At 41.6% G+C, this 121,400-nt stretch overlaps 2 protein-coding genes across 4 annotated transcripts; both read left to right on the top strand.

Moving 5' to 3' along the window:
- Nucleotides 1–16,378: 16,378 nt before the first annotated feature.
- Nucleotides 16,379–118,558, top strand: usp6nl (USP6 N-terminal like). 3 transcript variants are annotated; one of them, XM_085437466.1, is made up of 15 exons: nt 16,379–16,627; nt 28,835–28,941; nt 81,416–81,489; nt 91,014–91,093; nt 93,187–93,226; nt 95,449–95,529; nt 103,822–103,929; nt 106,036–106,145; nt 106,802–106,850; nt 108,365–108,485; nt 110,695–110,789; nt 110,938–111,003; nt 112,080–112,179; nt 112,267–112,419; nt 115,872–118,558. In XM_085437466.1, the coding sequence occupies exons 2-15, from the start codon at nt 28,938–28,940 to the stop codon at nt 117,413–117,415; spliced, it is 2,625 nt and encodes an 874-aa protein (XP_085293592.1). In that variant the 5' UTR covers nt 16,379–16,627; nt 28,835–28,937; the 3' UTR covers nt 117,416–118,558. The 3 variants fall into 3 exon arrangements, with proteins under 3 accessions (XP_085293592.1, XP_085293590.1, XP_085293591.1); XM_085437464.1 differs by lacking the exons at nt 16,379–16,627; nt 28,835–28,941 and adding an exon at nt 55,332–56,105; XM_085437465.1 differs by lacking the exons at nt 16,379–16,627; nt 28,835–28,941 and adding an exon at nt 67,989–68,241.
- On the top strand, nt 75,214–79,932 carry LOC146689401 (uncharacterized). The gene is made up of 6 exons (XM_085437240.1): nt 75,214–78,592; nt 78,689–78,782; nt 78,873–78,984; nt 79,071–79,224; nt 79,342–79,469; nt 79,583–79,932. The coding sequence occupies exons 4-6, from the start codon at nt 79,206–79,208 to the stop codon at nt 79,751–79,753; spliced, it is 318 nt and encodes a 105-aa protein (XP_085293366.1). The 5' UTR covers nt 75,214–78,592; nt 78,689–78,782; nt 78,873–78,984; nt 79,071–79,205; the 3' UTR covers nt 79,754–79,932.
- Nucleotides 118,559–121,400: the final 2,842 nt, after the last annotated feature.

The raw sequence follows: 121,400 nt of genomic DNA, 5'->3' as shown, positions 1-121,400 counted from the left end.
AAAAAGCCACAAGAGCGCGGGCCAGAAGCAGTCGGCGTCAGTTTCTCTGAGAAATAAGACTACTTCCAAACAGTTTTGAATAAAAACTGTCTGATCAATATTAGACTCTCTCAGAGCTCTCTAATGGTTTTTACATTTTTCAGGCAGTGTAAAGTTTTTTGATAAGGCCATTTTAAGTGGCTCTGTTTCTCATTCAAAGTCTATATATAGAACCACTTTTTTCTAGAGTAGTTTAAAGGTAAAAATAAAAAAACGACATTTGCCCTGTTTGGGGGGGAGAAATGCTACCTACTTGTGTCACCTTTTGCTGAACTGACTCACAGATAGACAATCCGTGGTTTAAATGCACATGATGAAATGACCTATATTTTCTACTGTTTAAATGTATAGAGGAAAAAAAATACTACGATACCTGTAACCCGCGTTAACGTCGGTGCTTCTCGTGAGTTTAGTTGTGGTTTCATCACAAGTCTAACGGTCTTAAATGTCTCATGTTTTTCAAGAGAAGACTAAAAAAAATCAGTTTACTTGAACAATAGACAAAGCCTTTCATATTACTATAACAGTTACTTTGTTTTTTATTATAATTTTCTTCTTCTTTTTTTTAAGGAGTCCCTATTTGCTAAATTTCCTGTTGGTTAATTACCTATATGAAATTCCTAAAAATATATATAAATATAAATATATCTATATATATATATATATATATAAAATGTCAGCTTGTGAAGCATCAATGTCATTATTATTTTATTTCTCTCGTGGGAAACAATATTTAGATGTGTTTTTGTTGTTCAGCAAAATGTCTTATAAAGGAAAAAAAGACAAAATCAGTGGAGTTCAGTGCCAAATTCTGAAAGGTACTTCCTGCCTAGCGCGTCAGTGTATTTCTTGTGAAATTATTTGATAACATGGGTATTTTATTATAAGTGTTTTGTATGGATCCCTCATATTTAAAAATATAGATTTAAAAAAAAAGTTTGTTAACTTGCTATTCTGTGGTCTTGTTGCCTGAAAATGTCATGTTTGCTTTTTTCTTTGTAAAGATGTAACAAAAAAAAAACAAAAAAAGAAAAAAAGTGCCCATGTGTCATATATATATCTATACACACACAAACATTCATACACACACGGACATGCGCACACACACTCTCGTGCAGACCTCACAGTTTACTTTGTTATTGTGCATGAGAGCCCCTGAGTGTGAAAGCCTCTACAGCAACCGCTACCGCCCGCCAGCGTGCACAAACACACACACACACACTTTAAAAACACACACACGAGTCACGCACTGATATTTTTAGCCATTGTACAGCAGTTTTACTCATCAAAGCCTTACCACAAATCTTTGCACTCCTGTTCTATCTCTCTCTATCAGTATCTCGCACACAAACACAGACGTCAGGCTTCAGCGTGGATTGTTTTGATTGTTTTCCCGCGCTCCGTCCCGCTCCTCAGCTCCCCCCAAAAATGATAAATAAATAAAAATGGAGGTGAGAGTCATACACAAAGCCTTATTTCTCAAGAACCCTCTTATCCCTTTTGTTGAGTTCAGAACGTCTCAGAGTTTGCGCCGTTTGTCTCAGACGGCGAGGATCATTACTTTTTGTGTATCACCTCAGACGAGCGTGCTCGCTTTCATGATGTAAGCACAGGGCAAGACTCGCTCGTTCACAAACGAGCTTCGATCTTTTGAGGAAAAAGCACACGCCGGTGTCGGCTGGTCAGAGGAGTGAGGCGGGACGGGTCCGGAGCAAGTTTTGAGCCCATTTGATTTCCCCGTCGCCGAACTTGATCCTTCTGACGTTTCCTCCTCTTCTTTTTTATATAAGCGGTCATGAGACTTCTCCATGTGCGAGTCTTGTGGTGTAAACGGGCCAAAATCATTATTAGATGCCAAAGTGTGTTATTGACATTCATCATAGTCGAGCCGTTTACATGGCACAGTGTTGTCAGTCGATTCAACTGCCCCCCGTCCCCCCTCCCTGAAAGCCTAGTTTACGGTCTGCAAAAAAAAAACTACAAAAAATTTAAAAAACACAAAAAAAAACTAAAGATGGCAGCATTATTTTCTACAGAAGCTCACCAGTCGCCTTAACCAGGGAGCGTTGTACCAGTATTACAGGAGATGTTGTCAGTCAGTGATGTGTGCCAAGTCTAGGTTCACTTTCGTGTGCCGTTAACCTCTCACTCGTCTGGGTTTTCACTCTTCTGCCATTTCGTCCGATCGGCCACAGCGGGAAGGCTGAAATGGCTCCTCGCAGCAGTTGAAGGCGATTCAGAGAGAACGAGAGAGATGGAGGCATCTGTTTGAAGGATGCCCCTCTCCGTCTGGTTGTTGTCTCCCAGGCTAACCGGGGTTATTAGAAACAGGGCTAGTGGAGAGACGTCTTATTGGAATAGCGACGGGGGAAATAAAGCGCTTGTTGGTTGGAAAGGGAAGGGTCACGTCCAGGGGTCCCGCGCGCAGGCGGAAACAACAGCCAGAGCCGAGATGAAGGCAATACAGCTTTCATTATCCGCTCTCCGAGACCAAACGCGATGCCAAACTTTATGCGATTTTACGAAGGGAGGCGAGCAGACTTCTTTTTTTCCTAAATGCAGTACACACACACACGAGGCGTGCCACAAACAGCCATAGCTACCTGTACGAAAGCCGGACAGTCCCCAGATCAGCGTCGATGGACCAGGTTTCGTGTAGTCGCGCCTTTTTTCAGCTCGTTCCAGCGCTGTCCTTTCCACATTCTGAGCGTCCCAAAAAAGCAAAGACAAATTGCCAAATCTCACCGACTTGCACAGAAGCCCCACGTCGCACAGTCTCAGTGTGAAGCATCTCGTCTTTTTGTCCATGTCGAAGCACAACAGGGCCGTAGAAACGGAGTTTCTGTCGAGCGGCTCGCCTCAGGGGCTGTCATCGCCGATGCTCGTTGTAATCTTTCTATCTTGTCACTGTTCACTTCTCTGTTCTCCTTCTTTCTTAATTATCTTAAGTGCTATTTATCAAACAATGAAATCTGAAAGGAAAAAAAAATTGAACTTGTCGTTATTTTGCATTATGGCTTATGTCAAGTTTTTTGAGGAAAAATGTTTTGTGTGTTCTCTCTTCCTGTGGCGTAAAAAAAGAGCTTGTTGTCTGTAGAGATAATCTGATTTTCTTTTCTTTTTTGGGGGGGTTGTTGTTGCTGTTTGCTGTTGTTGATTTGTTTCTTTTTAATTCTCAAAAAGGTTTTCAAGTAGTTTTCAAAGTTATTGTCACGAGAGAAGCCAAAGTCAATGCATTTCAGTGGATTCTGTAAGCGTGATGTATGTTTGTTTGACAACTCTTCGAAAATCTGTCACTGGATGGGATTTAAAAAGTACAAAAAATGCAGGCTTTCCTATTTCTACAACTGATTGTACTTATGCATTTTGTACCAGTGGAATTTTTTATACTGGAGATTAAAGGATACAACAAAAAAAATCTTAGAAAAAAAAACAAAAAAACGCTGTCTGGCCTGGTGGTGTGGCCTGACCCTGACTGGTCCCCGAGTATGATTTCTAGCTGGCATCGAGAAAGTTGGCTTTTGATATAAGATTTTCTAGGAGATCTTTGGCTTTATTTCTTTCACTTCTTTTTCCTCACTCGAGTGTTGTTCTTTCTTTCTACCTTTCTTTCTTACTTTTTTTCCCTTTTTGTCCGAAAAACAGAGCGTAGGTGAGTGTCAGATCTTTCATTTTTTGCTTTATAAATAGTTCTTAGCAAGTTTGTCTATACAACAGCGGTAAGTTTCATTTGACTTCTGTATTGTGCCGTCTACACGATAAGACAATTATAGAAAAAGAAGGAATAGAAATATTTAGTCACCTTCAGTGGATTAATGTATTAGTTTAATAAAGAGATCAACTAATTAGAAGATTTTTGCTTTTAGCTGTTTAGATTTTTCCGGTTTCTCTGTCCTTCTCTGTGAACTAACTGTGTAGCTGAAGCAGTCAGAATTATTTTTGTAAACGTATGTTCTTGTGTGATGCAGTTTTTTGCTTCTGTCTCCTATATTAAACCATTTTTCCTAATACTTGTCTCTCTCTGTGTTGTTATGTTCCAGTGGCTGTCTGATGTTGTACTGTTTCACAACCTCTCCCCCTGCCATTCGCTCGTTTTCTCTCTCTTTCTCTTCTTCGTCATAGTCTCTCTTTCTCCCTCTCATTCTACCTTTCCCCTCTCATGTTCGTGTTTATTTATTTATTTTAATTCATTTATTTATTTTGGTTATTGTTTTGTTTTTATCACATAGTAAAGTTGACTTCATCCGCAATGACAACTCACTATGCTGTTCTCACGAAACATAGTAAATATACATCGAGGTGTTTGTATGTATATTACTGTGTAGCCCAAGTCGTCGCGCGACAGTCAACAAGTGTTCCCCAACCCAAAAAATGGCAACGCGGGATCCTGCAAATCCAAATTTGACCAGGAACAACTAAAAGCTTGTTAGTTGGGTCTAGAAATCCCTTAGCTTGAAAGAATGGTTTGACATTTTGGGGGAAAATACACTCGTGCGCTTTCTTGGTGAAAGGTTAGGCCTGCTCTCCTTTAGGTCTTTGAGAAATATATATCTCTAGATCCTTGGAGTTGCAGGGACTTGGTGACCTTTAGGTTGTTTTCTTTTCCCAGTGTCAGGTGGAAACCATAAAAAGTTTTTCTTAAACTGAGTACATACTATTACTCTGTTTTATGTGCACAAGTAAGACTACAAGTTCCTAGTGGTTAGCACCACCTTTTTCAACTGGCAACAAGTCCTTCCACATCTTGACAGGCAGTGCTTGTTTGCTTCAGGTCATTGAATGTTGTGTGCCAGGTGAGCTTTGGCCATCACCCTGTTATACACTTCTCAGTGGTAGATGACAGACTGGTTACCCAACTGAAGGAATAATGGCAACATTAATGTGAGCTAGTTAGCTGCAATGGCAGATTTGGATTGGTGTGGTGTTACATGGATTTAAATTATTGCCATCACTGTAGAAGACTTAGGATTATGTGTGGTCAGGGTTTCCGTCTATTTGGAGTCATAGATAGTATAAAAGATGAAAGTGACGCCAACGCAAAAGTTGCTTTACACTTGAGTTCCACCTAATGGCCAGATGTTGGGCGATACCTGCAGTTGCAAATGGCCAAAGTAGGGTAAAACAGTTGGCACCACAACAAAACACCTTTAGCTAGGTTCAAATTTTACATGATTACTTTAGTCTTTGTTTAGTTAGCCGTTAGAAAGCTAGCTGAGGCGCTTGGTGAAATTGTGTTAAAATGCTTTAAATATAGGTTGGATTATAGGTTAGAAACTGCAACTGGAGTTTTTTGTGAGCAGAATTGTCAATGAGGATTTTGTTATCTCCTCCAGTGTAGACAGGATTTAACTGTCTTTATTCAAATAAACATTAAACAGCAACTGAAATCAAGTTCCTACACTTGGCTAGCTTATAGCTCCCTATTTATAGCCATTTGTTCTTTTACACATTGCTTTTTGCACAGATTAAAGATTAAGGGTGTTAGTGAGTTTTATAAACATTGATGATGAGTGGCTTTTATTTCACATATAGGCGCAGCTGTTACCATTCCTTAAGCTAACTTAGCTGCTAGTTATAGCCTCTTTTGTACTAATGTCACCTCATTTAGTTCATGCCAAGAAAGCAGATGAGTGCATTTCCCTAAATGTTGAATTATACTGTATATTGCTAAATTATTTGCATTCAGAAGCCATCTTTTACTAACTTTAGTCCCACTGAGGACTGTGACATTTGATATTTTTACCAACTTTTGAGATAAACCCTGAATTGGCCTTGAGTAAGAAGGTTGGCTCTGATCGGGGAAAGGCTAACTGTGAACGTTCCCTCATCAGGGATCGGCCTACGCAGTCCTCCTTCCTGTGCTGTCCGCTGTCCTGGGCGAGCCCTGTCCACTGTATGTCCACTCTTTGTCCAATCCACTCCCGTACTGTCTCACCGTCACAACTGCATCCCCAGTAGAGAGGAAAGAGAAGTCAAAGGTCAAAGTTTTCACCTTTCACTCACGGATATCAATCAGGGGTTTTTGACATGTGCTTGAATTGCAACAACAACAACAAAAGTGGTACTTCTGCTGCGATCATCAAAGGTTACCTCAGAGGAATGACAATAACTGAAGTCTTCAGAAATGGGAAGATCTGGAAAACACTCGCTCCTTTTAAACGCGTAAATGCGTATTTTTAAAATGGGTCTAATAACTCAGACAAACTGCAGATCCCCTCACATCAGTGGCTCTTTAAACCAAAGCTGCGACAAACAAAGCTCAGATTTCTTCTTTTTTAGAACTACATATCACAAATATTCACATAGCTGTATATTATGTGCTCTCTGGCACATTATGGCGTCTTATCCTTTTCATCACTGCACCAGTCCACCTAGTCTGTTATTAAATATTGATTGTGAGGTTCAGGCAAGGCATACAATAAACTACCCTCAGCCTGTGGATCCTACCCATGGATAGATAATATTACACCGCCATTATTCTCAATGTGTGGCCTGGAATTCAACAAAATATCTGCAGCTCTGAGGGTTTTTTTGTTTTGTTTTTTCAATTAGTTGTTGGGTTTTATCCTATTTGTATAGAATCCTTTTTAAAACATGAGCCGAGATGGGAATGTTTAAGCCTTCGAACCATCAAAATTTGAACAATGCTCAGAAAGACATGCAGAACATTTTAAAGGATTTGCGTGCGTCCTGTGTGAAAGGTGACCATCACATCAGCTGTCACCCAACATGCTCCCAGATTCAAGGTAAGAGTTCAGTCAAACACAATAATCAAGTCAAACAGAGATTTGATCAGAGTGGATGTTCGAATTTCAACTTTTCTACTTTGTTTCCTTTTGAGTATTTTTAACACTGGAAGATTTCAAGAATTCAGCACTTTCCTTTCTTCTCAAATTTAAAAGGTACTTTGAACATCATTTTAGCAGTGCAACAACACAGTTTTATTTATAAAAGATTTGCAAACACTCCAATGAACAATATATTACAAAGCCAAATGTGCAGTGGAGAAAGGAAACGAATAGTTCCAGTGATAACAGACACTGTTATTTAACTAAAAAACATCATTTTTCTACAGTTGTATCCAGGTGACCTTAAGAGACACCACAAAGGTGTCCTCTAAAACACACCCATCACAAAGCCTCTCAGCCACATTGAATGAATAACACATGAATAAATCCCACAATCAATACCAGACTATTAATAGCGAGTAGACAGCAGTGATACTGGATCAATACACCAAACACAAAGACACTGCGAATGAAAATAGAGGAGTCACGCTAAATGCAATGTTGGAACACCGGTGATGGTTTTGGAGTGTGACCAAGCCACTGCGAGTAAATTCATGTCGTATTTTGAATGATACGAGTGGAATGTACTACATTAAAGCATTGTGCAGCTGATAATCAGCCCATTTGTTACTACTGAATCACACAGCTTGTGTATTATTCAGTCTCTGACAAGAAGCGAGACATGCCAAGGGGGCTGACACACAAGCGCACACACTCTCAATCCGTCACATTCCCAGTGGAAACGTAGAGAATTCCTTCCTGCGAGGAGCGAGATGGGATGCTCTGTGCTCGCCGTCGCCACTGAGAAGCAGAGGAGAGAAAGCAGGAAATTGGTCGGGTCATAGAGAGAGGATGAGCGGAAGAGAAGTGTTTGATTTGAGCTAATTGAAATTAACAGCCAGCAGTGGCTGATGCTCCGCCAGAGACAGCAGACAGGAAGCCAGATTATTCCCAATGGGGTTGCTTTATAGAGGGGTCAAAGGTCAAGGAAGATTTGCTGCACATGTTTAGAGTTCCAACACTTGTCACAGGTAATGTAGTTCAAGGAAAGGAGCGTTTTTCTCCTGGTTACAACATTTTCCCACTATAGATACCAGGTATAAAGTTGCTATATATGGTGTATAAACCATTCACAGAAACAGGTACGACCCCACAAAGTTGGAGAGACTCTTGAAGTAACAGAGGATCACCTATGAGGAGGACGAACACTCTTTTAACAGCAAAAGACCTCCAGCAGACCCGGGCTCAGGAGGTGGCTGCATCCTGCGTCATATTTTTCATTCTGTACCTCCTTGATTCCTTTCCTCCTCTCCTGTCTTCCTAGGGTGGAGACATAAGGAGAGAGGACTCGTGAAGGTCTAAATACTCTCAAACTCCCACTGGCTGGATTGACAATTTAAGTTTAGTAGTTGGTACTGGTAGTAACCCACCCAGTGACATCATATTTCAGTTCATGTAATGGATACTGTGCTTACAAGGCCTCAAATATATATATATATATATTAATCTAGAAGAGTTAAAAAAAACATTATTTTACATGTTTAGCTCCGTTTATTTCTATTCACTGACCACTATGGAAACACAGAAGAGAAAGATGTGAAAATCCTGCTTTGTGTCATTTAAAAATGAAATATTCATCAGCTTTCACAAAGAAGATCAATTGAATTGGACTGTGTGCTTATTATCAACCGTTTTTAAACTGTAATGTAATACAAAATGGCAAGAATAAATATACAAACAGTACAGGAACTTTATCAGTGCCAAACACTAACACCAAAATGAGGCAACTTTAAGAATACAAAGCACGATTTAAAAAGGTAATTACTGTGTTATTCTTGAGAGGGACCGCATTTTAAGAAGGAAAAATATGCACATTTTACTAAATACTTGCAAATTCTGTAAATTAGCAGCAAATAATAATAATATGATCAAATGACTTTAGTTATTGTGCAGAACTTTAGGTTAAAAAAACAGCATGAAGAAAGAGCTCCTCTATCAGAGTATATTTACTGTAAGTACATCAGTTTTGTACTGAGCTGATTACATTATGATTTACATCTATTCAGCTTTTAAAGAACAAAACCGTTCGTTTCCCCACTTTTCAAGCTTCACTTTGAATCCGGCGTGCCACGGTGAAGAAAACAAAAAAGACACAACTGAGACTGAAACTCCAAATAAAGGCTCTCTTTGGTATGCAGGTAATTAAATTATAGTCTTGATCAAAGGAAGGCCTGGGAGAGCTTTTTATTTTTATTTTTTTCATATTCACCTCCTATTTCTTATGCATTCCTTTGAAGAACTGAAGTGAGTCATTCCCCTTTGTTAGACAAAATATTCACCGAATTGTTATGCTTATGCAACGCTTAAGCTTGTTGGCAGAACACGGAAGAACCAGAGCAATATGCGTGTAAAAAGCAGCTACTAAAAGGAGTTTGTGCATGTGGCTCCCGTCAGCAGAGTCAGCTGATGCAATGCTGCCATCTTGTGTTTTGAAAAAGGAAGGAAAGCCGTGATAAAAGGAAGTCCACAAAACCAGCAGTCACAGAGGCGATGCTCTGCTGATACCACACAAAAGAGCGCATCGCCTCAGTATCAGAGGATAATGCCTGTGTGTGTTTGGTTTAAATGGGAAGCTCTTTGATGAGATTAGCACAATATACCATGCCCTTCATTAGGCCACTTATTCCTCACTGATATTTGAGTGTCCCGGATCTCAAATCAGTGTTTGATCTCTGCCAAAGGCTGTGTTTGTGTATTGGTACTTATCTCCCACAGCACCCTTTAGGCCTTTGAAGTAACAGTAACACTCCTGTGCACTTCAGTCACTACCTGTCAATACACACCATAGCTGAAAAGGTGGAGAACAATGATTAAAAATTCAGATTTATTGTTATTTTAAGCTGACAGCAGCATATGCACAGAATAAGCCCTGTTTGATGAAACGAGTGTCTGTCCCATAGCTGGAAACATGGAGCCAGCTTTTGAATGATTCTGCTTGTAATACTATTCATTAAGGGTGGTGTTACCCAGCTGGCATGAAAAATAATGGTCTCTCTTATCAGTTCAAACCTTTAGTTATGTTATTTATATAGCAGTAGTTCACAGCAACAGTCATTTCAAGATGCTTTATATTTTCTGATTGACTGATCCTCTGTGAAGATCACTTAGTGAAAGTGGGAAGAAAGAACTCACTTTTAACAGGAAACTGAACAGAAAGTGTCACTTTGTGTTTACATTATTGTCTAGAGTGACAAAGCTAACATAAAAGCAACCCTAATGTGAGTACTTATAGGAACATCATGTGCAGCCATGGGTGACCACGTCGCCCACTCAAAGACTGTATGTAAAAGATGGACATCAACTACCTTACCTGTTCTGGAATATGCATTTTAAGTAGGAATCCCTAAAATGATGGCTCGCGGGGGTTTAAGTGTTAATCTACAACAGCTTCCTTACTCACTGTCAATAATCAGTGATTGAGAGATTATTGGTGGAAAACTCTTAATTAATAGCCTAATAGTTGTAAAATGGTGTGTTATAAATGCTGACAATGACTAATGTGACACCAACAGAGTGCTAATATGCGTGTGATAAAGCATGCAATTAATGGTGATGGATCACTGTAGTTCTTAAAACTACTTAAACTAAAGGAACCTCACGTGCTCTCTCCCTCATCCACCACACAGCGAAGCAATGCAGAGCAACAATGAAGAGGCTGAAAGAGAATTATATGAAAACAAAAGACAACAACAAGAGGTGCTGTTTTCTTACCAGCTGCTGGCCTGCTACTTTATTACTTTAGAGTTCCTATCAGTGAGCAAACATAAAAAAAACTATTTGTAGAACACATTTCATTCCAGGTGGAAGCACAATATCCTGCACAATGCAGTCGCAAGATACGTAATCTTTCGACTCAGACAACTGAGCAAGTGAATTCAAAAAACTCATTTAAAAGATAGATAGGGGAGGTTGGGCATGTCCTTCCCCGGCAGGTACGTACACCCAGGTGATCTCCAGCACGCCTGTATGGGCTGCTATTCCACCCGCTTCACCCATTTTTCCCCATGTTTTGTGTAGGATGGACTTCCACGGCTGCCAAGAAATACAGACTTACTGTACAAATCCTCTTATGTTACACAACGTTAATACACACATGGCATGAAGTGACACACAATGGAAGAAAGGGATGAATGGGAATGAAACTCACATGTGGGCCACCATCCTTCACCCCAGGCCCATAAAGGATAACATTTTGTGCATGTAAACGTTCCTGAGGCGCTGGAACACTTGGAGAGGAGGCTCGATTAAACGAAATATCCTCAGCAACTCTTTGGGCATGTTTTTATAGCTTTTATGCTTTGAGCACATGTAACATGCCAACCTGTTTCCAGCACGTTTGATCCCTCAGCTTACTTTAAGTGGACTCCTGATGAAGAAGTGTTTTGTTGTGTTTGCGTTGGGCACTCGAAGGTGGAACTGATGTAGAATTCGCTGCAGACAGCCGTGACACAATCAGCGGCTTAATAGGCCGTGAAATCAACACTCGCGGCAGGGCCAAGCCCGAATCAAGTCCCCCGCGTTGCCCCTTTAACATGGTCATGTGACACGTTAGGATAGCAAATAGGCAGGCGGCACAGGTCTGCAGGACCATCAAACCTGGCTGTGACGCTGTTTCCTGTCACTGAGCCCGGAACAGACCGAGGCGTATCGATTGATCGGACCACACATCCATTTAAAATCGGCTGCTTGTTTGTGTGTTTTTCTGGTTTGCTCTCCACAGATTTCGGCTCTGATTCACCGGAAAGTGCATCCTTGACAAATGAAGGACATTTCCAATAAATGAGCACAACATGCAACAAATGAATAAATCAATGGGTAACTGGGATTGAATCTGACATTGTTGAGAAAAGTCAATACACATCCTAAGAACACCTAAGCATTAAATTAGAGGTGTTTGTTCTCTTTATTTGTGCACCTCTTAAGGACTTCTGGGTTGCTGTGAAGGCCTAACAGCTAATCTCTGAAAGATCCTTCACATCACTTTACTGAACTTTGCTGTCTGATAGCACTCATTTATAAAAGTATTCAGACCCTTGGCCTCAATGGAGCTACAAAATGTGGTCAGAAGAGTCTTGTTTCCTTTGATAATCATTGAGACACGTCTGGAATGCGATTGTGGTTCACCAAAGGCTAATAGAAGGGACTGCAAAGAGTTTTTGTTTTGACTAAAGAAGTGATTAATATTCAGTTTAATCCTCTCAGAACTGGAGAAAGTATAAAGCAGAATTTACATACAATCGATTTAAAAGGAACATACAGAAGGAGCTTGAGGAAATCTTAGTGTCTCACGTTGCTGTTCAGAAGTTTTGGCCTCCTCTTCTTTACAATGTTGATTCAGTTAATTGACGTTTGTAGGAATTTATTTATGCATAGTTCTCTCGAGGTGCCACCTGGTCTGGTTGAGTTCTTTTCCTGACTCAGTCAGCTGTCTGATTAACTAACGATTTCCTTATATTCAGACAATATGCCACATCTGTTTATGTTAGTGAAAACTGCCTAACTATGCTAACCTTTAATAGTCCATTTAACAACAACCTGACCTGGAACAGGTTAAAGAAGAGAGGCTGGCTATGAATGTTGACTTCTTGGTTCCTCTGTGGGAATTTTGATGACACAGTTGACCCTGTCCTGTTCTGTTTACCAAATGATGGCGGCGCGTTACATTTGAAGGCATCAGGTGTAGTCCCGGTCACCAGTCAGCGCTCTGCAGTCAATAATATGGTCTGCTAGTGGGGGTTAAGCAGCTCCTCTCTATAAACAGTATGCTCTCGAAAGTAAATAGTGCAGCCCCTGTACCCAGGCCTCATTATACACTCTGGGTGTGTGTTTAAGGCTCCTCCAGGGCCTCGGCGCCTGCTGTAACGCCAGTGAAACACAAAACAGCAGACAGATCCTGGCTGAACTAAGCTGGACGCTGCTGAGCGGGCTCAGAACGCCGCTCCGTAGCTTTGTCTCAGAGAGGAAATCTGCAGGATGTGCACGGATTTAAAACTCTTAAAGATGTTTTAAAGACAATTCTGGTACTGAAAGCACCAGTTCCCCTTTCCTTTCATTTCCTTTCCTTTCCTTTCCTGTCCCCTCCCGGTGTAAAGCCACTTGTACTGAACTTTGTGAACAGAAATCTCCAATGAGCAACCCTCCGATGGCCCTTTCCTTTCTAGTGCATCAAAGTGACATATCCACCTGCTGTAGGAGGCACATGCTGAGTTTTTTAATCTCACAATCACTCCAGATCTTTTCGTTCAGTCATTTTCTGTCCTATCTCAGTTACATTAACTGTGCACATTCAGAAAAAAAGGCAAATTTAATACTTTCAAAAGCATTTTGATGAGAACCTGACACTAAAAGGACCGTTATGATCATCCCTCATCTCTTTTTGTTTTCACCACAGTAGGTTGCACATTATCAGCAGCAAGTTTCTTTTTCATACAAATAGGCCAGGAGCAGCTCTTTTAAACATCATGACAGCCCCCCCCCCCCCCCCCCCCCAACTCCTTTTCCTTTCTTCGTCTCTCCTCTTTTCTTTCATGTCCAACATCGATGAAATATAATTTTTCAGACAAAAACAAGGAGATATAAAAAATATCCTTTGCATCCAAGTCCATCTGCAGGCTACGCTTTTAATAGCATCAAAAACACAATTTTACTCCTTTTTCCTTCCTGTGCCCCCAATTATTGGAGGCTGGAGGTACATTAAGGGACTTTTATTATCCTATATTCTCTTTTCCATAAAGTCCAGTTTGGTTAGCTTAGAAAATATATAAAAAAAATGTTATGATCTTTTACATGATTTGGATCAGAAATCTTACAAATAACTGATGTGATTATTAATTCACCTGCAAAGCAAAACTGGAGCCAAACTAGTCTAGAACGTGCGAGGTTTATGCCACTGGAGAGCAAATGTATCTAAAGAGGGCAACTGCTAATGCCTTATCATTATGTAATCTGTTATTTTATCAGCAAATGCCTGCGTTGTTGTTGTTGTGTAAACAGCGGCGGTAATGGATTCCTCAGTGAAGCGAGGGAAATGTTTCCACACCGCGTGAAGCGTGTGGACACTCAACACCCTCTTCATCAGAACAAGTCCTGTTTGTCGATGAAGCCGAGACGGGAATACAAATGAATCCGGTGGAAGCGGCAGCAGCAGATTAAAGTGTGTGATGGAAGAAGTTCATCCAAAATCCTCTAGGACAGGGGTTTCAAGATAAGGCCCGGGGGCTAGAATAGGCCCCGCAAAGACTCCAAACCGGCCCACTGGAAGGCTTTGGAATTTTCTATGGATTTCTTTCATAGACTACAGTAAATCTGTATCATCTCAAGAAAACTGAGACTGTACAGTTGAAATTCCTCTTCTTTTTCTTATATTGCGATATCTCAGGGAGTAAGTGTGCAGTTAAACTTCTTCACACAGACAGAAAGGGGAGTTTCACTGGTCCGGCCCACTTCAAAGACAGACTAGACCAGATGTTTTTGTTTCCTCCACATGCAGTTATAAATGGAACCACGTGAATATTAAACATCTTTTACTTGGACTAACTTGAATGTAAAAGCACCACATTTAAATTTAATCTCAGCGTGACAATGCACGCCTGTGATTAACATACTATCACTGATTAATATCAACGTACTGTATGAAACCTCTGCCAAGGCTTATGGGGTGACACCATCCCCTTCAAAATATAATCCACCCTCCCTGGAGCCCTAAAACAAATACCACTAAACTAAACTAAAATGCAAAAATGGATTAGAATTTGATCGGACCAGTGGTGGATGTAACAGAGAGGAGTCTTAATCTACTTTTTCTTACACATGTACATTATTGTCTATATTTTACATGCAAATACTGCATTTTGTACTCCTTACCATTTGTTTTAGAGCTTCAGTTACTTCCTTTTTGGTGGATTTTAAAACTGAAATCCAAGAATATGTGATGCTGTATCAGATAACGATACCCAGCGCAGCATCAGTGATTAAACTAATCTCCAGCTCCATCATTAGAAGGTTATACAGATGGCTGTCCCTCCCTGACCGTGGTTCTACTTGAGGATCTTCCTGTTAAAAGGGATTTTTTTTACTTCCCACTGTCACCAAATGCTTGCTCACAAGGGGTTTGTCCACTATTGTGGGGTCTTTACCTTACAGCATAAAGCACCTTGAGGCCACTGTAGTTGTGTTGTTCTGCACAATGAGTACTTTCTTCAATACTTGGGACAGATACGACTATACAGACAAAAGTATTTTGACACACCTTGTTATTGATCTTGTCCTGAGCTTTGACCTCAGCTTAAATGTTTAGAGAGATGTTCACGCTTCAGCTTCTTCAGCTTACATTTCCATGTTCCAGCATGACTGCGGATCAGCACACATAGTGAAGCCCATAAAAGAATGGCTTGATGAATTTGACTGGCCCACACAGAGCCCTGACCTCAACCCCATCAAACACCTTTGGGATGAACAAGTACGGCGACTGTAAGCGTCCAACACCAGTGTCTGACTTTACAAATGCTCTTCTGGATAAAAGGGCAAGCTCCAAAATCTTGTAGAAAGCCTTCAGGATGATATAAATGTGGTTCAGTACTTTTGTCACAGCTAAGGTGAGGGAGATGAGGTTTGTTTTTGAATGCAGAAAGCCATATTTATTCACGTTAGAACACTTTCTGGAATATCTATGGCAGATACAGAAAACAGTCTAGGAATAAACATAAACAGGGTCATTAAAGAACAGAAAGTAGTCACAAATGACTGGAAGTGGCCAATTTAGTTGCTAAAATAGCCAAGGATTAAGTGGGATTGTGCCTTTTATTTAAATAAACCTTTGCTTCGCCACCTTGCAAAATAGTTCATTCAATACAAAACTGTTGTTCTCACGTCACGCTTCACAATACCAACATACAATAGATACCTGCTAACTACACATGTATACATCACTCCCACGGCACTCCTGGTACACAGAACAAATCTCTGAGTGTGTTTTACTGCGTATAGCAACCATTTGTAAGCAGTACAAATGAATTTTGCTTTTCCTTTTTTCTGTATACATTTTTTAATTAATTAATTTTTTAAACATATCTCAGATTAACTTTTCTTTTTTTTCATTCTTTCTTTTTTATCAATAAAATTAAATAAAAAATAAAAACACTGTCAAAAAGCCTGCAGTATTTCTTTATTATTCATATTGTTATTGCTTTTAATTGGATCTTTTTCTATCTCTTGATGCAAATTTTGAACTGTCTTTGGTGGGATGTGGACTACCATATAGGAAACGCGTGGTTGATTTTTTTTTTTTTTTTACCTAGTCAGTAACAAACATTAAAATAAACAAAGTAAAAAAACTGATATGGAAGTTGCAAGCGGCCCTGTGATTGATTATTTGATCGATTATTGTGATTAAAACATGTATGACATTCTGATTGGGACTCTGATCAGAGCCCACAGTTTTCCTGGGATTTTCCTGGACACCGTAGGAAGCAGGAACGACCCTGAGCCCTGTGGCTCATGTTGTGTGAGGGCAGTCCTGCAGACTGGGCTCGGCCCCAGCTGCAGCTGCAGCATCCAGCCGGTGAGATCAGATCAGCCCGGCGGGCGGCGCATTGCTGCTACCTGGCTGGGATCCTGCACGGCTTCCCACACACGGAGTTTGAGAAGTGCCCTGGACTTCCTGGTACGGGACCATGGACGCTTTCTGCTCCACTTTGCCCTGAGGTTTGTGACCGAGGAGGAGCTGTCGCGCTGAGAGCAAGGTGAGCCTTTGAGGAGTTAGTTTTGCGCCGGTGCAGCGGGAATTAATTTTGCAGCGGTTGGGAAGTTGTCGAACAGCTCCTGAAAGGCATCTGTCAGTGGACACAGTAGCGATACCGCGGGGCTGAATGACGGCAGCCCGCAAACGGTGGCGTTTGGGAGTGAAGTGGAGCATAGCGCCGGGGCTTTTCTGGACTTCTCCCGGCGCCTGTGTGGGATAATTCGAGTCGTTCTGCGTTTAGAGGGAATGGTTCATTGTGTTTTATTGTGGTAAACTTTGTACTTATTTGTATTCACTGAGGCCTACCTAGCCAAACCCCTCCGGTGTTGAGCTAGCAGAGTAGCAGAAGGCAACTTCCGGTCTCATCCTACAAAATAAAGCTACCGCTGAAAGGGGTGGTTATGCGAGTAAAAGTAGCTGTCGTTGATTATGATTTATTTACATTTACTATATATAGTCATAGAACAACTGTTATCGTTTTGAATATCTTTCCTGCTTCACACGAGCTCACACGTAAAAAAAAAGCGTGGAAAAAAAGCTTAAAAATCACCATTAGTTTTGGATATGAATCCCGCAAATTCCTTTTAACCGCCATGCTTTGAGCTGTACAGTAATTATTTATAATTTCAGTATTTTCGTGGGGTTTTCAGCACATTGTTTTTTATTCGTATGTTAAAATCGCTTTAGTTCCGGTTGGAGTTCAGCTGATTGTTGCTACATTACCTCCCGCAACGGAATCAATATAGACTAAGCACCATTCACTGCTTCTAATTGGCTGTCCACGCGTGCTCTCAGGCTTCTAATTGGCCGTGACGGTGTGTCATTCATTTTGATGACCCCACCCTCCCCTGCGCTCACCGTCAAAGCTGTAAAATCGTTCACTGAATGTGCTTTCCACTGTGTGTGATATCATGGTTTTCACGGGAGAGGAAAGGATAGAAGGGGCCAGTTATGTTGAAGTGAGGTTCGTCAGTTCAGCTAGAAATACGCAAAAAATCGGAAGTAAAGCGAATGTGTTTTCAAATTAAAAGCGAGAGACTTGCCAGTACAACGGTTAAAAGAGCGTATATTCACACCTAGGGATGCACTGATCACTCTTTGTTATTGAAAGCATTATTTATACTGAAAACCAACTAAATAAGCACTGTGGAAATCATGTGTAACGTTGCAATACAGTTGTACTTCTGTATCTTCTGATTCTGGTGTCTTATCTTAAAAAAAGTTTATTAGGAAATTTCTCAAGGTATTTTTCATTCACTGACAGGTACGTAAACTACATGCAGCGTTACTTTCGCATTACCGAAAGAAAAGAAAACTGTTTTACTTTGAAAACAATAGGAGGAAATGATACCTCTGAATGTTGCACACTTGACAGTGGTGTGCTTTTCTATCCCTCCTGTCCCGCTTCAGGATAATGCGGCTTAACTCGGTTGGGAGCTTTACAATTTCAAAACACAAGGCATTTGTAGTGGTGTGCACAAGTGAGGCTGTGCCGTGCACGGTGTTTACATCGAAAACCTTGGAGGTGTTGTCCAGCTGCATCGCTTGACACAAAGCCCCAAGACTGAAAAAAGAAACCGAGGCATAAATCAACTAAAGATTTCTTCCTCGTTATCACAGTTGTCATCTTCACCTTAAACCTGTGATTAAGCTTGTTTGTCCCCTGCAGAGCTGCATTTCCAGTGCTCAGCGTCTGGCTGCCTTTGAGATGAGCAGCATGTCAGGATGTGTCAGGGTCAGACTATGCGCTTTATCAGCTTTTATTTTGAGCCATTGTCGCCACTGCCCTGCTGCTGCTTCTGAGTTGCTTTTCTGGGATCGGTTCTTTCCCAGCTCTGTCAATCAGAGATAGATGTCAGAAAACTAGAAGCAACATTCCTGGGCATGGCAACTCACACTTTCTACTTCTTCTAGGCTCCTACCATAATGCTTATAAAGTAACAGTAAGCACACTGTAGAGTTTCACAAACTTTTAATTTGTCTTGATGTGGTCTGTTTGCTGCACCTCACCTAACAACACTTTTTCATTCTGTTAGCACTTACATGTTTAGGAGATGTTTAATGACCCTCTAAATTGGCTTTTAGTACGAGAAGTCCAGCTATGTGTTTCAGTCTGCATGGGCACAAAAATCAAGCTTGGTTTACTTACTTTTTGTGGATGGGCACACCTTTCCCATTGCCATGGTTTCTTCAGCAGCTGTTCTAATAGATCATCATATAGATATACAGCATATAGATCACCATTTCCATCTAAGAGTTAGACCAAAGAAAAGGAAACTCTGGTCTTGCTTTTTTTGCCATTGGATGACTGCACAGTGTTTTTGTCTGTTGCTATCATGGTGCTTGATTATAGAGAGTCAATCTCAGTGAGACCTAAGATTTCAGTGAGGACATGAGGCCTCTGATGAGGACTATTTCATAGTGAGTAATCCAAGTCACGCTGCAACATATTAAGGACTAACCCTGTGCTGTGGATGGATTATATCAGACCTCCTTTTGGCTGAAGTTGGGTCTGTTTTCAGTGTTTTCTTCCTGCCGTATGATGAATTTATCTTTGTCCATCTGGGACCCTTAACATAAACTTTACTGAGAATAATTTATATCTTTCTTGTACTAGTCTATTAGCCAGGCAGCAAATCGCAACAAGCCAACTAGCCCAGCATCACTTTTTCTTCTTCTTTGCATGTTCCCATTAGTGCTCACCACAGCTGATCATCTGCATCCATCTCACCTAATCCCTACTATCCCTAGCATCCTTCACTACATCCACCCCTCTCTGAAGTCTTCTTCTTTAGCATCCGTTGTCAGATATATCCACTACCCATCCTCTGCACATGTCCAAACCATCTCAGCCTTGCCTCTCTAAATTTGTCTCCAAACCGCTCGACCTGAGCTGTTCATCCTTATTACTTCCTGTGAAAACCTTAGCATCTTCATCTCGGCCTCCTGTCTTTTTGTCAGCGCCACAGTCTTATCTCCACCCACTCCACCCTGCCTTCACTCTCCTCTTCACCTCTCTTGTGCGCCCAACTTAACTAAAGCCTTCCACATGTTTTCCATCAGAGGAGATTTGAATTTATTCAAGAATACTTCAGACAGGGGTTCATCCCACAGAACCTTGTGAATCCTCTGTTTCGTGGATGATATGCTGGGAGAACAGTCACACTGATCATTTTATTGGAGCTGATTGATGGTGTCTCAGCGTTTGTTTGCTTTTTGGAACCGAGGGAGCGTTCGGACTAGGAAAAAGCAAATTACATCATGCTTAACAACCGGATTGACTCGTTGCAGCGTTCCCCAAACCTGGACACCTGTTACAGAGTACTCTTTAAACAGTAGTCTGTACACAGCTGAGCAGTAGGATCAAATAAACTCCCACAGCTCTCAGAGCGCACTGCGCTTATATTGGTGAACCACACAGAAGCGAGAGGAGTCTCAGAAAGAGTCTAACTTGCTCGTCATTCTGCCACGAGGGTGTGAGGTCAGAAGCTGCCAGAAAAAAACTAGAACATAAAATAATTTGACCCAAACTGATGCCATACATCATCCGCTTTGGGCCGTAATCTGGTTGGTATTTTGATGCTTTTATTTCCTATTAGTTTTCACCTTTTTAAGGTATCAGTTTGGTAATATTGAGTTTTATTGAGTTTCATACCATTCTGCTTATTTAAACATTTTGTTATATGTCTATTGTGTTAAGGAATTTCCCAACTCTGGGAGAATAAAAGTATGTCTTATCTTGTAGCCCGAGCTGGGCAGTGTTATGTGAAGACTTCCCCTCAGAAAACAGATTTTGTGACGCAAAGTAGAGGAATTTTAAGCAAGGAGGTGTTTTTTTAGCTTGAGATACTGGTAACAAGGACTACAAAAGCCTGCAGCTAATTTATCATCACACACGACATGTCGCAGCCTCTGCAGTGAACACATATGGATAAGAAATGGATAAGAATAAACAGTCAAATTCCACAGAATGTGAGTATAGTTTGTCAAGCTAGACGGGGTTGATCTTTAAAGTCTTTAGCTGTAAATCCTAACCCGCCAGCTCACCGACCCTCATAAAACTTTCAGAGCAACCTGAACTCTGAGGGAAGCATCACCTGCCCAGCTGATAAGGTTTCAGTTTCTAGCTCGCAGACTCTTCAGCAGGGTAGAAGTTCATTGCTGCACCAGACGGAAGGTCTGATTAATCTTAACGCTGCCCTGTTGCCTGTAAGCCATTGTCAACACTTGACCTTTTACACAAAACCTCACGCTGGTTTTCTACAGAGCTGCTGCACTGTGTGGCATTTTAGAGACCTTCTGCATACGAGGTACCCTTCTAATCTTAGTTGTCTGTATTTTCCCCTCATTTCTTTCACAATCAGACAACAAAAAGAGCACCAAAACATGTTTTTACTCTCGTTACAGAGTTCTAACTGCTACTGTGTCTACAGCTGCTTTGAAGGGAACCTCTTATGCCCTTTTCCAGCTCCACTTTGTTCTTGTACTCTACTAGAGGAATTTTGCATGATTGCAAAACTACTGGGTGACTGTGGCTCAGGAGGTGCAGCAAGTCGTTTAATAATGGGAGGGTTGGTGGTCTACGCATGTTGAAGTGTCTTGGGTCTACCTCCGGGCCTTCTTCTGGTAGGACATGCCTGAAATGCCTTGCCAAGAAGGTGTCCAGGAAGTATGCTAACCAGATCCCCGAACCACCTTAGCTGTGGAGGAGCAGTGGCTCTACTCCGAGTCCCTCTTGAATGTCCCAACTCCTAACCCTGTATCTAAGGGACAGCCCAGCCACCCTTTAAAGCACAGGTGTCGAACTCTAGGCCTCGAGTGCCGGTGTCCTGCAGGTTTTAGATGCGTCCTTGATCCAAACAGCTGATTTAAATGGCTAAATTACCTCCTCAACATGTCTTGAAGTTCTCCAGAGTCCTGGTAATGAACTAATCATGTGATTCAGGTGCTGACCCAGGGTGATATCGAAAACCTGCAGGACACCGGCCCTCGAGGCCTGGAGTTCGACAGCCCTGCTTTAAAGGAACTCCTTTTCTTTGCTTGTATTCGTGACCTCATTCTTTCAATCACTACCCGAGCTCATGACCATAGGTGAGGGTAGATTGACTGGTAAATAAGCCATCTCTTCACCACAAACATGGTCGATTCTTGCCTCACTCGTGAACAAAATCAGAGATTTGGTGATTATGCTTCATCTTGCAGATATTGTGTTAAGCTAAATGATGACTAAAACAACATCAGCGGCGGTCAACACAGAAGCACCTTGTTCTCTGATCTACAGCTTGTTAATACAAGACTTTCCAGAAGAATATCTTTATTCATAGACTCTGCTAGAGAAGAGCATTTGGTTCAGAACTGGTCAAAATATGCTGCTGCAATTAGTTTAGGTTAAGAATTATCTGCTGTTATCTTGCTGACAAATATCCAGGGCAGTTTAGCACCCATATTCTGGAGCAAAGTTTATTATATTTTCCTCAGTCTAACCATAATCTCCATATTGGTCCAAATAAATAAATATGCTGCCAGGGACTGAGTTGGAGGCTGCTGTTGGATGTGTGGCTCAGAGACAGGAAATGGAAAAGCGTGGGGTCAACAAGCACAAATTAGTTCATCTCCTTCTTTTCTACCTCTGTAAGAGCATCTGCAGTGCCTCTTCAGAAACAATTGAAAACATTGTGTGTTTGTGCGTGCGTGCGCGTGTGTGTGTGTGTGTTTTCCTGTTGAAAGGGCAGTGTATTTACCAGCCTGCGTGGCGTCAGGTGGCTCCACAAACTTGAGAAGGTTTTGTCCAACTGAAACTCTGTAACATAGCAGCAGAGCCTTTAGCAGGCCTGTGCCTCTCGGCCACATGCAGCACGTCTCTGTGTGTTTGCAGTTTTAAAGCCGACCCTTACCATGTTTCTCCCGCTGTGTGGGTGTGGTTGTGCAAACAGGTAGCCGAGAGAAAAGAGTTGGGCTACATTTGAAGGCTGTATTTAAGTTTCCTCCTTTTATGCTGCTTGAGTATTGCCCTAAGTTTTATGACTTTTTATTGAAGTATTGCATCTCAAATAGTCAGAGTATTGTACAGTAAATCTGACGGCCAAGGGAAACATGATTATAGTGATGGTTTCATGACAATTATCATTTATGTTTATTGTTAAATGATCCCACAATTAATTCATCTTATTAAACCAATTAATCTCAGGATATTAAATTTACCACCATTTTTTAAAAACAAATAGTTTTCATATTTTTTTCTCTGTTCATCAATTTGTTGATTGTTTTCATTTACTGAGAAATGGATTCAATCTCAGTTTTTACTGACAGTTCAGTAAGCAGATCAATTTCTCTCTCTCTGTAAAGGTAACACTATGCCAGCGGTCACTTAGATTAGGTTAGCAAAGAGACTGGCAGCAGCTAGCCTGACTCCATCCAAAGGGGACAAGGTCTGCTAAACGGTGCCACTAAACTTCATTAATTATCATATTTATCTCCCTTTTTAATCCCTGCAAAAGCACAGTGTGATGTGTGAAGAGATGTTGTGGTTTGATAGGTGCTGGTAAGTGCCTTTTATTTTCTTTGGAAAGAGCCAGGCTCAGCTTTTAAGCTAACTGGGTGATTTATCCTTTCATTTAACAGGGAGGAAGACAAGTACTGCAAATCTGCCACACTATTAAAACCACCGGAGTAATATTGTGTACCCACCTGGGAATGGACCAGGACCTTAGAGTTTATAGTGTGATGATTTGAGATGGAGGGTCTTTGGAAGTTGAGCATGCTCAGTTGGACTAGGATCTGGGCTCAATACCTTGAGCTTTGTGTCACGTTCCAGCTGAGAAGTTTTGTGTTGTGGCAAGAGGGGAGGCTGTAGCCATTGGGGAGTGACATTTTTATGAGGGGTGTGCTCAAGATAAATTAAATAACAAAGATCATCACAGATGTAGATCATAGATATGTGTATGTATGATGTAGCTAGCTCAGGAGTGGGCAACTCCAGGCCTCGAGGGCCGGTGTCTTGCAGGTTTTAGATGTGTCCTTGATCCGACACAGCTGATTCAAATGGCTAAATGACCTCAACATGTCCTGAAGTTCTCCAGAGGCTTGGTAACGAACTAATCATGTGATTCAGGTGTGTTGACCCAGGGTGATATCTAAACCCTGCAGGACACCGGCCCTCGAGGCCTGGAGTTGCCCACCCCTGAGCTAGATCATAAACTGTACAGACGCATTGGTGAGATTCAGATATCTGCTAAAACAATATAGCCCTCCAAAATGGAACCACAGACTTCTTCAGCTGATTGTCCCTTACGAATCAGCCGTTACAGTGCTGTAAGAGGCACAAACGGCACAAACCCACAAGCACCAGTCAGCTACAACTCACAGGAAATGTCACATAAAAGCCACAACAGTTTGTGTTGTAATTTAGTGGATATTTTAACATGGGGGTCTATGGGGATTGACTTGATTCTGGAGACAGCCTCAAGTGGCCTTTAACTGCAGTTTCACAGCCCCAGAGGATTGCTGCTTGGTGTTTCTTTGCACTTAAAGTTTAAGACGGGCAGTCTTCTTCACTTCACCTGTCACCTGTTTTGATGTCGGCTGATTCACATATCAGCTGAATTTTGATAAGGCTTTCTGAACACAGCAGAGCTGAATTCGACTTACTTGGCACACCAGGCGGCTCACCCACACACAGGTTTCCAACATTCCCTCACTGCTATTCAGGCCTTGGCAACCGAGCTGCTGCTGCTCGTCTTTATTGGCCACCGATCCCTGCTGGCTCAGCCCACTGCACTCTCCTCCTTTTGGAGCCCAGCTTCAGAGCAGCAAAACACAACATACCAGCAGATGCTGAGCTGCCCTCTGGCCTGTGTGCATGTGTGTGCGCGTATGTGTGTGTGTGGGGAGAAGAAAACGACATTGGCTAACCTGATGTCCAGCAAACACACCAGTGTTGGCAGTGTGGGATTATGAAGGCCGAGACGGCTCGTTTTGGACTCCGTTTGCCGCCAGCCGCTTGTTCTCTGCAGTGTTGGTTTGGATTGTTTTCATGTCAGTAGGTTTTTAATTCACTTCAGAGATGCCTAACCACTGTGAGACTGCACAGTTACTCTTTAACACATCATAACAGCAGTTACACATCCTTCACAGCTGCTGGCCTGCTGAGTTTATAACAGAGAACAGAAGAGGTCTTGTTTCTTGGCTGGCATGGTGGTTTGAGTGCTTTTGTGTGCAGTTTTTATTAAATTTGGAAAGTCGGAGCAGTTTAGAATAAAAGTATCTCATTTTCAGCTGTGAGAGTCGAAAAGTCCCGCACTGAACAACTGCACGACTTGTTATTTCAGCTCTGATAAACCCAGCACTGCATGTACTCAGCTCCAGACGGCACACAGACACAGTTAGCAAGTAGCTGTTGGAACCAGTTAAGCATATAAAAAAACATATAAAAGCAAAGTGGAGGGAGGAGGAGGGTGAATATTGGACTTCCTTCTCTCATTTGCTTGCTATCAAGGTGTCTATGCAAACTTTTAAAAGTTTTAAATGGAAGGAGATGTGCTCACATATGCTTTTCTAAAGTAGCACAAAAATAAATGTAGGTTTTATTTGATTGAGTGAGCCTCATACAAAAGACATCTGCATCGGTGATAATTGGGCCTTAAGGCAATGGTTAATTTTATTGTAGGGTAGTGGAATCATATTAGGTTTAAAAATGTCTTTCTTAGTCTGTATTTGAGGGTTTTAATATCCTTGTGTTCACGTCAAGTGCCACACATGTAGTTTATTAACACACATACACGTTTTGGTCGTCGCCAGAAACTTACCTGCTCATGCAAATGCTGGCCAGCTAGCTTGAATAGTAAGTTTCCTTCATAATTTATTGTAATATAATATCAGATGCTAATGTTGGCTTCAAACTACATTTTAAAATCTGAGGAGCCGACTTCTTTACCCACCTCCACGTATAAAGCCGTATTCTTAGTGTTTTAACTTGGTGTTCACTTATTTAATAGTCCTGACACTTTCATTAACATTAATTAGTGTGATTAATTAACTACACTGCTGCTACTCTCTTTCTCTATGTGACCCCTTTAGAGTGTCTTTGGTGCATCCCCACATCGAATGAGACAAAGACATCCACGTGTCACTGACAGCAGCCGTGCACTTAAGTATACAGAATTTTAAGGTTTAGCGTAATGTAAAAGGGAAGAGTTATAAAACAATTCAGCATCCGGCAGAGATGTTATGAAGCTGGCCTGAAAGACCGAAAGCGTTTCTTCTATCAGGCTGTAAACATGTTTTTGTCGGCTGTAAATTTGGTCTTTTAAACATGGCAGTCTTTGGGGATTGACTCACTTTAGGAGCCGGCCTCATGTGGACTTAAGAGGAACTGCAGTTTCTGGCAGTGATTGAATAATCAGTAAGTTGCTTCTGCATTAGGTTTAATAATCTGGCAACTAAAGTGGTGGAAACAGCAGCACCACATTTGCTACATCCTGCTGCTTTGTAATCAGTTTTTAAATGTGTAATCAAATCACTTCAGTTGAGCTCATCGGGGCACAAACATTGCCTAAACAAACCCGACCTTGTGACCTCTGGATGGTGCTTGGTATCACTGAATCAGCCCACAGTCCTCTGTGACTGTGTTTGATTAGCTCCATGCAGTGCAGCTCTGTTTGCTCAGTGCTGATAACTAGCAGAGGTGAACATATGGTGGCTCTAATCCCATGTCAAAGCCTCAGAGCTAAGACTGTCTGTCTGAAACCCTGTGAGATCTCACTTCCTCTCTGGCACTCTTGCAGATTCACCACCCCCCTAAAATGGCTGGAGGGTGACATGTTTGTAGTTTAAACTCTTGCTGAAACCTTTAAATGTTGCTGCATTGACGTGCATCAGGTCCTCACATGTATTTTTTCTGAAACATCTGACGTACCAGCAGCATCTGTCACCTGTTTTCCAATGTGTTGGCTGCTTCTGTATTTACTGTGCATCCAGTGTAAGTGGTAGATATTGGAAAATGACATGGTGCACAGTCTGCAGAGTGGTATTTTAATATGGATGGCTGTTTATAATACCTCTGCACTGGTGGAAGGCGTGCCTGGAGGGGTTTTATTGCCAGGCTGAGATGGCGCTAAGGTCACGGGCGCCCCATCTTTGGCGCGAACATCTTCAAATTTGGCCAGGTTTTCACTTGCACTTAAGGGGTTACATAAATAGATTAAATAGTGACAGGACCAGTTGTTATTAATCTCTGGCTTCTTCCACAGCGTGTCTTCGTCCTGTGTCCTTCCCCTCACTCCCAGCCAGTTACGGCAGTTGGCTGCCTCTCCTGTTAAAAGGGAGTTATTCCTTCCCACTGTTGCTAAGTGCTTGCTCATTGAGATTTGTCTGATTGTTGGGGTGTTCTATCTATTATTCTGGGATCTTTACCTTATAGTATTAAGCAGCTTGAGGTGACGGTTGTTGTGGTTTTGAGTTATATAAATAACATTGTTTCAATTTATTTTCAATTAGTTAGGGATAAAAAACTGGATATGAGAATCCTTCAAAGTGTCTGGCGAACTCAAGTCATTCAAGAAGGGACCAGAGTCAGAACCAGCTGAGGAACTGGAGGATTGGGAGAGGGATTCCTGGAAAGTGCAACCCCAGTGACCTGGTGACCCAGACTGGATACATGGTTATGGATGGGTGGGCGGTCAAATATGAAATCTAGACAGACATGGATGTACACTGTAACTGGTGGATAGTAAACTCGGTGTCTGTGATAACGATGCTTAAGAGCCCGTCTTTACTATGAATGCATCTGCAGGGTTTGCTGCTGTGCTGCTTAATTGCAGATCCCTCTGCTGCTGAACTGTTCTGCTGACCTGTGCTGCTTTTCTCGAGGATATTGGATCCTCCACGTCTGCAGCACTTCTGCTCACACCAACATTTTAAACCGGGGGAGGGGACTTCATTTCTCCATCATCTGCACCCCCCCCCCCCCCCCCTCCTTTCCTGCCTGATACTCCCTCCACTGCCTGCAGGCATCTGCAGAGTGATCAAATTACCCGTTATTACCGCGTGGTGCCATCACATTACTGTTATTTAGCCCAATGACCGGCCTGGACTGATCGACACTCTCACACACATGTACACAAAACCAAAGCCGTTAACTGACCCACACCGGTGAAAATGTTAACGACCAGCTCCCACACCTAAAATCAATCACATATGTGTATATTGGATTGATTGGAGGCAGAATATGTCAGTTTGTTTATATTATATTTATATTCGTTTTATTTCTTTAGCAGTTGGAGCCCCTTTAAAGTTACTGTTTTGATTATGAAATCCTAAGACAAAGATAATCAGTGTTTCAAATCCTAAACACAAACATTTGTTGCTGGGAAGACTGTAAACCCCACTCTGATGAAGGTGCTGTGTTTTTTGGCTACATTAGGGTAGCAAATGGGGAGACATTTGGAGGAAACTCCAAAGGAGGTCTAGGGTCTCAGTAAAGATGGGGAAAGGGACCTGCAAATTGAATGAAGAGAGTTCAGGTGGTTCAGGTGTTTAACAACAATGTCTCCTGGGCGCCTCCAGGGTGTCTTGTTTCAGGCACCTCTAACTGGGAGGAGATCCCAGGCAGACCCAGGATATGATGAAGATTTTATGTCAAGCCACTTGGCTTGGGAATGCCTCACTGTGTCACCCTAGTAGAGCCGAAATAGGTGGCCACGGAGAGCGAGGTGTGGGCATCTCTGCTTAGACTGCTGTCCCTCCAGCTTGGACCTGGATATTAACTGGTTAAGTCTTATATTTTAAAAACAAATGGTTGTGTCCTGGCCAAATATTTGTGTCGTGGTACAATCCGATAGTTATTTTTATTACTTTTATCACCAGGAAAAACACCTGTTAGCCCATAGTAACTGTTATCCTCACTTTACCTGCTTTGCTGTGTGTAAAGAAGCTGCCTGAGCTCTTCCTGTCCAACACAGAGAGCGGAAGGCAGGACAGGAGGGAGCATGACCAGGAAAATAACAACAGATCAGTTCAAAGAAAAATCCCAACACTTCCAAACCACAGATATGGATATAAATCGAGGGTGTAGCTCCTGTACAGGCCACTGTTGGGTTTAGACTCTTTATTTCGAAGCCTTTTTGTGGTCATATTTGCAGTTTTCTTCTTGGTAAATTCTCAAATGTAATATTACTCCTGACTGATGTTTTTGTCTTTTCCTCCCCTTCAGGTCATGAGTGCCTTTAAGAAAGACCCAGCTGAGAATAGCCTCACCTGTTCAAAGCCACGCCCTACTTGGGCCTCGCCCTGCCCCCCACCGCTGGACTCCCACCATGAGTAAGTTCCAGCCAGTTGTTTATTATCGATCGGCTGCTTGTTTGCTCACCCTTTCACTTTCGTTGCTGTGTTATTATTTTATTTATTTATTTTACTTTTCTAATGCTGGATTGGTGGCTTTAGAGTTTGACATCATGAACACCAGTTAGAGACAATCAAGTGGGAGAATTTACAGGCCTTCATGGTCAGGATAGTTTTCATATGAAGATGCGATGTGTAGGACTTTTTCTATCCGTGATGCTAGAAGCACAGAGGAGCAAGTGCTGCAACCCTAGCCACCTCATTCCTCATCAGTCACTCTGCAAAGCATGATGGGAGGGCGACTGGAGCGGGAGGGGGAGTCAACTCAATGCACAGTGTGTGCGCGTGTGTGCGTGCGTGTGCGCTGTTCTGCTGTGTGGTCATGTGACTGCAATGGCTCGGCCCCACATGTCAGCTCAGTGTGAGTCATCCAGCGAGTACAGGATTTTCTGTTAATATGTTCCTACCTGTACGCACGCACACACGTGCTCATACGGTGCACCGTATATACACAGCTGATCACTGTCACACAGAATGTAGTTTGTCTTCTGCTGGACATACGTGATGCATGATACAGATGAAAGACAAATAGACTCCAGAGTAGAGACTTTGAGTGACAAAAGTTGGCAATTGACCCGCTTTATCTCCCATTTTGGTAGTCGAATTGAAGCGCTTTTGTGTATCGATACAGGGACGTCAAATATTGATATTTTAATAAATACTCTTATAATACAACGATAAAGACGACTTCTCTTCTGCACCACTATCCTGAGATAATGTCCAAGCGAACTTGGATCAGATCAACTCAGCTGAAAAACCACAATGACTAATGACACAGTTAATTGCAGTGTTGTCTGAAACAGTATGTAATTGCCAATTTGACTACATTTAGTCAGACAGCAACATTTATGGCAGGTTTTAGTGACAGTATTGGTGACAATATAATTTTGCAGCATAAAAATAACTAATGAGATGATTTTATCTTATTGGCTAAAAACAGATATTGAAAATCTATCTAGATACCCACCTGTTGTTCAAATGTTGTGTTTGTCAGGGGCAACCGATAAGAAGAAACCTTAAAGGAAGGGAAGGGGAGCTAAAACAGCTTGTTTCATACAGAGTATCTGTACTGAAGTCCAGTATGAGATAAATGAGGATTACTTTGAACTGTGGATCATGCAAAGCTACTCTGGTAGAGGTGCTGTTGATTTGGGAAGAATGGACATTTATTAAAAGGATTTTGGTGCTTTGGAAACTCTTATCATAACAGTTTGCAGCATGAATATGATAGCAGATGTCTACAGTGGTTTACTCAAGTTCATTTAACGGAGCTACAGCTGCTTCAAAGGCTCACTGCTGAATCTTATCTTGATTTACTGCCTGCAGCTAAACGTGTGAGATGTTAAGAAAGGAACGGTTTATTTATTCACTCCAGCAACAATAGATTTATTTGCTCTTTGATATCAGGTCACTGCATTTACAGCGCTGCCCTCTCCGACCTTTTCTTCTTTGCCGTTTAGCTCACATTACAGATAGGGGATTGAACGGGAGCCAGCAGCATCTGCTGCTGCCAGCAGTCGCTCTGCACTCTCCAGCGTTTCTCCACGCAGAGCCACAAGGCCGAATATTTGTGTACCAGCAAGCTGGGAGTGGGTTACCAGGGCAACCCAGCACATGTGAGGCATGTACTGGAAGCCGATTGGATTAGACAGACACTTCTGAAGGGGGGGGGTGCTAAGAGATTTAACCTGATTACTGATTTTTTTTCTCCTCTGCACACACACTCAAAGAGGTGGCGTGTGTGTCAGGAGTGTTTGGATGGCTGATGTGATTTATTGTGAGTGATGTGAATAAAGGGAGTCTTGACTGATGAGCTAAGTCTTGTGCGGTGGAAAAGGTAACCGGCACCTTGGAGGTTTACGCGACTTTGTGTGTGTGTTGTTTTTTGTTTTTTTTTTTAATTGATGTGTGTTAGTGTGTAATGCAAAGGTCATGGGAACAATACATTTTAATGTTGTAATATGTTGTCATCTAAGAGAATTGATGCAGATCTGAAAAGAACTCGTGCCACTTGGGCCAAGGTTAAATTGTATATAACTCAGATACAGGTTTGCATGGATCATAGCAGACTAAACCTTATTGATACAGACAGCTGATGTCAAAAATTCAGCATTCACCTCACTAATGATTACAAAAATAACTAGAAACTAGTGAAAAAAATGCCAATTACCCACATAAATCACCATAATTGTGGACGCTTTTTTGGGAGTTTGTTATACCATTTCCTGGGGGGCAGATAAAATGTGCACGTCTACCCTGACTGCACAAGGAGTTTATTTCTGATTGGATCACTTCCCTCCTTTCTACACAAATGAAGTTCTAATTGGATGTCGTCTCTCTTGTCTTTTATGTCATTTTTATTCATTGATCAAAGTGTCGATAGATTTCATCATAGTTTTTGTCCCCGTGCATTCGTTTTTATTTAGTTATCGATCTGTACACAGAATTTAACCTAATTTCAACCATTCACCAATTGAAATTCGAGCATTTTCTATTGAATAGAGGTCTCTAACATGTCTAGTACACAACTGTTAAGGCTAAAAACTACCACATCTTCAAAAACACAGCATTTGATCAACATTTTATTTAGCTGTGAAATGGCTGGTATCAGAGACATCAACTCCAGATACAGAGATGACATGGATATCTAGTTTTAAAAAATCTTAAACATGTTTATGTCGTTAATATTTGTATATCTAGATGTAATCTGTGCTACTGTCGCGTTGCGTGTTGCATGGTGAGCTTATCTGCACGAGTCTCTAATAACTTCATCATCCAGTCCTCTGCATTATTGTCTTTCTGTCTTGCAGATTTTTCTAGACCCTTCTTTGACTCCACTTTTTTTAAAAAACATATTTTCAACAGCCTTTCAGGAACTTTTTTCTTTTTTTTTTTGGTTATTGTAAATGTGGACTTTTTGTTTGGATTTGGCATAAAACCTCCCAAAAACTCAAGTTTAACCAAGAGCCAACCTGAATATACGAAACCACCCACCGGCCTGTTGCAGCCTTAAAACAGTATCAGTGTTAAATAAACAATTTAAAAAAGTTGTTAAAAAAAAAGTTAATATCTAACCTTTGTGATGGGATCTCGCTCAAAGGCAGAAAACACAGCAGATGAACAAAGTTGGTGTTTTTTGTTGTCTTAATGGGGCCCGAATGAGCAGCCGGCACGCTGGGAGAAAGTCTTTTATGTGTTTTCATTATTCATCTCAACCTTTGATAGAGTCACTCTCTCGCCTGGAGGTGGTTGGTGATGTTGATATCCTGGGCTAATTACCTTAATTACCCCCCTATAACACACAGAGCCACCGGCCTTGGCAGGGCGGGGTTAGCCTCCTCTAACAAGTCTCTTCCTCAACCAGGAAGGCTGACTCACTCCAGATGGAAGAAACGGGGACACAATAGCAAGGCTCATCTTTCAACTGCTATAAATGGATTAGACGCTGGATGAGGCTAGGGCTGCCACGATTAGTCGACTACTCACGATTACGTTGACTATCAAAATCGTCTAATTTAATAGTCGACGCGTCGTTTGAAGCTTTGTAAGATCCCAAAAGACGCAGGAATAAGTAGTAGGATTTAAGAGTGTAATAACGGGCCGAAACTCGATAGCTAGCCGGGGGCAAGGCTCACTAGAGCCTGCGAGAACACCGGACTTTATTTATTTTTAGTTAGCATATACCTTAAACACTTAAAGCTGTAAGCTAGTGATAGTTATAAAAGAGCAGACGCATGCTGGTGCAGTAAGCTGTATGTTTTATGTCCAATGGATGCATGATCTGATTAGTCGACTAATCGCAAAAATAATCGGTGACTAGTCGACTATCAAAATAATCGTTTGTGGCAGCCCTAGATGCAGCATCACTGCGGGTGCTGCCTTCTCAGGGTTCTCACAGGAGGCCGGTGGGAGGTTAACTAAGGACCACTGGGTACCCTGGACAGGGTTCAAGCTGTTCACCAAAGGGTCAAAGGAAGTTTTTGTGGTTGTTCATTTTAGATTTTTAGACTATTATGTACGGAAATATAATTGAGTTTGTGTTTCGCAGGTGTGAGAGGGATCTGAATCACCAAGTGGAACTAAAAGCGATATTTTTAGGAAAGGGAAAAAAAAGACCAGGGTCTTGAAATGTCACCACAGGTTGAGCTTTATTTACTCGTAGTCTCTGTGTGTTCATTGTTACACAACACATTTCATTCTGCGCCTTTATTAGATTTCTGTGGTCATCTGCTCTGTATAGCACATGCCTTCAGAGCCGGTGTGATACAACAAATAATACGATCTGTGAACAGAAGAAGCTGTTTGGTGATATAGCACAGAGTCATTATATCTGGAAATAATACACTGCAGCTCTGTCTGTAGCACAATAACTTCCAGCCCTTCCCTGCAGACCAGTAGGAAATGGATTCCCAGCAGAGTGATAACAGTGGAAGGAGAGGAGATTGATGACAAATGAGGAACAGACGTACAAGCTGTGCGATGTTTTATTGCTGTTGTATAAACAGCACAGTTAGTTAAAGGAGGATAATGGCTGTACAGGAGTTTCTATCAGCAGCAACAGTTTGGTGTGTCTACATAAAAACACTTAATAAGCTCCTATTTGTTCTGTTTTGTTAAAGCTTTACTTGTGATTTAATGTATAGCAGGTTGGCTGTTTTATCATAATCTGAATATCCATTAGAGTTATTGAAATGCTTTGCTGTGAAATATTTACAGAGCTCTCATTAAGAAATCTGTAACTAACTGCATGGATGTCAGTAATATTAATGTATGATATGTCTTGTTTTTGTGGTTCTTTTTTAGAAAGATAGATCTTAATTTCTGAATTAGGAACTGTAGCTGGGAGATAATGCAGTGAAAGTAAATGTGATTCTTAAGGAAACATCTCATTTATCTGTCATGCATCTCTGCTCCTGTTCATTTTAAACACTTGTGGAAACAGCAGTTGTTTTTTGGAGAGGTGGAATTTTCCTTTCAGCACCACATGTTTTGCTAATTCCTGATATATCACATGACCTTATGCTTTCAAGTGCGGTGGTTTCACAAACAGACCAGCAGCCACCCAAGATGATCATCGCAGTGGCTACTGGTCTGTTTGTGAATATGCTAACTCTCCCGAACTCCGAAAGAAGCATTTAGATGTAATGCAAGTCTGACTTTCTAACATATGACCGCACATGCGGGATGAGAGTTTGAGGGCAGACATGGACCGTTAACGCCAATCTGTTCACCTGTCCTTCGCCCACACACAGATGTGTACCTTCATCTCTCCCTGTCAGGAGAAGCCTGATGTCATCGCGTGGCGTGCTGGGCCCACAGTGTGTCTGGGCGTGGCGCAGGATAATTATCTTCTTCGTCAAAGCCTCATCTGGTCTCCATCTGCTGGACTCGGAAAGCTTAACCACAGAGCACACAGGGAAACGGTGTTTACACTCACTGCCCTGCTAGACCTGCAGCTTCTATTAAAACTCAAGTCGGTTTGCAGGTTTTTTCCAGCTTTACCCCAACAGTATCACATGTTAACACCTGGCTGCAGCTCCACAAATATACAGCCTTTCTATAGATAGCATCAGTGAAGTTCTGTTGGAAATATTTGTCTGAGCACCCACATGTTGGGTATAGCTCTTGAGGGAAGGGAGAGTGTTATTAACTCCACCATAATTTCCAAGCCTGGGAACTTCGTGAACATAAGCGTGCAGTCCCCACTATGATGCTAATCATGTCGGGTACGTGTCAGCTAATAGCGCTCGTGTCTCCCCGCTGTGCTTGTCATTCTTAGCTTGACACATTCAGATCCAAATAGCTCTTAGCGGGCGTTCAGAGGCAGAATAGAACTGTGTCAAAGCACTGCTTTAAACGAGGCGTGTTAGTTACTATACTTTGAGATTAGGACCATCATGTTGAGATGCCGTGAATGGCAGTGAAGTTCAGAACCTGTGCTGAACACTGCAAAGATTATGATCATAACCAAAGCCAAACAATGAGGAACTGAGTTTACAAAAAAAAAGCAGACAAATGAAGCCGAGGCTAAAAACCAGAGTTCCTGGAGAGGCTGATGAGACACCTAGACTCCCATTTTAAATTCTGAACTATACAATAAAATACAGATGCTTATAGCCTGGAGCAAAAAGCTTGTGTCTCTGGTGAGCCACTTCTGATGCAAGTTAAATCCCTGTTTTATGTTTATGGTATGTCTGTTAGTAATTAGTATCCTTGTCGTAACTGATCAGTTAGGGCTTTATCTTTTCCTCCATTTATGGTGATGACAGCCATCGATGCTAAAATCAAGGCTTTAGAACAGGGCGTCATAAATAAATGGCTATGTGAAGCTGTGATATACAGTTTATAATGGTACAACAAGCAGTGAGCCAGGCTGACCACAGTGGTCTCATTAAAAGCTAAAGCTAAATCAGATGGTTTGTACTTTGGGTATTTGGCTTATATGCAGAGTTATTATAGTTTTGATTGCAAAATCTTTATTTCACATCTAGTTTTAGTTAGTTTAGCTTAGTTCGCTATAATAAACCATCTTATTTGCTAGTTTATTATAGTAGTTGTAGTTGTAGTACAGTTAAGTTGCAGCCAGCAGCTTGTTAGCTTAGCGTAAAGTTTCAAAGACTAGAACCTGAGAATTTATTCCAGTCGCTCTGACAAAATTACAAACAAAAAACGGGGTTTCTCACTGACTGTGGTTTAGTTAAGTACTTAAAAGATCTGAAGGATTTCTAAAGCAGCAGAGCTGTTATTGCTGCAGGCTGTTTCTTAACGTCTGAGCTATTGCACAAATCTAAGTTTTGTCCGGTCCTATGTTCCCTTTTTTTCCTTTTCTTTTGCTTGGTTTGTGTTGGTTTAGCTGATGACACCACATCCCTGAAAACACTCGGAGGCAGCATTTGTTCTTGTGTTCATTGTGTTTTTCCCGTTAAGCTCTTAAGCCCTGAAGTGATGATGACACGTCTCCTGGTGTGAAATGTGTCCTCTTACTTTACAGCAGCTCCAGATAGTTGAAGCGTCTGTGCCCAAAGAATGACTCGAAGCTAATTATTGGCGAGATTGGAATTTGTTTGCGTTGGAAAAGCACCTTAGAAAGCAGGGCCGTTTCGGTTTATTGTTGTTACGCAGGTCGGGTAGGTTTATTAGCCCGCTGTACTTCCTCTACTTCAAGGACCTGTTGCCTCAAGCATGCTGTGCATTTGAACTTGTACAGAGTCTAGGGATTAGGATTAGTCCAGATTTTATAACGGATGACATACTGTTTTCATTAATGCTGCTGTGGCACATCTAAGGGCTCCCACAGAAAGGAAGTGAGGCATGCGCCCCTAGCGTGGCATTAACGCTGCAGATGTGATTAATTTTCTCTGCAGCAGCAAAATGATCATCAAATCTGTGATGTTTACTCCCCAAATGCTACTTGTTGTTGTTTTTGCACAGACTCTTCTGTTTCTGTTCTTTTCTCTCTTTTTTTTTTTTTAAACTTGCAGTTAAATTTGTTTTGCTGTCTGCTTTATTGGCTTAACACAGAGATTCAACCAAAGCAGAAGCTGGGAAAATGAAAGCCATTCGCTTCAGAGCAGAAACCATAAAATAGGAATTGATTATTTGTCTTCACAGCGTTGCTTCCCATTCTTATGTGTTGTGATAGCAGCAACCAAAACAGTTGCAATTTGAACAAATTTGTACTTTGAAGGACTTTGTTCATTATTTATAGCTCATTATTTCTGTTCAGTTCAGTTCAGTACACCTTGCTAGTATCAGATTTGACCTTATTTTGCCTTCACAGCTACAGTGGGGCAAAAAAGTATTTAGTCAGCCACCGATTGTGCAAGTTCCCCCACTTAAAATGATGACAGAGGTCAGTAATTTGCACCAGAGGTACACTTCAACTGTGAGAGACAGAATGTGAAAAAAAAATCCATGAATCCACATGGTAGGATTTGTAAAGAATTTATTCGTAAATTAGGGTGGAAAATAAGTATTTGGTCACCTCAAACAAGGAAAATCTCTGGCTCTCACAGACCTGTAACGTCTTCTGTAAGAAGCTTTTCTGTCCCCCACTCGTTACCTGTATGAATGGCACCTGTTTGACCTCAACCCCATAGAAAATCTGTGGTGGGAGTTGAAAGTCCGTGTTGCTCGGCGACAGCCCCAAAACATCACTGCTCTCGAGAAGATCTGCATGGAGGAATGGGCCAAAATACCAGCTACTGTGTGTGCAAACCTGGTAAAGACCAATAGTAAACGTTTGACTTCTGTTATTGCCAACAAAGGTTATGTTACAAAGTATTGAGTTGTATTTTTGTTACTGACCTCTGTCATCATTTTAGGTGGGGGAACTTGCACAATCGGTGGCTGGCTAAATACTTTTTTGCCCCACTGTAATTTAAGTCTTCATAGCATAAATTTAACAAACATTCCTCATAGATTTTGGTCAATATTAACATGACAGCATCACACGGTTGCTGCAGATATGTCGGCTGCACATCCAATCTCCCATTTCTCTGCATCCCAAATGTGCTCTACTGGACTGAGGTTTGTGACTGTGGATGCTATTTGAGTCCAGTGAACTCATTGCCATGTTTAATAAACCAGCTGGAGATGATTTGAGCTTTGCAACATTCTGCATTATTTTGCTAGAAGCAGCAATCCAAAGATGAACACTGTAGTTATAAACAAATTGACGACGTGGTCAGTAACAATACTGAGCGATGCTCAGGTGGTGCCGCCAACATTGGTACAACAATTCTAAATGCGCATTCTATGTCATCCTTGTCACTATCAAGTTATTTACCATATAACCACTTTCTTAAAATTTTTTTATTGATGGTACTTGGGACGACTCAGAGTCATCACAATCACTTCCCTAGATAATCAAAGATCAGTCAGTTTTAGGAAGTTGTGTAGTTTTCCTATTAGGACATCAGGAGAGATTCATGTTGTTCTGGTGTTTGAATCCATTTTGCCCTTGTGTTTGATGTAGTCTCTAAGTTTCAAGTCATACTACAATATTTTGGAAAGTATTTCAAGTCTGCGTTTGAAGACCTGGGAAACTTTTGATGTGTGAGTCACCAGTCTAGATTCATTACAGGACTAAGATTCCTGAAATATTTTGGATTCACTTGTAAATTTAGCCGGGGTGTAATTTCAGCAAATACAGGGGTGAAGGTGGAAAAGTAATCTTCCCCCAATCCTCCTCCTCTTTTCTCTCTCCTTTCCACCACTGCACATGGTCTGCTGCCATGTTTTATTTTATGTCTTGCCCGTGTGTCCTCTATGACGCTCAGTGGCCAGCCGCTCTCTCTGTCTTTTCCTGCAGTTGTGAAAGATGCTTGGCTGCCGTGTTTGTGGTCACAGAGTTTGTGTGTGTGTGTGTTGGGGTTGGTTGGTGGTGGTGGTGGGGGGGTGTTACAGGAAGGAAGCTTTGCTGGAATATGATTACATCTTCCAGTAAACAAGGCAGCAGGAGGAAATGGATCCAAAGACCCTATCCTCAGGGCATCACGGTGCAGATACTAAAGCTGGAGAGAGAGATTTAATGGGTAATATAAAGTTACCAAGCGAGCACATGTGCCCTGGTACATGGCTTTGAGAATCAGACCTGACCAGTTATTGGTTTCTTTCTAGCCAAATCTTTTCTTACCAAGATGCTGACTCCATTGGTAGGTGCAAGCTCTCACAGCTCCACAGAATTTGGCTTCTTTTTCCTTTCATTCTTTTTTTTTTTTTTTTTTTTTTTTACTTTTACATCTTATTGTTTCTGTATATACATGGGGATTGAAGGTTCATCCAGTTACCTGTTAAGTAGTCTTTGAAAGTGCCTGTGCTTTTTAAACCTGGTATGTTAGGTAAACACTGTCTACAGTGCTTCTTCATATTATTGATTATTATTACATCAGTCTCCTCGCCGCACCTTGCTGTGATGTCTGGCTTTTTTCAGATTAATGATAATGAATGAATGATAAAAAATCTGTGTGCATTAAAGTAAACCTGTTGATTGTAGCAGCTTCTGTGATTCAGTGTTAAAATAATCCTTCTTTCACAGCTCATCCTCTGACTGAAACAAGCCATTTTTAGCTCAAGAGGACTTTGTTCTGATTGGCTGCCCCTCAGAAACATAAGGTTTTGACAGCAATTGGGCGGGGCTTGTGCGCTCACAGAGATTACTTGTACATGTCCTGACCTCACAGCATTACTAGCCCTGTTCCAGCATTGTAGCAGTATGTTTACCATAGGAAATAAGGAAAAGCGTAATAGGTGCCCTGCTTTCACGTATAAAATGCAAGTTTCCTTCATGGACAATGACATGAACTCCATAACTTCCTGAAACCCACTCGGCTTCCTGAAAATCAGTCTGTCAGAAATAATTAAATGATCCTGTTGTAGTTGGTATGAACTTACAGAATCATTCCAGCTTTCTTACATTTATGTATGTGTACAGTTCAGGGCTGCAGAGGGAAACATGTTTTCTGTAACAACTGCCTTTATTTCCCATGATGCCTTTTGTGGAATGAGTAGTCACTCTGTCATCCACTGGAGCAGCCCTTAGCCTTTTTATTAGTTTTTATTTAATTAATCTATGTATTGAGCCTCCACAGAGGTGCAACTGCTTCTATGATATGTGTGTATATATATATATATATATATATATATATATATATATATATATATATATATATATTATTTTATATCCTGGAAACTTTGATAAAAAAGATGCACTAAAATAGTTTCAATTTTTCTTGGACACTTAGATTTATTGGTTTAATTCTATTCCTTTATATCTGGAGAAAGATGGAGCAAATGCCTGACTTTTATGCAGCAGTTGGATGGCGACTTGTTGTTGCTGAAATTGTTGATGGGTTTAATTTCCTGCTTATGTAAACATGAGATCCCTGATGAGGGACAGCCTCTCGGTGCTGCTGTGGTTGTCATTGTATTTTTCCACAATCTTGTTTCAGCTCTTAACACGCTTCTTCAGTCTGTGTATTTTTATCCCGGTTGATACAGTGATGGTTACTTCAGTTTATTATTTATTATTATTTGTTTTATTGTTTATTTTGTCAGGAAACCTGCATAAAATTATAAATATAAAAAAAGGAAAAATAACTAGCTGATAGCTAATTTCCATCTGGAGCCTCTGGGCAGGTAATCATACTATTGAACAAGCTATAAAATACAAATACATGTCTGAAATAATAGATACAAGTTGTGAAATACAATCAAATGTGCAGAGAAAACCTAAAAACCCTCCAGGCACACGAAGCACACTGTGAAACCTGTGTAAATGGCCAGGTGTTCCCATCAAAATATGAAGCTAATCAAAAGAAAAGGGTCAGATAAATGCTGGATTTGATTAATGTGGACATAAATAACACCAACAGTCACCTCAGGGTGCTTTACATTAAAAGACCCTACACTATTTGAGCAAGCACTTGGTGACAGTGGGAAGGAAAAACTATTTTAACAGGAAGAACGAGGCTTAGGGAGGGGCAGCCATCTGCCACAACCTGTTGGGGGGGTCATAGGTGGAAGAGGTGCTGATAAGCACAGGAAACCTGGAACCAAAGTAACTGAAAGCTATCCAAGCCAATGGGAGCTCCTTCGAAGTTAAAGAGAGCGGGAAGGAAAGACACACAATTTCAAGCAGAGATTTCCCTTGAGATGGACCTGTTTCATACCTTTGTCATCGCTCCTTTAATCCTTCATTCTACAAAATGAAATGCTTACAACGCTTTTGAATGCTGAAGCTTTTATTTGTCTCACACTGGGTTGGCCTATAAAACATCAGATGTAGTCAGGAGACAAATGGATAAAATGGACTTGTTATAGACAAGTCGTCCTGCAGCAGAGGTTATAAGACCGAGTCAGGTTGTCTTGGTTGAAGCATATTTTGTGTGCTGGGCAGTCAGTTTGGGGGTGGGTGTTTAAAAAGCCCCGAGGCAGTCATAACTAGCCTCTCAGAGCTGCCAAATTAGCACTTCCAGTTGGTTATTTCATTGCTGCTTGGCAATTTTTTCCCCCTGTACTGTTGCACTTTTATCAAGTTTTCCAGCAGCATTATTTAGCTGCTTTGGGGGTTTTTTCCTGATGGGGGACAAAAAAACAGTTGACTACATTTTTGATCATACCCTCGAGACTAGGGATGGGTACCGGTGTCTGGTGCCATGATGGCACCGGTTCTGACATAAACGGTAGTAACCAGACCGAAAAGCAGCGCACATTTCGGTGCTTTATTTCGGTGCTTTTTTTTCCTGAGCTGTGATACACTTCCAGCCAATCATTTTACGTTTCCGAGGATAGTAGGCGGGGCCAGGTACGTACGTTCTGTTAGAGCAGAGCTACAGATTAAAAATGTCCAAGGCGAAGCGGTCAAAAGTCTGGCTGTACTTCACAGCAAAATATGCAAACTCAGCAGCCTGCAACAAGTGCTTTAAGCTGATACTGTGATACTGTCAAAGGAGGTAACACCTCGAATCCGATGAAACACCTGGCGACGCATAGCATTTTTTTTAAAAGCCCAGAAATGCGCTGTATTTGATAGCTTGCTGCGAGACCTCACACCGAGCACATCTACTGCGGGTGGGTTGCCTGTTATGCAACATCCCCCAAAAACACGAAGAGGAGAGTCCTGGCCCCTAGCCCTGCCAGTGTAGCAGAAATGATGACTGATGATGATGCAGCAGCAGCCGTTCTTCTCTGCGTGAGTAGCTTAATGTTGTTCGTGTGTAATTTACGTTGAGTAGGCTAACCACGTTATTACATTAATGCATGTAAGGTGAACTAGCAAACATCATCATAGCTACATGCGGCTGTCTTGTTTGATGGCAGATACTCCCTTCACCCTGGCCAAAAAGGCTAAAATGACCAAAGAAAAAGTGGAAAACAGTTAAACATGAGAGGTTTAGGACAAAGTTTGTGTTTTTTCCATTGTTTAAGCACTGCTTCCAGCCAAGAGTGATGCCATATATGCCCCATAGCTGCAGAAAAGGCTAACATTGTTATCTTTTTACAAAAAGCAGCTGAACATGAGAGGTTTTTGGACCAATTTTGTGTTCTCCATTCTTTAAGCACCGGTTTGAGCACCGTTTGAGCACCGGCACCGTTTCAAAAGTACCGATTTGGCACCGGTATTGGATAAAACCTAAACGATACCCATCCCTACTCGAGACAGCCATAACTTAGGGAAGCTGCACACAGAGTAATTGACATTATCAGTGCATAAAATATGAAGATTTGACTTTCATATCAGGATGCAGAGACCTGTGGCGCATTGTACGTTCAGTTGCTGACAGCTATTTCTTAAAAATTCATCTAGCTGATTGATTTAAACCACTGAACTGGTTCACCCGATGAATAGCATTAGACCAACTGACTGCTAACTGAAGAAAAGAAGCTGCCATGTGCTGTCTGCAGCAGGCAGTCATTTTAATGGAAAACACAACGTTGTTTTTTTTTAAATAAATAATTTATATTTTAAACAAGATAATTGTACCATAAGAATTTAAGATCAACTGACACAAATTGCCTCCCTCTTTTTCGTTGGCTTTCTCCTTCACAGACACAATCAAATGATGTTGCTTTGCCACCGTCTCCCCATGGCTTCACTGTATTTAGTTGCCATGGTGAGCCGAGCAGCTCTACTGTTTTTCATCGACGGCGCTCAGAAAGTTTGAGGCATCAATACTTAATGTCTGGACATCAGACAAATGGGAGCTGGTACAACAAAGAAACCCTTGCTGTGCTTAAGAGTGTGGCTTTTATGATGTTTCTGCTCTTTGGGAACGTGGTGTGAATTCACCCACATTTCCCTCCACTTTGTTGTTGTCCTCAATCCAGTTGAATTTGATAACAACTGATGTTCTTGTGCTATGAAACTGTGGCGCAGTTAAAGTTGGTATTGTACTCACGTCGTGTAAAAACTCTAGGTGTGCGTTGCATCAGGCTCACTGAAAGCAGGAAAAAATAAACTACAAGGTTGATTTGGATTAAACCTTTTAAAATGGCGCATCAGCAAAGAGAGAGCACAATGAGATCATATGTCTGTGAAGGTTCTCAGTCATCCAGGTCATCGTAGTCAAAGGAGCTCTTTGGGGGGGGTGTCACAATCAGCCAAGGTTTCAGATGAACCCACTGTGAGACCTAATAACTCAAATGTGTTAAATGTAAGAAGTAGGAATAAAAGTAAAAAAATATGCTCAAGTAAGGTACAGATACCTGCAAAATCTACTTAAGTACAGTAACAAAGTATTTGTACTTCGTTACTTATCACCTCTGATTAGTATTGTAACAACATCTCTAACGACACAGCCATGAGTCATGTTAGTTACAGCTGTTATTTGTCTGTCAGTGTTAGACAGACAAATAATGTCGTGCTCCTTCCTGCATGCATTTACATGGTGTGTTGTAAACTAGACTTGGCTGACCACATTCGCACAGTTTATCTAAAAGTAGGTGAAGCAGAGGTAAAGCCAAGCTTTGATGTATTTTAAGTGAGTCCGAAAGTAAGCGTTTACTTTGTAAATATCAAAACAGGAGTATGCAGGTGAAGGAATAACGACAAAAAACCTGAATTTGAATTTAGACAGCAGCTCCCCTTTTGGTTTTTAAGCCCTGCCATCAGACATTTTAAGAGCTTCGTGCACCTAAAAAAATGAAGTTATGGTCTCATTTGCTTGCTTTAAGTGTTACTGAATACAATAACGTGTTTATTTTGTAAATTGTGCTAATTTGAGTAAAAAAGGAAAGGAAGGTAAAGCAGTGTAAGCTTTGCTGTGGATTTCAGTTAGTCATGTGCTCCTCGCAGGTCACAATCTCTCTTTTTTTTTTTTTTTTTTTAAGTCAAATGCACAACTATTACAAATGAGCACACAAGCATGGTGACTTAACAATTCGTAACATATCTTATCAGCTCTTAAGAAGCCACATTTGCAGCCTCCCACAGTCACGGTGAGCAATTATCTTACAGTAAACCTGGGAAAGGCCACAGCACTCCTTTCTGAATCCCACAGTCACTGACAAACATCTCCCCACCCGTCAGTCATGATAAACGACGCACAGCCTATCGACCAGTGTCAAGTAGGATACACCTGATCGACTGCGTGATGTATGAATGTGTTCGTGTGAGAGTGAGAGAAGAGAAGAAGGGAGTGAGCGTGAAGCATTGTGGGGAAAATTTGTAGACTCCCACCTTGGTGAGGCGGTCACCGCGAATGTCTGACTGTACATACATCAAACATCAGCTCAATCTTCCTTACCCAGCATCCTCTGCTCCTGCCTTAATGACTCTTTGTTGATCTGTGTGTAGCTTTGTCTGCTTAAACAACACACAAACACGCTAATGCTCGCAAACACGTCACAGCTGATCAATGGGAGGCTGGGTCATGCTGCCCTGGGAGAGTTTAGCTCTCAGGGAGGTCTGGACCTTAATGTGTACTTACATCAGAGTTGTACTGATTTATCGGCTTTCTGATATACTCGCCTTTGGTTAAGACAATATTTGGAGTTTTCCTGCTTGAACTTCTAGAACATGAACTTCTTAATTTTGTCGGCTTTATCTTGCCAGTCAAAGCCTGAAAGAATCTTTGAGTTTACTGTGTGTACCAAAGTACACTTACTGTGCTTGCGGTTTATTTGCTCTACAGTCTAAACCCAAACATAGTGTAGCGTAGTAGAGAAATACTGCTGTTATTCTGTTTACCCCCATGTATTGCACATCTTTATGTCCATGTTTATCCCCACAGCACCAATGCTGTAGGGTGATAAATGGTCTAGGATTTTTCAACAAGAAGCGCTCAAAGACAGATTCTGGATATTCAAATAAACTGCCTTAACTTGACTTTGAACAAGATGGAGCAAATGTGATTTCATGTCCTCCCTCACACACATTTTCTGGATATTTCATGCTTTTATGGGTATTATAAGAAAAATGTTGAGGTTGGATTGCAGTCGGTTACACTTGGAGATGAGTAAGTTCAAGGAAAATTGCAGTTTGAGGAATGAAAAGCAACAAATGTCCCTGAGCAGGCTCTTAACTAGAGACGACTAGCCTTAAACTACTTGGGTGCCCCAAGTCAAATTAATTTTACTTCAAAAAATGTCTTCCAAGGTTTCAGAATCTGTACTGCATATGATACCCTCTATACTTGCAGCTGAACGAGGAGCAAAAGGAAAAAGAGCTGGGTGAAGTAACAGTGTCATTATAAAGCAGACAATAGAAGTTCAAAATGTAATAAATTGTAGGTTATAAGATGTACTGAACCAGTTCTGTTGGAACTGAAAGAATGAAACTTGATTAATCTGCAAATTCACCAGAGAACACCACTTATGACTCATGTGATTGTTGTTTACAAACCTCGGTTGGTGTTTTACGGGGCAGCGCAAAGCCTGAACAAACCACACAGAAAAATGCAGCAAATTATGCCAAACCGTTGTGGCTCAAAGCGAGGAAACACACCATGCAGTCAGCCAAAGTGACAGTGAAATATGCTCAAGTCAGATCTGCTGTTAAGCATATGATTCACTTTGTTTAATTCTATAATTATATGCTTATATAATTACACGATGCTCTCTGTGCGTGGTGGGAAGGTTTAACTGAAATATAAAGGTTAATAATGTTTAAAGCCAAATTGTGATTTTAGTTGTAGTGCGCCTACACTGTTTTTGTTATTATTATTATTATTATTATTATTATTATTATTATTATTATTTTATCATTATTAACCTGGTTTTTGAAGTGAATAACTCAAACAATTAAAGACTAAAGAGCAGTCAGCCAGCTCTTTGCAACCACCAGTCACTAAGAAATGTGTGTTCTGCAACCAGTTGGTGAGCAGTTGGTGAAAATTGATGTAAGTCTAGTCACACAGACCTCATAGTAACCACAGGTTGGCTTGCAACACCATCAACCTCTTTGCAGTTATTTACAAACCTTCGCCCACCTGTCTGAGAGTGATTGCAATGAGTCTCAGACAGTTTGGCGAAGGTTTGCAAATAATTGCTGTCTAATTTATAAATGCAGACAGATTTCAAACACATTGCAAAACAGTGTGATACGTCTCGCTATGTCGACTCCCACGCAAGGTTGCAGAGGACATCAGTCATTTTGAAGTTAAACTGACATCCTGTAGCAATAATTTGTGGGGGAATTTCTGAATTTCTGACTTGAAGCTGACACACCAAAGGTGGTCTGAAGTGATCAGTCTGCAACTGATTGCAAATGGTTGCAGACCTGTTTCCTATCTGGTATTGATCCTCATAAGGAAACAACCAAGAGTAATAATATTGCAAGTTAATTGCACACAGTTGCAATAATTTCAGTCATATCGTGGTCTCCAACCCCTTGTTTCTCTGGTGTGACTGTCCTCACTGCTCAAACCGTTTATTTTCATACAACTATCAAATTACTTTGCCTTAAAGGGTTGTGGTTTTATACCATTAAATAACAATAATAATTGAAGCAATTATCTTGGGCGTGTGGATAAATGTTACTATTGGGCCACAAAGAGACATCCTTTCTTTAAAAACAGGCCTAATTTTAGGCTCAGGTGTGCTTCAGGTTATAATAACAACAGTTTGTTACCAACTATTAGTTAAGGGTGCAGTCGGTGATGTGGGGAACGCAGGGCAGGTGCTGCTGGAAAATTTAACAGTACGGTATGTAACAAGCCATGAAGGACAGCGGAACTCTGGCCGAAGCCTGATTGGTCCGAAGGCTACGCACTTGAAGCAGGAAATGACATGGGGAGGGCAAACAGGAAATGCGAGGCAGAGCGGCGAAGTTGTTCCAGCATGTTTTTCTTTTCTGGCCGTTCCCATTCCCTCGCTCGTCGCCGCACAACGCCAGGCTGCGAGAGGAAGGAGAGGGAGGAAAGGGAGTGAGAGAGTCAACTAGAGGAGGGCATTTTGGGGAAATCCCTCCCCCGCCCCTTTCAACCCTCACCCCTGTCCACAGACATTGAACCCTTGTGAAGCTTTCAAACTGCTGACTCAAAACTGGCTGTTGTGACGTGCAGAGGGCTTTGAGTTCACTGGTTCGCTGGTTACAGAAGATGGTTTTTTTTAAATTGTTTTTACTGCCATCTGCGTGGAAAACACCCTGAAACTTTTTCAGATATTATGTGATACCCCAGCTCTGTGCTGTGTCTGTCGGGTGGACAGAAACATGTCTCCGGTAGGATGATGCTGCTACATACCTGTAGGAGGTGTAAGTAGAAATAATCCTTGTAATAGCAGAACCGTGGCCACTGTTCCTACCTGCTTTATTGAATACATTCATGCTGTACTCTGAAGAGTCTTGTCAAAAAACTATTTAGCTGGCCTAATCTCCAAATTTGTTTTAATAGTGGAAGAAAAATGGTGGCTATAAAAGTGTTTGACAGAATTATAACCTGTCTGTGGAGTTCCCCTCCACTCTACGGATTGATTTAAGGCCTTTTAGACCTTTTATGTGGATATGCAGCCCTCATCTTTATTGTTCTGATCCACTCTTGCTACTCAGCCTAATTTCCTGCACTCTTCAGTTACCTTTCAGGCAACAAATGTCTAACAAAACAATTGATGAGTGGAACATCCCCATCTCCAGCAATTATTTCGACTCTACGAGCATGTTTCTACCAAAGTACGAGCTAATTTACAAGACAGCACGCGGTGTGATGAGTTGGTCATGTTCTTATAGTTGTTGCCGCGTCTCATCAGTATTCAGCAGCGGGAGCGCCGTGACGCACTGAAGCGCAGGAGGCAACATTAATCAATGGGGCGAGCAATCAGCACCCAGCCTAATTCAATCACCCCTCCAACAGAATGCTGCCATTAGGACAACAGAGGTGTGCAAGTGTGTGTTTGTGTGTCTGTGTGCTTGTGTGCTGTTGTGTCCGTTTGATTTGTTCGCATGCTGGTCCCTACGCCAGCCACTCAGCTGCCGCCACACCGACAACCCGAAACAAACCCCTTTATAGAGGGAAGACGGAGCGGATCGAGACCATTATGGAGATGAGTGCTGTCTAAAATTGGAGATGCCACTTTCTTGCAGTCCACAATCGAGACAGAAGATCAGATGTGAGGCCAGAGAGATAACAGTGTAGTTGTTGTTGTCATTTTCTGCAGAGGAAGCTGAGATTGAGACAAAGAAGTGCTGTGAAGCAAAAAAGTTTTCTCTCTTTCTTTCGTAACAGGCAGCAAAGATGGGAGTCGTGTTAAGTATATGGCGTCTGGACTTTAAAGCTTCTGTCCCTCTCTCTGTCTCCTTTGGGTAATATGTAACTTAATATGTTATTCCCTGTAATCTCCCACGACTCTGGCTATTGTTTTACTACATCCTACATCATCTTCCTTCCTTAACCTATTATCACCATTATCACTCTACTATATGGTTTTCCTATAGAAATGATCCAGTCAGCATTGGGCCTTAAAAATGCAAGGCTCAACATTTTTAATGACTGTGTGAAAATTAAATTGATCAGTTTATTATTATTTTACCAGGAACATATCAGAGAGTTTACAGACTAACTCGCTGTTTTAATATCTGCCTTAAAAATGATACAACTTTAGTGTTGTATCAGCTTGTCATGCACCATTTGGCACAGCTGTATTGAAGACACAACTCTATGGCTGTGTCAGTCTTTCCATCCATTTCAATTATATATAAGCGGTTTTGTTCAGATAGACGGAGATGCTGCAATGGCTTGGAAAGATGAGACTTTCTGGAAATACCGCAGCAACTTTTTTGAATCCTGCTTCAGCTGTTTCTAATCCTGTACCAGCGCTGATGTGAAGATTTATTTTCTGAGTTGTAACATCTATCATTGAAGAGAAGACTGGAAATCTGTACGAATCAGAGAAATTAAATTAAGTTTATAAGCTAATAATCCTAAAATATTAGTGAGAGAACTCTGTGAGGAAGCATTTGGCAATATTGGGGAAGAAGAAATTCCTTTTACGATGAAGAGATCTTTGCATGGCTGCCAGTGTTGTGAAACAACCACAAATATTCAAAGTGCCATTATCAGTAAAGAAGACAGAGGAATAACTAAAAATGATGGGCAAGCAGAGGGAGAGCTAGAAGCTTTTTCTATAATAGCTAAGTGTAGCGGTAGCTGACCTGAAATTCCCGAAATAAAAAAATGATATGTGTGTACTTGGCAGCGGTGCAAACCGAAAACAGGAACTTAACATCAGTTCATTGCTGCAAAAATGCCTCCAGTGTTTTTGTGTTAACCTATGCCAACCTGTTTCAAGTCCGACCTGTTTTCCCGCTCTCCACAGTCATCTCTGTCTCCGCTTTCCAAAATCCAAGATCGATGACCCAATTCCAGCACTGACAGCATGCCTGTTGCGAGTTTGAGTGAAGAAAGCCTCAGACAAGCTGAGCTCTTATCTGGCCTGTAGATTAAAGAGGTGATGAATCCGAGGCTTGAGCGGACTTACAGTATCTCTCCATTCTCAGTCAAAGTGGGCAAACTCGTGAAAGACCTGTATTGATCTGTTGCCCATTTATGACTGGATCTGTGGGTGCTGAGAGTCAGGGCTCCATCGATACCTTGCTCCTTCAAACCTGCCCAATCCAGCTCCAGTGATAGCAGCTCAATCCATATCTCTGCAGGCGCCCTGCACCTCGCTCCCATTGCTCACAGTTTGTCTTACTCACCTTACACTTTAGACTTTGCCTCACATGTGTGACTCTTTTTATGATCAACCTTTGAAATTCAGAAATGTAAAGCCAGTAAAACATGTCAGAAGATTACATATTGATTGTTGGGAAGGCTCTTTTTTGTAAAAGTTGAAGAAAGGTGAGGATAAGGTTGGAGTTGATTGTAAATCCAGCCATATATTGGACCACACACCCATGTACAAAGAATAATACCCTCCATGTGTAATGTGAAAAAAATGTTCTTTTTAAATAGTGTCTTTATGATGCTAAGACTTAACTTTTGAATAAGGTTAAACCTCTTTAATTCATTGTGACAGCTGACAATGGAAAAATATGTAAGCAATGTCATTAATAGTAAACTGAGTCATTATCATAGCTGTAGTTCTTGCTCCGTAAGTTGAACCCATTTCATTTTTAGGTCTCACACTTTGTAGTGTTTCAAATAGAGCCGCAAAAGATACACCATAAATTAAAGATGTGTTGTATTTGAATATATAAATGGCTCATTAAATATGCATGTAGGCTATAAATGAAATATTCATTAAGCTTTTATAATGCAGCAGTGCAAATATATTTGATCAGTATATTTAATAGTATAATTACTGAGATTTGTAAACATGACAAAGATAATGTAAAAGAATCCATTCATATTTCAGGCCAGACTGGAGCAGTCTAAGCAAAGAGCAGGAAGCATCCTAGTCACATGCCTAAACCACATCAATTGTTTGTTTGTTTTTTAATGTGTGGAAGTAGTTAAAGAGCAACAAGGTTTTAAGTTGATAAATCAAGCTGGGAATCCACAATAGGAATCCACCGGCTAGTCGGCTGACTTAGCCTTTGGATGGCAATGGCAAATTTTTCTGAGCTTCCAGTGTCGTCAGCAGGTACGCAGAACAGGAATTCCTGGCAGCGTTTTAAAAAATAGGATCCACCCTGGAAGTTGTCAGGACATGCCCAAAGAGATGATCATCCAAAAACACAATAAAAAAAAAAACAGGGGATTTAAAAAAAATAAAAATAAACATCATTTAGTTTCATGGTCCACTGGTCTGATGGGCCTGATGACAACATGTTGATATTAAACAACCATCGGCTGCTTGCTCCACATCGAATCTTGGTTAAAGGGGAAAAAAACCTATTAAAATCTGACAGTTGTGCCAACGTTGAATACCTAACCTTGCTCTGAAATCGATTTATCATCTTATTGGGCAGAATTATTAGGGTAGTGTTCTTCACAATGAGTTCATGTTTTAGAGATGGGCAACATTATATTACTGCTTTTTGTGGAGTAGTCATCCATTTAGTAACCTAAGTATTTGTTAATCAGATGTTCGGCAACTAAAAAAGAGCAAAGGTGTGCATTTCTTTTTTTTAATTACAATAATCTCGTCAGTATTTATTGAATTATAAAAGATGTTGTGACTGGACTTGGGTTGCATGAGGAAACCATGTCAACATCTGTCTGCTTAACGTCCAGTTTCGGCCATAATGTGCTGAACAGTTTGATTTAGAGATAAGGTTTATGATCCCGGCTTCTTTACTTGCTGGTTTGTGGTACACTTGAAGAAATACTGCTCTTTGGCTCGACACACGCGCTGCTTACCTGCATTCAACAAGAACCTGCTCAGACACGACCGGCTATTAACTGCTGACGCAATACAAAAGGAAACTAACTGTTGTTCCCCTCGCCTTAAGATTCTGTATTCTCACATCTTTATTGGTGTTACAAAGAAAAGAAAATGCCACAGGTGCTTCTACTGCTGTAGCACATCCACCCACAGCAGTACTACCTTTAGGCTGTGATGGTTTTGATGCACGCCGTTAGCGGTGAGGCTAATCTGGTAGAAGCTGGTGTTAGCAAAAGACTGAAGGCGCTTGAATGGTGATCGTAGCGGTAGCTGCTAAAAGCCACGCTTTCACCTTATGTAGTGGGGTCACAGCCTAGCAACAGTGGGTCTGAGGCTTAGCAACAGCAGCCACAGATTCAGTCCAGCAATGCGGTAATTGGACTTTCTGACAAAGTGCCGGTGGACCGACACGCTAACAAATACAGACACACTTCATCACAAGGACACATGTGCACACTTGTAGTGCACAACCCTGCTTGTGTGTGATGACGAGGAGTGAAAGACAGAGAATGTGTGTCATTAGAGGAGAGGGATTGAAAGTGTTTCTGTGTGTGAGGGAGAAAAAGTGCGCCTTTCATTCAAGTCTTTCCCTGTGGCTCTATTTATACTAATGATGAACCTTGGTGCTTGTGTCGCTGCTGCTTCGCCCGTCTGCGCGCTGCCCTGTCCTTGGGGACTATGAATTATGTCTGTCATCCAACAGTATTTGCAGTATTTTGACAGTTTAACACTCTGCAAGAGCTCAAGGTCACATCTGGGTTATTATCATTTTGTTATAAAAAAATATTTATAAGCTAGTGAATATCAGTTAATTACCAAGTGATCATTTTCTGATTACCTGATCAATCCATTGGTTACTTTACCAATTAAAAAAAATAAACCACAACAACTTTTTAAATTAAAAACTGTTTCTTTACAAATAAATAGTAGTTGTTTACATGTTCGCCTAACAACAAGGAGAAGCTCCCCAGGACGAGGCGACACCGATTCCCTTTGGGGTTACGTCAGGGAGGGCATCTGCAAATTCAAACATGTGGAGCAACTCGTTGTTGAAGATTTGGAAATATTCACACTGCTGTCTGATTGTTTTAAGCTTGGAAAGCCCTGTAGTGTTTGTTTTGTTTTGAGCTACTGATGAAAAGTAGTTGTGTGTTTTTATTTTTTTCATTCTCTTCCAGATTGGTGATGCTGTGGTTTGCAATGGGTATCTAGATAAAGACAGAATGACAACCTCCTTGTGAATAGATAAAATCAGTCATTGCCCATCTAGTGGCTGCAAGTAGCTGCAGCAACCAACTGGTCACCCAGAAGACGGGCATGCAACGGTATCAACCTCTGGGTCACTGCAACCTGTCTCCAAACAGTTGCAGTCTAACTCAGACTGACTGCAGTTACTCTCACAAACATTGCAGACAGACTGCCAACCTGCTGTAATCAATCTGAGTCTGTGCTGAGGCATCTCTTTGGATTAAGGGAATTCATGTTCATATATAAAAACGAGGTTGCTGTGCTCCTGTATGCAGTTAAGTTTCCACCAAGCAGCAAATGTTTGTTCTTTTAGATCAACGAGGTCGCAGACTGACTCTGTCTTATTGCTGTTTTGCCATGAGGCACCAAAGTCAGTTTAAATATGGTAACGGACCATGAATCAATGTAAACCTGGTCTCCATCTTCAACGCAACCATTTTGCAGTCCCTGAGACAGCAAGTTCATTTCTGGTTGTTCCGTGGACGGTAGCATTTAAAAAACCAACAAACAAAAAAACTCATGCATGCATCACCAGAAGCGTAGGTCTCCGTAATATGTGATCAACATAAGTGTGATGAACAGATTTCATGCAAACTGATTACTTTGACCTATCAATCCAGCATTAAATAATTACTATATTCCTAAATTTTTGCATATTCGTGCATGATTAAGCCTATTAGAGCCACTTCAACTTTAACAGCTTCCCAGTGATAATCAGTGAAGCTCTCATCAGATCCCTATAAATTCATATGTTAACAAGAGCACGTGTTTTGTCCTCGCGTCACCAACTGTCACTGGCATAACTCTGCTAGAGATAAATAAATTACAGCTAGAGGCATACAGCACCAGTTTGTAATGCAAAATACATAACTGGAATTATTATATCAAGATGATGTGGTTAGAGAGCTGAACAGAGCGGAGGTATGTGGACTGATTAGAGATGTAATAATAGAGAGAGGCAGAGAGCAGGGAAAAAAAAGAAAGATGTACACACAGCTAACAAGCGAGGCGGAGAGTTACCAAACATCATTATGAAATGTGTACTGTACTAAGACTTACTGGATTTAATCAACTCTCTAATCTCATAAAAGAATGGGAGTCCCTGGGGTACTTAAAAAAATAATCTCATCAAACATTCCCGTCTATAACGGAGCACTGAAAGTCTGGATTTCTTGAAATCGGTAAATATATCTGTGACGAGGGAAGCATATGTCCATCCCGTCTCATACGGAAATAAAGAAATACATGTCAGTGTTGTAATGGAAAACAAGGCTGGGCAAGAAGATGTGTGCAAAGCATTGGTCCATTTTACAGATGTTACACTGAACATAAAGCTCAGGAATTGGACCAGTTTCTCTTCTGGGTATTGTTTCCGAGTGTAAGACTTGGCTTTCAAAGAATTAAAAGCTGTTGTAGAATTCCATAACATAAGGAATTTTGAATTTTTTGGATGCTCTAGCTGTAGTTTATTTGTCAATACCCGTGTTGTGCCAGTGACTTGGGGATAAGTTGGAGCTGTTATCACGGCGACTTTCATACGTATTTCAGAATGTTGGTGGGCCAGTTTGAGCTCTTGTTGGAGGAACTGGGACCACATCTGAGGCACAGAAATTATTTATGTGAGCCAAGTGACCCAGAGCAGTTCTTAGCTGTGTATCTGAGGTACGATAGGATTATTTTACTATTTCCACATCGTCGTATGTTCAATATGCAGGCACGTTATGAGCTGTGAGCGGGCTTGCTGCAGAATGCAGTGATCCAATTGGGCAGATGTGTTTATTCTAAAAATCGACATGGATCTGAAAAAAGGCATGCTGGAAATGCGTCCTTTATGGTTGCTGCGAACAGCTGCAACCAGAGTAGGTGAGCCCAAAAGATATTTTTAATGCACAAAATATTTGCACGAATCTTGAACATCTGGTGTGTAAAGACCTTTTCTGAGCATCTAATCACTGATCTTTTGCTTTAGTAGAAAGCCTGTTCATCCTACTGAGCTACAGCCACCTGGCTGCTGATTGGCAGTAACTGCTTCTAGATGTGCTTCTATCCTGGGTCACAAACTTTTGAATTATTTCACCTCCATGCCTCAAACTTTCACAATCATGCTTTGCTGCTCTTTAAAAGAGGATCATTGTCTCTTGGAGTCCAGTATCGAAGCAGGCAGCTCATCAAGGCACAGAGAACCAAAGGACGCCGTGCCCGTATTGACAGTATTTGACGACCTGGGATGAGAATTTGTTGCAGAGAATGGAGAGATGTCCAGAAGAAATAATACGATGCAAACGGCAGCCTTTTAGGACTCTTTACAGAGGTAGATAAATGTTTCCTGATAAGCACTTTTGGCAGCATGAACAGCTTACAGAACAGCTCTTTTTACCACCTGGATTGGAAGTTTGCAAAAAGCAATTAAAGTGTTCTTCTTACCTCTGGATGTCAGCTCCACTGATGCTGCTCTGTACAAATCATCACCTCACAAACACAAGACCAAGCATCTCCTATCCCTCTGCATTCTGCTCATGCTTCACGGCAAATGTACACGAAGAGAAAACTAGGGAGGGGGTGGAAGAAAGCGGCACAATGAGAAGAGGAGAGAAAAAACAGAGAAGGGCGGAGTGGTGGAGAGGAAGGGAGGGAAGGAGATGCTGCGGGTGAGTGAGTGGAAGCGCCCATTAATTTGAATTTAAAGGATGTGAGGAGAGGACGGCACGAGACGCAGCCAGCCTTGGAGAGAGGAGAGAGGGGCGCTGGGAGAGGAAAGAGATGGATGAGAGGGGGGAAAAAAAGAGTCTGAAAATGAGATGAGAGAGTTAAGAGGCATCACTGCCGGTCAACTGTGCATCTATTGATCCGCAGCGGCCGGGTGGTTTTTCTGCCAGAGCCACCGGAGATAAAACGGATGAAAGGGGGGAAAAGAAAAGACTACTACTGTGTTGTGCTTTTCTTTTTCATTTTCATTTTTTTTGTTTGCTGCCAACCTGCGAAGTGAGAAGTGTGTGAGAGCGCTCCAAGCTGAGCACATCACACGCGAGACGAACACATTCAGTTCGCAGAGTCTGAGCTGCCTCGAACATCCACTGCTACTTTCAGCGGCCGCCAGGAGTTGAGTCGAGATTTACGGGCTGCTTCACATGGAGCTGAGGCAGCATCCAACGCAGGTGAAGCTTGAGATTTAGTGTTTACTGCTGCTGCACATCTGTGCCGTCAGCTGTTTTATAGAAAAATACTGTGAAAGCGGAGGATACTTGAGCGCTGGAGAGTTTGTAAGCATGTCTTGACATCTGGAGAAGGAAGAAGACTGAGCCGGCAGCTCTCGTCCTGGCATCCTGAGGTGCGAATGGGATGCTGAAACCAAGATCTTCAGGAGTCAAGATGTGGATTAGGAGATGAATTCCGAGGAGGGGTCGAGGAGGGATGAGGTTTTTCGGGGTGAGAAGGCAAGAAAGGGCTGCCACTGCCCCGTGGCGACTCCGCCTGCCTCCACCGCCACCTCCCCGTGAACATGCAGGTCCTACAGATCGTCAAGGAGCTGGTGTCGCCGTCCAGACGCAGGGCAGCGGCCAGATTCGGAGGTGTGTGTGCGCATTTTATGACCCATTAAGCTTCTATTGCAGCCACTAATTGTGTCAGAGGACAAAGATTTGAATCAGTGCAATGAAGACAAGATCAAATCTACCTGACCAAACATTATTTTGGGAGAAAGGAACGAGGAGAGCCTTGTTGAATGTATGGAGATTGATATGAAGTGCATGCAGGTTTTGAGTAAATCTCGTCCCTGAAGCAGGTGAAAGGTCTACTGTTTTACTCTCAGTTATGATGTGCCTCACTGTGAGGAGCTGTTAATCCTCATCAGACAACTTCATTACTGTAGGTTTCAGTGGAGTGTTGGTGTTTCACAATAGTTTAAGGTCACCGCCTTTTCTTGGTGCAATTTCAGAAATATTTGTTACTCTGATCTGCATAATTAGTCATGTATTAATTTGCAAACTGCTGCCTAGAAAGTGCCATCTGACTCTGTGTCACTTGCAGCCTCTTCTCAAGAAAATTTATAGATTTGAAGTTGGTGAATAAGATGCATAAAAATGCTCCCAGCAGGTGCTGAGGTCCAGTTTAAAAAAAAAAATCACATTGCTTGAAGAAAAGTGAAGCCCTAAGATGTGCGAGACTGATGCCTGCAAATAGATAGATAGATATATAGATATCTGCATATGAATACGTAGAAGCTGCAGCCGGGGGGAAACAGAAAGCCTGTCATTCACTTGTAGTCTGGCTTTTATTGACCACTTGGGTTTTGAGCACACTTTGGTACGCTGTGTGTGGTAAGCATATAAGGGATGTCATTTTCTGTAATGCATTAGCTAATCATGGGCTGTTTCGATTTAGCTTTACGTTCATTTTTCATTTACCTGCATTCGGCTACAGTGAAAAGGAAAGCTTGGCTCAGATATCTGCTGCCTGCACGCGAAACCCCTCAAAAGTAGCAGCCGAGGTTAAGTCAGCAGACTTGGGCCTGTTGTGTTTAGACCAAACACAAGGCAGTTCTCTTAGATGGAGAGATTCAAAGTATGAAAGATGGACATAGCTATCGATTAGCACAGCCTGGTTAATCTCCTTTTCTGACTCTTAGAAGACCAAATTATGTGGTTAGAGACGGGGCACATACAGCACTATTAGAACCACATTAATGGATCTTTAATGCCCCCTTTGTCCCTAAAAGTCAATGTCACAAGTAACACTTCTGATAGTTGATTTGATGTGGCCTCCTTGGCACAAAAACGGTCCAGTTTAATAATAAATTTAATTAGTTTGTACTGAATGTCATTGTGGATGAGTTTAAACTTTTTGGTGTGCCATGTGTCATTAGTCTGAATGGGACGGACATGCCCCTCGAGCAGCTTCTGTAATAGCTCTGTTGCTGTGGGACGTGTGTGTGTGTGTGTGTGTGTGTGTGTGTGTGTGTGTGTGTGTGTGTGTGTGTGTGTGTGTGTGACGGCTTCATTTCTCTGGTGTGCACTGAATAATGAAGCATGGTGCTCTGAGTAATGGAACACTATCTGACCACTGACCCGGTCCTGTCTCCTGGTTGGATGCCACCCTGTGCCGTAGCCACAGGTTTGCCTGAGCTCTTTGCCCCTGCAGGAGGAGGAAAGGCACAGCTTGTCGCTTCAGTGCTTCTCGAATAAAAAATAAGCTTCTGTTTGTTACTGTGGGGAAATTTGCATAAATTTAATGGGCAGTTTAATCGACACTTGTTGCAGGTTTCTTCAAAATGTAATCTCTTTTTTTTTTTTTAGAAATACTGTTATTTATTTATTTTTTGCACCTGCTAAATTCTATGTTCATGTACTTGATATCAGCTTTCACATGACTCTTTCTGATTTGCCTCATGTTGTTATTCCACTTGTGTAAATGTAGAAACCTTTATGTGCTTGAAGCCACTGTTAACCACTGGATGTACCTGCTCTAGCAGCCAGGATATATTTGATTTAAAAGGCTTGAATTCAGGTAGGAAATGCTTTGTCTCCTGCCAGCTGGCATTCATAACAGCTTCAATTTATCAACTGGCCCCACTAGGACACTTGTGTAGGGCCAATTAAAGCACACAAGGAAGCGCTGCAGCATGGGCTGCATTGGGGGGGCAATATTTTAGGACTTGGGTCCCAAATCATTGGTCAGAAAAGATTGATGGAGACAGATGTTACATTCTCCAGCACGCAGGTGCTTTATTTTTGGTCACTGGACAAGGTCATTTACTAGTTTAACTCCTGGTTGTTACGTTTCTTCCATTTTCTTTTCGTTAATGCAGACAATGCACTGGGAAGTTGGCGGGTTAAAGAGATAATATCCAATCAGATGGTATTAGTTAATTTATGAATAGGTATTTTATAATATTATATTCTGAAGGTCTCATTGTCTGGAAATACACATAACTGTCTGTACTTTTGTGCTGTTATTCCTTAATCACTGTGAAGGGACAGCTTTTCCACAACATATATGTGAAGTCCAGCTCATTAAGGGAACTTTGAGCTGTTTTTAATGACTGAAATACTTCTGTGGACACTCTTTTTCTTTTTTGAGAGGTACGTGTCCAGCATGGGAGCAATAGGGATTTCTCAAAGAATGAATTGCTGTAACAGAGGTGGCATAAACGGGGTTACAGACTTATCACATCGTTTTGTGTTATTGTTTGTATTGAATCTACCTAAATGTCATTATCACATCTGAGAGTGTCTTCTGGTTCAGAATGAGCCTTTGGGGGGTGACTATGCTCAGCAATGAGCCTGATACAGAAACGTCGATGACTTCCAGACCATTTTATAAACGAGAGCTTCTGCTCTGCTTGAGGAAAAGAGAAGAAGTTGGGGGGAAAAAAATTGAATAAAAAATAAATATTTTATTACAGTACTGTGTTTGGGGTGGAGAGAGGTGGGGGTGGCTTCAAAGGTGGCTAAAGTGTGAGAAAAAGCACTGCACCCCATCGCCTTTCTCTACTTTCTCTAATTGAGCTGCATTTGTCAAATTCAAAATCCAGTCCAACATCGACAACCATGAAGATAACTTTTTTTGTCTTCTTCTTTTAAAGAATGATAATATTTTTTTAATGACTGCCCATTAACAATCCACACTTTCCATTTGGCTGTCGTCTTTATCTCGGTCTATCGGCCCTGCAGACGAATTCACCTTGGCTCCTCTCGCAGCCTGAATCAGTGCAGGCAGATTTAGCACGACGGCCTCCAGCAGATACAGGACACACAAATTCACACACTCGCTGCAGTTCTGTGCAGACTGGGAGGAGTGGTGAGTGGGGATAAGGTGCGAGGTGCCAGCAGATGTTGTTGAGCTCCTCGGCTGGATAGCGCGATGGCATGAGTGTGAGATAACAGAATATCTGATAATTTGTCCAGCTCCCTGTCAGCTTTGCAGGATCAAAACCACATGTACTTGTGAGAAAGCATCAGATTGTGTGTGTGTGTGTGTGTCTGCCACATTTCTGAGCATGCTCAGTGGTTCCTGCCACATCAAAAAACAATACATGTCATGTTCATTTTAATAAAGTAATGTCTTGGTTTTAGGAGAAAGAGCACTCGTAAACCTGCAGTTTTGAACACTTTTCCTTGGAGACAACTTAAAGTGAGCTGTTAGGGCTGCAAGCACCGTGTTTAGTGGTTAATCAGCAGCTAATTTCTTTACCAGTTTTTCATTTGCTTCATAGCACAAGACCAAGTATAACAGCACATCCACACACATTGGGCGATTGTGGCTCAAGAGTTGGGCGTTCGTCTTGTAACCGGAAGGTTGCCGGTTCGAGCCCGGCTCCGACAGTCTCGGTCGTTGTGTCCTTGGGCAAGACACTTCACCTGTTGCCTACTGGTGGTGGTCAGAGGGCCCGGTGGCGCCAGTGTCCGGCAGCCTCGCCTCTGTCAGTGCGCCCCAGGGCGGCTGTGGCTACACTGTAGCTGCCATCACCAGTGTGTGAATGTGTGCGTGAATGGGTGGATGATTGTGTATAGTGTAAAGCGCTTTGAGGTCCTTAGGACCAAGTAAAGCGCTATACAAATACAGACCATTTACCATATTCCACAAATTATTTAAATAGCTGCTCTTATTACCTGTAGAATAAGTTAACCAGATGCCTCTAGAAGAAGGGAAGAAACCCTCTGGATGAATGAGATGGAGTGCAGGGATCAGAGGTCAGAAGGGGATCTGATGGCAGTGTAAGTTTGCAAAATGTAACTTGAAGGAGGCCGACTGTAGCTGAGTCTACGATCTGGTGACTCGAAGATGTCTAGTAAATAAGACAGGAGTTGCAGTACATGATTAGATTATTAGAAGGCCTGACCCCAGCATACCTGAAGCCTCTCCTGAAATTGGAAATCAACACTGAGAGAAAAGTAGAGCCCAGACTGAAGCAGCTGACCTGAGAAGGTGTAAGGCAGTGGGAGGGGAGGGCCTCCTGTGGCTCAGATTGAGTGGGTTCAGGTTAATTTATTGGTTGATTGATCTTGTTGGTGGGTCCATGTTTTAACTACTTGTTTGCTTTATATACAAGATAAACAGAATATCTCCGTCTTATAATCAAAGCCAGCGTGAAAGTTCCATTTATTCTTTCTAATGGTCAGCAGGGGGTGACTTCTCTAAAAAATCAAGTTACAAAACAACTATAGAAATCTATGGGCAACTGGTCCTGCTTCTCTCTTCATCTCTGACCTCAGTAAACACTTTTCAAATGAGATTATGGTCTTAATCACTAGTGTATAAGCCTGACTTCCCTTCTCTAAATAATGGTCCCTATTGCATATATTAGGTCATGCTCTAAACTGAAGGTTGTTGGTTCCATTATTTAGAAGAGCCACTCCCAAAAGTCTGGGCCGCAGCCCTCTGTACTATATTTCATCCTGAACTCAATCAATAGTAGGAAATATAATGGAGCAGGTGCCAGAAGAAAAGTTGCCGAAAAACTTGAACTTGACAAGGGTCTTAAGTCATAGGACAGAAAATTCTTGGAAAACTTTGTTAAACTTTTCTGGGAAGGAAATCCGTTTATATTGATTTAGGTCTGCAACAGCCTGCGGGAGGTCCAAGGCCTCAACCTGGGCTCTCATTCAGTCCACACTAGAGTAAAATTACTTGGGGATCTCATTATCAGGTAGGAATTTACCCATGAGTTTCCGTTATTTGCAGTTCATTCATACAGGACAAACAAGGTCTGTGTGTCAGTCCCATTTGGCCAAATGCGTCCAGAGAGGCGGAACTGTCCGGCTCTCACTAAAACCTTGGAGAAATGTGTTAGCTTTCCACTGTCCATGAATTATCCCCTCCACTTATTCCACAAAAGAGCACAAAAGTGCCTTGTGCACACAGAGCTTCCCTCTGCAGCAGCGTTTATCTACTGCTGTTATTGAGAAGAGGGAGGGGGGATTTACAGCAAATCTAAAGCAAGACTGCAGCCTGCTCCTGGTCAACACCATCAGTAGCTCACTGCATTATTCAGCAACCTTCATACTCTTCCTCTCACTCTCTCTTTCTTTCAGTCGAGGAAAAAAAAAAGAAAACCTGGTTCATTCACATATTCAAATTCTGCACCAGGAGCATCAGACAAGAACACTTCTTGGTGTTTTGCATACCAGGAACACCATCTGTAGGCATTTTGTGCGTGTTTGCATGGCTATGTGTGTGTTTATATTTATTCTGGCCTGGAGCTTTAAGAAAACTACTACACGCTGTTAAGCTAAGGAGGGACTGGCAGATAGTCCAGACCCAGCGGGTGTTGGGCTAAAGCTGACCGCTGACAACCACATTGCAGCAGAAGGACTAATTGCCTGCCTGTCGTCAAAAAGGGCAGATCTGCAGCACACTTCATAGCGCCGCTGTCGACTCTCTTGGCAGAACAGTGCAGAGTTTAGCCTCAGACAATGGAGTCATTTAAACGTTGAGGCTTGTTGTATTTTTCACGGCTTGTGTCAGATTCAGTCGGCTGTATTGATCGCTGCTTTTGGTGCTTCACACCTTCTCTTATTAAATTATGTATCAAGTGATGCAACAGGCCTTCAGATATTACTGAGGCTGGGCTATTACGAGGGAGGTGTTTGACTGAGTATACATTATATAGTGCTGTATAACTATACCAGATTATAACAGGAGCTTTTTGCAAAAACCAATGTAGCTTGCAGATGAGAATAGCGAAGCTGGTGCTTGATAATTGCCAGAATCTTCTGTAGCTACACAAAGAAGTTTGGTTGACGTATGTAGGAAAATGGCACATGGCTTCATTGCTCTGACTTCAGCTTCCTTCAGTTTATGGGCTGAATGAGAAGACCAAACAAACGATCCACTCTCAGATGTCACATCGGGAAGAATTCATGATTTTCAGTGCATTTGAACTCACTCATTCACTCATTTGAACTGAATGCACAAGCAGGTAGCAACATCTGGGACTGAATAATGGAGCCAGTGTGGAAGTACTATAAACTGCAGTTCCTCTAACGGCCAGTAGAGGCTGGCTCCAAAAGTGATTCAATCTTCATAGTCTCCCGTGTTAAAATGTCCAACTCTTTATGAAAACTCTTCAATGGCTGATTTTGTATAATTTAATTTAATAATCCATTTGGTTACTGAAGTTTAGGACGTGGCCTTTCATGACCTGAGACAGGGCTCTGTATTTATAGCTAGACGTCCGCTTGGCTATTTTATCACACTAAACTGAAACATTTAGAGCATCATAATGGAATTGCAAACAATATGACTTTTGTTGGGACTCAGCCCCTCCCAATAAGGTTGTGTTTCGGTTTCAGTGAGTGAAAATTTAGTATCTCATCAGATTGTTACTCTTGTAACAATTACTCGTTATTACAGTGTTAATAACGGGTCTCCAGCCTGTAAGCGTCCAGTGTTCCTCTGTTTCTCAGCCAGATCTGCCCTCTCCCTCATTTGTCACGTCCAGTTTCACTTCATGCCCAACTTGAACTTGATTGCTGTCCTCTTCAGGGTAGTCTTACCTCCAGCTGTATTTGGATCACTCACTGAAAGACCCGTTTGAATTTCTTACCTGTGCACGTTAGTAATTTTTCCCTGAACTTTAAACTTGTGCAGACCAACCTTAATCCTGAGTTGCATCACTGTGGATAAGAGCTACGACTCGTGCTTCAATTTAAAGACCATTCAGAATATTCCCAAGTTGATGAATCATGTATTTGTTAGCCCACATTACCCCTTTGCTTCCAAATTCCAAAGGCATCTGGGGGAAGAACATTTGGACCAAACGACCTGGACTGTGCTGGAAGCCTTTTTTGTCTGCAAAAATTTACTTGCCACCTACCCTGCTCACCAGATTTGGCTCCATGCAACGCAGTGGAGGTCATCAAGCATTCGTCCCAAATGCTCACATGCACACAGTCACATTCAGATCGAGGGTAAGACATCAGGAGCTCTGGTAGTGGTGTATTGCTGCATAACCTGCATCCAACCCTGAAGGGAATGGCTGTGTAGTTTCGATATTAATTTCATTTTATTTTATTTTATTATTATTATTTTTTTAATAGGTGCAGTCTCTAAACTTTTTGATGGTACCTCTTATACCCATTTTATAACTAAATCTTGGATCCTTTAAACCTGTCTGGCTTTCTGCATCATTTCTGTCAACAGGTCCGACCTCTTGGTCCTAATGTTCCCACCCGACTTGTCCTCGGTCACGGTGCTGGATCCGTTTCCGTTCATGCTAACAGACTTTAGCAATCTGGCTTCATCAAGTTTCAATACTGCTTACAGTCATGCTTCTCTACACAGAAACGGTTGCTCTTTTGCTCTAAAGTATGCTTAAAAAAAATAAATACATAAAATGTGGTCAGCTTTCATTTCCTCTGTCCTCCTTGGGATCAGGAAGCCACACTGCTTTGAAGCCCAGAGCTGTGCTTATAATTGAAGGCAGTGTGAATACTCCAAACCACAGAAGCATCTTTTCTATCGTTTGTCATCTCCACATGCTGACTGTTAGAGGATGACAGATAATTAAGTCAGCTTGGTGGGATGTATCCTGTAAATTAGCCGCAGTCTCCTGTTTATGCACAATTTAAATCCACTGGGGTTCAGTTTGTCCAGCTGAATGGGTAATAATACTCCAGCGTAACGCAGCACCGAAGTCAATCCAACCTTAATAGTTGTGTAAAGGCAGTAAAAAGAATTGAGTATGTGTGTATTTGTGTGTAGTCTCTTTGCATGCCAGAGAAATAAGGAAATGCTCTGTAACGAGTGAGGAAGTTGTGCTGGTAGCCTTTGAGGAACAGTGATTTGAGTCACTTTCCCTGAACTACTGTTGGAGCTTCATTCATCTTCCTGCTCATCTGAGTGCATTTATTTTGTTCCTATTATGTGAGAAATGCAGCTTTAAAGTATTTTGCATTAAAAAAAAAAAGTGATCGGAAATGAGTGCATGTTTTAAAAAAAAAAAGAGGAGGGAAAACAGCCGTCTGATTGTTACTCTCCTGAGGTAGTTTGACAGGCCTGTATTTAGCTCTCGCTGCCTCTGATCTGCACCGCATTTAGTCTCTTTGAACAAAAACGATGGCGTGCGGTTCTTTTACAGGCTCCTGTTGGCTGATAGACGCCTAATTCACCTTGTGGTAACTTGCAAGTCTGCAAATCTGCCACTGCTGCATGCAAATTTAAAAAAAGAAGCCTTTGAGCTCAGTATTTATAAACTAAGATGGTATTAGTTAGCATTTAGTTCTTCAGGGTCAGTGGGATTATTGCTTTACAAATGGGCTTTGATATGGGTTAAATGATATATTGATGTAATTGTATGTAGATTATTAAAAGTTTTAAATATCATAATTTTTTTTTAAAAAAAGGAAAGAAATCATGAATAAAATGAGTAAATAATCGACTCTCAGGCTGCCCTGCAGGAGGCTGCTTGTTCCGCTTGTAGGTTACTGCAGCTGTTCTCAAATAAAGTCAACACCTGGCACTTCACTGCATTCAGACTTACTTTGTATTTGTGGTACAAATGAGTCTGCCCTCATGTAAAAGCACCCGTTAGCTCTGCATAGCTCGTTGTCTTATCGTATCAGTGGCCGATCACAGTGAAAGTCCAGCAAATGAAGCCAAACTGAAAAACTGCTCTCCTTTCTAGATCCTAAATCTATCTTTTCTGTTCTTGAGTGCAGCACAGAGCACCAGTCTGCTTAGCCAGCATTACCCAGCATGCCTTTAGTGCAATGTTATAAACCTGCGGTTATCAGTAGCTGTGGCTCAGGAGGAAGAGCAGGTTGTCATCCAGTCTGCTTGCTAAAATATCCTTAGGCAAGCTCCTGAACTGCAAGCTGCTCCTGATGCGTTCTCCGGAGTGTGAATGTGTGTGAGTGTTAGATGGAAAGCCCTAGAAGAAAGAGTTTCTATAAATGTGTGTGAGAATGAGGCTTGTAGTCTGAGTACGGTGTGCTATATAAGAACCAGTCTGTTTAGCACACATTGTCTGCTTCACGGGTTATTGTGTGGTGTGAGGTCTGACCTGTTATAAATTGTCTTTTATCGTATAATAAGAATCAGCAGTTAGAGGGATGCACAGTCTCTCAATCCACTCCACTCCACAGTGACATGAATTTTTAAACCAGAAAAAAATACTGCAAAGTAGTTGCTACGTTCTCCAGGGGATTTGTGGGCAAGCAACAAAAGGAACGAGTCCTTCTATTGTATCGCTGAAGAGTCTACTCACCAGTGATACTCTTATTGCTTTTCAAGAATATGGGTCCAATAAAACTCTATCGTAAGTTTTTTTTTTTCTTCAAGTACTCTAAATGAAATCTAAATGTAAAGATTTTGCAAGTTTTATTTTCCTTTGCAGATAAAACTGTATATTTGACTGCATGTTGTTCAGATATTTTTATTGAAAGTGTGTGTTGTGTGAGCCTGGTGACTAGATCAGTCCTCAAGATAGTTCCAGTACAACTGCGCTGCAAACACACACAGTTAGGATGAAACTACACGACTGAACTTGGGATTATTTTTCAGAGTAGTGACTCGTCATGAGTCATCGTGAGCGTTCTCTCGTATGTTTTGTGTTTTACTTGCTGCTTGATGGTAGTTTTGGCTGACAGCACCAGGCTCACCCACCAAACTGCCTGATCTCACATACAGACTGAAGACAGGAAACAGATAGGGGTTAAAGGTCACATGTTCCATACCTTTTTTAACAAGGTGATGTGAGCCTCACGTTTCTTAGTTTTTTGAGTTTCAGCTCAGTGATGTTTGCAACAGGCCTGGCTTTTGTGTGGTTCAAATGCTCGTTTGTAGCATTTGAGATTACGGATGATATTTTGTTTATGAACCTACATGCATACCTCTTATATTAGTCAGTATTCAGTTAGCTAACACTGCCACTGTTTTATGGTTTGTTCCACTTTATAGGAAGGTAGGGCTAGCTGTAGCTTTCTTTCTTTCATGGTGACTGTCAAGTCGGATTATAACCACCAAGAAACAACCAATGACAGAAAGAATCCCTTGATAAAAAGATGGTTTCCAGGTAGACTGTGCAAGACATTGTCCACAGAACTGCAGTATTCAGCCATTATTTTAATTCTTTCAGCCATTATTTAATTCTTTAAACTCGATTTAAATGTACTTTTGATTTATTTACTTTGGGTTTGTTTCCAGTTCTGTATCTGAGGACACAAGCTTTGTTTCAAAGATTTCAGTGCTGATATACTTCAGTGTAAATAAGACTGAGATTGTAGTTTCATGGTGTAAATCTGTATATATGTCTGTTTAAAATTCAAAAGCAGAGTAACCCTTTAAAGAGAGATGAGCTTGCAGACAACGCAGAGGAGCTGAAAGCTGTACAGCCCCACCCACTCGTTTCTATCAGCTGCAGAAGTGATAACAGCCCTTCAGTCCCATCACAAACACACACTTCCTGTAACGATGCCACACACAGATAGAGCTGAGATGACACGACTTCTCTTTCTTTCTTTTAGTTTGTTGATCATTTTTTCTTTTTTCTTGATCATTTTCATGTTTTTATCTTTCTTTTTCCTTTTTCTTTCGTTCACATTTTTGATCTTTGTCTTTATTTCAGTTTTTCTTTCTCCATCGGTCTTTCTTTCTCCTTCTTCTTGATGTGTCTGTCTTTCTTTTGATCTTTTACTTTGATCTTTTGCTTCTCTCCTTTCTTCCTGATCTTTCTTTCACACTTTGTCTTTGTCTTTCACTTTCTTCATGTTTCCTTTACTTTTTTTCTTGAACTTTCTTTCTCTTTGTTCTTTTCTTCACATTTGATCTTTGTCTTTACTTCAGTTTTTCGTTCATTGTGTTTCTTTCTTTTAAGCATTCTTTCTTCTTTCATTCCTTTCTGATCGTTCCTTTTTTACTTTTTCTGACTTTCTTCACATTCTTGATCTTTCACGCTTTCCCTTTCTTGAGCATTCTTCTTCTCTTCCTTTTTTTTTTTTTTTTTTTGTTGCTTGCGTTGCCTGTTGCTCGTTTCCCCAGCACCGCCCTGCCTCTCATCTTCGATACGCCACATCATAAGCCCCGTCATGGTACATCACGTCCATTTCATAATGAAGTTTTAATGGAAACTGTTTATTATCATACTGCCATTGTCTGTCTCTCTCACTTTTTCCCAGCTTGCACACCCCATGCTCTCTGTCTCCCAGAAGCAGCACAGCAAAACCTTTACACACATTTTTGCTTCATTAATAAAACATTGCTTTGTCATGAGCGGTAAGATTTTGAGTTTTACAAGTACATTTTGTAATCCTACGTGGAATTGAAAGAATTCCTCTGATTCACATTTTATTTTTGTGATGTTTGGAAAATCTGTGAAAGTTTCATCGGCTGTCTGGAAACAGCGATTCCCTCTGTCCTTTCTGTCTCCCTCTCTATGATGTGCTGAATAGAGCTTGTTGTTGTCGTTGTGTTGTTGTGTTTGGGTGGAGAATGTTGTGAGTGGGAACGGCTCACTCCTGAAGTCAGATTTCTCTGTCCGAGTCTGTCTGTCTGTGAAACAAACGGCAGCATTGTGACAGCAGCAGCAGCAGCTCTGATCTCACTTCTCTTTGCTGCTCGCTCATATTTCCTCTCTTTCTGGAGCACTGGGTAGTGACAGTGATGGGATGAGGTAGTGTATGTTATCTCCTGGTGTTTTGGACTTGGCTGAACCGTGACCGATGCGGACTAAAGCTCGCTCGGACGATCCACAGGATGTCTTGAAAAGAGGTAAAAGAAGTCAATTGTGGAGTTCCACTCAGTTTCTCTGTGTTGTTGGCATGTACATAGATGGTATGTGAGGGACATTCTACCTGGGTGCCTTATGATTAGTATTTTTGGTCTAAATGGATCATATAAATTAATATTAAACTGGTCTGTTGGCTCACAATGTCCTGCTGACGTGGTTTTAATTCAGAGCGTCTTGTGATTTTTACACCAGTGATTGCAATGACTGCCAGATAATCATCTCCTTTCCAAATGCAAAATCCAGTGAAAGTTTAAATATTGGTCATAGATTCTGACAATATATCTGTATGTACGTTTTTCTTTTTTTTTTAAGACTTCCAAAGTTAATCAGAAACTTGACACTCTCACTGTACTGTATGTAGGCCACTACACTACGGAGGACCAAAGCTGCTAAAATTATATATAAATATATAAGTAAATAAATGGGTTGGTCAATACGCTAGCGTGCAATTAAATAGTTGCTGTTTTTGTTGTTGGCCTTTATTTAGCCATTAACCCAATGGCATACTGCGTTGTTTTTATTTTGATTTCATGATTTGTACTTAAATAGAAAAAGCACTTACTATATCTGTAATTTCTTTCACGTATATATATTTTATATGATGAAACTGGGCTAAAGTAAAATACTGACTGGATTTTATTGGATTGGATTTTAGGTTGAGTTTGACTTTTTGCTCAAGTTTTTATTAGGTGGGACCATCTGGACAAAATCACCTGTAGAACTGTCAACTTTCTGACAATTTAAATGCAAAAACCTTTCATGATTTAAACTTTTTGCCATCCATACAGACTGTGTGTTTAGTGAACTCATGCTAATATTACAGTTCATTAGGATCTAACAGCTAAGACCAACTTTACACCATGCAACTTTTCAAATGATTTCAGTGTCACAGACAAATGTCAGATGTTTGCCCATCATCTTGATCATATGGTCTTGTAAAAAGTCAGTCAGAGGTTTCTTATATCAGTCTTTTTCACATTTGGATTTGATGTCAGTCCTGACGAATTACTAGCATAGCTAGCGTGGAGGAAGGTAGCAGCAAAGGGTCGACAGCTTTTGCCAAAAAGTTTCCGCTCCGTTTTTCAAGACCTGCTGTCCTTCGAAGTTTTCCACCAGAATGCGTGTAAATAATTTCCTGGACGGCTCGGTGGGCTCTGCAAAGTCTTAAAAACCGATTTATGACACAAGCGCCAGGTTCTGGCTTTTTCATTCTAATTCCTTTCGAAGTCTTCTAGTGCACAGGAGGCATGTGAAGTGTTACACAGACTGGTGACACTTTGCACACAAACAGCAAATGATGTCACCGCACTTAGTAGAAGATAAGCAAGTGCAGACATGTAACAGTAAACTGTCATGTGCCACTTCCAAATATAAAGCCCTGACAGCGGAATGATAACAATGTGTGCTGATAGTGGATTGTGAGGTACTGTGGACTGTCTGCTGATAAATTTGTGAGCCTTCTTACATGAAGGTGCTACAAATTAAATGACTTTGACAAAAAACTTTTTTCTCCTTTTTTTGGCTTTGTTGAAACAAGCAGAATTTTAACTTCTCCTTTATCTTAGCTGAGAATGTGCCACGGGTAATGTGGGAGTTAATTATTTGTCTGTAAGTCTGGTTGGAGTCTGTGATTATTGGTTGCTGGGTGTCATTCAGAGGTTTGTGTCACGTTCCTGCAGTTGCGTTGAGATTGGAAATGAAGACTGGGTGAGGCAGATGATTGTTTTGGAGGCACAGTAATAACACATGCTTCTCTAAAGTTGCCTCATCTGTTTGTTGTGAAGTGGGAAACTTGTTTCGTGAGTGTGCTGAGTTGCGTTACTGATGCAGTACTTACCTAAAAGAGCCGCTTGTTTCAATCGAACGTTAAGTAGCATTAATATTGTGAAATTGTGGCTCCATAGTGTAGCCATTTACACATTTGTCTAACAAGTGAAAGCTTCAGGAGGAGACTGAAATCCCTTTGGGTGCAAAGATCTGCCAAATCAAACATGCGGAGCTGCCCGATGTGGCGACCCCTTGTAAATAAGGGAGTGGCTGGAAGTACCGGCACAGCTTGCAAACATTCAATATTAGATGTGGCTTTCATGGGAAAACTAGTGATGCAACAACAGAACAATGTGTTGCAATAATAATCATGTTTTTTAACACTTACACAAGTGTTTGAGCTGTAAAATGTTTATTGTAAGTGCTAAAAACCAAGTTACAGTCACAGCCAGTCACTCGTTATACAGGTTTTTCTCGGAATTCTGACTTTTTTTCAGAATTCTGGAGAAGAAGAAGAAGAAAAGAAACGTGCCAATTTTAAAAAAAAAAAATTTCGGTGGCCCTAATCCACTTCCGTACACAGACTGCCTTGTAATAATAAAAAGGAAAAATTTTGTTAAATGACAGAATATTTCCTGTTCTTGCTCTAAACCAGGGCTGCCCAATCCCAGTCCTCAAGAGCTACTATCCTGCAGCTTTTAGATGCATCCCTACTCCAACACAGCTGAATCAAATGGTTTGATTACCTCTTCAGCATGCCATCGTGTTTGGCAAAGGCCTGATAACAAGCCATTCATTTGATTCAGGTGTGTGGGAACAAGGATGCATCTAAAAGCTGCAGGACGGTAGCTCTCGAGGACCGGGATTGGGCACCCCTGCTCTAAACCCACTGTAATTGCGGTGCCTTATGTAAAGCACAAGTCACTCAGATAAATTTGCAGCAATTAACTTTTGGGGAATTTAGATCTTATGCACAAGTAGAGCAGGGCGATATGGCCAAAAATATTTATCACGATATATATTTGAAAATTTGCGATAACGATATAACCGACGATATAATTGATGCGAGACAAAATACAACTCCACAACATTACTAGCGCAAAAAGACAACCTTCCATTTATTTTCACTTAAACAAGAAGCTGGTTTTTATGTACATTAAAGCTTTATAAAAATGTAACAGTGCAAATGCTAATTCCTTGCTGAAAGTTTAACCAAAAGGCATTTCCAGTAGAAATGGGCTGACATATCCTGAGCATAACCATGTATAATATCCACTGAAGTTAAAAAGAGGTGCTTTGCAACATTAAACTGCAGTGTGCAGTACGTATTTTTCGGACCATAAGGTGCACGGGATTATAAGGCACATTAAGCGAAACAAAGCAGTCAGATAAATCAAACTTTATTAAACTCATTCTTCTTGCTTCCTCCACTTCTGTACCATTGATTCATTAATGTTGAATTCTCTGGCAGCTGCTCTATTCCCATGTTGTTGCAGTCTATTAATGACTAACCTCATATTGTGGATGGATTATCTCAGTTGTTCTCCTGACTGAAGTTTGGTCCGTTTACAGTATCCTGCCATGCGATTGCATTTGTCTCTAACCATGAGGAACCTTAACGTTAACTTTTATAAGTGGAAAAGTGTTAGTGTTCGTCCTCCAGCTTCACTGTTTATGTTATGCTAACATAGCTGTGTCGCTAGCGATCACGTAGCACATCATTATATACCAGCTAGCCCAACTTCAGTAACCCTACAAACGTCACTGCTGTTTAGTTTCCTGTCTTCATTTATGTTGGAAGTGATAGCAGAGCTGTACGTTTGATTTTTTTCAGAAATCTCTCAGTCAGAACATGCTATATCATGCTTAGGTAACTAGCGAAACTAGCGAGCTAACTTCCGCTAGCTTCCTGCTAACGTCTAACTCCGTTAAATGTAATAACTTTAGTTTTCATGGATGCCTGGAAGTTAAACTTCATAGTTACACCTGGTAAAGCAGCAATGCTGATCGTTTTATTAAAGATGAAAGAATTTAGACAGTTTTTAACTCTAAGTGATGCTGCAGTGTTGTTTGACCTGAAGATACGGAGTTTAGGACCCAGATTACTCCCAGATTTAAGAGCATCTTAGTCCGACAAATATGACAATAACAACGGCCGCTTGCATGTTCTGCAAAAAAATGTGCTTTGTCGTGTATCTGACGGACAAACACCAAACCAGTTCCACATCACGGAAGTTGCACCATTTTTACAAACCAATTCTGGTTCATCTGTTTCACTCAACAATCGGCCATGTGCGTATGAAAACAAAGGCACTGCGCATGCGCGTTTTACTCCCATTCTATTGCGATATTTCATTTTCCTATCGTTGCCTAACATTATACCGGTATTACCGTGAACGGTATAATATGGCCCAGCCCTATGCACAAGTTATAAATGCAAAAGTTCATCTTTCAGTAAAGAAAAATGTGCAAAAGTGTGTTTTAAAAGTGTACAGACGTGCAGCTTTTCAACCTAAAAATCGACGCGCAGAGGCTGCCTCATCTTTTTAAATGTCAGGCTGCCGCAAACTTTCAAAAGGCCGAACGGTTACAGAAGTGAAAACCCTCCGGAGTTGAAATCTCTGCAGTAAAACGTCCAGCTCACCTTTACTGGAATATACTCAGTACAAGACTTTACTCCTGTTTTGAATTGATATTTATATCACAGATGAGGGGATCATTGGTTTGCATTGTTTTTAACACATTTTGCATGTTTAGCAAGCACACAGTGAACATGCAGGTCTGAATACAGGTCACACGTGGCCGTCAGCTTCAAAACGAAGTGTGAGCACCGAAACAAAAGGTGGGAAATTAGTTCTTCTCCAATCAAGCCTGTCCTCTTTTATCATAGTTCTTATAATTATTCCTTTTTCTGAACAGATAGCATCTATGAGAGGGTAAAAGATGCACTGACAATGGGTGGAAGAGCAGCAAAGAGCTTTAACAGGCAAGGACTCCTTAAGATAAAAACAAAGAGGGCTCATTACAGCAGCCAAAAGAGGGCTGAGAGAACAAGAAAGACCGTGGTTATGCTTTTCATGTTTTACATTGTCAGGGCTGGTCTTTAACAGCAAGTGATAAAGAGGAAGAAAAACAAAAATACTCTCCACAACACTTCCTGTCACATGGTTAGAGCGGCTCCTAGAGGAATTATCAGCTGGAGGCTTCATCCTTGCATCTGCTCTTAAATTTCTCTTAAATATAGATGTAGTCAGTTAAAGCCGGGGCTCGTTGCTTACGTCTGTTTACGTTATTTCAAGTAAATGTTCCTGCTCCATATGTGCATCTTAAAATCTTCTAAAAGAGCTGTGCATGATTAAGAGTTCAAAATATGAATTTTTATCTTGTGCCAAACCTTGGTGCAGACCCTTAGTGGATCCACAGACTGAAAGAAACCTCTTGGGCTACGGTTGGGCCATTTGTGTGCCTTACATGGTCATATTAGGCATGTTCATTTCCAGTGACATCACACAGAGCTCAAAGCAGGAAAAAGTGTCTGAAACTGAGTTTTCACATCAGTTTGAACCTGACCTCGATATTTAAAACCTTGGCCATGTTCAATATAGTAGAACACGGCAAAGTGTTCTATATGACAGGAAATGACCTCCGGCACGGTCGCCCCTCCCTGACCTTGGTTCTGCTGGAGGTTTCTTCCAGTTTAAAGCGAGTTTTTCCTTCCCACTGTCATCAGTTGCTCAATTGTATTATTGTAGGGTGTTTACCTTACGATATAAAGCACCTTGAGGTGATTACTGTTATGTTTTGGTGCTATATAAATGAATTAAAATAAGGAAAAGCAGAAAAGGTCTTCTTTAAAGAATATTAACGTCTTAGGTTGTAGTCCAAGAAACAGCCATTTACTCTGATTCTCTGTTGCTCCTGAACATTTGTCATTTGTCAAGCATTTCAAATTTCTCGGCATGATTCTTTGGCAGCAGGGGACCCCTTCCTAATGAAAGTCTGTCAGAAGGGTTAGCAGCACCTGAAGCCAGCATTAAATCTGTTTCTCTGTTAAAGCTTTTATATTCCCCCAAACCACCGTGAAGTCGTTCTTTCACATACCTGATGTGCTCAATATGCTGATGCAAGAGGCTTTAGGGCTGCAAGATTACATTATAGCAGAAAATGCCGTGTGAGCTTCCTGCCTGAGAACTGCACTCACCTGTTCAGTGGTAAACCCCACAGGGGGGAAGTGGTACCTAACTTCCTGTCCAGTTGTCATGTGTGAACACTTCTGAGTGCTGACACCAGTTCACTCCTGAATGTATCGTGCAGAGCAGGAGTGAAGGGCAGAGGTGGGGACGGGGTAGCGCCCGGCTGGGAGGTGACGGGCGAGGACATTTTAGTCACAGCGGGGCAGGGACGGTTAGACGGAGCCTCGTCGGCCTCGCCGCTGGGGTCTGACTGGCAAATTAGACAGCGGGAGGTTGAAGGGCAGCTCCGTGGGGGGGCTGTAGTCTGGAAAGAAGGATAAAGGGCAGTGACAGGAGCGAGGAAAATCCCACCCCCAAATGTATAATTGCTGTTTTGATGCTCTCTCAATGTTTGTTCCTGTTTATCTTATTTCTACTTCACAAGCTACTCTGTTTTCTTTTTTCTGGTGCTTTATTTTGCCAAACCAGTTTGGATAAACTACAAGGATAAACACAAGATGAACGTCTACACATCACAGATAATTGAAGTTACTTGAGTTTGAGGCTTCTGTCCATTTAAAGCAGCTGAAGTGACTTTAGTCAGTGTTTTCATGTGTGTGCATGAAGCAGTTGATTTAAATAATCAAAGCCCATCAAGCTCAGAGGGGATTTATCTTCTCTTTTAGCTTATTTTGCAGCACTTTTTTGTACTGCTCACTCTCTCCAGTCTGATCAGACTCAGGGATCGTGCTCAAGGGATTTTAAATAAGGACTGCAGAATTTCCCCACTGCACTGTGGCTTCAGAAACAAATCAATCAATCAGTCAATCACCTCTTTTTATAACACATAGTGTTATCATTTAGATACTTAATTACTGTTAAATAACCATATTAACCTGATGTAAAGTAGATGAGCCAGAGCTCTTGCGCTGGAATTTCTGCATATTTAGCGTTATTCCTCGGTTTTCTTTTCTTTTATTGGACATGGATATTTCTATTTCAAAGGTTTGGTTTGGCACATGCAGGTTTGTGTCATAATTTGGCAAAATTAGTAGAAGTTTGACTTCCCCACAATTAAATTTGCAATAAAGTTCCTAATTTGAGTCACCATTTCTCCAGCTGATGACCATGGTGTGCGGCATGTCAAAGTCATCTTTGGAGGCTCATTATCAAACATATTTCAAGAGTCCTAACATGAAATGCCACATAAACCCTCTGGAGCAAGTCAAGAGCTCCTCGGTTGCAAATAAAAACATAGACCCGATCTCCGTCACAGACGCTGGAGTGATCCTTAAAGCATGAAAAGGCCTCTAATTGCATTTATCTAAAGTCAGACCGCTGTGGAATACTAATATGGCTGTGAGGGTCTCAAAGTTGGGGCTTAGCTTCAGTGCAAAGAAAAGACTGAATCCCATTTCCTTCCCAATTCCTCCCCCGCTCACTATGGGAACCGCAGGGCCTCTCGGGCAGGATTTCCCAGCAGAAAAAGACTTTACTGTATTTGTTTATTTGCCCCAGACAGTTTGCCTTGCTGTGTACGAACGTCTCTTCCCCCATCCCCTCGCTCGTGGCGTCTTCTCCTGCAGAGTGCTCTTGGCAGCCCACAGCCACATGCCTTTCATTGACACACACCATCCTGTCATAAAAATGCCAGCCGGCTCAATAAGGAGAATGTTTGTTCGCAGCGTTTTGGAATTCCCGTCTTGCCTTTCCTCCAGTTGAACCCCAGAGACCTTGAGAGGAAGTTGGAGAATGACTGGAGTCAAATAAAGAGCTGCAAAGGGCTGAAAAGCTGGCAGAATAAGGATCATCATCACTGACTGCTGGGGGTTCAGTGGAAAAGGGTTAAAGAGGGCAAAAGCCAGCAGTTTGAGATTTGAGGTTTTAATAGCCGACTGTATTATTTTCATACTTCTTATTGTTTTTCGTCATTAAAAGATCAGGCGTTGGAGGGGCAGACAGCATTTACTGTCAGCTGCAAGTTCTTGTAGCTTTGGAAATGCCTCAACTTTCCCTCTTCTGGTCAAATTCCAAATGTTTCCGATCCATATATTTGTGAGTCTCAGAACACGTTGTGTTTTGAGCAGGAGAAGCGTTTCGTCACTCAACCAAGTGACTTCTTCAGTCTCAGCTGACTGCAGGTTTCCCCGACCTTATAAACAGTGCATCTGCATAATGACTGAAGCTAGCACCTACTGCCTAACAGTTAATTTTGTGGGATTTCCTTATCTGGGTGATTGAGCATGCATCAAGGCAAGTCTCTAGATTAAGCTTTACTCGCAGCTCATCAGATATGAATGCTTCTAAGCAAATGGAAATCCTATAAAGGAAGAGCTGTACAGGCCTGATTGCATGTTAAGAGACTTGATCTGAAATGTAGTGTGCAGCCTAACCCCAACCCCGCTGGGGTTCATCAGTGACCTGGCAGATGTTATAAGGTGGAGGATCTTTTTGTGTCTCACTAAAAGGCACAGAGTAACTTTTAAGCCTCAATTTTCAGCATGCATTGTTATTTTCTGTGCAGATTTTCTTTTCCCAGACCTACCTGAGCATCTTTGGTGCACAAACTGACACTAAAACACAAACAGAAACCAGTGATTTATGTCACTGCCACCACTTCTGCTTCCTAATGCTGTCTTCATCGCCCTTTTATGGCGCTGATTACCTCTCTGAAACCGTGCTCTGTACCGAAGCTGAGAGATGCCTAATGTTGACAGAATCTCAGTATTTGGCGCCGTGGAGTTAGCAGTGAACACACTGAAGGCTTTTCAGGTCTTGGGGTGATTTTACGGTTTACCATCCAAAGGTTTATTGAACTCTTTTCTCCATAAAGACGACATCTGATGACCTCCTCTGCACCCTTGGCACTTCAGTATAGGTATAAAAACGTAGTTTGACGACCATTTGAGTAGATTCTGGGTTTTTTCCAGAGTTCAGGTGAGTTCAGAAAAGAGCTTTAAAAACCTTCTAAAATGATTTCATTGCTTGTTATTTTTCACCCATCTGACATCCATCTTTGGATCTCTAAGGTTATCTTGATCTTGAGAGCTGGGAGAGCGCAGCGTAGATGTTCAACAGGCTTCAGGATGTACCTTGTAAGCATTTTGTCCTCCTAGGTGGTCATTTTATGCTAAATTCAGAAGGCTCCATGCCTGCTACTTCCCCTTCCCACTTCCAGGTATTGCTCACTACAAGGCTTCATTACTACTTGCTGCACACCAGATTCAACATAAACACAATGTGACTCCAATTTAGAGCTTTGTTGGCACACATCCAGTGTTTGGCTGTCTCTCGCAGCAAAATCAGGAAGTATGTGTGTAAACTGCTGTTGGAAATGCAGATTTACAATCACAGAGTAGTGAGGTGTGTGTGTTTGTGTGTTATCGGTGTGCGTGTGTGTGAGAGGATAAACACATTTAACACTCACACAATGTGACGCGTAGGCTGGGAAAACACTGGAAACCTTTCTGTGGCGCGGTGACGTCCTCGCCACGGCAGCTGTCGGTTTAAAGCAGCCACACAGTAAAAAATGGAGTGTCAATATTTCAGAGTAAACCTATTTTAACCTAGATAGAGTATTTACAACTCTATGAGGAGTAAACCAGCTCTAACATCAGAGTTAAAAGTCAGTGTAAAGTTTGTTAGTCACGCAGTGAAGACTTCACTCCACACAGTGTTGATTATTACCAGTCCGCAGGCGTGTGTGGCCTCAGAGCTCTAATGCGCAGGGAATTTTCTCCGAAGAGCTGCCACAGTCAGGTAAGTGAAGTTAACATTCCCATACTGGTAACATTGTTTAAAAGGTATTTTTAAACTAAGTAGCTCTTTATAGTTTCACTGATGTCGAGTGAGGACATGTTAGCAGCATTTACCCATAGGTTTAATGGCATTCCAGTAGCTACATGCTAGCAGTTGCTAAAAGTTAAGATGTTCGTTATCTTCTCACTGCGTTAATATGAACCTAAAACATTTTAACTATGTATTTCTTCTAAATGCTGTCTAAATAATATCATTGTCACATGTCAAATCGCACAGTTTGAACAACTAAATTACCGTTTATCAGTAAGCTAATAATCGCTAATTAGCTTACATGAGCGAACATACTTTCAGAAAAAGTGGGTAACATTACCATAAAGTTAACTTTACTGGTTTATATTATTTTAAGCAAATGCCAAAGGCATACACTACTTTAGAGTTTTGCTCATTATTTAGTAAGAAATATGTATTTTGTGTAAATTAACTGATAGCAATGTTAATGACATGTTAAGTAATATTAAGTAATGTTCCTATTTTATAGAAAGGTTTAAGAGTATGGACAAACCAAATCTCTGAGAGATGCAACCAGAAGACGGATGAGAAACATACTTGAGGCTGAGATGACAGAATGACATGGGTAAGAATCAAAAATGTAAGATATAAAGAAACATTTTAAACATTGTATTATTTTTAATTGTGATGTTTAATGCCAATTATTGAATTTATACATTAGGACATCTCCCCCTAAAAGCGTAAGAGTGATGTATGCGCAGGACATTGTTGCTCTGTCTCCATATCTGGAAGACCCATATTCACAACATGGATATGTAAGTAAAGGGAACTTTTCAACATTAAATACATAATTGCCCTCAGAAATGTTGATAACATAGTCCTTCTTCGTTTATTTAATTACATAGAAACATTACTACGATCCAGAGAACAGTTCAGGATACATTGCATGGCGGTTGAAGACCATTCAAAGAAAAGCTGTGGAGGAAAGAAGCGTCTCAGTTTGCAAATCTCCCAAAAGTAAGTTCACTTATCATTTAAATGATACTGATGTAATTTGTAGGCAGGATTCAATCAAACACCTCATTAGTATTTTTGCATTACAGATAGAACAAGATTTCCGACTCCTGTTTTGTGAGGTCACTGGGAGCAAATTCTTGGAGAGGTGGCTCACCAATCTCAAAGCAAAGGTTGTAAAGGAAAGTCATGGACTTGTCCCCACCTCAGAGCTCTTGGAGTTAATGTGCAATGCTGAGTCAGGTACTGAAGTTGAGAATGGTATGATTGTGACTGTTTTTATTTGCCATTGTTGGTTATATAGGTAATTCTGTCAATTCAATGTATTTTTGGAATAATTCTTTGTTTATTCGTCTGTAGGCTGGGACAGTGACTTGTCTACTATCTTGCTGCTGCTACATCTGCTACCACCATCTGCACAAGGGCGAAAGAGACCAGGAAAGATGTCTGCATCTCAAGCTGTCAATAACCTCATCAAATTCCCAAAGGTATGTTGTTTAAAATATACTTTCCATCACCTCTATTTTCATGGACAGTGCGTTGAGCTAATCTACTGTCAGAGGATAGTCACTTAATACTGTTGTTTAATGTGTTGTTGTAGGCTGGAACCAGTGTACAGCAGCATCTAGACAACATCACCCGAAGCAGTCAGCCCTACCTTCGTACTCAGGGAGCCACAAGAAGCAGCATTCACACCTTCATTGTGATTGAGAAGCATGCACTTCCATGTAATGCGACAGGTTCTGGAGGAGCCCTTGATAAAACTCTTTAGGGCCCATTATGTCTTTGGTACATCATACAGTTCATCCCTGACCAACTTTGTTACTTTTCTGCAACTACGACATTGGGGAAATGTCATATTGCTTTCTCTAGTGAGCATCATAGAACTGTGAATTGTAAAGGTTTGTTATGTTAATTAAATGACACTGAATTGAGAAACATAATAAATGCTGTTACTTTAACCTGTATATTTGTTGTTATTTCCATAATGTAGGATAGATCACAGTTATTTAGTAATATAGCATCATAAGATGAATATGAAAAAATCACACTACAGAGAAATAAAAATGATATATTATTACACATCAGAGTGTTATTATTAAACTAAATTTGGAGTAAAATAGCTCTATAAAGTGTAATCAAATTACTCTGAACAGTGTGAATAACCCTCAGTGTTAAATATTTTTACACATTTTGTTGTTAATTTTGACACTAAATTGAGTACAATTAACACTGAAAAGTTAACACTGGCCATAGAGTAAATTTAACTCTAATTTTGAGTGGGACCAAATGTTATCTGAAGCAGAGTTAAAATCAACTCTGTAAGTGTAAAATTGACACTTGGTTTTTTACTGTGCACACACACACAGACACACACACCGCCTGAGGTCAGACTGACACGCTGGGCATGCCGCACTGAAGCGTTTCCTTCTGACTGGTTTGAAGAGTGTGTGTTGAAAAGGGTGTGTGCGTTCTCCACGTCAGCTCTTGGCACACTCCGAGGGAGCCGGAATAACACACAGCACGTCTGTGATGACAGGATAATCGGATGTGTGTGCGCCCCAGGGCTGAGTTTAGCTAGCAGCAGCGACAGTTACAACACCTAAGAAAACTTACAGGAGGCCCATTACTGCCGTGGTTTTCAAGGAACTCTTGCATAAAATGTAGTGTAGCAAAAATCACATATTCTGATTGTCGAGGGTTAGGATAAGTTTATCTCGAGTGTCCTCCCAAAACGGTCCTTCAACCAAATCGGTTTGAAGTAGAGGCCCTCTACTTCAAACTGTTCCCTGCATCATGTGTTACATTACTAAAGTAAAGAGACAGGGAAAAGGAAATAAAAGAGATCACAGGGATCAAAAAACCACCCTCATCAACCTCCATCACCCCAGAGGGGAAGCAGGGAGAGGGGAGTTAAAGAGCTGCTAGATACTGTTAGGTTGGGTTAGTAAAAATGGCTGGGTCAGGGGTTCTGGTTGTGGTCATCCCAAGAGGGTTACATAAAGCAAAATAGCTCATTTGAACAGAATATAATAAAACAGCATTGCTTCATGAGGTAAAAATGACTCAAAATAAGCAAAAATCTAAATGAAGTACTATAAAAACTGAGTTTAGTACCATCAAGTGGCTCTATGAAGAAAAACAGGACATCTAATATACATACTAAACAACACAATTTAAACAAAAGTGGTTCAGAAACATCTTTTGAAAACCAGGATTGCAAATGTATTTAAATGAAGTGCAAAATATAACCTGATCTCTTTTAATGTGGCTTTTTTGTCTTTTGCTGAATTTATCCTAAAATAATAGCAGTGTATATATTAATATCCAGCAAACCTTTATTCTAAGTTGCTGTTGCTGAACTTGCTTATGCTCAACGCCCAATCATCTTCTCTCCTCTCTCCTCCCCTCGCCTCTTTTGTTGTCTCTCCAGCGTCTGATACCGAGCAGGATGCAGCGGTGAAACTTGACCAGGAGCGGGCTGAGATAGTCGCCAAATATGACAAGGTACGGCGAACGCTTCCTTCCGTCAGTGTGAAAGCACACAGAAGCTTTGGTGAAGCGGAAAACCCACAGCAATTACTTTTTTTTTTCTCCCTCCTGTGGTCATCCGAAGCCAAATTCCAGCCACTCAGTCATGCTGAGACTCCACCAAACTTCATAACGCTGTGGTGAAATCCCTCCATAAATCACTGCCTTATTGCCCGTGAAACACAATAATAACAGCGTGCCGTGTGCACAATGTGCCGCCGTGTGATTTAATCATTTTCATAAATTTCGAAAGGCTGTGATTACTGCGCAAGAGCCACATTTCAGATGCAGCATTCTCAGTGAAAATTAACATGCAAATTATACATCTAAAAGCCACCGTTGTCTTTCCAGTGTGTGTGTGTTCAGTGGGCCGTGCGTTATCTGTGTTAGAGGGGCAGAGAACAACAAAAATCCCTCCTGCAGGCATGAAGGTTTGATAGAAAAGGGAGGAAGCGGATTCGAGTGGTTACTCATTAGACTAAATGAGTGGGTTAATGTGATGTCATGGGCATGGAATGATTTTATTGACTGGGATCCAGAGGTGGCAGTTCCTTCATCCCAAAGCACTTGAATCAGGGGCGTCAAACACGAGATCCACCAATGAATCCCGTGTGGTCCACTGGGTAGCTTTGCAAAGTGGGAAAATTGAATTAAATTTAGTAAATAAATTTAATTTGTTAAATAAAGTGCACAGAAACCCACCGCAGGGATGCCAGCATCACTACACAGGAGTGAAAATGTCTGCAGATGTGCACTTTTTCCAGATCTGAAGTAGTTTGGATCATAAAGTTGCTGGTATCTTGATCTGTTGTGATCCATAAATTGTAATGTGCAGTGACTGAAGGGTGAATATGGCAAATTAGGCACTGCTGGAAAAAGTACTTACTTTGATTTCTTGTCCAGCCCACTACAGATCAAACCAGGCTGAATGGGGCTCTTGAAACTGAAGAGTTTGACAGCATACGGTGCTGTGCAAAACCCTCAGTTTCTTTATATGTTGCACCCAAGTAGTAAGACTTTTTAGTAGTTAGTTTTCAAAGCGGTCTTGAGCAAAGTTTTTCTTTGGACATTGGCTGCTTTTTCACTCATTTTCACTCCAGTTATTTTTTGTTTAATCAACTAAACACTGACCTATGAATCATTCAAGCATTAAAAAGGCATCTAACCAAAGGGATGAACCAGTGTTCTGTCTGTTCATGACAAACTTTGCAAAGAACCCATTTTAAATTGTGTCTTTAGGCACTTTGCTACTAGCAGCCTGTCACCAAAACAGATAATTTCTTCTTAAATTTAGGCTATAAAACATGACAAAGACTGGATTAAACACAGGAATAACAAAGTTCTTTGGGAATAAAGTAGTTCCCAAAGAATTATTAGCTGAAAACCTGACATGTCTGTGTTTGGTGTGCAGTGTGTCCTTAAAGAATTTCAGAAACAGGACAAGTGGATTACAAATGATCGTATGATTATGAATGGCCTCATTTTTCAGCATGACTCCAAACACGCCGCCAATGCAGGAAGAGCAAACCTGGAACATATCAGTCATCAGTGTGTTGTGTCTCCCTGTGTGTTTATCAGTGTTGGGACTAACGCGTTACAGTAACTACGTTATTATTGTGGTAACGAGCACGGTAACTAGTTATTATGCCAAAATCAGAACGCGTTACTCGTTACTGGGATTTAGATAGGGTCGTTACTCGTTACTTCGTGTGGTGGCTATCGCGGAGCTTCCACAGATTCAGTAACATTAGCAAGTGGTGGAGGCCAGCAGGTGGATGAAGGAAAGGGGACGCAGAAGGAAAAGAGACCCGAGGCGGCCGCCGGTCCAAGTGTGAACTGAACTTCAGGTAAGAAGTTATGACCTGCAGTCTCTCTGGGTCAGATATGAACCAAGTTTAGGTGGAGTTTATTTTCGTTATTCTGACTTTTTCCGTACTGCGTGCTAGCTAGCATGACGGAGTTTCTATACAGCTGGGTGGTGCTATGAAGTTAATGATGTTGAACTTTATTTTGTTCATAAGTTATTAGAGTTGCCAACCGTCCCGTCTGGTATTCAGAGAAAATATTACGCGTTTCTTATTGAGGTGAAAAGGAACAGTTTGTCCCGTAATTCAGCTACAATGAAAAAGGCACAAAGCTGGAGTTATTCTGTCTTTGCTGCACAGCTGCCTCTTCTCCTCTCATTCTCCCCCCTCCCTCTCCCGTTTCTACTTCAATCATGAAAACTGATCAATGATCAGCTGATCGGCTCTCTTGTTTGTTTATCGCTCACTTTGCGCCGAAAGAGGAAACCAGCGGATGTGGCGCTAAACAACAGCAGCACATTTAAGCTTGATCAGCTGTTGTTAGAATTTATTTAATATTAATTTCTAGTATCAGCTGATGTTTGCTGGAGCCACAGCTGCAAAAAAGCTGCTGGTCATGATATGGTTTGGTTATCTGGTGAGAGGGAAACATGAAGATGAAACCAGGAGATGTCCTTACTGAATCATCAGAGCTGAACAGGTGATGGAGAAACAGGTTTACCTTTTAGGTGACATGAATGAGTTGAAGGGAAGTTATGAGCTGTTTCTGAGAGACAAATAACCCCAGGATCCTTTTTTAGGTAGCTGACAGCTGGTAACTGTGCAGGTGCGGATCTAGCAAAGTGTGGCCAGGGGGGCATGTAGGGCATTAACAGGGAGATGTGGGCACAAAGAAATACTTTTCTTTCTTATTCTCATTTAAAATGTCTCGCTTTTAAAAAATAATTATCTGAATCTTACAACAAACGATTGATAGATTGATGCATATATACCATCAAAACAGTGTACATCACTGTCACAACAGTGTTTATTTTCATTCAAAGGCTTTAAGATTTTTCCTATAATGGTGGGCCGGTCTCTAGTCAAAATGTCCGGGCCAATTTTCTGTCCCAGTCCAGCCATGTATGCAGCTCATCTGCAGTCTGGTGTTACCTACATCTTCCTATTCAGAAGGCAGAATTTCTGAGTTCTGAGTACAATCGAAAGCACCACGACTGCAGTTTTTGTGTTGGATGTAAAAGGCGCACATGACTCTGTGACGTAGGCTAGAATCATGGCAGCAGTCAACGACGGTCCAGGCGTGGGATTTCTCTCGTGGAAATATGCACATTATCTTTTCCTTTCTATTGGTAGGTGGCACAGTGCACTTGTGGCAAGTAAGCAAGCTAGAAGACTGGAAAAGTTATGGAAGCAACACATTAACAAGAGAATTCTGAGTAAAACCAAAGTTACTTTCCCTAGTAACTAGTTACTTTGAAAGTAACGAGTAACTTGAAGTAACTGAGTTACTTTTGAGAGAAGTAACTAGTAATGTAACTAAGTTACTATTTTAAAGTAACTTACCCAACACTGGTGTTTATACACATTTGAATAAATCAATGCACCAATTTCCCATTTTTCTAACAAAATATGAAGAAGGCGGGATTTCTGAAAGCTTTTTAACAGTGTTATGTCTTTATGAAACCAGCCTTTGCTTGTTTAGAGCTGCATGGGTCGAGTCTAAACCCAAGCATCACAATTTGAATTATGTCAAAGTCACTCAGTCACCCTCAGCTTCCAACACATGAAGTTAAGGAACAGACTGTTCACTTCCTGCCTGTTATATCCAACACTTCTGACAGGTACGTCACCTAAGTCATGTCACCTGTCAGTGGGTTCTCTGTCCTTTCCCCTCATAAAAAAGCCCACTGAAAGCTCCGATATGTCCCCATGCTGCTTGTTTTTTCACAGAGACTTAAAAAAAACATGCGCTGCAGCATATTATCTAACAATGTCCAGAAACATGTCAGACTTTTATGAATCAGTATGAAGTATGTTAAATATCGCTGAAGAAATGTTGCTTTTACTCAAAATCCTCAGTTCTCTTGTGGTTGGACTGTATGTACGCGTTCCCGTCCTGAGTGACACCTCTGCTACCAAGCACGGCGCTATCAGTTGGACCAGCCCACCATGCTCGGTTTGTAAATTAGCCTTTTTAATTTAGTCCAGCAGGCTGCATAATAAGGCTGCCTCATTAAGAGTGAAGAGACCATGGAGAGCGGAGATGATGGAGGTGTGTGCGCGCGCGCGTGTGTGCGTGTGTGTGTGTGTGTGTGTGTGTGTGTGTGTGTGTGTGGCAGAATGAGGCACAATCGGAGCTAAATCAGTGTCATTGTCACTTTTGGGGATGGGAGGAGTTTAATAGAGTCTGTTATCACGCTGGCCACAAACACTTGTCGTCTCACGTCACCTGGTGTAAATTTGTGGTTATTAAATATGACTTTTGTCTTTGTGGAATGTGCAGAAGTGACTGATTTTGTTTCCAAATGACACATCTGCTCAGGCCTGACTGCTGCTGCTGATTGCAGAAGGATGGAGCCTATTTTTTATGTTGGGTGGCTGCATAACTCGGTTTTTTTCCCCAGGTCTCTCATAAGTTTTCTTCACTCACCACATTTCAGTTTTGTTCAAGAAAAATCTGTGTGACCCTCAAGCTTCACTAATAATTTTGGGTGTTAGCCAAGAACAAGATTGTGGGCGAGGGGGTCGGATTTGGAAGGGACTTGGAGCTGGATTGGTCTCGAGAAGAGCCAGCTGAGGTGTTTTGGGCATGTCCCATTGGGAGGATGCTGCAGGGAACACTGGGGAGAGGGTGGATGGATGGATAATTGGCGTTAAAGTCCTTCCCTGGTTTGATATTTATGAAATCAGTGCCCAACAATCCAATCAGCCAAATGCTAATAAAATGTCTTAAAATGTATTTATTTTTCCCGTAAATATATAGGTTTATATGACAGAAAAAATCTCAATATTTCCTTTTTTTTTTAAAATTTAACAGTTGTGTTCTCTGGAGCATGAATTTTATTCAAACAGTTTGAGAAAGTAAGTCAAGTTCTCACAAGGAGATATAAATGAGACGGCGAAGGTGTCTCAGAACAGGCAGGCAGCTGAACGGTCAGAGGTGAAATTACGAACCTGATTTAATTTCACCCTGAAACTGACACAGAAATGATGATGATGTAGAGTTTGCGACTCTGTGGATACTCACAGAGCGAGGGGGGAGAACGACACACAGAGATCTTCTGATTCCCCTGAGGCGCTCCTCAATGTTTGACTTATCTATTTCAAGGGTGAGTTTCTGTTTGTGCTGAGGGAGCGGTGCAAAAACTGGGTGGGAGCAGAGGGAGGAGACGATTTTTGAAATATTTCACCTCGACATCTGGATGTCAGGCCGACCTGTTAACCACTCACAGCCTTCTCAGGGCTTCGCAAAGCATTTGGCAACCTCCAACAGGCTTTAGCACCAGAGACGTAAGAGAGAGGGGCATGACAATAGAGATCTATAATAGAGTTCTGTTACAATCAGAAGCTTAGTCAGTAAACGTAGACTGTTGTACTGACAAACAGCAGCGGTACATGTACTGTAATTTGCATACAGGCAGCAGAAGTGTAAGCTGACGGTGAAATGGTTCTTATTTTGCAGCAGAAAAATGCTTTATTCATAACTCTCTCTCTCTATATATATATATATATATACATTAGGGGTGCAATAATACTCGTATCGATATTGAACCGTTCGATACAGTGCTTTCGGTTCGGTACGCATATGTATCGAACAATATAAAATTTTTTTTATTTATTTTATCAACTTTTCTTCTGACGATGCTGTCTGTGTTGAGCGCTCAGTGGATCTGCGTTCGACTACTCCGCCTAGGCTGCACTGTCGAGTGCAGATCCACTGAGCGCAGCACAAGTTAGCAAGACAGAAGCTAAGCTTGTTGCAACATGGCAACTGCCTCAACTACCCGAAATTGGACCTCTCTCACCCTCATTCAGATCTGGCGTTTGGAACTATCTTGGTTTTCATGTGACGTATGACCCTGATGGTAAGCGCGTCATAGACAAAAGTAAAACAGTATGTCGGATGTGCCACGCAATGCTCAATTGGTGGGAACTAGTGCATTAGCGCAGTTAGCTTGTTAACGTGTTGGCGCCGTCCGGAGATTTGGCGTTAACGTTTTAACGAGATTAACGCTGACAGCACTAGTGGGAACGCAACGAATATGACTGCACATTTACGCCGACATCATCCTAGTGCAAAGACAAAAACAACAAGCACGCATGCTACAAACTTTACCCGAGTCATTTAGACAGCCGTTAGCACATGATTCTTCTTATGGGGACCTGATATGTTTAATATGCTGCTGAGAATATAGCCCAGAAGAAGCGTATAGTATAGCTTTTATTTTGGAAAGAGCCATTTCTCTGTAATAAACTCTCTTTTCCAAAGATGAGTGATTCCTTGATCAGATAGATTTCTATATCTTTTTTTATTCTTTTGTTGTTTCAGCAACATTAAATTTAAAAACTACACCTTTGAGTTAAAATATATATTTATAAATTTAATAAATGACAAATTAAAAAGGCATGAACATTTTTTTGTATCGAAAAAATATCGAACCGTGAATTTTATATCGTTGCACCCCTAATATATATATATATATATATTGCATTTTATTGAAAATATTTTATAGAGCCAAAAGGTCAATTTGGTTTTATTTATTTATTTTTTTTATTTATTTATTTTTTGCCTGTCCCGTTTGGCTCTTTTGCCATCAGAATTGTTGTCTAAAGGCAAAGAAAGATGCCCAACGGATTTACTTTACCAAATGGACCATCCCAGCCTTGCTGTAATGGTCTATTTGATTCACCTTTTATTGTTTATTTTATTTTCACTTACTGAATACAGGACAGACTTGACTGGGGGAAAGAAAGAGGGAAAGAGAAACAGCTGAGAAGAGGGACGGGGGAGAAGGGCAAAAGACAAAAACCAACAGAATGAGCAGGGAAAAAAATAAAAAAAAATGCATATATCAATCACCTGGATCACCTGCTGAGAAAGAAAAAAGAAAACAAGCAGAAGAGAACAAGAGTAATAGAATAAACAGCATCACAATGATATATGGGAATATGACAGTAAATACTAAATATTAAACATTATTGTGCAGCACATAAGATCAACAGAACACAGTGTGCTTTGAGGTATGAGCCAAAAAGGGTGTAGTTTGTGGGTGTGATCACCCGTGTGTACACCTGTGAGCATGGACGCGCTTGTTTTTTGTTTTTTAAAAGGTTCCTTCATGTAATGATCTGCTAGAGGGTGTGGGGGGGCCACAGCCCCGTCCTCCAGGGCATGAAGCAGGTATGGAGGAGATCAAAACTCCAGACATCCAGAGGCCCCCAGAACACAAGAGACCAAGGAAGACCAACAGAGGGGCAGCTGCGCCACTGTCCCAGAAAGAGCTGAGGAGAGTCCCAGATGAGGGCTCACTCAGCAGCCGCGGAGCAGAAGCCAGGGGGAGTTGCAGTGAAGCGCCCATGAGCTCTGCCGGCAGCCAGCCGTGCCTGAGTGACCGAGCCCCAGGCCGAGAGGCCGGGGGCACCCCACCTCCGAAGTGGCCCGAGCGAGCCCCAGGCTCCAGGCCCCGATAAGCGGCCGCCAAGGAGTGAGCCGGTGTGCACCTGGACGCCCATCCCCGGACACAAAGAACCACCAACGCACCGATGTCTGAGGGAGTCCGCCACTGGCAGGGGAAGTGGTGGTAGGGGGAGATAGGCCTCCAAACCTTGGAGGGCCTGAGGTGTCCCCAGAGAGGTGGCGCCTGACACCCAACCTGACATATAGACACAGAAATACAGGCACACACATATACAAACATCCATTCCCACCCTCATGCTCTCATATGCACTTACTCCACACTCAACCAACGTGGAGACAGACATAAAGAGACGCTGTACACACGATCACACTCCCCAAGCGTACTCTAGGTCAATTTGGTTAAAATAATAAACCAACTTTTCTGATTCCTGTTTTCCTGTCGTTTGAGCAGCTGACAGCTCAAAAAATTGTTTTGCATACTCCCGTTCTGAAATAAGTTTTGGCCTCTAGCTTTTTAGCAACAAACATATTTAACATGTAGACTCAATAAAATGAAGTTGGAAGCAAACATAATGTTTATTACTTTTTTTGTCTTTCACATCTTATGCTGGAGATTCTTTTCCTCAGCTCAGCCATTGTCCAAAGCAAGCTGTTTTAGCTCCTCCTCCTTTAATCCTTCTTGGTTTATTGGTCTTAACATTTTGATCAGTGACAGGTGAAGTGACTATCACTGAGTACCCCTTCATCGAGGCACCTGTTAGTGGGTGGGATATATTTGTAAGGAACTAAACTTAGTCCTCAAAGTTGCTGTTAGAAGCAGGTTTCCCACCATGTGGATGTTACTTTGACACATACCACCAACCTGAGCACTTTTGCAGAGCATTTACACCGTTTCATGGACCGGTACTCCCTGATGGCCTCTTTCAGCAGGAATGGTTTTGACTTTGCCTCCAGACTGCCCAGTTCTCAATCCAGTCGAGCATCTGTGGGATGTGCTGTCAGATTCCACGCCACACCTTCAGGGGTCTTTGGAGAGTCCATGCCCCGATGGGTTAATATTAGGTCGTGGTCATAATGTTATCCCTGATCGGTGTGCATGATTCAGATTTTGTGATAAAATTGAGTAAAAGCCAGATCAGAACTAGAATGTATGTAGTGAAATCAGAAAAAAACGTTGGTCCTTCATACATACATGAAGTTGAAGCAAACTTGGAAGAAAGTTTTCTCAGCATCAGTGGGGACTAGCGTACTGTTTAGTATTTATGGTCGTAGTTCTCCTGGATTTGAGGTCATTGCTAAGATTTGCTAAGCTGAGATGAATGATGTATTTGGCTGAGCCAATCCTTTATCTCACTGTGAATGTAAAACAGCTTTAACAGTTTCAAAGAGATGGTTCGGAAGAAGGAAGCTTGTGTGCAGATCAACAAAGGCCGCTTCATCCCGCCTCAAATCAACAAAATATCCAACATTTCGGACATTTGTACCTTTATTTTCTGACCTTTTTGTGCTTCCATCTCTCATTTTTCTCACACATTGTCTCTCTGATATTCTCTTTATAACACTTCCTCACACACTCTGCCTCTGGGTTTCCTATTTCACTGACGGTCGAGTGGTTTTTAGGACGCCTCGAGTCAGATGGTGACGCAGGTGGACGTCTGGCTGTTCATTTCACACCTGTTAATCGCTGGTCACACACAAACACACACTCACACCGACGCACTTTCTCAAGGGCGCCAGAGTCGAAGCCCCCACATGTAATCTAGCAGCCAATCAAAACACTATCCTCTCCCCCTGAAGAACGTGGGTGGCATGTAATTTGGAGCTCCATCAGAAGCCAGTGTTCAGTTTATTTCACTGAACAGCAGGCATCAGTCAAACAAATTAGGATACCAGTTACTTTGCAGATTAACTGCTTTATTGTTTTTTTTCTATAAAGAATCACAAAATCCTCAGAAACGGGGCATCCTCAGAAGGTCAAAGGTCATCTTGATTTTTGATGGCCAATTTAGAAATTCACCAATCTGAATTTTTCCCCCTTTCTCTCTTCTTTGTTCCAGGGAAAAGACGCCCCCGTGGACCCCTGGGAGGACAGTAACTTCCGTCTGTACAAAGTTGTCGACCGCTTTGGCTTCGTCCAGTAAGCTCTTGCACACATACAGCCTATAATCAGGCCTAATAACTACATTAGTAAACTTCAAAGCCCAGTCTACCACGCTGAAGGGAGAAAGAAAGCGAGCAGCAGCTGTCCAGACGGGTGTTGCTGAGAGATGAGTGTGTCTGTGGCTTGAGCCGGGCTGGTCAGAGGCTGTGAGGCTCTTAAACACCACTGTGCTAGAGTGTTTTATATATAGGCTGGCACATGCAGGCAGGAAACAGCTTGGTTGGCCACAATCACAGAGCATCAGTGTGAGGATAGAGTGGTACGATCCAACGAGAGATAGGAGGAGGAGGAGGAGGGTGCTGGGGTTATACGATTGGTTAAAACCGGGACAGGAGTATGCTAAGGTCAAGGTCACTGACTGGGCAGGAGAAAACGAAAATGAAGTGTTTTGAATTGGGCAGACAGTTGGCGCTGGAGAAAACAGCGTGACCTCTGAGTAGTTTTAAGGTTATAGAATCTGTGTAGGCAGAACCACCAGAACAAGACTAGATCTCCCAAGGCTCTTTTTCCAAAAGTTGGGTTACTTCAGTAAAGTATAAATGCTGGTGTCATGTTCAGAGTCAATCTGAAGCACGAACTGTATGTGTAGATGTTATGTAGTCATGGTTTAATAAAAAATAAGCCAACTATCGCATTAAAGCAGGAAGCAAACAGCAGACTGTTTAAGTCTGTGATTTGTCAGCATATAATAATGGTTTGGATTGATATAGCGCTTTTCAAGGCACCCAAAGCACTTTACAATGCCACTATTCATTCACTCTCACATTCACACACTGGTGGAGGCAAGCTACGGTTGTAGCCACAGCTGCCCTGGGGCAGACTGACAGAAGCGAGGCTGCCATATCGCCATCGGCCCCTCTGGCCAACACCAGTAGGCAAGTAGGGTAAAGTGTCTTGCCCAAGGACACAACGACCAGGACAGAGAGCCCGGGGATCGAACCGGCGACCTTCCGGTTACAGATACGCTTCCCAACCCCCTGAGCCACGGTCGCCCCATATCCATATATATATCCATACCTTGGCCTGTCAGACTTCTCATCTCACCTCATCGTTTGCTCTGTTCATAACTACTATGAACCGTGTCATGATGAAATGTTACTATGGGCTGTAATGAACTGTTTACACAACCTATGGGTCGTGATTTAGTGGACTGCCTTTCCTATAAACAATACAGCAAATGTGGTGGATTTTTTTAAATGATTTCAAAGGTCAGATAATATTTGATGAAAGAACCAAAATAGTTGGCGACTGGTCCAGACAGCAAGGAAATTGCATCTGGTAAACTAGCTAGAGAAGCATAGCATTAGGTTTAATCTTATGTAGCTTGTCTTTAACAGTGCTAGCTGTAACATTTTCAGCCACTAACTGTTCTGCATTGGTTAGATCTCTAAAAGACGTGGTTAGAATGGAAGCCACCATACAGGGCTATTAGTCTGTACATGTAGAAATGATAAATAGTTGTCCTGGTTAATACTGGGTTAATGCTGGTTTAAAAGTAAAGGTTTTAGTAGATATTGGTTCATGCATTTTTTTCCTTCCCACTGTCGCCAACTGCACGCTCATAGGGGATTGTGTGATTGTTGGGGATTTTTCTGTATTATTGTCGGGTCATTACCTTACAATGTAAACCAAATTGAGGCAACGATGGGCGAGGTGTCATCCTTTCCTCACAAAGTAAAGCAGATATACGGCTGAACTGGAAGCTCCTGCATAATTCGAAACCAGACTCTGAGCAGAAGTGACCAAGGGGTCGAGGCATGGTAAGAGTGGTTTCAACAGGAGCTGAAACCAGATTATTCTCCAGTGACTAACTTCTGATAAACAGACACAAGATTAAGGAATGTCCAATCTGTTATTTCCTGTTTGTGTGACCACTGACATATGTGATGTTCCCTCCTACTGATAACAGTCAGGGAGTGAGATGAACTCTTTAAAAGAAAGTATTTTCTGGAAGGAAAATATATCAACTATGATTCATAACTAAAAACTTGGAGGTTAAGAGGCTTAAGATCTCATTCCTCCAGCTGTTTTCCTTACTAATTTCTTCTGCTTTCCTCTCCTTTCTTTAGTGAGACTGAACTTCCATCCTACGACTCGGTGGAGGAAAAGGTGAGAGGTGTTGCTTCTCGTTGTTTTTAAACAAATCCATCTGTGCAGCTTTGGGGCATTTTTATAATAAAAAAAGAGCTATTTCTCAGCTACGCAAATCAGAAAATTACATTTCATGTTCCTGCTTTCACTTCCCCTGCATTAAAACCCTGAGAATATAATAAGATAGACCGGTTTGGTTTGAGATTGAAGCACGGGACACAGGAAACCCTTTGTTGTAGTTCTTGCTTAGTGTTGCGTGACTGGCCCAGAGGTTAAAAAAAAAAAGAAAGATCTGGGTCGATCCTAATAAAAATGGGAAACCTACACATGGGTTAGTAAGGTGCCGGGCCACCTTGGCAATGATCTCAAAGTCTGTTGAATTCGATCTGACGGATGAACATTATTCTCCCAAAAGATATTCCCTCAGTTGGTGTTGGGTGTAGAGAAAGCTGCTTGATCAACCAGAATCTCCCAGTTGGTGTTCATCTGGTTGACATGGGTCCCTGGGCCTTGTTTCACACCCCTGCTCAGAGATTACAAACAGTGTTGTGTAATTCATGAAATGCTACCTGCAGATACCCAAGAGACAAGAGTCCCAGATTAGCGCAGTGACTCGACGTATTATTTGTATCTTAGTGCAGATGAGCAGTTACCTGTTGGTTCAAAGATGTTTGGATGTGACCCCGGCAGACGGCCGGGCCTTCCTCTCCCGGTTAACAAGTGAGGCAGAATGCAAGCTGCATGGTTCATGCATTCATCTGCTGCGTCAGAGCGAACTGCTGTAAAAGCGCTTGAGCAGAACGATGCGTAAATGCGTTCTGCACAGGCGTGTGGACGCAAGCCTGCAAGACCTACAGCTGCCCGTCAGCATCATTCATTTAACCAGAGTTAACCATTTAACCATAGTTTCAAATCCCAAGATCGTGATCAGTGGTTTCATACAGCTCCTAAACACACATTGTTTGTATTGCCATTAGACTAGACTCAATTTTTCTGCCTTTTAGATATTAGATTTTTTCCTAACATTTAAATGAGGAGTAAATTAATTTCCAGGAATATGCCGAATTTAGAAACGTACAGTCTGCGTTAGGAGGGGAATTTGGAGGGAACTTTTTGGTTTGACTGCCAGTAGACTCTGGTTTACATCCCACTGGAGAAGATTTGGTTTGGCATGAAGTACAACAAAATGACGAGTTTGGAGAGATAAAAACTGTATTGGTAATGCCATTGGGCACCTTTTCTTCTAACAATGCCAGCAGCTTTGGTAGAACTTTATTAATTAAAAACCTGGAAATGTTAATAGGCTGAGATGAGAGGATCCATGGCAAGAAAAAATCAGAGCCCCTCACTACAGGGGCCACATGCTCAGCTTTTTACTTTAGCATGTCACCTGTCTGCAGGTTCAAGGGGAAGGAAACTCCATCCATAATTTTACCAACAATTAAAACAAAGCCAGCTTCCAAACAGATTCCTCAGTCTCTGAAAAATTCCCACTCAGCACACCACTAAACCAAAGCAATAATCTTCATCCTTCGTCCTCAGTGTTGTTCAAGAAAACAAAGGAGTGTACCAGCCTTGGGTTTTTTATTCTTTAAAATCAGTTCCTCTGCTCACACCAGACGCAGTTAACATGTAGTCCCTGTCAGCTGTTTCAGTATATCGTATATACTGTATATTTGTTCCTTTAGTGTTTGCCTAAAAATAGAAACTCTTTCTAGTCACGTCCAACACCTCAGAGTATCCTCATGTTCTTTGTTACATAAGGATACTCTGAGGTGTTGGACGTACAGTCAAATAGAACGCAGTTTTCTATGCAACTACAGGGAAAAATGTAGTTTTTAATTTCAAAATGCCATACTGAAGAAAAACAAATTTATCAAAATGAAATGAATAAAACACTTAAACAAGTGACTTATTTGGTATAGTAAAAGCCCAATTTCTAATCCCAAAGCTGTGAGAACAAAACTTACTGAAATTCTGATTTTAAATGATAAATATGCTTTGTTTTGATGTAAAAACTGGTTCTTTCACAAATGCTTGTGTTCATGAAATGTGCAAAAGTCAAACAAGACAAACCAGCATCTGCAGAAGGCTTTAATTAGAGCATCTGAACAGCTCCAAACGCCTTTGAACATACAAAATAATGACCTGCATGTTGTTCTCTTCTCACTGTGGTTCCCAGTGGACCCGAGTGCAGCTGCAGGGGAAACTTATTAATGTTTTCATTCTTGTTTCTGCAGCAAAAACACACGGAGGTGGAGAGGACCACCAAATGGCTGAAGATGCTGAAGAACTGGGATAAATACAAGAACAGTGAGAAGGTGATTCTCCTTTTGACAGCACTGATTTCATTATGAGCAGGAGCGTGTGGCACCCTGCTGTCCACAGCTGTCCTGAACACAGATGCAAAGACCATAAATTGGCCTTAATTGATGCAGTTCTAGCCTGACATGTGTAGAACATGAGCACAATGTGGCTTCTGAGATTGTTACTTTGCTATTAATAGCTGCTTTAATAGTAGTGCGTGTCCGCGGGGGCCATCGATTCGCCAGCCGCTAGACGGTGTCGCAAGAGATGATTGGCAGGCACTCGCCCTCTGCTACAGCTGCACAAACACTGAGCTGCAGTCGATGGGCTGAAGGCTTCTATTGAAGCATCTGAGGCTGGATTTAAAACCTGCAAAGTTAAATCAGTCATACGTGACATGATCAAAAAGTTCTGGCATTTAAAAAAATATGAATGAGTAAATAAATAAAATGAAATCCTGATTTAAATTGTCTGTCGGTTAAACTCATCTTCTTCTGCACATCAAAACTAGGGACGCGTACGGCTCGTCTAGTAGACGATCAGTCATCACTATTGTTCGTCTGACCATTTTACATTTTAATGGATCCCCAAATGTTCTTGAGAAGAATAAAACACTTAATGTGAGGGACTGCACAGTTAAGCAGCATTTAAACAGGGCGGGAGTATGTAATAGGGTCTGTTTGTTTGTCTGTCTGTTTGTTGGCAGTCTAGTCAGTTTTCAAGATATCTTGTTCAAATTTGTGTCATGGTAGCAAGAACAGCTCAGGCTGATTTAATTATGGTGAAAATCGGGTCGACATCAAGTTCAAAGTCAGAGCAGACGTGGAAAAACTAGAAATCTCAAGTTTTTACAGCCTGTAGAAGCCAGAGTTTTCAGCCAGATCTGCTCCAATGATATGATTAAAGATTGTAAAATACAGCATTTTAGTATGTAATTCTTCAAGGTCATAGGTCAAAGGTCAGATAATCACCATGTTGTTATAAATGCAGGCTGATTTCACCGTATTGTTAATAAAGCCCTTTGGGGCGAGTTGTGCTCTTATTCGCTAGTTCAGACGGCTTCCAGTGCAGCTGTTTTTAGACCCTTCCAAAGACGTCTCCTTCTAAACTCTTACTTTGCGATTTCGTCTTCGACTTGTCCAAAGGGCAAGCATCAGCTTTGGTTTCAAACTGACCTGAACTTCATTGTTGGCTGTGACCGAGTAGTTTCAGGGGTTTACAGTTGAAGAGTCCAAACTTCTCTGAGTAGATGAGGAGCATTCACAGGTTTGTGCACTGGGAATTTGTCTTTGTGTTGCACTACAGACGTCTGAAGCCAAGGAGAGTGGCTGCGTCCATGTGTTAGACTGTTTAGGGTCTGGACTTTCCCAGAAAGATCTTGAGCCCCGTTCTGATAAAAGTCAGGTTTGTTCTTTTAATATTTCTAAGAGAACTTTTTGGCCAACATATGGTGAGAGGAATTCAGTAAAACCTCCTTCTGAAAATCTGCGTTCTTTTTAGATAATTTATGGTCGGTGTAAAAGGTTTTTGTGAGTTTTCTGATCAGAATGAAAAAATTGCTTTATTTAACATAAACATTCACCATTGTAACTGTATATTTGTAGAAAATAAAAGTAAACATACTATGTCCTCTTTAATACAGCAAGGTCCAGAGTTTTCCACATTAGAAACCAACAGGCTGCTTTACTGCACTCGGTCATTTCATCTTTAAATATAAAAACAGTCTTCTGTGCAGCTTCAAAATGACCACGAATGATAAAGTAACACACATCAAATCCACCCTTAAATATCTGAGCCGCATTCCAGCATTTATCTTCCCGAGCTAATGTAAGTCCACTTCTGCCCTCTGCTGCAGTCCGGCTGATACAGAGGAGCTGAATGTCTCTGGAGGACAGCTGGAGGGGGGCAGGTATCAGCTATGGCTGTCTTCATTGGTGCCTTCTAAGGTCCAGGTTGTTTTGTGGTGTTCCCCGCAGTGCTTCATTTGTATGCATGAATTCAGCAGGGATTACTGAGGTGTGTTGGTCCTTTGAAATGCACTCACTGCTGGCACTAAGAGCGCTCTTAGGCTCCTTTTTTTTTACTCTCCTTGTGCTTCTTTTTTGGTTTTGCCTCCCTTTTATTTCAAAGCCATTTTCAAGTCGAGTTACAGCCAAGGACGCAGAGAGAACATTTAGCTCGATCCATCACATCACTCAACATCGCCTCCTCCGCTTCCCTCTTCCACCCTTTCTTTCTTCATCTCAGCTTCAGGGATATTTCTTTTGCCTTTGTCAGTCAGCAGCGTGCCGTCAGCTCGGCGAGGAAACGGGTCACGCTCAATATACCTCTTATTTTATTTCCATACTTGCCAACTGCTGTGAGAACATTTAGCCCGCAGTTTGAAAGTATGAGAGCAGATGTAAGACAGTCATAAGCTCCCCTTGAGCCACCCCCACCAGCCACACAAGACCAATCCTCCTTACGGTTATCGTGTTTAGCATTATAGTAATTATACCGCAGCAAATGTTCTGAAATCTTGGCTTCTAAGACTATAGCTGTGCCACAGTCTAGTAGTTCATAGTAACTGCTTGGTCACCACAGGAAGTGGTGTTCTTCAGAAAAGCTGTGGTGGAAGTGGAATCTTGAGGATGTTTGTGGTTGTGTTTGGGAATATGATGAGGAATTGTAAAACAGCTAATATGATGGCTTCGTTCGGTAGCTGGGAGACTTTATTAATATCCAACAGCAGTCACTCAGGTGTGGGTCCACACAAAGAGGCTCCATCAAGGAGCCGGTGTTAAATGTGAAGCCAATTACTGTAATTCCCGGACTACAGAGCGCACCTGATTAAAAGCCGCATGCTCTAATTTTAGAAAGAAAATCAATTTTGTACTTTGTACAAAATCCGCCGCACCGGATTTTAAGCCGTATGCGTTTCACTCATAATATGAGATATTTACACAGAAATACTACACGTGAGGATTTTTAACATTTAATTTAATCTGTAAGGTAACATAAACAAGGTAACATAAACGATATGGTAACATACAAAAATACATACTGCAAATGCTTTTTTTCCTGGAACAGCGCCTGTAACACGGCTACCTTTAAGTATACGTACGTATCAGTAACACACATACGTTGCTTGTGGTTTTTTACGGAACAGTGCACAAACAACATTACAGCGTCTCTTAACAGCCGGTAAAAATATATACCGTATATATACTACATAACAATTTTATTGGTCTACTGTTACCAGGCAAAATGTTTTTGGCTGCATGAAAAAAAATATGCATTAGCATTAGCCGCACATCAGTATAAGCCGCAGTGTTCACAGTGTGGGGAAAAAGTAGCAGCTTATGACCCGAAAACTCAGGAAGGCAAACAGCCTCTGAGGTGGATCCATGCTAATTAAATTTGGTATATTTCAAACTGCCAACAGGATTTTTAGGTATAAAATTTCTTTGCACACACTGGTGCTGGCAGGCCCATTTTGATTGCACTTTAAAATAATAATAATAATAATGGATACTTTATTGATCCCCGTGGGGAAATTACTTGTTTTTCTCTGCATTTGACCCATTCACTCAGAGAAGCAGTGGGCAGCCACTAAGCAGGCGCCCGTGGAGCAGTGTGTAGGGACGGCACCTTGCTCAGGGGTACCTTAGGGTAGCCGTTGAGTGGATTCGAACCCCCGACCTTCTGATCACGGGGCGACCACTCTACCTACTGAACTATCCCTTCCCTTAAAATGGAGCCCGCCTCATATTACAACTTTTAAAGCAGTATTAAAAGTTAAAATGTTTGGCAAATGTGTTGTAAAAATCATTCTCAGTTTCCATCATTGCCAACAAGTCTTGAAAAGCTCACTGCTGTCCAGGCTGCTGTAGTGCAGTACATAGCACAAGCAATGCATTCTCACGCACATACTTTAACTCGGTTAGAGTTACAGTATGCCTCTTCACAACATTTACCCTGTACATTTTGAAGTTACTCTTGAGTGCACTTAAAAGTGTTCTTTTGTGTGCTGAGACCATATAGTTATCATTTTCCTACCGCTCATCTTGACTTGGATTGTGGAGGCAGCCCAGACTTCCTTCACGTCAGCCACCTCTTGCTCATCTGGGATGGCAAGAAGTTTTTCCCAAACAGGCGAGAGATAATCTTTTCAGCGAGTCCTGACTCTGCCCCAGGCCTCCTCCTGGTATGACATGCCCGAAATGCCTCTCCAACGAAATGCCGCGTCCAGGAGGCATCCTGTTCAGATGCCTGAGCCACCTAAACTGAATCCTTTTAATGTGGAGGGGAAGCAGCTCTACTCCAAGTCCCTCACGAATAACCGAGCTGCTCACCCTCTAGCTAAGGAAGAGCCCAACCATTCCTTCAATCTCAGTCTTTCAGTCACTACTCAGAGCTCGGGACCACAGGTGCGGGTGCAAACGTAGCCTGACCAGTAAATCGACAGCTTTACTGTTATGCTCAGCTCTCCACCACAACAGATCCCACACCATCCCAATCCAACTGCTGATCTCATACAAACTCTGTCACTCTGTGATGAGACCTGTTTTACTGTTATCATAACCAGCTGGGTGTCAAACGACACATTTTTAACAACTTGGAGAAGAAACGCCAGTTTTTGATACAGGCCGTCACTGCTGCAGGCTGTACTCTGCAGCAATGACCTCTTTAGCTTCAGAGGGAAAAACACTGCAGCACAGATCCATAAATTGAAGCCACAATAATGTGCAGCTCATTATTTGTAGTTGTAGCAAAAAGAAAAATAGAATTTTGTTCTTAATTTATCTCAACTTCAGCATGTTTTTAACTCTGCTGGAAGAACTTGTTTAGTGTAAGGAGGCTCAAGTCCAGCTTTAAATTAACCAAAACTAAATAAGTCATAACTAAATGTAATGCAGGTAAAAGTGTGCAGATTCAGAGTCTGGTTACAATGTGAGAGATTTGTCATTTTTAAGACTTTAAAGGGAGGATTTTAAGACATTTTAATACCAATTAAGGTCTTATTTTTAAGCACCCCCAATGTTTTCCTTCCATATTTTAAATCCATGCACACAGCGAGTTCTGTCTGTGCAGAAGATGAGCGCAAACCAAAGCGTGAACAGCACACTTTCAATGTAAATGTTGACACACATGTAGGCACACAGACACACTCGTGCTCGGAGGATGATTAGTGTAACAGATGCGCTCATTGACTCGCTCATCAGAACCTAATTACAAGGCTGTTGCACTAGAAACAAGCGAGTCCCAAGTGTGGTGGGTAGGAGGCTGATGGAGTGGAGGCTTTGGACACTTCACACACACCCAACTAAATGTCATTAATTCTCAGATCTTACACACACACACCACTCAGACCTTTAAATGTGAAAACACACCAGCTGCACACACACAGACACACACACATCAGTGCATCACACTCATGTGACGCGAGGTTACAGATGGGGTCTGATTTATGGCTCCTGATTTACTCTCAGCTCGTACATGTAAATCCGGCCCGACTCCCTCTGCGTCTGTGTTTCTTGTAAAGCAACAAAAACAGGTTCAGATTCAGAAATAAAATGTAAATAAACACTTTTGCTGCAATATTTTGTACTCTGCAGAATGCTTTGCTTTAATTATTTGAGATCTGTGTAGACTAAAACAAGTTAAATGTTTTAGCCCTCACTAGAAGTTTAACTATTGATGTTTTTGTTCCAATCAGCTTCCAGCACAGCTTTTATTTTCGGAAGAGCCGCCCTCAGGAGAGGGACGGGGTCCAGGGTTCCTTCCCTCAGCATCAACATCTAAGTCAGCATCTGACCAATCACAAATATGGATTTGTCACATTAAGATAAAACTACAATATTAGAAAAATATGAAGAGGTTAAACACACAACCTCACTGCAACATGGCGGATAGACACAAGTCATCAGTGTGGGGGTGCGAGAGGAAACACGCTTCAAAGTTGCGTCTCTGGGGATTGGCTCGTTTTGGGAAGCACCGAACACTGAGGTGCTGCGATTAGTCTTCAGATGTTTTTAGTGCTGCCTCCTAACACTCTACCATCCTTTCCGTTTGCCTCCGCTGTCAGTCACCTGTGCACACGCACACGGCTGGCTGGGTTTTAATAGGTGGAGACGGAGAATTCACTGCTGCGATTAGCTTTGCTGTTCCAGCAGTTTGCCTTTTAAGACTTAATCTCCCTCAGCCGGAGTCTGACTGATTTCCCATCTCTTTGTCGACACTGGATTACTCTGGACTGTTCTGCATGCATAGCAGTCTATTCTATCTAGACTTCTCACTGCCCGCAGTCTCCGTGTGCATCCAGCCAGATGGTCGTGGTTCACCTTCCAAAGCCCTTTGCTTTCTCTCAGGGAGGGTGCAGCGTACATTCAGGCACGCACTGTTTGTGTTTGTCTGACAGCTTTGACAAGATGAGGGAAGGTTTCTGTATTCTGTGTAATTTTTGGCAGCTGCCAGATGCCCCAGTTACATGTCAGTGGACTGCAGCTACGGCCATGCAACTTGGTGTTTCCTGTCCGTGTGTTTGTTTAAATCACTAGTTTATGCAGTGCAACTTCCTGTTTAAGTTATAATGCGGAACATATCCTTGTTTGGTGTATTTGGATTATTAAAAATGTTCCCAATGACATTCAAAGTCAGAGAAATGTGGAATTTTACTCAGTTTGGTCGTGTATTTCATTTGGTGGAGTGTCAGTGGTTTAATGACCTCTTTTACTCATCCCAGCCACAGGCTAGCACATGTACCGGGTCCAGGCGTCTCCCGTTTTGAACGAGGCTCTCGTCTTTTTAATAGCGCCCAAAAAGAGTTTAGCCCTCATCTTCTTCCTCTGAAGCTTTTAATTAAGCAGACTTTTAAAACTTAATCCAGTCACACACAGCAAAGTATTAATTGTGGATGGATCATTTCAGACGTTCTTCTTGGCTGACGTTTTGTGTGTGTGTGTGTGTTTACAGTCCAGCTATTCGTCTGTAGCCAGCTGTGAGATAGAGGACAATTAAAAATGAGCCAGCTTAGCTAAGAGCACGGACGTTAAAAGGCTTTTTTTACTAAAGCTAAAAACAAGAAATACATCAATAAAAACAAACTAGGTATTAAACAAACTAGACCTTTAAAAACGAGGATTAAAACAACATTGTCAACATAAAAGTACAAAGAAAATGTGTTGCCATAGTTACATTTTTGCAGTATAGTTGAATAAACTAAAAATAACTTAAGATGAAAGTAAAGAAAAAAGCTAATTAGATCCTTCAAATCACCATAATTTAATGGAAGTGAATTTCCTCTGTATGTACTCTGTTGATGTTTTAGAAAATGCTGATATGAACTAACATTGAAACCAGCTACAGGCTGAGTCAGGACCATAAAAAGATTTTAACTGGATAAAAAAAAAAACACAACACCAAAAGTCAAAAATACAAACGTTACATTATTAGTTTTAACAGTGAAGAAACTACTCGTCCCATGATGCATTGCAAAGACTTTGCACAATCATTGAGCTGAATCCTTTTTGCTGTCAGTGTTGGATAATAGTTTATTTGACAGGTTTTTGTGGGGTGTGTGTCAGTATGCTACAGCACTTTAGCACTTTGTTCCTGGCTGTGATTGTCACTCTCAATGTTTCTAAAGCTTTGTGCTTAAAGGTTTCCATGGTAACCACAATCTCCACCAATCAGGGGCGCTGTTTCAGTTTTAGGATTGTGGGTAGAGCAGTTCTTGTAATTGTTTTTTGTTGTTGTTATAACAAGTTTGACATCAAACTGATTTGTGGTTCATACCAGTTACATATAATCGAGCTCACAGTAAGTCTGCTGTGGATTTTACAGTATTATGCCTCCTAATCAGAACATGAGTGCTGTCATTATAGCCTGAACCTCACTGCTGAGATCTATGAGAGTGACTTCTGGACTAAGTGAAGGCAGAGGAGATGAAAACTGAGTTTCAATAATCCAGAAATTAGAGTGAATGTGAAAGGCTCCCAGAACAAGACTTCACACTTTATTAGACTAATATTTTTAACCAGAGATCTGCAGCTGAAGTGCTTCACAAGAGATTGAGGCCATGATCCTAAGAGCACGGTGACACCTGTTAAAGTCACAGATGAGGCTTTGTGAGCTTATCGCCTTATGCTGAATATGCAGAGGAAAAGAAAGAACCACCACATTCATCCTGTCTTCACATTTAATGTTTTGTTGGACTAAACCTTGCACGGCCCTTCTGATGGCCTAAATGTGGAGTGATTGTCTGAGGTTAAAGTTCCTTTTTGAAGGTTGCTAACGATGACCTCCTGCTATTTGTTTCCTTCCAGCTGCTCAGGAGGATCTACAAGGGAATCCCCCTGCAGCTCCGAGGGGAGGTGTGGTGTCTGCTGCTCGATATACCCAAAATAAAGGAGGAGAAGAAGGACTTCTATGAGGTATCACTCTAGGAACTCTCAGCTAAACACTGTCTCTCAGGCTCAAGTTTATAAAATGTCTGCAGCGTTCATCAAAACGTGAGCCTCATAAAGATTCATAAGCGAGCTGATGAACACCTCGGCTTTATTTGATTTCACTGAGCTTCAGAGTTATTGTGGCCGAGCAGCAGCTTTGGAAGTTTAATCGTGTTTGTGCAAAGCTGCACGACCTGCTCCGGCACACGGTAAAGATCTTTTTGGGGTTTTTTCACCACTGCTGCATAAAGTTTGGATCGCATTAGAAAGTTTAGCTAGCAAGATCAATATATCACTGCCTTCATTGGCTGGGAAGTGGTCTAATTATGAGTTAGGCCACATGCACTAAATGATGTGGAAAATATAAAGTGAAAAAGAGAAGATTTCTCCCCTGTGAGCAGGGCAGCTCTGTCCACAATAATCCATCAGATTTCAGGAGGTGTAATTTAGTCGTGTTTGGTTTGTTTTTTTTAAACATTTATTACCCAAACTTTGTTGTCTGTAGTTAGCATTACATACTGTCAGTAAGAAAAAATGATATCAAGGAAAGTTGCAATAATCTATGCAAAAAAATCAACAGAATAAATATTTAAGATTAAGTTTAGAGGTTTTATTCATTTTACCAATTTAGATCATTTCATTCAAGATCGTGAAGGTAAAACATGCTTTAGAACAGGACAGGTCACCAATCTGTAGCAGGTCAAACGCACAGAGACCATTCACACCTACACCAATTAACCAAACTCCACTAAAGCCTGGGGTTGCATAACATCTAAATCAGGTAATTATTCTAGAAGAAGAGCATTATTGAAAATAAGGCTACGTCCACACGTACACGGGGGGGGGGTTTTTTGAAAACGGAGATTTTTCGTTTTGTTTTTTAAAAAAAAAAAAAAAAAAAATCCTGTCCACACGTAAAAGCCAAAAACGAAGGAAAACGCTGCTAGGAACATGCCAAAGCAGCAGGTGGCGCTATATTCCTATCAGTGTAGAAATGTTGGCCAATCAGAAGTCAGCCTGGGTGGGAAAGAGTAAACAAAGATGGCGCATAGAAGCAGAACTGAGTCCTATGTGTGGAGGGACAGTAACTGTGTGTATATATATGTATGTATATATTTAAACACTGCAGAGAGTAAAATTAACAGTAATGGTATTTTGTCTAAGTCCGCCATTGTAGAAATTAATATTCCCCGAAACAATAACCTGGCGCACAGTGTGACGTCAAAAAATGGGCACACCTTTGACGCTGCGTCCACACATAAACGCAAAAAGGGAGTTTTCAAAATTATCCACCCTGGCAGGAGTTTTTAAAAAAATCTCCGTTTTCAGTGACCGAAAACGCCGTTTACGTGTGGACGAAAGGTGCAAACGCATATAAAAATCTGCGTTTTCAAAAATACCCGGGTACGTGTGGACGTAGCCTAAGGCAGCAGCCTCGCTCTCATCCATCGCTCACACCTAAGTCTGCTGCTTCACCCTGAAACAATATTGTCGTGTAAAAAAAGTGAAAAATATTTAGTACATGGGATGTTTTATCTGTTCTCTTTTAACCAGCTGCGTAGAGCCCTCCTTCATCACCCTGTAATCTTAGCATTAATTTCCATCCACTATTTGCTCTTCCTGTAACACAGAGTGCAACTATGGAGTGATCCAGCCACGCTCTGAGATGCTTGTTTTCCTTTAGGTCACACATTACCTGCTGCTAGCTTCTCCTCTGTTGTAGTCTGGTTCTACTTGACCATTTTGTTTGTTTGTTTGTTTGTTTGTTTGGGTTTTGGGGGGGGGGGGGGGGTCACCTCAAGTGGGGAAACAAGTGAGTTTTTTCACCTTCAGCTGGCACAGTTTTCTTGCAAGACGTTTCTATAGCAGTGATATCATAATATGACCCTACTGTGCATTTTGAAGCCTCAGCGCTAGTGTTTATTATTTTTTAAAGCCAGAAGTGAGGGTTGGGTGCCAAGTTATCAGCTGAGGCTTCGAAAGCTCGATCAGCAAGGTGGACCCACAAACTCTGTGGACACAGATGCCTGCTATTTAGTACTAAATGGCACTTCTGCTTGAATTCATTCTTTGTTTTGTGGCCGTTTTCAGAAACTGAAGGCCAGAGCCAGAGGAATATCCCCCGACATCCGGCAGATCGACCTGGATGTGAACCGAACCTACAGGGACCACATCATGTTCATGCATCGCTATGATGTCAAGTGGGTACTTTCACATTTTACTACATCCAAGCAACCATCTGCAGGTTCATTGCACACAGCTGCAGCAATGTTGGTTGTGTTGCTTATTTAAAGCAGCTTTGCATTTTTGAGCTTAAAAGTTTCCTGTGTGCCTTTTAAGGAGCCTTTCAGTTCCTGAGTAATTCAATTTACATAACCTTGTACATAAATGTGCCTGCATGGGGGAAGATACAACGAGCCTTCACTTCACTGTCACAAAGCCCAAGAACAATGACAGCTCTCGCTATTTGACACGTAATCTCAGTAAAAGTAACAAGAGCACAAACACAACGGGAGTCAGTAATCATCTGCAGATATGCATGCATTTTCACTCTCTGCGAGGAGAAGGCGGCTTCTCCAGTGTGGAAGTGAGAGATCTCACGTCCCCTTTCTGCTCTGCCTTCCGCTTTGTTGCGTGACTCTGAGGAAAGACCTGTACCCGTTAACGCCGTTTTGCCTTTTCACACTGCTTTTCTGATATTTGGAAGTGCATTCAGGCTTTGCAGCGACACAACTCAGCATCAAGGCTGGTGTGCAGCTCCAGGCCACATGCATCCATCTTAACTTGAAGCCAAAGACGCCACTGAAGTGTGTTTATTAAAGTTTTTGTATGAACTGTGGTTTGTTTGTGCTTTCAGGCAGCAGGCACTCTTCCATGTCCTCACAGCCTATTCCATGTACAACACGGTGAGTCATCCAAGCTCGCTTTTAGCGTCCTGAAGACTTTGAGTTGTAACATTTTCACTGAAGACAATAAAGGTGCACACGAAGGCACCAATCTAATATTTTGTTATTGTAGCAATATTGGTAACACTTTTTATTACAGCTAGGTAAAACCTGCTATGTCAGTGGGGCTCATATGAAGTACTTGCTGATATAACTGCATTTATATTGGCTGATATATAGAAATGTAAAAAGTAAACAAGAAACAAGAGAAAAACCCTTCAGCCAGTGTTGCATAGTTTGTCCACCAGAGGGCACTCTGCAACTTCCCCTGTTTGGAGCCACAAATACAACAAGCAGCTAATCCGAGTAGACTCGGGGCGAGTGTGAGCGACAATGAAACGATTATTTTTAAACTGCAGGTTACAAATGTTTCAGGAGAAAATAAATATATATCAGCTGATATATTTGATTTTTAAATTACCAAGTTTCAGTGTCAGTCTTAAAAATTGGTCTGGCTTTAATAATAAAACTGTAATAGTCTATTAACAATGTGAAACACTAATTAAGTAAATAGCTTGATATTACCAAAAGAAGTAACAACAATCATTTCTTTTTTAATAAAAGTACTAAAAAGATAAAACCATTTAGTAACAGTAGGTAACCTACTAACCTAATAACAATAAATGGTAATACTTGTGTAGTACCTGGAGTGAAAACTGTAGTCTAGTGAGATTATTGGGGTAAAAACAATATTAAGTTAGTAAAGTTTGATTTTGACATCGACGTCGCCTTCAAAGTTCACATTAAATTTACCCTACTGCAATGTTGAAATCATTTCCCGCTGATGTTTAAAATAGTCTTCCTTTAAAAAGATAATTCTTGATTATTATTCAACTTTATCAACTCACTGTCATCCCTGAAGTAGGGAAGAAGAAGAAGTACAGTAACTTTTCCAGTTTTACCTTCGTGCTGTGAATTCTTTCAGAGTTACAACCTCCTGAAACACACAGAGGTGAACTAAGCTAAGAGTTTTTTCTCCAACACTTTTGATCCCTCATATTTCAGAGGTAGACGACATATAGATGTCAGATATGAAATGTATAATTGGGCAATGTTTAAAGGAAAAATGAAAACCATTCCAAGTGTCCCAGTATCACAATATCACAGTGAACCCTGACACCCACAGTTTGCCATTCGATTCAACATAATAAAATAATATATGTCTAATGGTGATAACAGTGGTGTTAGTTTGTGTGTAATAATAATGAAGCAGGGCTGAAAAATGCTGAACTACAGATTTATTGTTAGGTCACCAAAGTATTTCTATAATGGATGGAGATGACTTATCTGCACTTACAGATATTACTTTATCAAAGTTTGTATATCCTTTAATAATTATCTCACTATAAACTATCTCAGTGTTTCACCTCAAATAAAGGAACTGTATGTAAATTAAGTTAAGCCAAGTTTACAAAAGTAAAGCAAAGAATGGCTCCGTTGTTGTTTCCCCTCAGCTGATTGATGTGTGTTTGCAGGAGGTGGGCTACTGCCAGGGCATGAGTCAGATCACAGCTCTGCTGCTGATCTACATGAATGAAGAGGACGCCTTCTGGGCTCTCGTCAAACTGCTGTCTGGGCAGAAGCACGCCATGCACGGTAACGTGCGCACCTGTTTCTGAAGGCTCAGGGTTCTCAAAGTGCAGCCTGTGGTCGTATTTATATACTTCTCTTTCAACTCTTTTGTTCTCATGTTCATCGCCAAGTAAAGCTTCCTGACACAGAAGCTGGAATGTACAACCACTCCACTAATGGTTAAACTAAACAAGAACTGTAACTGAATGTGCAGAAGAAAAGAAAAAGAGGAAGTTTCTTGCACATGATGTGCAGACCGCTTGTACTGAATTCAGTGTGCACAGCTCCTGCAGCCTGAGTGTTGCATGCTGACTCCTTAAAGTGGAGTTCAGATGTCAAACTACAAAAATCCTCAGCATAGACAAACTTTGATTGTCCGTTGCACTTTGTGTAATCACCACGTTTGAATTTACTGGCCTAAAATTGCTGTCACAGAGGGTTCAGATCATCTGCCAAGTTCTTCTTTAAAAAAACATGCCTGGCCTTTTCCTGTTTCCACAGAGCTGCTCAGAAGGTGACAAACCATCTGTTATGTCAGGTTAAGGCACGAATCTTCTGACCACAGCTGCCAGATTTGCATTTTTGACATTTAGAGTGTTTAACTGACTCTGGTCTCTGCACTGAAATGACCTTGAGCGACTCTGGACCTCCTCCAGTCTTATCAAGCGTTAAGCGATAAAATTATCAGCGAAAGGCATCATTGAGGAAGCACTCAGGACAAATTAGCAGCACGCATGCTGCTGCAGTGAGCTCATGAATCTAACTTTAAACATCTGGACTAGAGATGGACCGATCCGATATTACGTATCGGTATCGGTCCGATACTGACCTAAATTACTGGATCGGATATCGGAGAAAAATAAAAAATGTAATCCGATCCATTAAATATCACGAAAGCACCTCACAAAACTTGCAACACACCGTAACTCACCTCAGGTTAGCACGTCGGAGCAGTATGCATCACGTGATAGAGCGGCTGTGGCATGCGGGACCTGTCGGTGGTCTGGATAGCATGTGGAGCTTCGCTAGCAACCTGGCATTTCATCTCCGACAAAGTTATCCCGAGAGAAGTAAAGCAAGTGTGTAAGTCCATCTCTGAATGTTTGTAAAGCATTCCTGCGTTAAGCTTAACAAGCGACTGCCTCTTCTTGCTGCTACTTCAATCATGAAACTGCTTAACGATCAGCTGATCGGCTTTTCTGTCGCGAGTCCGTGTCTCTAGTTTGCTTTTGGCCCACTTTGCACCAGAAAGAGGAAACCAGCGGCTGAACAACAGCAGCACGTTTAAGCTTGATCAGCTGTTGTTAGAATTTATTTAATATTACTTTCTACTCGAGGATCTTTTTCTACGTAGCTGACGGCTGGTAACTGTGCAGGGGCGGATCTAGCAAAGTTTAGCCAGGGGGGCCGATAGGGCATTAACAGGGAAAAGGGGGCACAAAGACATACTTTTCTTTCTTATTCTCATTTAAAATGTCTAGCTTTTAATAAATAATTATCTGACAGCCAAAGTTTTAATTTGATGCAAAATGAATAGAAGTCAATTACTGTATATAGTAACTATTAAGTCTAATATATATACCCTAGTAAGCTATAGTACTTTTTCCTTTGGGAAGGTACCATCTGTGCAGTCTGCAATTTTGTTGAAGAAAGATGTTGAATCTATTTAATATTTCTTGAAAAATAATTGATTTTTGTGCATTTTTTTCACACTGCATCAAATTAAGGTTGATTACGTCGATTAAGCATCATGAGGTGGAGCATGAGGGGTGGTTCCCTATTTTTTATTTATTTATTTTTGTTGTTGCTGGGAGTTGGAACCCTATTAGTTAGGTTGCTTAATATTTACGCTAAGTACTCTTTAAAATACCAGAATAGGGAGGATGGTGTAGGTCTAAGTTTATTAGATTGATCAGTATTGCTGAACTATGAAATATTTTTTTTGCATACAGGTATAACAGAATAGCTTTAGTGTAGTTGTTGTTTTAAACTTGAGTATGAACTTATACAAAATGCAGCAAGATATTTAAAAAAAAACAGTTTTGTTGATTAAAAAACACCATATCGGATTCATATCGGTATCGGCAGATATCCAAATTTATGATATCGGTATCGGTATCGGACATAAAAAAGTGGTATCGTGCCATCTCTAATCTGGACACACAGATGTGTAAGTTTACATACAGAGTTTAAGGGATGATCATCATTACGGCTCTTTTCTCCACACCTTCAGGGTTTTTTGTCCCTGGTTTCCCGAAGCTGATGCGTTTCCAGGAGCACCACGACCGCATCCTCAAGAAGATGATGCCCAAACTGAAACAGCACCTGGTGAGAAACACGAGACCTGTGTGACAATTAATAATGAAGCAAGTGCTGCATGACGTACCAGCCAGTCATAGTGCCAGAAATGAAACCTTTAATCCCTCAGAGGTGGCTGCTTAATCCTCACTCTGTCACCATTTTCTGTTTGCTGCAGGACAACCAAGAGGTGTTCACCAGTCTCTACACCATGAAGTGGTTCTTCCAGTGCTTTCTGGACAGAGTAAGTGCAGTTACAAGCAAGATATGATCTCACAACCTTCAAAAGGATCTATGAAGACATGTAGAAGAGCAGCAACGTAACTTGGTTAACTTATAAGCTGGGTATTTCCATCATAAGGTTGTTGGCACCTGTACACGTGAAGGGTTTCATGACTCCCAGCCTCAGGGCTTTATAAGCTAGTGTACTCCTGATGCCAAGCCTGGATAATTGTGAATCCATCCATCCAAGGTGCTTTATGCTGCAGAGAGAAACCCAATAATCAGTAACTGAAGTTATTGAATAATTTTTTATTATTAACAACCAATGCTGTGATTTCTCTACTTGGTTTCAGCCAATGAGCTGCTCCAATTCAATGATTAAAACCAACCAACCCAACACGTTTCTGACAGCCCGTAAACAGCTTTTAATCGCCAGGAATGTGAGAGGTTTAGGAGCCTGTCAGTGGTGGATTTTTACTTTATTTGTATTTATAAAGCACCTTTAAAACCAAGACTTTCAAAGAAAGTTACAAAGCTCTGAACCGTAATGAAAGCAACAAATATGAAAGGTTACAAATGAATATATTGGATATTAAAGAGGATAAAAGGATCAGCAGTCATGGCAAACCGCATGATTTAAATATGTTTTTAAAAGAGTTCCAAAAGCTGCAAAGACTCAATCGCCTTTAGTGACTGAACAAGCTTTTGGAATGACTGACGAGACCATGCCGGGACATTTTCCCACTCCTTTTCAACAAGAAAGCTGTGACGACTAATATCACTTCTCTTTTTCCTTTTGACTGGTAATCACAACAAAAAGCAGCACTGTACACTGACCCATCGCTGACTCAGAGTCTGCTGCACGTGCAAAGCTACGGCTGCTTTTGGAGGTCGTAGCATGCATGCAGTATTTAGGATTTTTAAAAGATTACGATTATGTTTTGTGTAAGTTAGAGTAATCAGTGCTCCTTTAAAATAATTCCCAGTAAAGTAAGAGGTTCTTTTTTTTTCACGGCAACTGCTGACAGTCACAAAAATATAGATAAATTACCTTCTTCAGTAACTTATCGTCTAACTTTTCGTTCTGCTCGTGGTCAGACTCCCTTCACACTGACCCTCAGGATCTGGGACATCTATATCTTGGAGGGTGAAAGAGTGCTGCCTGCCATGTCCTACACGCTCCTCAAACTGCACAAGAGTAAGACCGTTTCCTCCACAAACTGAAACCAGCTGATTTCACCCCTCACAACACTTCTCATCAGTGTGAGTGTGTGTGTGTCTGCAGAGCACCTGATGAAGCTGTCCATGGAGGAGCTGGTGGAGTTTCTGCAGGTGACTTTGTCCAAAGATTTCTTCTGCGAGGACGACTTTGTGATCGAGCAGCTGCAGGCGTCCATGACAGAGCTCAGGAGGGCGAAGCTGGAGCTGCCCGCACCAGGTACTTCTGCACCAAACAATCCATTTTCTATAAATTATCAAAAAGTCTGCTCTTCTCAAGTAAATCAGTCTCCAGTTGGTTTTAAACTTGTGTTGGAGAGTGACAAAAGTTCCTCTATGCACAAACAATTCCAGAAACCTCACCTCCAGTTGCCCTTTTAGTGCAAATGTGACAAACAAATCCAAGCCAAATGTCAGATTTTACGCTTTTACTCTTGAGGATATCGCTGTACACTCAATCTATGATCTACTTCATCTGTTGGTCAGGAGAAAAAGCAATTTAGTTCTATAAATTTGGAAATAGAAACATCTTCCAACTTTTCTTAATTGTTCTATTTAGTGGCAAAATGTAAGTTTGAGATGTTCACAATCAAGAGGCCAAAGGGAATCAAAGAATCAGCGTACACCCAAGCTGGTACTAGCGTGGCTCTATCCATACATGAAGATCCTCTGAGGGTCCACCTGAAGTCCACAAGATGAGTGAGCTACCACTAAGAAAGGGAAAAAAACAACTACACAAAAATAGACACATTAGTCAGAGTTAGTCGGTGCCCTGACAAACAAACTAACTGGTGTCTATGTAGGTTCTCACTCAGCCTGGGCTCTGTACCACTAAGCAAGCGTAACATATCCAGGGTTTCTTTCCCTTATCTGGATTTACTTACCCTATAACCCAACTTCAGCCGGGATAAGTGCTCTGTGCTTTTCGAATCCTGCTCTGTCTCCTCATTAATCTGCCTTCTCTCCCCTCTTCTTTCAAACAATGTAAGCCAACAACAACAAAAGTGTGGCTGTGAGCGGCGGCCACATTCCCTCCTACAACAGCAACCGGTGGGCTATCCTGACTGGTCCTTCGTTCTCCATGTCTCTGTCCATCTGTCCCACAGTCAGTCCGTCCTGTCTGTCGCCTGTCTGTCCCGCAGCACTCGGGTTTATTTTTCTTTGTTTCTGTCACAAACTGATCTTCCAGCATAATATTTCAGACTTGCTTTGCTGCTTATTTGGAGTCCTTCAATGGTTAGCTCATCTCTTACCTTTAGTTTTTGATCCCCTTCTCCTTTTTGTTTTGACTACAATGTGGCTGCAGATGTAAAATTGATGATATAAGGCGCCATCTGGTGGGAAACTAAAAGTATTGCATGACTCTGTGTGGAGAACTTTAGTTTTAGAGACAAAATTCCTCATCTTCTAAATTAACCTTGCATTTGTGCTAATGTTACTTAAAGGCACAGCCGTAAATTTAGATAAAGGTCCTTAATGCATCTACACCTGTCTTCACAGTCTTTTCCAGGTTCCTGTGTGGTTGCTTTCCTCCTGCGTCACACTATATAAACCTCTATAACAGCAGCTGTAGCTGAAGGAGGAAGGGCTTTCCTTTCTTTCAGAGCCCACACAACTTTAATAGTAGTCTGTTCACTTTCCTGCCTGCTGACAAGATAATGGGCCTTTTTTTGAACACTGGAGGCTTTTGTTAAACTTATGTTTTAACAGCTATCTGCTGCCACATGTGCTGCTGTGCAGCAGGGCTATTTTAATCTGCATCCTTGTGTCTGAATAGGCTGAACTGTGAGATTTGACAGTTTTATGATTCTGAGTGTTTACTTGGCTTAATTTAAGTTTTTTTTAATCACCACAGCATGTAATTTACTCAGTACTCTGAGTTCTTTATTGCTTCCAACAACTGCAGAAATGGCATTTAATACAGGGGTGTTGACTTCAAAGAGCAATTTTATTTGCCTCTGACCTGTCAGCAGGTGAGGTGAAAAGACTCTACAGCAGCATTTCTGCAGTCATGCTGGAAAAACAATCGCTCACTACACTGGCATCACTTTTCTGTTTGCATCACACAAGTTAAAGGACACTTAAAACAAAATCTGAACAACTGCAGGCCTTACTTACCTCAGTTAAGATTCAAAACCCTGAAGAAGAATCTCCAGCCATCAGTTTGTGTCCTGAAGCACTTTGGACCTGGAGCAGGACAGTGATTGAATGGCTCAAAAAAACTAAGTGAAGGCTTTGGAGTGGCTGGGTCAAAGCTTAAACCCAAATCTGATTGATGTGCTTTGACCTTAAACAGGCTGTTTGTGCTGGAAAACCCTCCAGTGTGGCTGAATTAAAACAATTCTGGGCCCAAATTCCTCCACAGCAATGTGAAACACACGTAGTCAGTAATTGCAAAAGTTTGATTGCAGTTGCTACGAAGGGTGGCACAAGCAGTTATTAGGGTTAAGGGCTTATAACGTCTTTGCTCCTTAATAAATGAAAAACTGCGTTTTGTATTCTTCCCTTATCTTTGTCTTATATTGATATTTGTTCCAATATCAGAAATATGTAAGTGTGATAAATATGCAAAAAACTATGGAATTAATAAGGGGCAAACACTTTTTCACAGCACTGTATAAACCTCTTGATTGAGGGCTGTAGTCTTGCAGTAGCAGAAGAAACACAAGTTTGATTTGTATTTTGTTATCTAATAAAACGCACGAATGAAAAAGAGGATTGTGTTTTGGCTCGTCTAATAAACGTGAATGGAAATGAACGAAGAAAACAAAACAGAAAAGTTGGTTAGGAAAAAAAATTTAATCAGTTGAAATTTGTAGAAAATCCCAAGTTTCTATTTCTTTAAATTAAAACAATAAATTCAATAAGTGAAAGACGTTAACTTTGTCCCCCGGTGGGTTTTAAGCAGTTTGTGGTGGAACAAAAGTGACCGAGGTCAGTGGGTAATTTCGTCACGCACACGCTCTTTAGTCTGTGGATGCAGGTCCAATAAGTCGACTTCCTGGATAACTCCCACAGCGCTTCCTCTTCCTCCAGCTGCTGTCGTCCTGACCTGACTCTGGTCATCACTTTTTCCCTTAAAACACCCACATAACCCACACCGTGTGTTCCTGTCAGCTCCGCTCATTTCTTTCAGATGTAAAGCAGCAAGTTTGAGTACTAATGTCAAACCTTGTACTGGTTGTAGAAGCTGAGTACTCGCTCTCTCTTTTTGTAGTTGTACTTATAAGTCTCAGTGCATTTAAGAAGGTTCATTAATCAAGAATTATTTCTGTATGACCTTTCAAGCCTGGAGCTACTACTGCAGCCGAGTACTGTTTAATGAAATGTAGAAAGACTAATAATTTCAGAGCACGCTCAGTAGAGTGTCTCTTCCTAATTGAGTCTCCCATGATGGGAATTTATATCAAACATTATTTCTGATGTTTTTTTCCCTATCCTCCTCCCACTCTTTGCCTGTGGATATGTGATTATGTGTCTTCATGAGTGTATTCTCCTTTATTTTGTACTCTCTATGGCAGTGTTGTTGCATGAATTCATGTGCCCGTTTGTGACACGTCATCAGATGTGAACCAGCGCCACACAGTGTGTTCAGTCATCACCGCTCACCTTTGTTTCCTGATGGCGTTCTAATGCGTTTACACCTTTTTTTCCCCCTCCGATCTTTTACAGGTAAAGAGGACGAGTTTCCCAAGAAGCCTCTAGGGCAGCTTCCTCCTGAGATAGCCGTAGCAAACCACGTGGCCAACGGTCAAAGCCACGCGGAGCCAGCCGAGCCCCCCAGGGAGCCAAGTCCTCTACCAGACCCCCAGCGGGACGGACGGCCCCCGAGCCGAGCCCACCGGGAATCGCTGGAGAAACGGATCCGTCACCACAAGGGGGACAAAAGGGAAACCCACTCCAGGGGGTCAGGTGAAATCTCAAATGAGACACAAAAGCAATCCACCTACACCACACCAGAGAGGGGGGCGACACCACTGTCAGCCCCCACCCCAACACCACAGATGACCGCTGTGGATGGAGGAAAGGCTCACGCCATCGCCAACCACAACTCCAACGCAGCCTCTAGCTCCCGCAGAGACATGCCTGGGCCCCGGTGGGTCAAACCCTCCGAGACAAAGCTAGAAGCTTTGCGGGAAATTCAGATGAGCCGAGGGCCATCGCCGGCTCCTTCCAGCCCAGATGACACCGCTCAGCCTCACCGTCGGCCACGCTCCAAGGGCTACGCCCCCGGCACCGACCGAGGCTCCAATGCCTCCCAGTATGATAATGTACCAGGGCTGCCGGAGCAGGACTTCGAGATCCTGGAGCTTGAGAAGCCTCCGTCCAGATTGAGGCCCTTTCGTAATGAGATACCCTACAATGTGTCAGCCCTGCATCAGGGCAGCCCGAGCCACGGGTCCAGCCTGTCTGGGAGTGTCGTCTCCGTGGCACCCGGGCCCAGAATGGCCAGACAGCCTCTTCCTCCTCGTTTTCCTCACAACAGTCCTGTAAATGTTCCGACTGGCTACCCTGACCCAAAGAACCAGTTCCATACCCCACCTCATCAGCACTCCCCAGGCAGGACTACTACTGAGGTCCCCATTCCACATCCCACCCAAAGCGTGGACAACAGACTCTATGCTCTGCCCTCCCGATATCCTGCACCGCCCAGTGCATTGTATGGAGAACGAGCGTATGCCACCACCCAGCGACAGCCCAACAGCTTCTCCCCAGACAAGACCCTCATGAATAACACCTTCGCCACCTACCGCAGGCAGCCAACGCACAGCTCCGCCCGCAATCCTCGGAACCCCAGGCCTCCCCTGGAGCTGGACAACCAAGGGAGCTCCACCCCCATCTATCTGCAACAGCTCACCTCCACAGCACAGGTCTACAGGTTCGAAGGACACCAGCGGGGTGAGCCAAACCCGCACTACCTGCCAGCTCAGCAGGGTGTAGATGGGCTCCAGTGGGAGCCAACGGAGGAGTTGCCCCCTACATCCCCAGGTGGGATGCCTCGCTCGCCCAGCTTCCAGAAGGCGCAGATGTCGCCCCTCGCAGAGTTCACCTTCCCCGACAACCCGGACGCCCTGCGTCAGTACCGACCGCAACTCCAAGAGCAGCAGCAGCACCAGCAGCCTGTGTTACGGCAACAGCTTCCTCAGCTGTTTGGAGGACCACACTACAGGCACGCACAGGAGGCGTTTGCCATGCAGGAGTCCATGCTGCTGTGACAGGACGATATGACGAGACACTGTAAAAACTAAAAGAAAAGAAAACTGAGGCGTAGTCACCAACACTGTGGTAAAGACGACCAGTAGTCCTAGCTTTGTTAGGAACCGGCTTCTACTTTGGTTCTGTTGTCGTTCATGTGTGAAGTACTGACGTCCCGACTGTCACGCTGCATCGTAACGTTGCAGGACCCACCAGCCGCTGTTTTTACTGATCACTTTAAAAAAAAAGATTAAAAAGACTGACTGAAGATTTAATTTTATTTTTGGATGTAAATCATTAACAAGAGGTGACAAGATATAAATATATCTTTTAGAGTCTGATATGTACAGAAGATTTTTTCTTTTCTTTTTTTTTGAGTTATCGGTAACAGGGGAATTTTCTCCTGAGAGCCGATTTATTTTCCATCTTTATTTTTTTATATCTTACTCTCCAGATATGTACCGTAGAGATCAATTAACTCGATATGCTTGTGAATGTTCTTTTTAAAGAAATATGACCAATGGTAGAATTAGCAAACAGTGCTACACGGGTTACCGTGTGTCTTGATTTCCATTTAAATTTTTTTAAGCAGGTTTTGTTAAAACATGTTTAGGACCATGCTTTCTTTAGTTTTTGTCCATTACTAATAGTTTGTTTTTGCATTACTTCAGGCCAGTCTTGTTTTTAATTAATTTCAACTGGGCGGCTCAACATATAGACAGCTGATTTTTGAGGGCTAATATATACTTTTTTTTTTAAAAAATTATGGCTTTAAGTTATCTTGATTGTTATGTAACCATTGATAACACATTTTTTAAATTGCTGTGACATAGTTATCACATCTCGAGCACATGGAGTCCGAGGTGCTTTTAAACTACTTTCAGTACAAGGTCGCTTAACTTCATTATGTCTGTCTTCTCTCAACAATGTCACATCCACTGGCATACAGTCATCCGGCGCGCGCACACGCACGCAACAAATGTGAGTCGCATTTTTACCCACCTACTTTTCATACTCTGATGTAGATGCAAGTACTTTCAAACAGTACTAAAATGTTCTTTACGTCCCCTCAGTCATCTTTGGGTTTTGTTTTAGTTGTGAAACAACTAATTGCAGTCCATTCTGATACTTTGCTTAATAAAAAGAGGTCGGATGAAAATGAACCTTTAAATTTGTTTGTGGTTTTTTAAAATCAGCTCAATAAAAAAAGGTGGGGGGGTGATATCAGGTGTTTTTATATATATATATATTAGGATGCAGTGCATGGAGAAACACTGTAAATGAGTTTCCAGTGTTGCGAAAGCTTCCAAACCACCACAATTCCTGGATAATGGAATTTCTTGTGCACTCCAAAGGGGCCACGGGTTTTACTTCTAGGACTTTAATGAATATTTTTGTTTAGCAATCAGCAGTAAAAGGAAAATGCACAGGCTTCTGTCACGTAACGGTCACATATTGTTGTCTTTATTGTATACAGCGTTCAATTAGCAAAAAGCCAATTGAGAGCAATGGCAAACCCTGAAAATGTAAACTGTCATTTTAATTCTGGAGTCACTTCAATGCTCTCTCAAGTGCATCTATAAACAATTAAATGCAACATGCAGTGTCGGCACCTTTACTGTGCTCTGCATATGCTCAGCCCTCAGTGACCCTAAAAACTTCCACTTTGGAGTAATCCCACTTACAGCTGATCATGGAATATCTAGGAAGTGAAGCAGTCGGTGAAACCAAATGATCAACTGATTGTTTAAATGATATTTATTTCACAATTAGCATACTTGACTAATTTCAGCCTCTTACTTTTAAAGATTTTCTGGCCCTTATGAGCCATTACATTTTTTATTACTGGAAAGACGGGTGGTGGTGTATGTGTCCTGACATTTTAGAAACTGTTTAGTCAAGACTGACTCAGGAAGAATGGAAGTAGTTTATTGCGTCCCTGCTCTAATCAAAGCCAACAAGAAAACGAACATCAAATACAGAAATAAATAACATGTTGCTGAAGACTTTGTAATAAGAGCTGGTAGGCTGCCTAACATCGGCATTCAGCAGCTTGCTTCCACGCTGTTGTTGTGCATCTTTCTGGATAAATTAGCAGGAGACAGCTTCTGAGCTTTGCTGGATAAGCAAAGGATGCTTGGCAGGGCTGTGAAGGTTTGTGCAAACGGTTAACAAATCCGTGGTAGGAGAAGCTGAAAGAGACACCTGTGATGCACCGGGATGTTGCTTTGAATCCAGAACATCTTAAAGCTCAGTCATGTTATTTCAATCCGTGGTTGGAAGCAGATAAATCTGTGAGGAGAGCTCAGAATATTTTATGGAAAATTCTGGATTGATCCAAGAAAACCTTAGAATGTGGGGCACGTTTGGTATGTGATATATTTTATACTTTAACATAGCGCTCTGTGCACATGCTCACTCTGCACCACTACAGAGCTTAGATTCTATCTGATTACATGCCTCCCGGAAGGCTTAATGGATTAGTCGACCACAGGAAATTATGCCTTTTTTTGTTTGTTTTTTCATGTCATCTTGCAAGTAATTCATCCAGCAAATAAGCAACAATATTCAGGTACACGATGCATTCAAAGTAGCTTCAATGTGATGCTTCTTTTGCTGAAAGGTGTACGAAACCGAGATTAATAGGTTAGGGAAGCATGACGAAGGTAGCTCTCCTCACCTGGCTGGAACACAGTTGTGATGAAAACATAATCCGTTCTGGTTTTTCGTTTAAAACACGCTGGAAGTGATACATTGTTGCGTGTGGTTTGGGGTTTTTTTTGTTTGTTTTTTGCCTCATAGTGAACCTATATACCATTTTTTCCATTTGGCACCAAATACAGAAAAAGGAAACCATCACCCTCAGTCTGAGTGGGTCATTTATCAGCAGAAGTTGGCTAATTCCCAAGCTGAAGAAGCACTCGCAAACCAAACATCTCTTCTGAGAGAAGCCTGGCCTACATCCAGGTAGCAGTACCATTGCTAAAAGTCAACTTTGTTTAGGAAGGTTCCTGAATGAGTGAAGACACCCTAAAGTATCTGCATGTCAGTCATAATCAAAGCTGGTCAAACCGTCAAACCAGCTTTAATGAAACGCACTTGAAGTCTTTGTTTATTCCATCTGCAATACCATCTGGAAATTGGTCATCTTAATGACAATGGCCTCATTTTTCAGCATGACAACAATCCCAAAGACACAGCAAATGTAGGAAAAGCATAGCTAGATAGAATAGAATAGAATGCCATTATTTAGAAAAACACAATGTTTCAGTAACGACCGGACCTAAACATTACTGGAGCAGTGTGTTGTGCCTCCACATATTTTTATACACGTTTCAGTAAATTACTGCATAAATTTTCCGTTTTTCTAGCAAAATGTGAAAAGGAAAGGAGGGATTGATGAACACTTTTTCACACTGTTATGTCTTTATGAAAGCAGGCTTTGCTCGTTTAGAGCTGCCTGGGTCAAGTCGCCTAAGCATCGCAATTTGGATTAAAGTCACTCAGATGCTCACCCTCACCCATTTCCCCTGCTTCCTCCTTTTTATGTGCTTTTTAAAAAATAGATGAGGCTAAGAAAATACCAGAAAAATACACTTCCCATAAAAATTCTCAGATAGCTGAAGAAGAACCACGTAGACAGGTTGGTGTTGTGTATGAGGCCCCAGGTTGAAAGTCTACAATGTAAAGATTTACTACATGAAATGAAACTAGTCATGCACATAGCTACTGATACTGACCAATCGTACCACTCAGCCTCATAATAGATACACCTATGGTATCAATTTCAAAATTCTACATCATCTTGTTCTAAAGTTATCACATTTACAAGATTTTCAGACAACTTGACCTCTGACCCCTGACCTTGAGCCAGAGTTCACTAAGATCTGATTCTTTGCAAACACATTCATAAGGCTCGCAGAATGACTGTCCAACAGGGGGGAAGAACTTGGACTGCAAATGGATTCTTGTGATTCTCCTAAATTCTGCACTCACTGACATATT

The sequence above is a fragment of the Copadichromis virginalis genome, linkage group LG17 (assembly GCF_057382275.1).
Source record: "Copadichromis virginalis isolate Kocher_CV1m ecotype Utaka linkage group LG17, C_Virginalis_male_GT1.1, whole genome shotgun sequence".
Taxonomy (NCBI): Eukaryota; Metazoa; Chordata; class Actinopteri; order Cichliformes; family Cichlidae; genus Copadichromis; species Copadichromis virginalis.
This window is presented reverse-complemented; position numbering and strand designations above follow the sequence as displayed.

Coding starts and splice junctions, on each gene's coding strand:
- LOC146689401 (XM_085437240.1), top strand. Junction 79,470..79,582: donor ACCTCATCAAATTCCCAAAG/GTATGTTGTTTA, acceptor GTGTTGTTGTAG/GCTGGAACCAGTGTACAGCA.
- usp6nl (XM_085437464.1), top strand. CDS start 56,036: ATGCAGGTCCTACAGATCGTCAAGGAGCTGGTGTCGCCGTCCAGACGC. Junction 91,094..93,186: donor GACCGCTTTGGCTTCGTCCA/GTAAGCTCTTGC, acceptor TCCTTTCTTTAG/TGAGACTGAACTTCCATCCT. Junction 108,486..110,694: donor GCAGAAGCACGCCATGCACG/GTAACGTGCGCA, acceptor CCACACCTTCAG/GGTTTTTTGTCCCTGGTTTC.